We start from the raw sequence: 144,179 nt of genomic DNA, 5'->3' as shown, positions 1-144,179 counted from the left end.
ACCCATGATATTAAGCTTCAGAAATAAAACAGATGACGTCATGGTCTGGATATATCTGTTGACAGAAACTTAAACCTCTCTCATTCCCAAACTGTCTTGGCTGGCGAGGAATGCGGGAGATGCAATTCCCATTGTATATCTATGTATCTATGACATCACAAACATAAACAAATGGTAAACATAGCTTCTCTTCAGAACATTCCACTGAGGTCCACAGGGAACTAAACTAAACATTATATGTATTGGATAGTTTTCCACAACGACTAGTTAGCCTACTTAAAATAAAATAAAATTGTAGGTATAATAAAACAACCAAATGTAACTTCATGTTATTAAAGTAAGCTATACAAAAGCGAATGCTTTTTTAATCAATATACTAGGCCTACAATATCAATAATAAATGAGAATAGCCATATTTATATACTTATTGTATTACTGCCCGCTGGAATATTCGCCTCTGATGGGTTAATCGTCGTTTTCAGCTGTTAATGTTCTGAATAATCATCCGGGCAAACACTGACCGCCGATCTCACCGGTAACTTATTCTAATTTCACTTCGCGCTGTCTACTTGGCGCCATCTATCGGCTCAAATGGTAACTGATTGGATTTAAAATGGCTTCGTGATCCTTTTGATTGATTGCTAAACTCAGGTCTCCAAGATAACAAAACATCGGAAGAACAAGGTACAGGTAAGACACGCACAGTGCCGGATGAGAGAGTAACGTTAGATTGCTGATTATTTATAATACATTAAAGGGGTATTATTATGCCATTTTACGAAGTCTTGATTTAGTTTTTTGGGGTGTCGTCGTCGTTGTAGTTCTTGATTCTGTTAAATAAAAAATATCTCCCTTTGGAGTGGACTGAGCTAACCTTGCAGATCTTTTTTATGCTCAAACAGCACTCAAAAGTTGAAAAGGTGAATAAGCATTATAGGACCCCTTGAATATTGGGATATTGTTGCAGCGTTGGCCTTATCGCCAGGCAGATTGTTTTTTAAGGGGCTTTTTTTTCTTAGCTGCCGTTCCAATCAGATGTAATAGACAATATTTCATTATTTAAATATTAGAATAATATATAAATATTTATTTATTATCAGACTATCTGTCTGTGCGTACCTAATGCTAATAATGTATGCATGTGTGTGTTATTGATTAGTCCAAGGTGTAGAATGAATCAAATCAAAACATCGAACTTCCCGCTACGCAGAAGCCCCGCCCACAGAGTGACGCTGAGCCGGCATTGAGAAATCTAATTGAAATGCGTCATAGAACGTGACGTCACAATCGCTTACATGTCAATAGAAGCACATTTTCGCACATTCTGTTCATTACTTTGCTGACAGTTTTCTATTGGCATTTCTTGCAGCGTTGTTATTTAGCATTTGAAAATGGGTTCAAAAATTTCTTGTGTTAAATGTGTAGATGTTTCTGACTGTGTGGAAAATGTACACAAAAAAGAGAAAGTCAAGAGGAAGGCAAAAACCAATAAGACCAGCTCAAGTCAAGGTATGAAAGAGGACCAGATATGTCAATGTTATTGGTATATGTAGAGTATGTAGAATATGTAAAGTTTTGTTTTTAAAGTCTAATAAATAATAATAATGTTCAACCATGAATTGAAAAACTACTAGAGAATTCAGTAACATAATATACTTTAAACAGACATTAAAATGTATTACCTCAGATTTTTATTGAAGTTGTTATGCTGTCTTTACAAGTCCTAACAAGGTGAAATTGCTCAAGAATAATAATTATGCCGCGTGACGTTTGCCCAGTGCGGGCCTAACTCAAGTCTGAAAATGAAAATGTTGTGCTAATCAGATGGCAAATTAATGAATTTACATTTGAGCATGTATGGTTACTAAAGGGTTACCAAGCAACATCTAGATTGCCCCATTGATATTCACACACTCAAATGAATGAAACTTAATGTAAAACTAACTTAATGAATGTAAACTTAACTTAATAACACTTATTTGGGGTATGTTTTGAAAAGTTGAACTATTTTTAATTTGACACTTAAACAGAGAACAGAACATTCCTGCATGTGCTCACTGACCGACAACTGAGAAACCGGAATGCACGAATTAGACCTGTCTGAAAGCCCCAAAAACTTGCTTCATAATTTACAGCAAGCTTAGCTGCAGCAATATTAGTGTCTAGTAATGTATACGGTTATCAATCTTTTATTAATAGTATTTCATTAAAAACATCTTTTGGTTATATAATTTCCCTCTTTAGATCAGACTTCTCAGCATGTCACCAGTACCAGTGACGCCGAAGTTCTCAGCGTTGCAGAGGAACCTGGTCATGCTGAAGTCGATGACGAGTGGAGTGATGACGCCTTCCAGGACTTAGTCGGAGATTGGTCAGAATGGGATGCCGACGTCCTCAACTCTTTGAGCTGTATCTTCTCGGACTTTAATGTCAGTACCCTCCAAACTCCAGTCTGTGCTACATCCGACTATAGAGTTCCAGTCCGAGATGTGGCCTACTATAGAGCAAATATCCCTCGAGTTCCAGTCTGTGATGTGGCAGACTGCAGTGTGGACGTCCCCCAAGTCCAAGTCAGTACCACATCAGCTCCAGACTTGGATGTCGCTGACTGTTGTGTTGATGTCCCTCAAGTTCCAGTCTGTGCACTATCAGACTGTAGAGATGATATCCCTAAAGTTACAGTCTGGGAAATATCAGACTGTAGAGATGATGTCCCTCAAGTTCCAGTCTGTGCACTATCAGACTGTAGAGATGATGTCCCTAAAGTTACAGTCTGTGCACTATCAGACTGTAGAGATGATGTCCCTAAAGTTACAGTCTGGGAAATATCCGACTGTAGAGATGATGTCCCTCAATTTACAGTCTGTGCCACATCAGCTCCAGGCTTGGATGTGGCTGACTTCTGTGTTGATGTCCCTCAAGTTATAGTCTGTGCCACGTCAGACTGTGGAGTCAACGTCCCCCATGTCGGATCGAAAGGGGACACTGTATCACCTCATTTGATGCAACTGGAGGATTATGAGATTATTGGTAAGTTGACTGTCATGACTCCAACATAACACAATACAGACAAACTTTTGATATTATATCTGTCTTTACTAATGTCAACTCCTATTTTTCTTTTAACAGACGTCGGTTTCTCCAGCTATGAAATTGGCGGGAAGCTCGGTGAAGGAGGCTTTGGAAGCGTTTATTTGGGGTTTCGCTTGGAAGATGGCCTTGAGGTATCACTTATTTTACTTACATAATTTATCTATCAAAGGCCTCGTTTACACTGTCAGTGAAATGTGACCCAATTTAGATTTTTTGCTCACGTGTGACGCTGATCGGATGTGTTCTATGACCGTGTAAACAGGAAAAAAACGCAAACATTTGTATATTTCGAGATCGGTTTCAGGCCTCGTTTATATGTGGAAATAAATCAGATATAAATCAGATATGTGCCAATGCGACTGTCATGTAAACAGGCAGATCGGATTTTCTGAGGCATTATCTACATCTCCGCGGTTTAATGACGAGAGCAACCCCGACTCGCATCTTTGCAGGGTCGAAACGTTGTGTTGTCTTAGGAGAGGAATGTGGACAAATGTTGACACAAAATATTGAAGGTTGGTTAAAGCCAGTTAAAGCCAGTATTTTAAACACAATATGCTCCCACGAGTCCTGAGATCTCTCTCGCACTAAATAACTGAAGCATGAACACAGGCTGCAATGATGGCTCTTTTTGTCCTCCTCCACCTCAAAATCATGGTGATGTTTGGTGAACTTCGCATCGCAGAGCTAGTATCAAGCATATTTCGTGTTCGTCCATCTGTGCAAGAGAATTTAACCCTTTAAGTATGCGCAGTGTTTTAGATTGTATGGCAAGTGTAAACACATGAATCGGATATGGGTCACAATTGAAAGAACGTGTAAACGAGCGGTGAAATTTTTTTAATATAGGCAACAAATCAGAATTGGACATCAAGATCTGCAGTGTAAACGAGGCCAAAGTGTTCTTGCCCTATCTTATACTCGAATCATTCTCTTCTTTTCAAGCATTCTCAGTGTATCTTATGTTCGCTACTTAGAGCACTTGACCTCTCAGAACTGTTTAAATTGTTAGAAATGCTCTACATGATTAGAATTTAAATTCATGAAACTGAACATGTCTGTTCAAGGTTAATGACTGAAATGATATGAACTCTGCACGTACACATTGTAAATAATTCTAACACAAATCCATTTTTTGTTTTGTTGATCAGGTGGCGCTGAAATTCGCTGACAAAGTGGGTATAGAATGGATGGACATTGTAAGTACTCTGTTTCTCTCAGTCTATTTTTCAATAGACAAACTGGTATTGTCAGTAGTTTAGTAGTGGTCTGCTTCCTTTCTCCATGTAAGATCATAAGAATTGTCTTTCTTTTAGGAGGGTCATCCTGAACCCGTTCCACAGGAGATCGGTTTGCTAATTCTTGCCAACAAAGGCCCCAGAGTTCCCCAGATCATCCAGCTTCTGGACTGGGTCGAAGAGCCTGAACGATACATTATGGTTCTAGAGCTGCCTACACGCTGTGAGAACTTGATCGAATTTCTAGACCGCCACGAAGGGACCATCGAGGAGAACATAGCAAAGGCTATCATGCTGCAGGCAACACTCGCAGCTCAAGCATGCTGTCAACGTGGAGTGCTGCACCGGGACATAAAGCTAGAAAACCTTCTGATTAATCCGGACACCCTGGAAGTCAAACTAATTGACTTTGGGTGCGGCGAAATCCTGACCAATGCGGGATACACGTCCTTTGCTGGTATGTATTATTCCTCAGAGCTGTAAGGTGGGTCTCAAACTTTGATGACGAGTTTGTGACCGTTCGACTTGAATGAGTCAAGGTCTTACAAAGCATCATGTAATGGAATCCACCATTGTGAATCAATAGCATCAAATAATTTCCTCCATGCTAATGAATACCTAGTCAAAATGTTGCTTTAAAACAAGCTTATAAATCAGACAAAATCTCTTTCTTCCAGGCACAGATTGGTACTGCCCCCCTGAGTATGGTTTAAACGGCGAGTATCACGGGAAACCAGCTACAGTTTGGTCACTCGGGATTCTCTTGTTTGCGCTGCTGTGTGGGCAATTTCCAAAGTCAGGAGACTTGGACGAGCTCAATGAGAACGTCTGGACCAAAGATGGCTTGTCACAAGGTGAGATCTTAATTTCAGCAAAGGACACTTGTAATAATAAATCATACAAAATAGAACAAAGTAATACAAATGGTTGTGTGGGTAATGCAGTAATATTTAGATCTTTCAGCTCTTAATCAAAGAGAGCAAGTGTGAAGTTTAAGGTAACTAGTGCAAAGTGCCTGTGCAAAATCAGTTTTTGTGTGTGTTTTTAGTAATTGTTGGTTCGGTGTGTTTGAGTGCTCATTGTTACAATTACACAGCAAAAGTTCAGTGACATTTTTTTATTTGTGCATGGTAGAAAGCAAATACTGATACTGACATAAGGACATACAATAAATATGGAAAATTGAACTACACGATTGAGGGAGCAGGCTACACAGTAAACTCAGAGAAAATGTTACGCTTGAGCAAACAGTTTGTGTATAGGCTACTACATATGATGGCCGTGAAAGAGACTTTGAATGCATTGAATATTATATGTTTAGTTAGTGAATAGCATAGGCTACTATTACACATTAGCGATAACGTTAAGCGCACCAGAATAAAATATAATATTCAGAAATAAACAGTGTAGCTGACTTACAGTTTCAGTTAACATCCACAAATGAATAAGCACGACGATTGAGGGAGCAGGCTACACAGTGAACTCAGAGAAAACGCTACTTAAGCTCCGCTGCTTTCTTCGACCCTCTCTGTCTCTTGTCCTGCACTGTGCTCACTCAGTGTCAGTGTGAGAGGGGGAGTGGCCAGCGGCTAGAGCGGCAAAAGCCAATTTGTGCTTCTTATACCGATATATTTGATGATATCTTTTGCATTTCTAATCCAAACAACGTCAAACTTGGCACTGCACTTACTCGTGCCCGTAGAGACACCTGTCAAGTTTGAAATCCATCGGACTAACGGTTCGAGAGAAATGCGAATAACAGACACACAGACAGACAGACAGACATTTCTGTAATTTATAAATAGATAATAGGACTTCTCTTCTCTTTCTTCACAGAATGCTGCAAATTACTTTGCTCTCTCCTGCAAAGAAACCCAGAGAAGCGGCTTGAATTGGACAATGTCTGTCTCCACAACTGGTTTAAGTATTTTATTTGTCAGCCTGAAGATAATAAGATTATTGGTAAGTTTACTGTCATAACTCCAACATTACACAAGACAAACACACGTTTGATACAATATATGCCTTTACTCAGGCACAAAGCAATTTTCATATCAACTCTTATTATTTTTCTTTTAACAGACGTCGGTTTCTCCAGCTATGAAATCGTCAGGAAGCTCGGTGAAGGAGGCTTTGGAAGTGTTTATGCAGGAATTCGCTTGAAAGATGGCCTTGAGGTATCACTTATTTTACTTGCATTATTTATCTATCAAAGTGTTCTTGCCCTATCTTATACCATATCATTCTCTTCTTTTCAACCATTCTCAGTGTATCTTATGTTCACTAGAGCACTTGACCTTTCAGAACTGTTTAAATTGTTAGACATGCTCTAGATGATTAGAATTTAAATTCATGAAACTGAACATGTCTGTTCAAGGTTAATGACTGAAATGATATGAACTCTGCACACACATTGTAAATAATTCTAACACAAATCCATTTTTTGTTTTGTTGATCAGGTGGCGCTGAAATTCGCTGACAACGTGGGTATAGAATGGATGGACATTGTAAGTACTCTGTTTCTCTCAGTCTATTTTTCAATAGACAAACTGGTATTGTCAGTAGTTTAGTAGTGGTCTGCTTCCTTTCTCCATGTAAGATCATAAGAATTGTCTTTCTTCTAGGAGGGTCATCCTGAACCCGTTCCACAGGAGATCGGTCTGCTAATTCTTGCCAACAAAGGCCCCAGGGTTCCCCAGATCATCCAGCTTCTGGACTGGGTCGAAGAGCCTGAACGATACATTATGGTTCTAGAGCTGCCTACACCCTGTGAGGACTTGTTAAAATTTCTATACCGCCACAAAGGCACCATCAAAGAGAACATAGCAAAGGCTATCTTGCTGCAGGCAACACTCGCAGCTCAAGCATGCTGTCAACGTGGAGTGCTGCACCGCGACATAAAGCTGGAAAACCTGCTCATTAATCCGGACACCCTGGAAGTCAAACTAATTGACTTTGGGTGCGGCGAAATCCTGACCAATGCGGGATACACGTCCTTTGCTGGTATGTATTATTCCTCAGAGCTGTAAGGTGGGTCTCAAACTTTGATGACGAGTTTGTGATTGTTCGACTTGAATGAGTCAAGGTCTTACAAAGCATCATGTAATGGAATCCACCATTGTGAATCAATAGCATCAAATAATTTCCTCCATGCTAATGAATACCTAGTCAAAATGTTGCTTTAAAACAAGCTTACAAATCAGACCAAATGTATTTTTTCCAGGCACAAAACGGTACCGGCCCCCTGAGTATGGTTTAAACGGCGAGTATCACGGGAAACCAGCGACAGTTTGGTCACTCGGGATACTCTTGTTTGCGCTGCTGTGTGGGCAATTTCCAGAGTCAGAAGACTTGGATGAGCTCAATGATAACATCTGGACAAAAGATGGCTTGTCACAAGGTAAGATCTTCATTTCAGCAAAGTACACTTGTAATTATAAATCATACAAAATAGAACAAAGTAATTCAAATGGTTGTGTGGGTAATGCAGTAATATTTAGATATTTCAGCTTCATCAAAGAGAGCAAGTGTGAAGTTTAAGATAATAATAGCACTTCTCTTTTCTTTCTTCACAGAATGCTGCAAATTACTTTGTTCTCTCCTGCAAAGAAACCCAGAGAAACGGCTTGAATTGGACATTGTCTGTCTCCACAACTGGTTTAAATACTATTAGGACCAGATGGGCCGCCCCAGCTCCAGAACTCCCTGTCCCCACACACCAATGCACACTCTGCATTGATGTGCGGGTACTATCCAGGTAGACACAACCTTATTCTAAACAGAAGTCAAAGGGTGACCGAGCTTTTTCAGTTATGGCTCCCAAGTTCTGGAACAGACTTCTGTTACGTAAAGTATACGAGGATGCAAGTTGCAAGTAAAAGATCTCTTTATTGGGAATGACAACAATAAGTCCAACACGCTGCAGACAGCAGGAGAGTGGTGACGCAGGGACTTCGATGGGCAACCCGGAGTGATGAGTGATGATCAGAGTGAAGAATTCCCCGGAGTGATGAGTGATGATCAAAGTGTAGAGTCCACAATGAGACTGGAAACCGGAATCAGCACAACACGATGAACTCAAAATGGGAAAAGAGAACACACGAGGAGAACAGGAACAGGAAACGACACGTGGAAGCTCCAACAACGATCTGACAAACACAAGACGAAAGACAAGGCATTAAATAGGCTGGCTGATGGAATGCAGCTGGCGCTGATGTGAGAATCAGGTAATCAGCAGTAACGCCCACACGAAACAATCAGTACGAACACCACACACACACACACACACACACACAAGACGAGAGAAAGACTGTGGATCTAACAACCGTGACAACTTCCCCCTCATATCCGGCTAGCTCAAACAATAGAAATAACTTTAGACGTAACTTTTTAACTTAGCTTTTAATTAAGGGCATTGTACATTGTAGATATAACTTATTTTCATTTAGTTTTATTTCTCTACACTGATCTCATTATACTGTTGTGTGTCTAAGAGTGTGTAGTCATGCCTTCATCTGCTAGGCTTGATAAATATTTTTATACATGTATGTTTTACTGTTTTTAGTTAACTGTGAAGCACTTTGGGCAACAACGTTGCTATTAAATGTGCTATATAAATAAATAAAAGTTGAAGTTGAAGCTGTACATGCCCAAGAAGACCCTCTGGAAAAAAAGATGGCTTGTCACAAGGTTAGATCTTCATTTCCACAAAGATTACTTGTATTTATGTATCATACAAAACAGAACAAAGTAACAAAAGACAGTCATGCCGCATGCGGATATTGCAGTAACTTGATTCTCGATCAAAGAGAGCAGGTATGAAGTTTAAGGTAATAATCGGATGTCTCCCATCTGTCTCCACAGAATGCTGCCATTTCATTGGCTTCTGTCCCCATACACCATTGCAGACGCTGCATTGATGTGCAGGTACTATCCAGGCAGACACGACCTGTACATGTCCAAGAAGACGCTGTGGAACAAAGATGGCTTGTCACAAGGTTAGATCTTCATTTACACAAAGATTACTTGTAATTATGTACCATAATTATGCAATTATTTAGAGTTGGAGGGCTTTAAGGTCTTGGGAGGAGGATTTTTTTCTGGGGTCAACCTCCATTCCTTTTACTGAGACATTGTGACCAAGGAACTTTAACTGTCGTTGTTAAGAGTAAGAGATGCCTGGTTGAGTCTCTGCAGTATAGTGTTCAGATGTTGTATGTGTTCATCTAATGATCGTTAATAGATGATAATACCATCTAAAAAATAGAATTTGCCTCTCAATTCTGCCAGGACCTTCTCCATAAGCCTCTGGAAGGGCTGCGGCATTCCTGAGCCTCTAGCCTCTGGTTGGTGATGAATGCTGTTTTCTCTTTACTCCCTTCCTCCATATCCACCTGCCAGTATCCTGACTGCAAATCCAATGTGCTGAACCAGTTGGGGCCATCCATGGATTCCAGGATAAGCGATGAATAAGCGGCATTGGATAAGCGTCAGGTATGGTCTTGCTGTTAAGCCTCCTATAGTCCACGCAGAACCTGCAGGAACCGCCATATTTGGGGACGAGGACTATGGGTAATGACCATGGAGAGAAAGATGGCTCAATGATGCTTAATCAGAGAAGGTAGGAATTGGAAAGGGTAGTATGTATAACCAGGCCATATCTGCCTTGGCCTACGTCCACGATGGTTTCAACGGCTCTCAGGAAGTCCAAGCCAGCTATAATGGTAAAAGCCAGGCGGGCATCCTTCATTATATAGGTGTCCACTCTGCATACTTTATCATGCCACTTCTAACTGACTATTTCCTGATGCATAACCTGGTGAACTTTTCCATCAGCCATGATGAATCTTTGAGAGGAAACTGGAGTGCCCGATGAAGCCTCTCCTCCCAACTGTCTCCACAGGTTCTCCTGCATCAGGGTGTAAGTACTCCCTGTATCCAATACCGCCTTCACTTCTTTACCTTTTACTGTTACAGGTACCAAGAGAAGGGAGGTCATTGAGTGGGGTTGTGCTATGGAAAGTCCTGCCAGGTTTTTGCCTGAGCCTTGGTGCACAAGCCCACCTGGAGGAGGGTCTGTTTGGCCTTCCTCCAGGTGTGTTGACACGTCTGGACAAAGGCGTGGGGATCTAACAACCGTGACAGTACCCCCCCTCCTAGGAACGCCTCCTGGCGTTCCCCGACGAACCTACCTGCCGATTGAAATCATCGATAAGGGAGTGATCCAGGATGTCCCTAGCAGGTACCCAACTTCTCTCCTCCGGACCGTAACCTTCCCAGTCCACCAAGTACTGGAATCCGCGTCCCCTCCGTCTCGAGTCCAGAATACGGTTTACTGAATATGTTGGTTCCCCATCTACGAGTCGCGGCGGTGGGGGAACCGGGGCCGTCGAATTAATGTGTGAATGAAACAGGTTTAATTTTAGATACATGAAAGGCGGGATGAATTCTCCTGTACGCCGGAGGAAGTTTGAGTCGGACTGCCACCAGACTAATGATCTTGGTGACAGGGAACGGGCCAATAAATTTGGGAGCTAACTTGTTAGATACGGAATGGAGCGGAATGTTCTTGGTAGAAAGCCGAACTTTTTGACCCACGACATATACGGGAGGCTTCGACCGGTGGCGATCGGTCTTAGCCTTGGTGCGAGCCCCCACCTGAAGAAGAGTCTCACGGGCTCTACTCCATGTGTGACGGCACCTCTGGACGAAGGCGTGAGCGGAGGGGACCGCGACTTCGGATTCCAGACTGGGAAAAATAGGTGGCTGGTAACCTAAGCTACACTCAAACGGAGAGAGGCCCGTGGATGACACTGGTAACGAGTTATGAGCGTACTCCACCATAGAGAGTTGCTGACTCCAGGAGGAAGGATTCTTGGATACCAAACATCGCAACACTCTCAATCCAAATCTTGGTTGGCTCTCTCGGTTTGGCTATTCCTTTGGGGATGGAACCCCGAAGATAGACTGACAGTCGCACCCAGTAACTTACAAAACTCCTGCCAAAATTTGGACACAAATTGGGGTCCCCTGTCGGAAACCACGTCCATCGGGAGGCCATGTAGCCGAAAGACGTGATCTACGACAGTTACCGCTGTCTCCTTGGCAGATGGTAATTTGGGCAAGGGGATAAAATGAGCCGCCACTATGGGAACCGGTCCACTACGGTCAAAACGACCGTTTTCCCCTGAGAGGGTGGGCGGTAATGAAATCTAGCGCTATGTGGGACCAGGGTCTCGAAAGGACAGACAGCGGTTGGAGTAGCCCATCTGGGGGTCGATTGGAAGTCTTACCAGTGGCACAAACCGAACAAGCCAAAACAAAATTGCGAATGTCGTGAGCCATCAATGGCCACCAGAATCGTTGCTTGACCAAAAATCTGGTGCAATTAACTCCTGGATGACACGCAACGTTGGAACAATGCCCCCACTGAATGACGTCGGACCGTAACCCCTCCGGCACAAGCAATCGATTCAAACAACGAGGCGTTACCCCTTCTAAGGCCGTTCTGACCCTAGATTCGACCTCCCATGTAAGAGTGGAGACCACTAATGTCTCGGGTAAAATACACTCGGGAGTAGACGGGCGTTCGGAAGGATCAAAAATACGCGACAAAAATCAGGTTTGACGTTTTTGGAACCCGGGCGGTACGAGAGAGAAAAATAAAATCGTCCGAAAAAAAGTGCCCCGAACTGACGTGAGGGATCAGGGGCTATAAGAATGGGGGCCGAAACTAAGCAGCTCTTAAGTTTGGCGAATACAGCCTCAGCTGTATCGGACCACCTGAACGTCGTTCTGGGGAGGTCAAGGCGGTCAGAGGCGCGGCTAGTTGGCTGAAATTGCGAATGAAACGCCAGTAAAAATTGGCGAACCCCAGAAACCTCTGTAGGGCCTTACGGGAATCTGGACTTGGCCAATCTACCACAGCCTTAACCTTGTCAGGGTCCATACGTACTCCCTCAGACGAGACGATGTATTCTAGAAAAGAAACAGACTGTGCATGAAAATCGCATTTCTCCTCCATTCCTCCACAAAAAGCCCATTCTTTAGCAGCCTCTGAAGCACTCGTCTGATGTGCTGAACGTGTTCCTGGAGAGAAGATGAAAAAATCAATATGTCATCTAGGTAGACATATATGAACTGATCTACCATATCTCTCAGCACGTCATTAACGAGTGCCTGGAAAACCGCCGGTGAGTTGGACAGCCCGAAAGGAATGACCAAGTATTCGAAGTGTCCCCTGGGGGTGTTAAAGGCGGTTTTCCATTCATCCCCCTTCCGAATGCGAACCAAATGATAGGCGTTACGTAAATCCAATTTTGTGAAAACAGATGCTCCCTGCAACCTCTCGAAAGCTGAAGACATCAGCGGCAAAGAATAGGTATTCTTTACCGTGATGTTGTTCAGCCCTCGGTAATCAATACAAGGTCACAGGGAACCATCCTTCTTCCCCACAAAAAAGAACCCCGCCCCCGCTAGAGAAGAGGAAGGCCGGATGAACCCCGCTGCCAGAGAATCAGAAATATATTTCTCCATGGCCTCCCTCTCAGGAACAGAAAGAGAGTTAAGTTTGCCTTTAGGTGGAGACTTACCTGGCAGTAAATCTATAGCACAGTCATAGGGACGATGCGGAGGAAGAGAAGCAGCACGGGACTTACTGAACACTTCCTTCAGATCAAGGTACTCCACGGGCACGTTTGATAAATCCGCTGCCTTCTCCTGAAACACAGAACCAGACACAGACGGACAAGCAGACATAAGACAGAACGCATAACAACGTTCACTCCATGTAGAAATGGAGTTCAGGCCCCAATCCACTCTAGGGTTGTGTTGTACCAGCCAAGGGCCCAAAACTACAGGTGCTAACGGGGAGTCCATGAGAAGGAATGTGATGATTTCTGTGTGGTTGCCAGACGTAATGAGAGTTATGGGACCCTGTAGTAAGGGAAATGTTGGGGAGTTCTTGTCCATTTAGCGCATTCACAGAGATCTGACGGGTGAGTGGTGTGATGGGAAGGTGAAGCTTGTTAGCCAAGTGAAGGTCCATGAAGTTCCCTTCGGCCCCGGAGTACCCGTTAAGACTCTGGGGAAGGTCCAAGATATATATTTCTTTTTGGACACGGTCGGCCAGCCCATGCAGGAACATGTCCCACTGCACCTCCTCGTTCCATTTGCACTCTGCCGCCAACGCACGGAATTCGATGGAATAGTCGGCGACCGGACGATCACCTTGTCTGAGATCCGCGAGGAGTCTGGCAGCGTCCTTGCCTGCCACCGCACGGTCGAAGACCCTCCTCATCTCAGTGGCGAGTGCCTGGAACGAGGCGCAGCATTGGTCTTGGTTCTCCCACACCGCCGTTCCCCATAGTGCCGCTCGACCTGTGAGAAGGGTGAGCACAAACGCCACCTTGGACTCCTCTCTTTCAAAGGTCCTGGGCTGTAGGGAGAAGTGCATGGAACATCTGGTAAGAAAGGCTCTGCAAAAATTGGGCTCACCAGCATAGATCTCAGGAACGGGTAGGCGTGGCTCAGGTCGATTGCTCGGCTCCGGTGGTGTGGGGGGAACTGGCGGTGTGGGCGGCGCAGTGGGATTTCTCAGGAGTTGGAACTGTTGGGAGAGCTCGGACACCTGCGTCACAAGCACTTGCACAGCGCGCCCCGTGCTGGTGATACTCTCCTGCTGCTGATCCATCCGAGAGATACTGTGGTTCATGAACTCAGTCAGTGAAGCGGAGCTTGCTGCATCCATAACGTAGGTCAGATCATTCTGTTACGTAAAGTATACGAGGATGCAAGTTGCAAGTAAAAGATCTCACTTTATCATGCCACTTCTAACTGACTATTTAGCCTGGTGAACTTTTCCATCAGCCATGATGAATCTTTGAGAGGAAACTGGAGTGCCCGATGAAGCCTCTCCTCCCAACTGTCTCCACAGGTTCTCCTGCATCAGGGTGTAAGTACTCCCTGTATCCAATACCGCCTTCACTTCTTTACCTTTTACTGTTACAGGTACCAAGAGAAGGGAGGTCATTGAGTGAGGTTGTGCTATGGAAAGTCCTGCCAGGTTTTTGCCTGAGCCTTGGTGCACAAGCCCACCTGGAGGAGGGTCTGTCTGGCCTTCCTCCAGGTGTGTTGACACGTCTGGACAAAGGCGTGGGCAGTGGGAACCGCAACTTCGGATTCCAGACTCGGAAAAATATGTGGCTGGTAACCTTAACTATATTCAAACGAAGACAGGCCCGTGGACGATACTGGTAGCGAGTTATGTGCGTACTCAACCCCTGTGAGATGCTGATTCCAAGAGGATGGATTCAAAAACAACAAACATCGCAACACTCGTTCCAAATCTTGGTTGGCCCTCTCCGTTTGACCGTTGCTCTGAGGATGGAACCGAGAGGAAAGACTAACCTTTACCCCCAATAAATGTCAAAAAAAAAAAAAGTCTTGTCTAGTAGTTTTCAATTACATCTATATATATATGAATTACCACAGTACTGCAATATATCATGATACTACTTGGTATCTTGATACTTCAGCTGGTATAGTATCATAAGATATGTTTTTGCTATTGCGATAACCCTAGATGTTAGCAGCGAAAAATTTGACTGGAAGGGTTCATTAAAATGACTTACTTTCGTCAGCTACAACTCGTTAAATCTAGCGCTCCGTACGCTCTAAATCAGACACAGAGATAAAATTGTGCGGTAAGATTACATTTATTTGAGTGAATTATAACATTCAGTTGAATGAATTACAGAGAGATGTATGCTTGTGCGTGTGAAGTACATCCGTGCAGCGTCTCAACTAACTAACAATGAAGCGGTAAGTGTAATAATTCAAACACAGGGATGTTACCACCTCGCTACTGAGAAATATAATGTATATAAAAGGTAATGTGTCGATTCAATTAAAAATCAACATATCACATATTTCAATCAAAATATTACATAATTCATTGAAGCCTGTTTGTCATGTATAATACACCGACCAATCATCATCTGGCACAACAAGTTCAAATTTCATTGGACAATGTGAAGTGGAGTGGTAATTTTCCGGTCATTTATAAATCGTTTGAAAATTACATGGACAGTCGAATTTACATTTATGAAGGATCTGAATCTGCGTTGTTGAAACAATGGATGTTAATTGACTACAAAGCACTGCACAAAACCAGCACCAAAAGAAGCATTAATGGCAAGTAGTTTTCAAGTCACTTGTATTTTGTCTATGTATATTGATACACCGTTTACTATGCAGTAAACATAATTATTCTAGCATAGATAATTATGCAGCAATAGTATAATAGTACAGTACTACTGGTCAAAAATTTGGACACCACTATTTTAATGTTTTTTTTTTTAGTTTTTTTTTTTTTAGAAGTCTCTTATGCGCATCAAGCCTGCATTTATTTGATCAAAAAATACAGAAAAAAAATGATTATAATTTAAAATAAAAGTTTTCTATTTTAATATACTTTTTAAAAAATCATTTATTTCTGTGATGCAAAGCTGGATTTTCAACAGCCATAACTACAGTCAGTGTTGTTAATGTTATTATCAATGTTGGAAACAGTTTTTTTATTGAACCTGTAATACTTTTTTCAGGATTCATTGATGAATAAAAAGTTAAATAGAACAACAAATTAAAATAGAAATTATTTTATAAGTCTTTACTGTCACTTTAAAAAAAACATTTAAAGAAAGAAAGAAAATTACTGACCCAAACTTTTGAACGGTAGTGTATTATTGATACAAAATATTTCTATTTTAAATAGATGCTGTTTTATTTCACAATATTACTGTTTTTTCTGTATTTTAGATTTAAAAAAAATGCAGCCTTGATGAGTAGCCTATAAAAGGCTTCTTTCAAAAACATTAAAAATAGCGTCCAAACTTTTGGCTGGTAGGCTATATACTATTATACTTATATACTTATAATAATATACTGTATAAATATATATATATATATATATATATATATATATATATATATATATATATATATATATGTGTGTGTGTGTATATATAGGCTATATATGTACATATATGGGCGGGGACGATACACCTATCTCCCGAATCGATACTATCACGATAGTTGGGTGCCGATACGATATGTATTGCGATTTAACACAGCTTTGAATGTTGTCAAAGTTTAATAGACCGACGAATTGAAAGATCGCGTGGGTGTTTGAATCGAGATCACAGCCTTTTAAAGATGAATCGTGCAGATCTATCTTATCTCTCTCTCAGAGTCAGCATATGAGTAGCGCGAGGGCTTTTCAGTGCTTTCAGTCTCACGTCTCTTCCACGCGTCCACTTGGGATATTACGTCACTCAACACTCATAGATAACGACACATTTCATCCTGTTTTGGAACGAAAGTGGCTAACTTCTGTCAACCTCATCCACAAGCAAGGACAAAATTAAAGCAATTGAATTTGAATTAATATCGATTCTGGAATAAAAATATCGATTTTCGAATCATTAAAAAAAATCACGATAGTTAGGTGAATCGATTTTTTCTCCCAGCCCTAATATATATATATATATATATATATATATATATATATATATATGCCCCATTTTTACATTTGAGCCCCTGCCCCTGAGGAACTCTCTGCACGTCCCTGGTAGTTATAATTACACCATCACAGTATTTGAAAAGGGTAGAGATTTTATTATAACATTAGTCGCTCATTTTGTGAAGAAAGTGAGTCGCTCGCTGCATCAGGAGAGTGAGTATATAGATCCACCGCCGGCATATCAGTGGGGAATCTCAGTAGCTAGTGGTTATAATAAAGTGACTTCCCACGACAAGTCATTAGTCTTATTTTTGGACCTTCTGGCCCGCCATAATATGGCTATATTATGCGCTACGGTAGGAAAATCTGACAAGGCTGTAGCCCAAGACTGGTTGCCCACTGACATCCTGGGAAAACTAGATTGCTGCTGGAGGAGGTGTTAGAGAGGCCAGCAGGAGGGTGATCATCCTGTGGTCTGTGTGGTTCCTAAAGCCCCAGACTAGTGATGGGGACACTATACTGTCAAAAAGCACCGTCCTTAAGATGAGACGTTAAACCGAAGTCCTGACTCTCTGTGATCATAAAAGTCCTAGGATGTCATTCAAAAAAGAGTAGGGGTGTAACCCTGGCCCTGGCATCCTAGCCAAATTTGCCCACTGGCCTCTGTCCATCATGGCCTCCTAATCATCCCCATATATATATATATACTAATTGTCTTCATCACTCCTCTCCGCCAATAAGCTGGTGTGTGGTGGGAGTTCTGGCACAATATGGCTGCCGTCGCAACATCCAGGTGGATGCTGCACATTCGTGATTCTTGAGGAGATTCCCTGCTTCCATGTAAAGTTCTTTGAGTGCCGAGAACAAATTATTATTATTTGCCACATGTTCTGTGTATCAATCATGATTCAATGCGACAGGTGAATGCACATTCGATCTATAGATAAAATGCTGTATTTCAATATATCATTTAAAGGCCTTATCAACAAGACAGCATTCACTTCTTCCATGCAGAGAACAGTCGATACTCTCTCTGTATTATGATTTGCCAAATTTCTCTTGTTTTCTAATCCTTTTCTCTCCTGAGTTCTGCCTATTCCTCTGAGCTGCTGCTCTGAAGTTTCACTTTTTAGCACTGTGCTTTCTGATGTCAGTGCTTTGTGGGAAGAGTACCGCCGAGGGTCAAGAGCTTCATACATATTTGAATGTTATGACTGTATGGTCCTTTTATTAGTACAGTTGTGTGTGTGTGAGGCTGGTGGGCGCTTCAATAGTATCCAGCATGGCCTCACTCCAAGCTCCCTGCTCCCCAGGCTAATATTTCTGAGGCTCACTGCCAGCGGTGTGACTCAGTCCAAGTATGACTAAATAAGCTAGTCCAGTTTATTCAAGAGAAGAAAATGCTAAATAAGCTGCTTAACCTCCACTATTTATGCCATCAGATAAAAATAGTTTTATTTGTGCACCATAGACTAATAGCCTACATATGATCAGGTCAGGGTAGATTGATGCCAAAAATATGTAACCACTGCACAGCAACCACTGATTTGCATAGATGCAGTGAGTGTCGTCAGTGTCAGTATGCATCATTTTGAATAGGCTTTAGACCAAGTGCATTAAACAAGCTAGACACTAGGTGGCAACTGTTAACTTTGAGAGAAAATAACTTGTTTTAGTTATTTCCAGCATATCAGCTTGTTTAAAAGGGATCCTGTTATTATTATTATTTTACATTTTAAACTTTCTTTACTTTGCAATGTTGCAGTTTGAGCATGAAAAAGGTCTGCAAAGTTAAAGTCCAGTCTACTCCAAAGGGTGTTATTCTCTGTATGTGTGTGTTTATGTATATGTATTCCTCTTCCAGGAATGTACACGTCCCAGCATTCCTTATTTAAAAGGTTCCTACCCAAGGCATAGGCCTATGCAAAAAAAAGGGGCAAAGCCTGTTTGAGTTGCGTTAGTAGTGTATTGAAACACACGGTTAAAGGCAGGGTAGGCGATTTGTTCCAGAAACCTTTTTTGTTATGCTGATTGAAAGTCTCTTCACATCCTGATAGCAATCAAAGGTGTTTTTTGAACATTCAAACATGAAAACCTTTTCCAAAAACAGAATCAAGACTTTGAAAAAGGGCAAAATAGGTCCCCTTTTGTAGTATGAAAAAACTATGGAAGTCAATGGGGTCCATCAACTGTTTGGTTACTAACAATCTTCAAAATATCTTCTTTTGTGTTCAGCAGAAGAAAGAAACTCATACAGGTTTGGAACAACATGAGGGTGAGTAAAACATTTTGGGGTGAACTATCCCTTTAAGATTGTCAAAAGATTACGTTTAACTATGTTATTCAATTATTTATCTAACTGTTTTTAAAATCTCTATCATCAGATAAAGAAAAGCCAAACCATGTTTTATTTTATTTTTTAAAAAATGATCATTTTCTCCAGTAAAATTGTACAACCGAGCATAATTAGGCTATTTAATTGCTGCACTGACATGGCAAACACACAGCAAGGTAGAGATGCAAGATCTTAAGTTTCCTAAAACATACGCTGATTTCACGCAGCCGTTATTTTGAAATCGAAAGCGAGGCTCCGGTGGGAAGAAAACCGGAAGTGTCGCCTTTAATCATAGGAGAGTCTTGAATGCGATGGCGTATTGTTGTGTTTAAGGATGTTGTGTCAATTCTAAAACTGTACATACATTTCTTTAATACTTTAGACTATATACAGTGAAATTCATTTATAAATAAAATAATTTTTTTTATATAATTCAGAAAGTAAAAAAAGAAGCAGGAATGAACTATATACATATCCTATATTGGATATTAACATCCAAAAGTGTAAATCGCGGCAGCAGCTTCAGGTTGGTAGTCCAAAGGCATTGTTGTTTATCTTTACTTCCGGGGTTTTTCCCACCGTAGCCTCACTTTCGATTTCAAAATGGCGGCTGCGTGAAATCAGCGTATAGATAAAGGTTCTGGACCACAGCACAGATATTTAGGTCACAGGTGCATTTTGACGTTGTGTAAATGTTCCTTGTGTTAAACAGGCTGCAGCAAGCCCTTGACCAACATAAATGCAACAGGGTCAGATGTCACTGGTTTCAGAGATTTATTTTCTTGAAGAGACAGAGCACACTCTGAAGACATTTGCACATTTTTTTTACACAGCAATGAGCTTAGCTTATATTACAGTGAACCACTACGTCACCAAGATATGGGAAGCCAAACAAAAAAGAAAAAAACAATGCAGCTACATTTAGTGTTCTTGTGCAAAATGTAACAAAACATACAATATAAATATGAGTATGCGTATGACACCACTAGAAATTCCCACAATTTTTGACCTCACAAATATGGCATAAAATGTAAAACGTGAAGGGCAAGAAGAAAGACTTGGTCAGTTTTGTTTATTCTCTGTAATACAGCACCATCAACAGCAGGGGAAGCCCTACTTCCATGTTTTAGCTTGTGTAGGGAGAAAGCACATCTGGCTTTAAGATTTAGTACAGAAAAAAAAAACAATGCAATTTGGGGTGAATAGACCTGATTAAAGCTGCTGTGAGTGTTTTTTTATGCCATCAAATCAAATGCAAAAATAATTTTACTTTCCAAACAAGTCACCTTTTTCTTTCATTTTTCAGGTTATTTTCAGTTTAGTGCCATACCTGCACCATTATGATGGTGTTTGAAGAATGAAAAACTGCGTTTTAAAATAAAGCATTGCTTTATTATATTATTATTTATGTTTTAGGGTATTTAAGTATGTGTGTGTGTGTGTGTGTGTGTATATATATATATATTTTTTTTTTCGAACACCTATTTCAGTGATATCTGACTGTCAGGTATTGTAGGCCTATTAAAAAAATCACTTACAGCAGCTATGATTTGACCTATTTCATTTTTCCTATCTATTTTAAGCGTGTTTAGGGAACTGTGGCTTTAGGACAGGGATTTGAGACCTTTTGTCCACTCTGTTCCTTTTTGCATTTGTAAAAAGGTCATTTATTTAACAACAGCAAAATCTCTATCAAATATATGATGGGTAAAAAAAAAAAACAGTGTGGTGACATTTGGTTCGAGGCCTCTCAATAACCCATCTGCCTTTACTGTGTGACTGGAGTGCGTGGCGTTGACGTCCCGACCTGTAGGTCTGCCCTAGGTGTTCCTCGCCCCGGGCTAAATCAACAACGAATAATCACTGATTGCGTTTATGCTGGTGTCAGCACGTGGTTTCCATACTGACCAACAAATTAGTTTTTATCTCCAACGATATTTTGCTTTGAGCATTATCTCATTGTTTGGCGGTATGCAGGGATGGTTCATTTGCATGGCAAATAGTCATGCAAAACAACAATCACCTCTCTCAAACATGATGCGCTCAGGCAAGTGGTGAATCAGCATTCAGAGGCACTGCATCGAGCGGCGCCCTCAGGCACTTTTCAAAGGAAGAACAACATTTCTTAAGGCTCTCGTGACAATCTGCAATGTTTGAACTTGCATGGAATGCTTGCCATTTTTGGTCAACAGATGTGTAGATTGAGATCACAGTCTGTATTAATAAGAAAATACATTGTAGCTCTTACAAAAGCTCTTATAGTGACTCCCTTGCTGTTTGCAGCCCTTACTGATTTTTAAATACAAAAAGCAGTGCAGACTGTGTGTTAACAGGGAACTTGAAAACATACCACAAACCGGTGTTGACAGATTAATAATCACTTCCTGAGAAAAACTTTGACACTCAGTTAATTATTTTGGGGACTTGTGGATAGGGCTGGGTAAAAATATAGATTTTCCAATTAATCATGATCTTCATTTGAACAATTCTGATGTGGATTCTTAATATCCCGTTTGTTCAGTGGCGGCGTGATAAAGTATTTGTACCGCACTTCCCATCCTACAGATGGCACTGTGTTCAGCTAAAATGACTCACTCCAAATCAACTCAATCTTCAGTGACACAGCAACAAAACAAAAATCATATTTTTAATATCATAGTTAGCAATATTTTAAAAGTCGCAATCTGTTTTGAATGTGATGCAATACAAATGACGGCAAAAAAAGGAAAAAAAGTCTGGGATTGCATGCAAAAATGTGTCCAGTGGGTGAATCACAAAGAAAATATTCTTATGAGTCGGGTCTTTCAACATAGTGCGACCAGTATGGAGCGATTTAGATGTCTGAATTCCCATGGGACCTGACTCGAATTTAGTTTATGTTTGAAGGTGCAGAATGTTATTTGTCTATACATGCTGACAAATGCAACAAGGTGAGGTCTGTGGGAATTGGGGGGGAAAAATAGCCTATGACACCGGAGAGGGACATCATTTTACTGGAATGGGACTAATCTGTACCTGGGGGACAAAACTTAAGATTTGTGAGCAGGAGCAGGAAAAAAATATGTATTTTTTTAGCGGGAGCGTAGCCTCCTTCCCAAAACGAATGACTCAAGTCAAAAACTTTAACTGAAATGCATACCCAAATACATCGGAATCGTATTAAATTGGATTGAAGTCCGGACTGAATTAAGAGCTTGTTAATTGTAATCAAGAATCGTAACCGAATTGGAAAATCTGTATCGATACCCAGCCCTACTTGGGCACAAAAACATAGACTGAATTTAAGGAATGTCAATATGAAGAATTTAAGTATAAAAGCACAGCGTAAGACCATCCACCAAACTGGATAAATTAATTTGTTCTACTATTGGCACTCAGTATAAATGACATATTTAACAGTACATTAACATTATCTTAACAGGGTAAAAAACTATAAAACAAATGAATATTGTTAGAATCCTAAAAATATAAATATATCTCAATAAACATCTTGTTGTTCATCTGATTGTTAGGCTTTACCATTATATATATAACATTTAGTTTGTTTTGTTTCAAATAAGAAATGGTGCCTATAGGTGAGAATAAAATAAAACCTTTTTCTGCAGCATCTAAAAACAAAATATTAAGACGATCATGAGTAAAACAGCTGCAAGTGCTTTACACTTTTCCGTAACACAAGCATGTTGAAAAGAACGCACATAAAGGGAGTGTGGCTTTAAGATTCACCCGTTTGTTAAAGCGCTAGCTGCAAAGATCCTATTCACACATGTTCTGAACTAAAACACTGGCATTTACACTATATGTACAGCATCTACAAGTTTACAAACATACACACTCGTTTAAAGGCCATTGCGGCTGGTATTCTGTTTTAAGTTTTACAGTTTTCTTTTTTGGTGAGACGGGGGGCGATCGGTTAGGATAGCTTTAGGGGGAACCCAGCGAGGTCTTGAACTGTAGTGCGGGCGAGAAGATCGAATCCTCTTACTCTAGTGGGGTTTAGGAGCTAGCATATGGGAAATAATGTCTATGAGGTGGTCTAGGCCGTAGAGGTAGCCGTCTTCCCTGTTACCCTCCACCCAGGTGGCCCTGTGGCACAGCTCCTGCCCCTCCGGCAATGGTGTGGTCTTCCCAAAGTCTATCATCCACACTTTTGCCTGCTCCCGTTTGTCATGGACGAATAAGAGAGAACTGCCAATCACCTGAGCACGAGAGAGGGGAAGAGTTACACGTGCACAACACGGCCTTGGGTGTCGCATCTTTAAATGTTTCATCACAAATTCACTCGTAAAACTTGGCACAACAGACACAAAGATCCTGTTTCCATCATATTTGTGCAGCAAACATGCGCTCACTTATTAAACAGATAGTTGTGCATAACTGTGCCCTGTTTTCCACCAGACAGTTTGTTTTTGTTATCTATTAATGTGAATAAGCACGGCTCTGTGTTTGCATAGCCTGTTCTACCTCCTTGTATTAAAATAAAGTTCTGACACTGGCAATGCATGAAGTTTATCTAGTGTATTTGTCTTTAAAGTCGATTAAAAGAGGTTGTGTAATGCTTTGCATACAACCAAGCAGCTCTTCTGGCTTCAAGCATCCAGTGTAAACAGATAATTACTTCAGAGCTGGTCTTTGCATAGATGCTATTGTGTATTATACATTTTCCCCATTTTCACATGCTCTTATCACATGGGTGCGTAAAAGGTTGCATTTATTAATTCCACCATGGTCGTTAGTGTAACTAAAAACAAAAGAGTGACTGTTTACCTCGTGCGTTTTGAAAAACGATGAAATTTCCAAAGTGTCCCTGATCTCTTTCAGACGGTTCAGATAGGAATGCTTTGGGAAAAGAGATAAGATAAGAGTGTAAGTAACAATAAAACTATAAAAATACCCACAAATGTAGTGTCACAAATACTTTTTCAGAATAATATTGGATGCATGTGATAAAAAAGCTATAATGTAATGAGAAAATAAGCTTTTTTCTTTAAATCAGGTATAGTTTATTTTGTAAAATAACTTGAATATGAATTGAAGACAATATCTAGATTAGTTTGAACCTTTTTTGAAGAGTTATTTAAATGTGGCACCTCTACAATAATGTTCTATTATGTTAGCTTTAGTTAACTGCTATAGTGAAGTATTAATAAAAAATACTTTTCTTGCATTTATTAATATTGTTCATTTCTACACATCCTAATACACTTTTAATATTAAAAATTTTTCAAATTAACATTATTGATTATATGTAACAGACATTCATTATCAAAGTGCAATATTTAATTTATAAATTGACATGAACATAGATTAAATTGCAATAAAATGTTCATTTAGTTTATGATACCTTATGCATTAACTAATGTTAATTCATAAATTAACTTTATTCTGAAGTTCTGATTCTATATATGTATATATATGCGCAATAAATAGAAAAACAAAACATTTTTAAGGTTGAATTTAGTTACATCCCCGATTTCAAGTATATATTTGGATGCTAAACAGAGATTTAAACCATATGAGTCAAGACTTATTATCAGGAATTATTAGTGTCCTATAATCAGATCATACAGTACTACCACCACACTCGGTTCTAATTCATGCCAAAATAATTGCATTAATTCAGCATTTAAATCAGAGGTTATTAATTGTGGAAATAAAAGCAAGTTTATCTGACAAATCTAAAGCACATTTATCAGATGAATCACAGAGCATGTAAGTGAATAGGGATGCACATCAAGCTTCAGGACACACTGTGGACAAACATTGGGTTTCTTTGGAAGAACTGTTTGTCTATAAGGCTTAACTTTCAGGAAACACCCCTGTTACAACATGGAAATCCTCCCATGTAATGTCATTTCTTTGTGCAAGTTGCAAACATCCTATTAATATTTAAAACAGTAAAATTGCATTTACAGTAATTTAATGTCACAAGAATACACAGTCGTGTGTCAACAACTGCATTATGCAAAGCGCTGTCTATTTGCATGTGTGTATTTCTCTGTATTATAATCAAGTTTGTGTGCATCTTAAAGAGTGGTTTTCCCTGACAGCCGGTGAGCTTTCGCTGGTTTCAATCTATAACTCTGAAGGGACTGCACCACACAAAGGAAACCCTTAGGTTCACAAACCACCCTTGGGGGTAAATGAGAGAGTTTGGCTCCACCTGTCACTCACTTCCCCTCTCCTTGTGCCTCAGGAGACTTTGAAATCGTCAGAAGGCCCTAGAGCACATAAACACATGAGCGCAGACTTACCAGGATGTTCTCGTTTCCTTTGACGAAGTCTTGGAAGGCCTCAGTCACTTGGTCTCGCGTTTTGGTCTTTTTAAAGTCCCTGTTTACTGTTCCGTCCTCATTCTGTAGAAGGGAAAGGGAAGATGAATTCATTGTGCCGATCAAAAAATAATAATTTGTTTATATAAAAAGTTTATATATATATATACTGTATTTATATATAATATATATATCTATATATACACTCCCGTTCTAAAGTTTGGGATCGGTAAGATCTTTTATGTTTTTAAAAGAAGTCTCTTACGCTCACCAAGGCTGCATTTATTTGATTAAAAATACATACAACAAAACAGTAATATAATTCAATATTATGACAATTTAAAATATATGTTTTCTATTTGAATATATTTAAAAATATAATGTATTATATATTAACTCAAAGCTAATGCTGTTTCTACATCAGAGTGTGGACAAATGAATGTGCTTCTAAGTTAAGACAGTAATCACAACAACAGGAAGCTCAACAGTCTGCCTTAAGGCTGGGACATATACCCGTAGACACGGTTAACTGTAAGAAATTTGTCAACTGGTAGAGATTTTGGACTATTGTCTCTATCACGGTTATGCTCATGTGACGTAGCTGTTCTGCATGGTAACAAAAGATTAGCGTTTAAATGCGTTTAAGCATTGCACTTTAAAAAAGTGATTTTAAACCATTGAAGCGCAATAAGCGGCCTGATTTCGCTATATGCGCACCCTCTCTGAGAGACTGTTTGGTCAGTCTGAGTGACGCGCACACACGAAGCCGCTGCTCATTCAGCGTGTGAGGACTGAACTGAATGCTTTTGCCACATAATTAGGCTTGAGCGGTTAAATACACATACTTACATCTTTGCAAGTTACTCGTAAACAGTCGTTTATGTTAAGTGAATGTAAACAGTTGAGAAAGAAAATGCATGTGTAACTGTATTGGATCTGTGCTTTCGGTCTTAAAGTGACAGCAGCCCAATATACCTGCTCATCTGTGTCATTGATGTTAATCAAACAACAAAAGAGAAAATCTATTACTGCTCTTGACTGATAAGAATTTATGCATTTAATAAGAATAAATGTATATTTAATTTACACAGTGAAGACTATGCAGTGTTTTTTTATTTTATACAATTTATGTAGTATTTATTACAGTATTTCTAGAGCTTGAAGTTTTTCAGTTAGGTCTATTTAATTTGTGTCTTTGTTCTATTGTAGTTTGTTGTCCTATTGCTTGTAATTAGTTTCTTTGTTCTTATTTTATCACTGACTGTTGTCTTCTGTAAGCTTGACAGTTTTTTTTTTTTTTTACTTAGGCTATTATTTAAAAAAAAATTGGATAGTGATATGAAATTTCAATAGTATAAAAAAAAAAAAATCCTAATTTAAAGCAATAAAAATAACTATATCGAGATATATATATATCATTGAAATAACATTACTTAAATCGTGATTCGTGATATAAGATTTTGGTCATATCGCCAACCCCAAGTCTACCTGTTATTCAGAGAGCAGCCCAGGGCATCCCCCATCCACAAAAATAGAGCGGGAGAACCTGCCCTTTGTGCTAATGGAAAGTGCCAAAATGAGAACCTATACTTCCCTATTCATGCAGGACATCTGCAGAGCTCTCATTAACGAAGATTTATTTTGGAAAATCATGACAGAGACCGAACATAAGCTTTCTAATCTCCTCTTGCTTGTCTTAATGGAATCACGGCCGCCTGGTTTGGCTTAATTAGCTGAATGTTTTTAAACTTGTATTAAGTCTTTTTTGACATTTTCCATGAGGGTGTATTTACATTATTAGGGCGGTGTATCTAGGCCGGAATTACAGAACTGAAATCATGTTGTGAGAGCTGCAGCCTGTCACTGACTGATGTTGAGCTCAAAGAACGTGCCACAAACAGGCTGTGTGTGTGACAGAAACATTCAGTCACAATCAACCTCTTGAAAAAGGCCAATCCTGCCCCCTCACCTGAGTGTGAGGTTCGGGATCTAATTAAAACGGTACCGTGATTTCTCAGATAAAACAGCACTGCGCTTCCGAGATCCCTTTTGTTAACTCGTGATGAAAGTTAAGCTCAATGAACAGCATTGTTGTGGCATAATGTTCATTCTCACAAAATAATTTCTCGTCTCGTCCCTATTTTTCTTTTAAAAAGGCAAAAATCAAGGTTACAGTGAGGCACTTACTATGCAAATAAATGAGGCCAATTTATGACGGATTTAAAAACAGAAATGGAAAGCTTATCATTTTATAAAAGAACTTGTATTACAGTCATTCTTGTGTGAAAGCTTGTGTATTTTACAGTAATTTTAGGGATTATAATGTTTTGTTGTCATGGCAATGAAGTAAAACTGAATATAACATTACATAGAAAAGGTTAGTAAACAATATAAATTCATGTGTGGAAGCTTGTGTATTATTTGAGCTGTTTAAATCATAAGTTTTGCAGTCATTTTGGGATTATGATTTTTGATTATGGCAACTAAGTCAAATTAATATCATGTTAACATATTCATTTAACATATTAGCATATTATGTCTCGTGGCTATACTTTTAAAAACAGTGAGTATTTTAACGTTTATTAATTGGATTTATTTACTTCCATTGCAATTGCCTCACTATAACCCAGATCTTTGCTTTTTTAAGATTTTTTTTTTTAATCAGTATTTTGCCACATGTGCTATCAATTGTACTCAACTTGTTTTGAACCTGGAATATTCCTTTTAACTCAAGTACTTAAAATGAATGAGGCAATATTTGGCACACGTGGTAAACACTATGTGCGCATTTATATGTCACAAGCTTCAAATTAGAATATATTTTTTGACATGTGCACATTGCACAAATATACAGTTTCCCACACTTTGCGCATACTTTTGTCTAGTACACACTGAGAAAGCAACTTTATTTCCACCTTTCAGTTGAGACGAGTGTAATGATGAAAACATGTCAAAGTTCCTTTAAAGCTTTTGTGAGAGAACGTCTCACCTTGATGCCCTCGATACGGAAGCCTAGCGTGGCGGTGGAGCTGATGGTTTCCCTCCACTGCATGTAGCGAGGCTTAGTGACCGCTTTCTGTTCTTGCTCCTTTGCCGTGGGGGCATCGGGATCCACCTCGATCATCTTCTGGTACATGTCAGATCTCAAGCTAGGCTTCTTCCTGGCTTTCGTCAACTCCTCTTCCAGATACGTCCTGCAAGAGGGGAGAAAAATGACCCACTGGCTCAGTTTCTGTCATTTAACTTGTTGCTTGTGTTGCATCATCAATCATATTCTGTTGAAATTTGTAGTGCCTACTAAAGTGTAGTTAGTCTTATTAGCTAATGGCATGATAACTAAATAAATATTTATTCTCCAACTTGACTTTTCTTGGAAAACACTCCCTTAGAAACTGAGAACCGCACTGAATGTGTGTGAAGCTGAAAGCATCACATTGTTTTGTTTGGCCAGGCCAGCAAGGATTCTGTTAATATCCTGACCATCTGGTTATCTCTATATTTGTCCATGGCTGCTGCCGTGTTTCGGTCAGGCTTGCAACAGCAAACAGAACAGTCCCGGGAACAACAGAGATGAGAAAGTTGAAATGTGAGAGTAGGGAAAAAAGTGATGAGCGTTGGACGATGTGTTTCATGGTCTCCCTGCACCAGCCGCAAACAAGCACCGCTATCTTTCACCAGATTAGATGACAGCGCTGCTCTGCTGCGAAATCTCTAGGGAGTGAGGTCCTTGTTCAAGTTCTCTGGTGCTTGGAATGTATAACATCTGTACAAATAATGGGTCAATGGAACTATTAATTTTAAAATAACATACAAGATTTTCAGCAGTGGACATGCTGTTGCATAAGTGGAAGATAAGAAAAGATGAAGATTCCGTTTTTGCAGGGAGGGGAATTTTTGCTGTATTTATTTTGATTTGTGATTTATAGATGAATTTCTTTCTCTCTTGCTCTCTCTCTCTCTCTCTCTCTCTCTCTATTTCTTATATTATACACAAGAGACAAGAAACTATTTTCGATTTGAATTTTGAACTCTTACAAACAGGATAGAAGAACTTGTAAAACATTCTAGATTAGCAACTAAGCACAGTTAAGTATTATTCATAAACTATTACAGTATTTATTAATATACTATTATAGTATTCATATTTTGAAATTGAATTTTCTTTTTTAATGTGCAGTTTACTTTTTTTAGTAACTATTAGTTTTATACGTTTAGTTTTATATATTTCTATTTAGCTTTAATTAATTTTTATTACTTAATTTATTTCAGTTAGTTGCCAACGCAACATTTCTCATTTTCATTTAAGGTTTTAAAGTTAAGTTTAGGTAAGGTCTTTTTTTATATATCTACTGTAACTCATAATATTTTATTTTATTTCAGCTTTATTTCAATTAATGAAAACGATTTATAATAGTTTTAGTTCTAATACAATATACTGTATCTAAACTAGAAAAAGTAAGTTAAATTTCAAGGTTATATACAGTCATAGAGCATTACTGAATGGTTGCTAAGGCGTTGCTGGGCAGTTGTCAAGGTGTTCTTGATTGCTGATATGAGGTTAATGAGGTATTCTGTGTGGTGCTAAAAGGTGTTGTGATTTTTTTCTTGGCAAATGTTTGCAGTGGTGTACTGGGTTTGTGGAGTATTATAGAATGTAGAGTGCTATATTGTTGCTAGGTTATTCTGGGTCAGATTTAGGTGGTCTCTAGGTGGTTAATATTGTGTTATTGGTCTTTTCTAGGGTTGTAGATAGATTTTTGTGAAGTAAAAGGTTAGGTGAGGCAGTGTAGCAGCATAGTGGTCAAATCTCAGAAACTGACCTGACGCCCATCTTGCAGTCCATGACACAGGGTAGGTCAAAGTCTGCCAGCAAGTCCTCCATCTGATTGTACCTCTCTCCATCCTTCTCTACATCTCCATGGTAGGCGGGAACGTAGGGCTTTAGCACGTCTCTCATTAGCCTATCGAGACATTGCTGCTCGCACTCACAGTGTTTCTTCAGGATGCGGCCGTTAGCTCCAGCTTTGAAATTGCCTAAGGAGAGCAGAGAGAGACAAATGGCAATGCATTGCATTCTCAGCATTACCACAAGGGATATGTAGAGAGGATTCTTTCAAATATAAAGCAATTTACTATGCACTGTTTTGAATGTATTAACTGGCTTAGATTCATGAAAACTTATGCAACATCTATGGCTCCTTTTTTAGGCCTACCTGCATGGCCAGCCAGCTGAATCCAAGGGTACTTCTTCTTGAAGGACATAACAAATGGTGACCAGTGCACCATGTTCTTGATCTTCTTCCATGATTTATGCTGTTCAATGACAAAAAGAGAGCAAGATGAGTCCCCATTTAAAGTCATGAAATCAAAATTGCCTCGGATATACCTCACAATAGGGAAGTAATTACTTATATAATGACATTTGGCAGGTGGGGTTCATTTTCCTACAACACAACATGCGGGAAAATAAACAAACAGGCATTTTGCATGTATTTACATACGTTTGCTGGCACTCCTACAGTGGTCAGTGCTGATATCATTGTTTACACAGCATAGTAAATTTATATACAAACATACAATCAGATATCGCACATAAACAAATGCCGAATATGCGTAGTTGCATTTATTTTTCCAGGCTTGTTTTCCTGCCAAGGTGAGACCATTTCACCTGGAACCATCTCAAAATGTTCTTGCTCTACTTGGACATACTCGCTCCCTGCGGAAAACTCTGTTTTCTAGTTCGAGAAAAGCTGCTCTGTTGAGCCATTACACTGTTATTCCACTTCACTAAATGTCCTTGAGTGAGAACTCTTTAACTCTCCATGTTGGCATGGTAAACACATTCTTCATTCTGCTCTCAGTGATAGATTAGGGGTTTCCTCGGGTGACCAGGGAAACCTCTCTCCCCCCAAGCACATTTTGAGCCAGCTCTCCCAGGAAGAGCACTTCAATGCTAGACATGCTATGACCACAAATCAGCCCCCTTCCCAATCTAGAGAACCTGTCTGGCCAACAAACACAAGCCACCGAGTGAATTCAAAATATGTTGAGAGGCGCTTTGTCATGCATTAAAAAAGGGCAAGCTGTCAACAGATTCGACCATGAAAAAACGCTTACTATCAATCAAGTGCAATAAAATGCATTAAAATCAGAATTAAATTACAGTGATTTATCAGTTGACAGCTGTGACAGCTTTTTCTTCCTGAGTTGCTATTACATCATTAAAGGAATAAAATTCTGTTATTATTTATTAATTCAGCTAGGATATGTGGTTTCAATCCTTTGTGACAGAATGTGAAATTCTCATATTATGAAAGTGAATGTAGAGCTCTAAAATGACACACACAAAAAACACTTATCTTTGAAAACAAAGTTATCTTTAAAAGACTCCATATGACTTCTGCATTATATTTTAGGTCTTCTGAAGCCATGTGATAGCTGTGTGACAAAAATGTAAGCCTTTTTTTTTTTTTACTGAAAGTCCTCCTCTAGTAAACCTACAGTATAACTGCTGTGACCTTGAGAACTGAATCAGTCTTTTTAATAAAATCATTCAGATCAGTTTTATGAAGCGAATCACATGATTCATTGAAAAGATTTAGCTGAGTGTTAAATGATTTGTTCACAGACTGGATGTCAAGATTTTTAGTGAATACATTTTAATCCGTTCCACATGCAAAACTATCACATGGCTTCATGAGAACATTTTTATAGTTTTAGGGTGTTTTTGTCATTTTGGAGCTTGACACATGTACATACAGTTGATAACATATGAGAAAAACATGAGGGTGAGTAAATGAAGAATTTCTCCTTGTAGCGTCTATGCCGAAAAGGTCTGATTTAGAAAGAGGCCCATAAAAGGTATGAACCATCATCTGAGAGCAGCAAGAGTTTTATCTGTCACATGAAGGTTGTCCTGTTCTGCTCCAGTGGAGGAAGACCGTTCCTCCCGCCCTTAAGATGCTGTTAGAGAGGGGTCGGGAGCTGTAAGGGCTGGTTTGCTTTGTGTGTGTCCCCTCCATATCCCCTATCCTCACCCCTAGAGACAATTGTGGAAACTCAGTGATCCAGGGGTCGCCATCGTTGCTTGAGAAAGTAGAGGGCTGATGTTAATAAGATTGTAGCTATAAGTGTGTGAAGGTTGCCAATGAGCCATTTCATAAATGTCCAAAAAGCGAAAACAAGAATTCACATGCCGTATTTGAATACAGTGCTTAGTTATAAACATTTTAAACTTTCTATTATTACTATAATTATTGTTAATATTATTATAAAAAATAAAAAAAAATAGTGAGCAGTCTTAATTTTAAAAGACTTTTCTTTTTTATAAATTGCTTAAATGTGTCTGCTCTAGTCTCTAGAAGCAACATTGTGCAACAATGCAATAGATATGGATCTAGAGAGGATATGCATGTCATAGATGTAGCAGCTATAAAGAATATTGCAGATGTCATGTTAATTTTTTCCCCTTTTTTATCCATATGGATATGGATGTAGAGAATATGCATGTGATTAATGCAGCCGAAATAAAGAATATTGCAGGTGAGGTTTTGTGTTACTTTTTATTTGTATTTTTATAATAAAACAATTTTTTATACAATATTAAATGGTTTAGTATTTGCTTCTTTTAGGTTTAAGTAAACATTTAATTTTAAAAAAGCAAGGAGACAATTCGGTCATTTAGCAGTTTGTTTTCAATATTCTGACATCAGCAAAATCATTGGTTCATTTAATTCCGTCGCAGGTTTGCATTCAGATAACATACTTAAAAAGGACACCTTAAATATTTTTCTAAATTTTCTTTTGTGTATGGGATTCATTTAATAATCATAATTATGGTTATTATTATTTATTATTTTATTATTTAAAAAACTAATACAAATCAAACAAGTGATTTACGAAAATTACTTAGTTTATTTTCAGCAGATTATGGCTAAGATTACTGAATGTGACTGAGGAGAGAGGTCTGATCTGTTAAATAAAACAAAATAGCTACAGTATGCAGAGGTTCTGGTTAATATTGAAGCATTTGACATGAAACAGATGCTGTTGGTGTGCTGTGGTTTGGGCCACTGCTGAAAGCACTTAAAAACCCAAGGATTGAAGGACAGGTAGTGTTTGCCAGACATTAAGATCTGAAGACCACAGAGTCCTAGTGTTACCTCCCGATGACTACACAAATTAAAGTTCAGTGGAAAGACAAAGTGGATCTGAGAGAAATTTCTATAGTGAGGTAAATATTCAGGATGTGGGAAAACAAAACAAATGGAAAACTCGCAGGAAGAGATGGGAGTTCAGTTAATTAGAGAGTAACAGTCATGTCAAAATGCCCACTGTGTAAAACAAGCTCTAGATCATAAAGACTTCTAAATGTGTCTGACACAGTTGTTTACTTTCACAGCTTATTTGCTTCCATGAAAAATTGTGAGGTTTACAGTTGCAAAAACACCTAAATCTCATGTGGCTTTAAGCCAATAGCAGAGTTTTAAAAGCATTTTCTGCTGTGATTTTTGGTGAAAATATGCAAAAAATTGTTAAACTGAGCTATACTGCACTCTTATTCATAGATGAAAGCATAGTCAAATTAGTCCAAAATATTTAATAACTGAACACTCAAAGGGCCAGAATGTGATTTTACAGTCCAACTACAGAGAAATTGAAGCAAACCAGAATCTATTACCTGTAACGCTTTGAGCACCAAGATGATTGACGTAGCACAAAAAACCAGCACGGGGACGATAAAATCCCAGATGTGCGTGATGAAAGATGACATGGTAGAAATCGGTAAAATCATACACAAGTGTGCTGCGTGCAATCACAACGTAAGCTGGAATTTGAGTGAAGGAAAGTGCAGGGTAATGTGGATTTCTCATTTGTTTCCATACAAAGCATTCAAAAGCACAAATGGCCCATGCAAATATGCTGGCAGGCCAAGCTCAATGTGAAGAGACCACATTAAAACTCTATGGCATGCCTGCGAAGGCCACGAGCAATGCAAATGTTCAGTGTTCTTTAAACTCACCTGTAATTCTAAGAGTTTGGGATATCATGAGAAACAGCTTATACTGTATAACACCTGCCCGTGATTTTGGTTCAAAGATTATATCCGAAACCCTCGAAAAAACAAAATGCATTGCTCTGTCGCATCTGCACTGTAACAATTATTTTAAGTTTAAGCTCTTAAAAAAAGGTGTCAGTTAAATTATTTTTAGTCTATGTTTTGAGTAAAATGAACTTGATACTACTTTTGCTCTTTTAATGTGACTAAATGGGTTTCATGCGTAGGTGTCGATAATGGGTCTGTGTTAGTCAAGAGGGTCAGCCATCTGAATGTTTATAATATCTTTAAATAACTAAAGGACAGTGTCACCAGTGTTTTCAGACTGAGATGAGGTCAGCACCTTGTTTTGACATCACCAATGTGATTTGTGAGAAACTGACTTCCTTTTCCCGAAACGGGATGATGAATGAAGTATTTTTGTGAGTATTGCAGACCGATGATGAGATCAAAGATTTTCATTGCAGATTTTTACAGGAAATTACAGAAATCGAATCATAATTTTAAAGGAATAGTTCCCCCAAACATCGTTATCACTCACCTCTGCACTGTAAAAAATTATCGTAATTTTAACGGTAAAAGACTGTAAAAATGCTACAGTGAAAAACTGTTAATTGGTTAACAGAAAGTTTCCGTACTATATACGGTAAATAACTGTGATAGATCTAACGGTACATTTAATGTAATTTTACTGTAACATACCGTTAAATTTACAGTTTTTGAAAGTGAAAAAACAACTCATTGTATCATTTACAGTGAAAAACCGTAAATTGACATTCCCACAATTCCCTGTGACACTTCACATTTGATGTATTTTTGTTGAAATAACTATGTTTGTTTCTTCATAGTTTTCTTCGTGTTTTCTAATCAGTTATGTACATTAGGGGTTTATGTTACATTTAATGTTGTTAAATTAATGTTTATTGCATTTTTAAAATTTCATGTGTTACCATGATGGTGTTTAATGTTTGTGTGAATCACACTGTGCAGCTTCTATATATATTAGTATTAACTCTCTTGTGGAAGAACTGCTTATGTTGAGCTTTGATTGATCATGTGACTCTCATCACTGCTGTGATTGGTGGTTATCAGTGTAAAAAACAGATATTAATACTTCAATAGGACGGTAAATTAACATTATATCATATTACCGTAATCCTACAGTTTTTTTCCGTAAAAACAACGGGAAGAAAGACCTTTTTTTTTTACAGTATTTTTCCGTTTTTTAACAGGAATTTTCTGGCGCCCCAGCTGCCAGAAAATTACCGTTTTTTTACGCGTTTTTTTTTTACAGTGTGTGTCATTTTAAAATTTTATAACTTTCAATCTACGGTGGAATAACCCGGGTGAGTGAATGATGACAATTTTCATTTTTAGGTAAACTGTTCCTTTAAGACTTCAAATAATATGCTTTAAACAGTTTTGAAAGCAATTCATAACTTGGAGGCTTAAGATTTCATCATACATACGAGATTACATCAATCACAATGTATTTTAGGAGCTAAATTTTACCGCTAGGAGGTAAATTTGTTTTGAAATCCTGAATCGTGCTAAGGTTTGATGCAAAATAGGAATTTACGAATCTGGTAAACAAGCCTCTCTAGACAGGGTAGCTTGCATTCAGATTAGACAGGGTCTGATATTTGCATGCAGAAACACATTTGCATGGCTTAGATTGTGGTTGGAGAAATACTTAAAGGGTTAGTTCACCCCCCAAAAAAATCTGTAATTTACTGATCCCTTTGGCAACCCTTTTCCATGCAATTACAACACTGTAAAAAAATTCTAACCTCTCCAAGTCAAAATGTTCTAGTGACTGGTCACATCTAAATTTTTTAATTGGCCCAAGTGCAATTCTTGTTGCAATAGTCTGTTAACATTGGCTCAATGAGAAATAATACGTCAGACTAATTGAAAATTTTAGATGTGACCAGTCACTAGAAAATTTTGACTTGGGGATGTATTTTTTTTTTTACAGTGAATGAATGATAACTGAAATCTTTGAACATCAAAAAGGATGCAAAAGCATGGCAAGCATCATGAAAGTATCATAAATGTGGTCCATATGTGTTATATTCAAATACTTTGATAGTAGTGAATAACATTTACATTTAGTCATTTAGTAGACACTTTTGTCCAAAGCGACTTACAATTTAGGACTAAGTTAAGCGAGTCATCGTGAAGAGGCAAAAACAACGCAATAAGTGCTCAAAATACAAAGTTCAGGCATTGGTCAGAGTAGCATAAGCCCAATAAGGGAGGATTATAGAAAAGGAAATTGTCTTTTTTTTTCTTTTTTTAATGAGGTTAAGTGCGCACGGAAGAAATTAGTTTTCAGTTGTCTTTTGTTCTGCATCCCGGATGAGGGTGGGGAGATCATTCCACCAACATGGAACCGTGAATGAGAATGTTCTGGAAAGTGATTTTGTGGCTCTCTGTGGTGGAACCACGAGCCGTCGCTCATTGACCAATCGTAGACTTCTGGTAGGGATGTAGACTCGTAGGAGCGAGTGAAAGTAGGAGGGAGCTGACCCTGTGATAGAATAAGTTATTAATCTTTCCCTTGGATCATTTAGTTAAACTCAAGAACTGAATCAGTCTGATATCTGAAAGAACCTTTCAGACCAGTTTTGTGAACCATATGACCTGATTCACTGAAATAATCAAATTCAAAAGAATAATTCATTCTCAAATTAGACATTGCTGCTTCTTACATGGATTCTGAGGACTGCTGGTTTCACACAAAGCTATCATACAGTACTATCATACAGCTTCAGAAGAATTAGAATATACACTCACCTAAAGGATTATTAGGAACACCTGTTCAATTTCTCATTAATGCAATTAACTAATCAACCAATCACATGGCAGTTGCTTCAATGCATTTAGGGGTGTGGTCCTGGTCAAGACAATCTCCTGAACTCCAAACTGAATGTCAGAATGGGAAAGAAAGGTGATTTAAGCAATTTTGAGCGTGGCATGGTTGTTGGTGCCAGACGGGCCGGTCTGAGTATTTCACAATCTGCTCAGTTACTGGGATTTTCACGCACAACCATTTCTAGGGTTTACAAAGAATGGTGTGAAAAGGGAAAAACATCCAGTATGCGGCAGTCCTGTGGGCGAAAATGCCTTGTTGATGCTAGAGGTCAGAGGAGAATGGGCCGACTGATTCAAGCTGATAGAAGAGCAACTTTGACCGAAATAACCACTCGTTACAACCGAGGTATGCAGCAAAGCATTTGTGAAGCCACAACACGCACAACCTTGAGGCGGATGGGCTACAACAGCAGAAGACCCCACCGGGGTCATTCATAAACAGAATGAGAACATGGATCCATCATGCCTTGTTACCACTGTGCAGGCTGGTGGTGGTGGTGTAATGGTGTGGGGGATGTTTTCTTGGCACACTTTAGGCCCCTTAGTGCCAATTGGGCATCGTTTAAATGCCACGGCCTACCTGAGCATTGTTTCTGACCATGTCCATCCCTTTATGACCACCATGTACCCATCCTCTGATGGCTACTTCCAGCAGGATAATGCACCATGTCAGAAAGCTCGAATCATTTCAAATTGGTTTCTTGAACATGACAATGAGTTCACTGTACTAAAATGCCCCCCACAGTAACCAGATCTCAACCCAATAGAGCATCTTTGGGATGTGGTGGAACGGGAGCTTCGTGCCCTGGATGTGCATCCCACAAATCTCCATCAACTGCAAGATGCTATCCTATCAATATGGGCCAACATTTCTAAAGAATGCTTTCAGCACCTTGTTGAATCAATGCCACGTAGAATTAAGGCAGTTCTGAAGGCGAAAGGGGGTCAAACACAGTATTGGCATGGTGTTCCTAATAATCCTTTAGGTGAGTGTACTTCTATAATATTTTAATGGTGCTTTTTATGGTTCTTCAAATCTTCTTTTTTTTATTCCAGGGAAGAAAAACGTCATGAGGATGAGTATGATGGCAGAATAATCCTTTTTGGGTGAACTGTTCAAATCAACTCCAGATGTAATGAACAGATGAGAAAAAAAATGAGGTTAAAAATTCAGGTGTGCTTATACTCACACATTCTTATGAGCATTACTCATTACAAGATTTCTTTCCAATGGAATGAATTCTGCATGAATCGGGCAGTGAATTTAACTGTTTTTGAAGCGGCGCGCATTCAAATTCAACTCAATTTTACATTCTGAATGTATTGCAGTTCATTCCCTGGATTTGCTTTGCTCATTTTATCATAAGCATGTAAAAAAAACCTGAATATTGAAAATGAGTTAAAGAGAAAACTCTTACGTTTGTGTGGTGAAAACTGACATCTTTAATAGTATTTGATTGCACGCACAACAGGGTCAAAAGGAGAACTAAAGGTAAGCGACCTCCCCTCTGATGATAAGTGCAACATCATCTCAAAACCACAAAAGTTTCCGACGGCAATGCACCCTGGGAAACACCAAACACCAGTGAGTTCAAGTAGATGTTTGCATGCACTGCAGCACTAGAAGACTATCAAGTCATGCTTATTTTACCGAAGACCACAGATTTTTGCTCTGTAAACATCAACCCACAATAACAATCAAAGCAAAGCCTCTGAAAAAAGGAGACATAATACTGCGTAATCTCACAGTGAGCCTATTAACAAGATTTAAGAGTTTTGCAGTCTTGCCTTTCTGGAATACCAGAAAAATAAACTGTCCCGTAGAGGACGTAAAAGCAACCGCTCATTTAGCCCTCCCTCCCATCTCAAACTCTTCTCCCTTCGCTATTGTGTAGAGCCACTATCAATGGCTCAGGGTTTTGTTAATTTGGGCAGCGGAAGCAGGAGCGCCGTATCGCGAGGGGAGCACTCCGTGGCGCTGGGTCGTGCCATTGTTCTGATAAGGCCAGGGTTAGCTATATCGAGCACAAGGAAAGGGATGCCGCTCTTAACAGCGTCTCCTTGACCTCACGGGTGTTGTTAAAGTTTCCACTGAGCACTGAGGGAGGAAGTGGCTTTTAACCCCTCGAGAGGAACCTCTCTGCGAGACAGGAAAGTGCAGAGGGCTCTGAGACAGTATTTTCCACATCTGCAAGCAATACTCAGCAACATAGCCAAAGACTGGGTGTTATTTTCTGGAGGCCTGACAGCCACCATTCCCCTTAAGCACCTAAATGCATCCGTGGTCAATGTGGCCAGCCTTACCACATTCTATGACATGCTTTCTGTGTGTGTATATATATATATATATATATGCAAAAACCTCTAAGTGCCATCTGAAATTTTCTTCTAGAATGATCTTTTTTTATCAAGCTTGTATATTAAAATTCGGTAAATGGCAATGAAAATTACCTATTAATTGTCATTTAAGTGAAATTACTGAACTTAAATATACAAGCTTGATAAAAATGATCATTCTAGAAGAAGATTTCAGATGGCACTTAGAGGCTTTTGCATCTGAACTCTTCATATATATATATAACGTATATATATATATATGAATATATACACAGAAAACATGTCATAGTTTGTGGTAAGGCTGGCTACATTGACCACGGATACGTACAAGCATACATGTATATTCTAATGTTTCTCAGAAAGACATAATGCTTTTATATATATATATTTTTTTATTTCTTAGTATATATCTATTATTCTTTTTGTGCTTTAGTGAACTTAAATCTCGACTCGCTCCGGTTATCCAAATATCAGCATATGTGGTTGGTCACCAAAAATTATACAATGTAAAATGGAAGTATAGTCTACTTTATAGAAGAAGTCTACATTAGCTCATGTACGTTTAAATAGAATGAACTTAAGTTGTGACAAGATGTTAAAGAGTTGTATCATTTTTATCAAGTATCATTAGCTCATTTGAACTAAATTGAACTGCAAAAAAATCTTTTTGAGTGTACAATAATTTTTCCATTTTCATTTTCAACACTTTCATTTACAAGCCTGGCAAAGACATGAGGATGGTTGTTTTGCTTTAGGCTAGACAAATTATCTTCAGGTATGTATTTGTACTTATTGTTCATTAATTTTTGAGTGTCAAATGTCACCTAGATTAAATGGTACTTGAAATGATGTGACATGCTTAAGCGTAGTGCTTTCTTAAGGGAAAAGGTAAGACATTTAGGATATGCATCCATATCTTGAAAATCCTGAGCTACAAGTTTCCAAGTCAGGTACATGTCTAAATTCCAGCAGACCATGTCTGTTCAGAAAAACATGCATGAAAAAATGGGTCAAGAAATTGGGTACAGCTAGACTCGTTAATTCTCTTAGAGGATATTAGGATATACAGCTCAACGCTTGTCAGATAGTGTTATTTATCATGAATTCCTCTTTGACAGTTGAGAACGAAACCGTCATGTTCCTTGACACTCCCGCCCTTTCAAAGTATGTCATAGCTGTTCCTGCTTGTCCTGAAACCGGTCTTTTCTCATCAATGACAGGAGAGTTCTTTCACAGAAGCGAGACCTCCCATTAAACTGCCGTTTTACTGCACCCTATGTACACAAAGGTGTAAAGCTGCTATAAGACGCTAAGTAGAAATTTGTATTATTTGCTCCTTGTGGGATTCATTGAAATAAAATACACCCTCTTCTTTACATATTTCCTTGTTTGAAGATGACGTATAATGGAGTAGGGGTGGGTCTGCTATGCAAGAGAAAATGTACACGACATAATAGCTCTGCCCAGAAACATAGTGAGCTGTCTACTGCTTACATAGGGAGCTTATTAAATAGGAAGCGTCTTAATTGTTATAGTAAAGAGATCAACAGAATCATTTTGGGCGGGGTTTAATGTAAAGTGTCTAAAGTGAATGTAAACAGACAAAAAATCGGGAATGGTCAAAAAGATAAGATCTGTGCATTAAGACTTGCAGTGTAAACACAGTTTAAGTAAGCGGTCAGTTATTCAGTTTAGTGACGCAAAATGCCGTGACTGACCAATTGGAAGCAAGCATTCCACCGAGCCGTGCAATAAGGAAAGGCACGCAGGTTTTAACAAGGGGAAGGGAGTTGCAGGCCTGGGTTACGCCTGTGCATCAAAGTCACCACTTCAAGGGAGTCTAGAGAAGTGCAGGGGGCATCAAAGAAGTAGCTCACTGCTCATTTCCAGGAGTAAACCATTACACACATCTGTTTCTCAGAAAGGCAGTCACAATAACATTCCTTATCTCAGCCAGCTGTGCTAAGAATGCCTCATCTCATTCTGTGTCTCTTTTTCTTTTTGCAAAATTAGTAGAAGTAAATGTTAAGCTAGCATTTTTTTAAAAAAGAAATAAAATAAAAACATTTAACTCCATTAAAAAAAAAAACTAGAGCTTTTTCCTTCCATATTAAGTGTAAACAACCACACATTAGTAGTAGAAGGGTGGTTTCCCCATATAGTGTTCTACAGTGCATACAAGTGAAGCCTACTATTTAAAAAAAGTGGCCAGCAAAAAAAAAGAAAAAAAAGGCCGGTGCACTTCCTGTCTGTTGCATTTGAAACGGCTCCCTCCAGCAGCACTGCTGCAGCAAAGAACCCCAGCTGTTTGAACCAGGCATGCCTTGACGTCAGCTGGTCGCCAGGCAACCGTCAACCACAGGGGTGTTACATTTTCCATTGCTCGTAGCCTTCAGATCCTCCAGTGTATCATGCTACAGCACTTGTATGCTCACAGTTGGGGCGATAGAATCAACCTCACACAAAAACTGTTTGTGTTGGGTTGGCTCGCACTGCGCTGCAGGAGTGTACGAGTTCAGAGCAAAGCCACGCTAAGACTGAACAAACACTCAGAGCTTGTTTTGCCAGTCTATATCTGGTTGGTGCTGAACATTTAAACTTTATTCAGACAACAAATTTAGTATTTTTGGCTTTAAAAAAAAGGTCCTGTCTTTGTTTTATTGTTCTAACATCTCAGCTTCTGGCTCAACCAGTGGCGTGAGTTTGGGGGCGGGACTACCTGTTAGTTCGACAAATGGAGGATTGGGGCAGGGTAAAAAAAGAATTTGGGAAACCTTAGAAACTATTATTTTTGAAGTTCCGTTTGGTCCCACTAGTTGGTACCACCATGTAGAAGAAATTACACAAAACAGCATTAAAAAAAAGTCAATCTATTTACTTTTTTAGTGCACATTCTCACTCCTATTGATATATGATATATTGGTGTATGTGCCAGTATTCATTAATGTGGTATATATTGGGTTAATGATCAGTATTGCTAGTGTGGGCACTTCAAAATATTGTGAATAATTGTAGGTGGCGCCGTGGCGGTGCCTTATTATCCAAATAGTTTACATTTTTGAATGCACATTAGCTTCTTTTCCATTAACTAGGCTTTAAAATGTATAACACGTATGCTGCGTAAACATTTGGTCCGATTTTCACATTGGTCTCAACAAAAATCGCAGATGGGCTGAAAGAAAATACAAATTCAATCTCTGACATATGGAAAAGTAGAAATACAGCGGTTATGTAAATGAAAAACAATTAGGGCTGCAACAAGTAATTGATAAAATTAATAATAATAATTAAAATAATAGTGAATGTGTTATACTAAGCACTTTTTTTAAAGCATATCGTTTGTCATGTGCATTGACATGTTGTTTAGTCAAATAGACTAGGTTAGGGTTAGTTACAGTACTTATAGCATAATTTACTGTTATTAGTACAGTACGTACATGTAGTAACGTGTAAATAAACCTTGAAATAAAGTTTTACCATATATATTCTTGTTATACTTTAAATGTGTAAAATTCTTGTAAAACAAGAAACTGTATTTTTATGAGGGCAGTAAAAGGACTATTGTAATGGAGTATAAATGTTATGTTCAGTTGAGTGCATGTGTGTTTTTCCCACCTCGTACAAGTTAACATTTACTCTATGCTTTTATTTTTCTTTATTATCATTTAGTAAATTAACTTCTAATTGGTTTAAATTTGAATCCCATTTTTGCGCAAAGTGTTTAATTGTACATAGCCTACATAGATACAATCAGCACATTGTTTGAAGGACAACATTGAGCAGGATGTAGAATTTTGTAAATAATGGATCCATATTAAATGAATTAAATGAATGTACTATACTTTAGTTTAATAATGTTTTTTTTTTTATATATATATTTTGTATTTTTAGTGGATTTTATTCTGTAATAGTTATGATCCATTTATTACCTGTTAACCATTTTTTGAGCATTGACCGGAAAATGAAATTTCCAACTTAAACTGTCGAGGATCTTGAATGCTTTGGAGCACAGACTTTAGTTTAGTATCTTTTTAAAGAACACACTTTAGATTATTGCTAAAGTGAGAAAAAAAAAGTGAAGCTAAAAAATGTTATAGAAGTTTAAGTTTATTATTATGAAAAAAATACTATTTTCCAAAACATTTTTTTTTTCTAAAACTGTGAGAAAAGCAAAGCCATAAATCTAAGTAAGTTGAACTCCAAATTTGAGGTTGATATCCCAATTTGCTTTCAGTATAATTTTGTTTGGGCGCAGTACCAGACATTTCTACTAGATGAAATTCACTTCCCATTCATTTCCAATGCGGTCATTATCATGTGTGTGTGTGTGTGTGTGTGTGTTCACATAGAAAGTGCTAAACAAAGAAATAATTGCCAGATTAATTGGTTGAATTAAAATAATCATTTGTTGCAGCTCTAAAACCAATAACTAAATATCTATTGAGTAATAGTTTTAGCAAACTCACATTCATTCAGACTCCCTTTCAGTTCATAATGCTCAATTATCGCTATCCAATCAATTCATGATCTCTCAAATGGTGACTTATTAGGAATAATTCAATGCCAACTAATATGAGAACAACAACAACATTTCCCAACAAAGCAGCACTAATGTAAGTGTGTTCATTCAGTTAGCACAGCATGTATGACACGAACATATGTGCCACACACACTATTTCTAGAAAGCTGTCCACCCACTTTCTGTTGCCAATTAACCTACAGCAATCCACAGGCCTAGACATGTTTCATCATCTTGTTAAAATTTTCACATAAACTTTAAAAGCCTTTTGGGTTTACATGAGGGTTAAAACAGGTATTAATATGCCAGAGCTTATTAAACTGCCAATCATTTTAGTGTAACGTAACATCATTCCAATATTGACCTAATACAGGCTTACATAAGCAGAACAATTACAGCACTGTATTTAAGCTTTACATTCCAGAAATGTGTAGTGCAAAATAGATAAAGTAATACTCTAAAAAGCAATGGTTTTCAAAAGGTTTTAGTTTAAGACCCAGATTTTACACTGGAGTGGACGTACCATAGTTGTTCAGACATTGAAATTATTATTTTATTTGTATAATTTTATATATTATATTGTGTGTGGGGATAGATTGTTGTATTTTCTTTTTCCTTTTAGAAGTTGATTAATCCTACTTATTTTGCTATCCTTACTATACATGATTATATGGTTAGTTTTTTCATCTGACGCTATAAGTCACACCAAATGAGAACCACTGCACTGAAGTAAACTAACCTGAATCATGCAATATAATGCAGCTCCAAGCTTTGGTAAGTAAACAAAAAGTGGCAAAGTCTTGCAGTGTAAATGCTCACAGCTTTGCTCACAGCAGGCTACACTTGCTGTTGGGTTTGCTAGAGCAAGTAACCACAAGCCTCTGTGCAGAGACAGACAGACAAACACACACATGCACAAGGGTTCTTCCCTCATCTGATTGACACAGGAAAAGGAGACACCATATCAGGGGAGATACTGAGCATGCAGAAAAGTGAACCACATCTCTGACTTGCACTGGAACAGTGTTATCTTGTGCATTTCATCTTTCTTAATTAATAGAACTTGCCGCATAAACAACAACAGTGCATTGCAACCGCTTAGTTAAAACAGCATTTTTCAAACATTTTCAAACAATAATTATTCTTAATAGTGGGGCAAAGCATAGCAAATGGTGCATTTTTACACACTTAAACAACCAGTCCAGGTGCATTGCTCAAAGCACATCATGGTGATACACCTTTAACCAGGTTGCAAGTAGGAAGTGCACAGAAAAAGTAATCTTAAGAAACTCATCTGTGGTGTAGTTTCACTTTCTGTGCTATTCGAAAACATTCACTGATCCAAAAAATGTATGAGTTTGCAGTCTCGCTAGAGTGAAATGTGCAACAGCTGTCAAAGGAACCAAAGGAACCGTGCTTGAGGGATCCCCTCTGCTGAGCACATGGGACGTAATTAGCAGCAATAAACCACAACACACTGCTATTAGCGCTTAAAAGGCAAGCCCACTGGAAACTTTTCTGGGTCGCTTGTTTGACTAAAAGCACTGATAACAAGTTTGTGGTTTTTATCACTCTTCATTTTTTCCGAAGGCCCAGTGCAGGCCACAAAACAGAAACCACGCTGAAAGTGTTTGTAGAGTAAAATGAATACAGATATGTTTATTGCTCATTCATTTCACCCCATACCGTGTTACTGTGAGTGGTGAGAGGCTAAGCAGAACCATGAAATGTGAGATAAACCTGTTTTGGAAAAAAGAATGAGATCATTGAAAGCATCTGTCTTGCCATTTTTAGAGTGATAACCCTTTGGAAAATTTCCTTGTGATAACACTTGTGATCCCTCAGAGCTTGGAAACAACCGAAAAAATTAAAACTTAAACAACCACAGAATATTTCAACAGTCTAAGAACACTGTGTGAGCCAAAGGGCTTTCCTACAAGGCTGTCTAAAGAAAAGAAATGAGACCCTAAGAACACACTGGTCTGAGCCAAGCCAATTTCTGCAATATATACACAAAAACATGAATTGAAGACATCTAAAAGCGTCAATACATGCTAACTGTAGTTTCTTAACATGTGCTAAGAAACTACATATTTATTTTGTTTAATGACTTTACTTCACAGGAAAATGAAGAAGGGAAAGGAGAGTACAGGTAGAGAGCAGAGAACAGGACAGGGACATGACCGTGGTCTGAGGTGATCCCGGATCCCTCTGTGTCAAGGCACCATTGACAAATCTGTTGTAAAGAAACCCTGTGTATTATTATCCTGGTTTCAAGTTCACCCGTCCCAAATCAGACACGGGGTTGTTCACATACGACACGACCTTGTGCTCTAAAGTGGCTAGACAGTGCAAAACATAATGGAATAGAGTGCAAGGATTTTTTACTTTTTTTTTAACCTGACAGACCATCTTGAAAATGCAATGTTGTCGGTGCCATAAGCTTGTGGGCAGCAATCTGACGTGCAGCTGTACCTCAGGCAACCCGAGTTCTGAGTCCTGACTTATGGTCCTTCCCTGGTCCTGATCCTTTCTCTCCTCTCCAATTGTTTCCTGTCTATCTCTATAGTGTCCCATACAAATAATACAAAAAATATTTGATTAGACTAGAACACTTTTTAGCAGCAAAGCTTTAATTAGCGTTCTGACAGAATGCTAATCGACTAGTCAATTACTCAACAACTATGTCCCATCCCTAATGTAAGCTAAATATAAAGCACAAATCCTTGTCATGAACTTGTGCTAGTCTAGAGTGCACCAGTAAATCTGTAAAGTGAGCAATAAAAAGCTCATTTTTATTGACTGTTCCCTGAATCCCAACCACATGCGGCTCTTCTAGTCCGTTTGCCCTCCGAAACCAAAGCCATTCCATTGTAAATGCACGTGTCCGGGAACAGCAAAGATTCCATCGCAGAAGTTCAAGGCTATCAAGTAATCTCGCCCTTGTGATCACTGTGAATAGTTAAACAATTCTTTATGAGTGCTATCATTCCTCAGGATGCTACAATAGGATGTTTGCTCTCCTCCACTGTGTGTTTACAAGAAATAGACGTCACATAAAAGGGACCTACGGCATAGTCAGTAGCAGAGTCACATTATTCTACAACTTAGTGTGAGGCTGGAGGACTGTGTGACATCCATGTCTAAACAATGAGCTCCTCTGTAACAGCATGCTAGCTGCAGGGTCTCTTGATGCGACTGCAAACGCAACATGCCTAAATAGGCGGGCCCACACATTCTCATGAGGGCAAACATGTCGCAGAGACAAGCGCAACCCCATAGAGAATGCGTCACACATGTCACTTCTACAGGACCTGATTGAATAGCCTAAGCTATTGAGGTTTTTTTATAGCTGCTAATGCAGCTGATTATCAGGTCTCCATGTTTCCATTACTTATAATGAATGTTTTGCTTGAAAAGCTAATAAGAATTTTTAACATACTGGTAAAGTATTTATTCCCATGTAACCACTTCATTTAATGACAAATCATGAATAAAACAGAGATTAAGATACCATGGAATAGTTGCTGTCACTAACTTTACATGTACACCACTATTTGTTCCTCACTCTGTTTTGTATTTCGTTTAAAGGGCGGCCAACTAAAGTCAGAGAAAAAAGTCCATCTGACAGCAGGACACAGAAGTACCATTGTATGTGAGAATGTCAACAGTTACTCTGGGTGAATACAGACGAGCACTAAGCAGGAAAGCGCAAGGACAGTGTAAATGCACTGGAGGAAGTTGAGAATACACAAGATGAATTGTGGGACTGACTAGTATGTGTATCTCCTCAAGGTAAAATCTATGCCCCTGAAATCATTTCTGCCAGACATTTTAAAAGCAATTGTGTTTGAATCTGACCATAGCAATAATTCCATACACATGAGCTTATGAAGCATAAGCACATTTCATAAGCATTCTTGTATACAAGTTGAAAGTCTAAAGCTATAGCTCAAACAGAAATGCATGGCACTGGCAACACCAAAGTCATGGGTCCGATTCCCAGGGAATGCTTGAACTGATAAAATGTATATCTTGACTACAGTGTAAGTCACATTGGATTACAGTGTCTGTTAAATGCATAAATGTAAGCTATATTTGCTGCCCCAAATTAAAAACCCATCAAACCACTGTCTTACAGGATCAGAGTGCTTCTATTAAAAGTGTGTTGCTTGTATTATTACTGTGTTATTAGTGTGTTGCTCAATACATATAAAAGGCTGTTGTGATCATGCGGAACCAGGTTCAGGTCCCGGTCCTCTCTGACTTCTTTTCTGACTTCCTGTACACTCCCAGAAAAAAAATTGCAAAAACTGTACCTTTAGGGGTACGACAGCCTGTCACCAGGGAAGTACCCTTAAAGGGAAAACTTTGTACCTTATTTACCCCTTAAAGGATCATAGTAATACTTTAAGGGTACATACTTACTACTCTAAGGTACTAATATGGACCTTTTAGGGGTAGAAAGATACAAAGTTTTCTTTTTAAGGGTACTGGGTTTGTTGAACCCTTAAAGGTTTAATTTATAAACACATTTTTTGACAGTGTACTTTCCTGTCAATTATCCACTGTCCTGTCTACTAAAGCCAACAAATTAAATAAAAAAGGACATCATAGGTTGACTTACCGCTTTCTGTTGTGTCTGCAGGAAAGCTGGGGACCGCTCTGTGTCACTGGAGATGTCGTCCTCTGATTCCTCCCAGGACGAGGAGAATCCCGTTGAGGAGGCAGAAGAAGAGGAAAGCTTTCTCACGGCTCTGTTAGTTTGAGGACTAACCTGAGGCTCCGTGCCCTCCCCACTGACCTCCATGCCGTGGTCCGTAATAATGACAGCAGGGATGGATCCCAGCTCTGGACTGACCCAGTCAGACTCTGCCTGAGTTACTGCTGGCTCAGCTCCCGGCTTTGTCAAACATGTCTTGGTCCAAGATGCTGAGCACTCGTTGGCCTCTGGTGAAGTCCTGGAGTGATTGTCGGTAAGGCTGTCAGCTTCTCTCTTAATTCCTGCTGATGTGCTCTCAAGTGGGCCGCCCTCTTCTGTATTTGAGTCAGCCCTGTCCTTCTCCTCACTGCTGACCTGCAGCCCCTCCTCCATGCAGGAGAAGCGCTTTCCATTTTGCAGTTCTTTGGGGATCCCTGTTGAGTGATCCTTGTTCTGTGTTGCAAGTGTTTCCTCTGCGAGTTCGACAGGGACAAAGTTCGGGGGAGTTTTCCTAGAAATTCGTGGGCTTCGTTGAGCCTCTCTGCTGTGAGTCTGAGCAGATATTTGGGCCTCAAACAGATCCACCTTCTTGTTCACCTCCACATTCTGCAGTTCCTTGCCGCGCTCAAGTTGCTGAGCGGCACGTCGCTCTTCGTTCTCCAGTTCTTCCTCTAGGCCGGACCCACTGAGTCTGCGCACGCGACTTCCCACATGCACGCCCAGTGATTCTGGCCGTCGGCATGGTGAAAGTGCCCTTTGACAACTGGAACCGGTACCTGTTGGGAAGACAAAGGATTTGCCTGCAGGCCCAGGGCTCAGGCTTCCTGGGCTATAGCTGCCCCCCAGTACCGGGCTAAATGTAGAACGACTGGGCACTGGGAGCACAGGCCTTCCTGTTCGAGGGCTGCTCTTATTGGTCAGGTTGTTGGGGTTCATCATTATTAGGCTGTTCAGAGCATAAGCTGCCATAGTGGCAGGCTGACTCTGTCCGTTTTTGCTCCCATTTAGGTCTATTCATCCAAGGTCCACTGGCCTTTGGAGCCAACCATTGTTAGGAGGGACCGAAAGAAAGCTGACACGTAGAATAAAATACAATCCCTGACTCCTTTCCTCATTCATATATTATGTCCACTTCTGGTTCATCCTTAGCAGAGGGCTGAAATGAAGCACAAAAGATTTTTTAAATAGAAAATATCAAGTGTTAATGGTTTGTGTACCATTGTGCAAAAATACTGAATGTAATGGCTGATTTAACAAGCAAGACTGCCTGAATTAATTCAATGTATATGCGAGCATTTCAGAAATGCAAAAGTGCCTTGGGCTGATTATTGTGGTCACTCTCTTCATATTCATTTGCATGAAACACTTCTGCTGAACTACAGATAAAAAATGTCTCATGTGAATGCTTTGTTAGATTTGTAGAATTGTGTTGGTTTTGATTGCTATCAAGATGTTTCCGTTGGCCTCTGTGGTGAGACCTTGGCATACTGAAAACGTTTTTAGCAAGTTTTGCTTGTCTTTCGGTCTAATACTCTTTTTATTTATTTGTCTGAGTAATCTTTACTAAATCACACTGCTTATTCAGTAGGGAGTCATATTATGAATATGAACCCACAGTTCTAAGTGTGTTGGCCAAAATACTTCTTTCCATTTGTAGAAATATAAACAGAGCAGATCAAATACTGGAAACACTTACTACTAAAAGAGACGGTCAACATAACCTTTTATGTCTTCACTGGAAAAAAGAATGACTGAGGCTGTAATACAATACAACTTCATGTAAAAAATAATATTCCACATACCATAACCCTCATATCATATTTAGTGTGTCTTGCCAGTCTATAAACGAAAAGATAATAGTGCACTGCACATTAATTCTGAAATACCAAAAAAGTACCCGTGTCTAGTAGCCTACCTTGTGAGGCCTCAACCCCGCTGATGTTAAACATCTGAGGATCTTAAGAAAAAACAGTCTGTGAGGAATCAATTAGCTGCTTCCATTTATAGCAAAAGCTATGACATGGGAAAAAAGATTTGTTTAACTTGTGCACTGAAATTGAATTACCTCATTGGCTGAAGCAAATTATTTCATAATGAACCAGAACAATTTCCTGCAAGTTTTCCAAGTGGGACTAATTATTTTTGCAGTTGAGGCAAATGAGTTGAGGATCAACACACCGAAGAATGAAGCAAAATATATTTGTATAGAAACGGTTTGCAAAATATAATTTTCCTAAACACTATGTCAAGATCCTCACCTTCCAACAACTATATGCGAATCAAAACATCCACCTATGAATTCGATTGTTCGATTGAATAGCGATGTCTTTCTCATAGTCAAGATAGGTAGGATGGACAGATTGTGCTCTGCATTTTAACTCAAGGGGAAAGGTCAAGTTTGGAATGCACCTCCTCTCTCTGAACCCAACCACCACCCTTTTAAGTGATTTTAACGGTCCATTATGCTCTGACATTTCAAATGCATCTTGAGGCATCCCACGTCACTGGTGAAACATAGTGTGTTTCAAAGCAAGTGTGTTGTCTAAAATGATTACAGGGGATCATAAAGCTGCAGAGTGCTAATATGAACTAAAATGACTCAAAGAAAATGACTCTCGTGAGGCTCAACAAAAGCCCTTCACTGAACTGCCTACTCTTTGGCATTCACTGAATTTGAATGAGCTGGAAAACACGTGGTGAGTCTTATGAACTCAGTAGAAGAAGCATTTGCCACATTCTTATTCCAAGAACATCTTTATTCCATTGGGATTATTAACTAATTTATAAAACGCGCATGAAAAATAGGAACATTAATGGGTAGTGAACTCTCTCTGGGATACAAATAAAACTTAATCACATGTAGTGCAAAGGTGGAAAACATTACTATGCATTCACGCCCTACATTGATTGAGTGTATTTTGGACACTTCGGACCTATATTTATGTAATACAGAGTATTTCAAATGTTTTCAGAACAGCGGTGCCAATAACATAAACGTTCTATTGTCAAGTCATCACTACTGGAGCTTTCTCAGCAACCCCTTAACGAACTCCGTATTGAAAATGCTTAAACCTGCATTATTACAGTGCCATAAACTGAACTAAACATAACTCTGCTATAGCGTACACTTCGTGAAGTCAGATAGTTGAGTCTGGCTGTTTAAGTCTCCTTCTTCATGTAGACGTTTCTAAAACAAAAAGTGAACTTTTACAGAATGCCACACCAAAGTCGGATGCTTACCTACAAGTCTCCTTGTTGCAGACGCTGTTGTTTAAATTGTCCAAAAAGCGTATTCGCGAACTCGAGACACGTAGCAGAATAATAACTCGAGCTTGTCCACTGCTGCTACATTCCAGGAGTTCTCTCGCCAATTTAAATCAATGTAGGCTATATGTGTTACTGTGTATCGCACGAGCTGTTCGACACCTCGCGTCAGAGCCGTATGTTTGTTTAATGTACAAAAGGCAGGAAGGAAGTTAAAATGACACTGAATTCAACGGAACAGGCAGAGCCTCCGCGAGCTCTTTCACACATTCAGCGCAAGGGGAAGAAGAACAAGACTTGATGTCTAAGACTTCATCACAGAGGAGAAGAGCTCTAGTTGATTTATTGCTTTATTTATTTGGCTGCTGACGAACATATTTTGTGTGTTTGGATGGTTTCTTGCTTTGTTTACACGTATTTTACAAATATGCCAGTCAATAGTTTGGAACCACTTGACTGAATGTCACTTGACTTGAGGCTTAAGCTTCAGTAGTTAAATAAACATAATATAGTAGGCTAGCATATATATGTATATAGCATATATACATGCACACACACACACACACACACACATATATATATCGGCTATATATATATGCAACTATATTATTAGACTACTACATTCAGTCATACGTGATTGTGTATACACTTGCTCAATTACATTTTTAAATGAATAAATGACATTTATAACTTTCTGCTAAAACTAAAAATCCCACAACAACCAAATATTCAGAATTGCAGGTGACAGCTCATTTGTTTATTTATTTTTATTTTTTTACATTTTATTACATATTATATTTAGAAATATTTGCATCCTTCCTGTTAAGCATTATATTGTAGTTATAAGTGCTGATACTATTAAAGAATATTGTTATTAAGTGTTACTCATTAATTCTTTTGACAACCAGTTGTAGTTTGAATGACTTACCAGCAAGTAGAAAAAGGGTCTTAGTAGCTCAGTGGAAATTTCTTCTCGGATGTATGGTTATGAAAAGCATAAAAACATGCAGGCCTAGACTCTGTCAAAGGTCAGAAAGGAAGATGTGAAGTTCATCAACCGGGCTGAGCTGCTATTATATAGTTCACCCACCACAACAATTCATGTTACAGCTCCCAATGTACAGTATGACAACATGGTTCTGATTTTCTTTCTTTCTCTCTTATGCACTGATGACCAGCCCCATCAAACAAAGGAAAGTGTGTCATATGCACAAGTAAAATGGATGGAAAATATAATGCTTCAGTGGCCACTCTGATTTGAATGAGACGGGTTTGCTGATAGGTGGTATGAAAATTAATTTTCCATCCTCTGTGTTGGAGATGGGGTGCATGACCATGTTCAGCAATAACATTCCTTTCTTCAAAGTATAGAGCTGCCTCTGAGATCTTTCGAAGTTTCAGGATATGTGGGCCCTCCAGCCAACCTTCATTTCCACCAACATTTCCCTATCAACTGCAGCGACTATAAAGTCATGTCCGTGCAATCGTAGAGCTCATGTGCATTTCAAATGAGTTAGGAAGAAATCAGCCACATTAAACTAAATAACCTTTAAGACAAAGTTGAGAAGTTGTTGAGAATGATGTTCTTGCATTAAAACATGTTTGTTAAAATTGCTTGAGAATCTTTGAGTATTGCATTGGTTGATGATTCAACCTTGCAGAAGCAGATGTTAAGAAATAAAGCTTCACATACTTATTATGAATGTGATGCACCAATGCAAACGCTTATTCTGTTTCTGTTTGTGTTTTTTTATTTTTTATAATTTATTGTATTCTTACTAAATGTGTCAAGTTACAGCTTACTGTATGTCAACATCATGTACAGCATGCTTGATTCCGTTTATGTTTGATTAAGTATAGCCACAGAGTCCAGCTTTATCCAATAAAGCAAGACCTCTTCAACAGGCAGGCCAAACAGCCACAATATAAGCAACATGGAACAGTAGACTAAACAAGGGATACAACTCTGATGAGTTTTAACATGTTATTGTTTATAGATCAGATTGTCTTCGTTCAATTAAATAAGGAAACAAACAAAGAAAAGTTCATGATTAACATCTACAGTAATAATGAGGTCACTAACTCTCAAATCACAGAATCACAATATATAAGACACGTATTCCACCTAGTGGTACAACACAGGAAATGCACCAATATTTTCAATGATATAATATAATATAATGGTAACACTTTACTTGAAGGGGTGTGCATAAGACTGACATGACACCGTCATAATCGTGACATGACACATGTCATGAATATGAAGGAGGTTTTATGCATGTTTATGACAAATGTCATTAAGTGTCATTCGCTCAATTATGACATTTTTAATGCAAATATGACATTGTGTGAGATGTCTTTGTTATGGCAACTTGACATTACTAAGACAACACAACCTGTCATAAATATATCATAAACATGACATAGCAGATTAATTATCAAACTTAAGAAACCACTTAGCTTTATGGGTTAACATTTCATTAAACTGTTAGGTGGTTGGTTTTGACATTGGCTGTCATGAAGCCATTATAACATTTTAATGACAAATTAAATTTGTACCACTGTAGTTGAGGTCAAGAAAAACATTCATGACACAGTTATAATGGCCTCATGACAGCCAATGTCAAAACCAACCACCTAACAGTTTAATGAAATGTTAACCCATAAAGCTAAGTGGTTTCTTAAGTTTGATAATTAATCTGCTGTGTCATGTTTATGACATAGCCTATTTATGACAATTTATGTTGTCTTGGTAATGTCAAGTTGTCATGACAAAGACACTGACAGGTTATGATGTATTGGTTTATGTCAAGTTGTCATAACAAAGACATCTCAAACAATGTCATATTTGTATTAAAAATGTCATAATTGAGCGAATGACACTTAATGACAGTTGTCATAAACATGCATAAGACCTCCTTCATATTTATGACATCTGCCATGTCTTATGCACACCCCTTCAAGTAAAGTGTTACCAATTATATTTTTGTTCTATGCAAAAGCGTGCTATTTAGTTAGGCTACTGTGAATAGTTTTAGGGGCAATCGCATTTTTTGGGCCAATAGACCTTTTTCACATCAGCTCCATATTTAATTTTTCATTTTTATTTAATTTTTATTAACAAAAAATTATATGTAACAAATACAACAACCATATTTGATTTTTAACGGGAATGAAATTGGCAGTGACGGATAGAGACATCTCTTCAGTGGGTTGTAGGCTCTTATTTAATTATGGATTGTTCTGTTGACGAAACACTGCAAAAATACATTTTGTATGAAGTTTCAGTAGATAAAAAAAAGTCCAGACAGAGCTGTGGAAAATTATAAGTAACCAAGGAACTTTACACAGGTTTTATTTTATTTTATTTATTTTTTACTTCGTATGCAAGTCTATCCCTCACAGCCACGTCATCACGCTGTTGTGGCTGGAGCTTTTGAACCACTAGAGGGCAGTAAATGATCAAGCATGTGCATGATGTTGTTTTGAAATTGAATTATGTGTAATTTCAGTATTACGATTTGTTAAAAACTGCAGTAGGAAATAGGAATCGGTTTAATGTGATGCAACAGCTCATGGATAAATAATAAGACAGACTAATTAATTATATTCCTAAAATATTGCTATTGAAGCACATCACGCACTAATTTAATATCGCATAATATTGCGGTTATATTTTCAGGACGTTCTTCGTAATGAAAGTTTAATATAAAATGTTTGTCCTTTGTCAGCATATAAAGGGTCAACCTTCGATGACTGAAGAAGAAAGGAACCAATAAAATCGCAGATAAAGTTTCCAAGCACTGCTCTCTCACTGCGTCGCGTCTACTGAGTAACCAATAGCAGACGACTGGGGGAGGGGCCAAACAGCTCTGACAAACACACTCGAGAAGGGTAAACAGATATCACCTCATGGACGCAGATCCAGCGTACACAGAGAGCTGGACACTGAAAACAAACACGTATTTGTCATAAGTAAGTACCAATGCATCCATTTCTTTGGCTGAACAAACTATTAATGCATATATAAGTCGTTGAATGAAAGTCAGCACTGTAAAGAGCGCAAATTGTTTTTTAAGTAGCAGCTAACGTGTACTTTAGATTGCTGGTTAACAGACGTGCAAGGCACACGTGTCATGGGACCATACTTTGATCTGGATTCGAATTGTGTTTAATACTTGTATACTGTTATATTTCTGTGCATATGGATTGGTAAGGTCGCACGTACATTGCGCATGTGTTTTGATCATGTCCACATGGTCCTGGGAACATTATATAATGTTATTTTAATCACCCTTTAACCAAAGAAGTCTACGTAATATTCTATAGTCTATTCATTACGATGTTGATTGGTGTGCAAAACTCTGTCGAAGCACAAGGCCTTTTCGTTTACACTACACTTGAACTCCTCTAGGATTGCTGGTGTTATTATGTGCCAGAAATCTTGCAAAACAGTAACTTAAGGGTTGGCAGGCACACACAGGTAGATGTGGTGTGCATGATCTGGTTTGTTTGGAAAATACACTACCAAAATGAGTTCATGCCTTCTTTTGCAGTGAGGTCATCTCTAAAATAAGAAACATTTAATCTGCAATAGGATATAATCTTTATTATAATAAAATTTATTTTATTACTTATTTGTAAACTGTTGTAGCATATTTGGACAGTAAAAACACTTTTGCCAGTGGCGTACAATATAAACTATATGCAATGAACTAATACATACTTTAACTTGAATGACCGGAATGAAGGGCACAATATGGCTCGTTTTGATTTTGCATTATCGCTTCACTGCAAATGCAACTGATGTATCAGCCAGGTCATGTATCAGCCAAAATGCATCTTATGATTTTTATCTTGCACAAATCTTCTTACATAAATTTGCTTCTCTTACACAAAATCATCACAATTCGTGCATTTATGCACTATTTTATGCCGTTTTGTAATATACATCGTGTGAATAGTGTGTTCAAACTAAAAATTCCAAAAAGAAAAAGTGCACTTTAAATACAGGGATGATGCACTTAATTAACTGAAAAAAAGAAAGTGTGGAATGTTGGTCACTTCATGAACTCAGCTTTCGCAGCTTTAAATACGTAGCAGAGGTGGAGGGTCTATAAGACTTTATTTAATGACAAAATAACCTTATAAAGTTCATAAATTCATTTGGAACGCAACTTGTAACTTAGATAACCTGACTTAAGGGCGCAATTAATATGGCTCGTTTTGATTTTGCATTATTGGTTCACTGCAACTGATGCATCAGTCAGTTGGCAGTTAAATCACAAAATAAATTCAGCTGGATTATTTATGTTCATTTATATATTTTAATGTATATTAATGCAGTATTTTACATATATTTATTGTTGCATTTTAGTAGATATCAATGCATTATTATGATATATTCATACCTTTATGTATAGTTATCAGCCATAATTGTCAACAATCCTTTTAGCATATTAGTAACCAATAACAACGTGCCACAGTTTTTGATTCAGTAACTCACAACCTGGCGTCCTGCAAACAGAAAGAAAAGGGTGTTTCCCCTAACTAACTCTCTGATTGGCTCTGATTTGTTATTTATTTTTTTATTGTGTTTGGGTTTACTCTTGGTTATTTCCCCTCAAAGCTTATTTCACAGACTGTCATCAAGTTCCCTTTCTATGTGACACATCAGCTGTCGATCGTCTAGCATTGCACAGTGCTTAAGAAAGGGTGTCCAAAAATGGCTGACATTTGTGATTTGTTTCATGGTTATGACACCACAGTGTGATTTAAGAGTGTATTAAGAGGTCTGTCCTGTTTCAGGGAGGAGTAGCCATTGTTTTAGCTGTAAATGAAATAAAAGGGTGTTGAAAGATAGCCTATATGAAATGGGCTATCATTTTCTGACACTTTCTTTGAAGAACTTTATGCATAGTCATCTATGTTTGTACAAGTCTTATTTTTTTTATTCCTACATTTTATGTCTACTAAACTATATCAGTGTGATACATTTAAACCATTGTTATTGTCTTAAAACATAGTAATATCATTTTTGGGGACTCGTTTGTGTGTACATATAGTAGTCAACATTTGAAGTGGATCAAAACCTTTCATCAAAGTTATACATGAATTTTGAACAATACCCGTTCTTGTCTTAGGACAACCTTGATTCACTTTTTTGATCCACTTCAAATGTTGACTACTGTTTGTGTGTGTGTGTATATATATATATATATATATATATATATATATATATATATATATATATATATATATACATATACATACACTCACCTAAAGGATTATTAGGAACACCATACTAATACTGTGTTTGACCCCCTTTTGCCTTCAGAACTGCCTTAATTCTACGTGGCATTGATTCAACAAGGTGCTGAAAGCATTCTTTAGAAATGTTGGCCCATATTGATCGGATAGCATCTTGGAGTTGATGGAGATTTGTGGGATGCACATCCAGGGCACGAAGCTCCCGTTCCACCACATCCCAAAGATGCTCTATTGGGTTGAGATCTGGTGACTGTGGGGGCCATTTTAGTACAGTGAACTCATTGTCATGTTCAAGAAACCAATTTGAAATGATTCGAGCTTTGTGACATGGTGCATTATCCTGCTGGAAGTAGCCATCAGAGGATGGGTACATGGTGGTCATAAAGGGATGGACATGGTCAGAAACAATGCTCAGGTAGGCCGTGGCATTTAAACGATGCCCAATTGGCACTAAGGGGCCTAAAGTGTGCCAAAAAATCATCCCCCACACCATTACACCACCACCACCAGCCTGCACAGTGGTAACAAGGCATGATGGATCCATGTTCTCATTCTGTTTACGCCAAATTCTGACTCTACCATCTGAATGTCTCAACAGAAATCGAGACTCATCAGACCAGGCAACATTTTTCCAGTCTTCAACTGTCCAATTTTGGTGACCTCGTGCAAATTGTAGCCTCTTTTTCCTATTTGTAGTGGAGATGAGTGGTACCCGGTGGGGTCTTCTGCTGTTGTAGCCCATCCGCCTCAAGGTTGTGCGTGTTGTGGCTTCACAAATACTTTGCTGCATACCTCGGTTGTAACGAGTGGTTATTTCAGTCAAAGTTGCTCTTCTATCAGCTTGAATCAGTCGGCCCATTCTCCTCTGACCTCTAGCATCAACAAGGCATTTTCGCCCACAGGACTGCCGCATACTGGATGTTTTTCCCTTTTCACACCATTCTTTGTAAACCCTAGAAATGGTTGTGCGTGAAAATCCCAGTAACTGAGCAGATTGTGAAATACTCAGACCGGCCCGTCTGGCACCAACAACCATGCCACGCTCAAAATTGCTTAAATCACCTTTCTTTCCCATTCTGACATTCAGTTTGGAGTTCAGGAGATTGTCTTGACCAGGACCACACCCCTAAATGCATTGAAGCAACTGCCATGTGATTGGTTGATTAGATAATTGCATTAATGAGAAATTGAACAGGTGTTCCTAATAATCCTTTAGGCGAGTGTGTGTATATATATGTTTCTTGTTCTATATAGAACAAATATATAACAGAAATATATTTTCTGTTTCTTGAGCAGCAGATCAGCATATTAGAATGATTTCTGAAGGATCATGTGACACTGAAGACTGGAGTAATGAGGCAGAAAATCCAGTTTTGGAATAAATTCCACTTTAAAATATATCAAAATAGAATATTATTTTCAATTTTAATAATATTTTGCCATATTTATACTGCATTCAAATAAATGCATCGTTGGTGAGCATAAGCAACATGTTCCTCCATTAACCAACTGACCGTTTATAGTTTGCAGCAAGCAAAATGCAAAATGTCTCAGTTGCAAATATGCAGATATGTCCAGGCATGTGCAACCTTACTCATGTGTAACAGTACAGACTCCTTAGAATGCTGTTGTATTGCCAGACCACACCTAGTTCACTAGATTAGGGTACAAAAAGTGGATTACCACATATGTTTGAAGTGTTAGTTTACACCCAGGGCCAAAATCAGTAAGCTTGATTGTAACTAAATGAAAAGTCACTTGTGTATTGTTTATCATGACTTGCTGTATATTGCTATTGTTAATCATAAACGGCGTAGAAAGACTAAAGCAAACATCATGATGCTGCGAGCCGCCTCTCTATTGAGTTATCCATGTGTTAGTAGGGTTAAATCTGAAAGCATGTGCATTGAGCATTTCCAGACTGTCTTTGAAATAAAAGCAGAATAATTCCTTCCTTGTTTCCTAGTGCTGTATCTTCCTGTTGGCTATTGAGGAATGATCACATTGTAGAATTAAGTCTAAATTTTGACCTATTTTCACACGAGGTGTGTTTATATCCAGACGGGTTGCTCAAGGTCTGTTTGAGAGGATTTTTCCTTGTTGGAGAACCTTTACCTCAGGAAAGAGGCCAAGTTTAAAGCCCTTTTATTTACAGGATAGTCAGGCTCTCATCCAACCCCTCCCCTCAGTTAAGCTTATTTGTGTCTGCGCTCTGAAGAGTTTACTGGTGCAAAACCGCTCGTTTTCCAAGTTGCTGTGTAAGTAAAGAGCATTTTATAGTGGCGAGCTGGCAGAATAAAAAAAAAACGTTCATCATGATGTTTTACAGTAGTGCTTGGGCTGAATCACAGGTTCATAGCTCCTCATATGCTTCTTGTGATTGACTTGGTGTCTGCAGCCACTTTGTAAGACAGTTAGTCATTGGCTAAAGGCTTTGAGACTTGTGTCATCGTGAAAACGTTTAACCTTTGATAGAGCTGCCAAGAATGGTGATAACAGCTGTTTTCTTGATGCCCCATGACACTCCGGTGTTGATTTAAAGACATTCTGTTTACATATTACAATCCCCATACAATATATATCTCCTGTCAACCGCCTATGTTAGTTTGGTGTACATTTACAATAAATATATACACGAAAGTTCAAAAGTTTGAGGTTGGTACGATTTTTTGAAAATTCTCTTACCATGGCTGTATTTATTTGATGATAAAATATTGTGAAATAAGTTAGAATAGCTGTTTTCTATACTAATATTTTTTAAGATGTAATTTATTCCTGTGGTGTAATTACTTCAGTCTTCAGTGTCACATGATTCTTCAGAAATCATTCTAATATGCTGATTTGGTTCTCAAGAAATATTTCTTATTAACAATGTTTATATTTATCAATGTAATTTATGTATTAGCCTATGTTCATTTATTCAGTAACATGGCCAATGTTATTATATTTGTTTTATTTTTCATTCTTTTATTTTTATTTTCAACTACTTAAACCAAATTAGTGTGACAGATTTCCACAATAATTGTTTGCTTAAAAACGGTTGAGGTTGAGGCGATTGAATCACTTCCTTCTCTCTGGTACAGAAGGTGTAAAGAGGAACCATCATGGCAGGCGACATGTTGTTGCTGATGAGGGGTTTAGCCAAGCTCAGCCAGGCCGTGATCGAGACCCAGGCCAGCTCTTTGCGCAATGGAGGGGTCCAAGCTGTGAGCCACAGCATGCAAATGACGGCTGAAGAGGGCATGAGTGTGGCCATGCAGAAGATCCAGGTGGGTTTCCACTATAAAAGATATTAGTTTTCATTATAAGATGGAAAGTTCTGGGTATGAATTTGATTGGATGAGCCATGTTTGATGTCGTTGTAAAATAGGCAGTGTACTTGCTTGCACCTGTGACCATGCATCAGTTACATTCTATATGAATTATTATGCAATTGAGGCAAGTTGCTACAGACCATTGCAGATGTAAACAGTCTATTGCTTCTGAAGTTTTTGGATAATAATAATTTATATTACTTTGATTATTATTTACACTACCGTTCAATGTTAGGGGGTCAAGATTTTATTAAAAGCATTTAATAATGCATTTAATTGATCAAAAGTGACAGGCATTTAAAGTGTTACAAAAAATCTGGGTGGGTCTCAGTCAACTCTCTAGTTCAGTAGTCAGGGCACTGATTAGGGAGTCGGACATTTTAAGGGCTGTCAAAATTGTGAAAACATTCCAGTGCACTGAAACATTCACTCCCTAACGTGAAAACCAGGGGCATCGATGCTCACTAACGGAAGTTCTGAAGCGCGAAACATAAATCACGTGAGCCAACTCACTGCACATAATGACATGCGAAAGATACAAAATTCAAAATAATATTTAATTATATTTCAGCATAAACAAACATACATTGCTAGTAGGGATGTGCACGAATATTAGAATTTTCGAATATTCGATCTGTATTATTCGAAAAATAAAATACTAATTTGAATTTACTACGTTGCTTTTCTGGCCGTTAATGCAGTCCATGATAAATCCCAAGCACTAACTCGCAGTTATAATTAAATGCACTGGGTGGCGCTGTGGAGCGTGTTGATTGTATTTGATCACATAATGTCGTCGTCTGCCTCGCGAAGTTTGGAATTACTTAACGTTAGATGAAAATGATATTACAAAATGGAAGTACTTTTAATCAAATTAATTAATGAAACTGAGTTATCATAACATAACCACCACAATGAGAAATCGCATGAAATCCAAACACCAGTCGACTGAGGTAACGTTAAGACAGCTGTCCATCACTGTATTGTAAGAAAACACTCATTTTACCTGGTCAAAACAGCTCTGTTTTCAGCACGCCGTTTAAAGGTTGTATCAGTGATTTCAGACCCCCCAAAATATGATCACATTCATCTAATCTTTCCTAACGATCCGCTAGCTGCCCGCCCCATAAGCATGCCGTCAAAAAAACGCGTCTCTGTAGGCAGCCTAGGCTTTGAGATCTGCACACAAAAACAATTGGTTTCACCAACCACTCAAAACCAAAACAAATAGTGTTCCAACCAATCACCGACAGGGGGAGGGTGTTGTGAGGTTTTGTGCTCGTGCACGGCTGCACGCGAAGTCGGAGCTGAAGAAGCTGGCTCAAAACCTCACAACACCCTCCCCCTGTCGGTGATTGTCTTTAAATGATAATGAGCTTTGCTCACCCCGCCCCTCTGTTCTGTGGGCGTTTTGCCACAACAACACACGTGGAGTGTTGCATTGACAACAGTTGAGGGTAACGTTATATTTTGAAGAATGGCAGCGGGAGTCTCTGAGGACACTGTGCAACCGTATCAATTTGAACTGGAGTTGGAAAACAGGACGTTTCTGAATGGTTGGTTAACGTAATGTCACTTTGATCTATCTTTGTATGTACTGGCAGGGTAACTGTTAGAGTAGTGAGATACGAACGCTATGTGTTTACTGATGTATACGTTAGTTCAGGGATGTCCAATCCTGCTCCTGGAGGGCCACTGTCCTACAGAGTTTAGCTCCAACCCCAATTAAACACACCTGAACCAGGTAATCAAGGTCTTTCTAGGCATTCTAGAAACTTCCAGGTAGGTGTGTTGAGGCAGGCTAGAGCTAAACTCTGCAGGACAGTGGCCCTCCAGGACTGAGTTTGGACACCCCTGCGTTAGTTCATTGACAGATTGATGTTACAGCTAATGGTCATGAAAAACTTTTTTTCGGTAAATGTAGGCTTGTCCGTGATGCGTAAAGTTATCTATGCAGTGTTAGGTACAACTGTCAGGGCTGAAGCACTAACATTTTACTGATCTGTTTAAAAAAATAACCAGTCTGTGAGACTGTGACAGTCATTAGGCACATAAACAACACATACTCAGACAGGAGCTAATACCTTTTTCAATGTTCTCGTTTATAAAGCAGTCTGGTGAAATGATTTGCGCAAACATGAAAGCATTGCTGTTGATCGTGGGGAATATTCCCTTCAAAAACAAAACTCAGCCACTGCGTCTTCAGCGGTTCGGATTTAGGAACATCAAAATGACTGCTGTGTTCCTTATTGCACCCAAGTACAGAACACCACAATCGCTTAGACGCCATTCTGCTCATAGAGAGTGCTCCAGCGTATCAACAATGACCGCGCAGACTATGATTGACAGCTCGCTCACGAGCAAGGGCGGGTCTGTGTTGAAACGCTGCTGTCAATCAACAATCGTGGGAGGGGCGTCGATTTTGTGACGTCACAAAATCAAACGGCTTGATTTGAGAGAGGGGAAAACATATAAGGAGATAAATGTTTTTAAATAATTTTATGATGTTTGTGTACAGGCACTGCCAACACACATTTCAGTACAATCAACTTGTAAAAGTGCATGTACCATTATATGACCCCGTTCTTGGGTGTAATAACGAACACAGCAGTCATTTTGATGTTCCTAAATCCGAACCGCTGAAGACGCAGTGGCTGAGTTTTGTTTTCGAAGGGAATATTCCCCACGATCAACGTCAATGCTTTCATGTTTGCTAGAATCATTTCTCACACCAGACTGCTTTACAAACGAGGGTCAGTATAAAGCTGGTTTTGCTAAGAAGCTGCTCCTGAAAAAAGGATCGGTACCAACTATTCGTGTTCCTGCTGCACCTCCAGCAGAAGAAGTGAGTGTAACGTTTTATTAACCTTTATATTAATATTTATATTAATCTTTGCAAATCGCTTGCACGCTTCACTATGAATGCGGCTAAGGTTTACACTCAGGGTACATTGCGGCATGTTTTCTGTGTACGACGTTCTCAATATAATTCATAATCCCACGTTTATAATGAACAACGCGTTATGGTTATTGTGTTAACAAACAGTGTACGCACAGAACAGAGGGGCGGGGTTAGCAAAGCTCATTATCATTTAAAGACACATGCACTTAAACGGCGTGCTGAAAACAGAGCTGTTTTTGACCAGGTAAAATGAGTGTTTTCTTACAATACTAATGAGAATTTTTAATTAAAGTATATTACAAACTTTTAATTTAGACCCTAAGGAATCATATTAGCTTGTACAAAAATGCCATTATATGACCCCTTTAAATGCTTTTGTTCTTTATATTTTTTGTTTACACATTAATGTTTTCAACTAAAAGCAAACCTTAAGATATATAGTAAGCTCGATGTGTATATTGCCTAATTGTAAGCTTGTTTAGAAATGGTGACAAAAACGTAAAAAAAGCTTAAACTTAAAAAATAACGTCTTTCTCGTTAAACGTCATTTAAATTAACGAATATTCGATTTTTATCAGCCCAAATATTCGAATACAAAATCTTTGAAAAAATGCCCATCCCTAATTGCTAGACAGGCTATGAACATAATCTAGCTAACATTTATACATTGATTTACGGCTGAAATGTTGCACGTATATGTAACAAGCAAAAGTATGTAACATAATGGTCTTTAAATAACATGAACAAATAATGTCAAAGATATCAGTTCTGCTGTTGTTCCTAAATACTAGTGGTGATGTTGTACATTGAGGACGTTGTGATGTCGCCAGAAATAGAGCCATCAATGTCCCAATGTGTAGTGAGCCATGGTCCTGACTGTCCTTACCAGAGCTTGACCTCACAATATACTGTTTCACAACAAAGGGAGCTGATTGAGACGCACCCTCTACTTCAAATAAATGCTCCTCTTTTGAGCTTTTCTATTTATCTGAGAAGCATGTATCATAGTTTCCACAAACTGTTTTCATCATTAATAATAATAAGAAATGTTTCTTGTGCAAGAAATCAGCATATTAGAATGATTTCTGAAGGATCATGTGACACTAAAGACATTATCTTATTTTACTGTATTTTGCTGTAAATGCAGACCCCAATTTTGAATGGTAGCATATAAAATTTATTATAACAACAATTAAAAATGTTGCTATAATAACAAGTTACAACAATATATATTATTGTCATCATCATCATCATCATTGTTATTATAATTTTTTGAACATTGGTAGCCTTTACTATATTGTTTTTAGAAAAAAAACAAGGCTTTACCATGACTCATGGTAATATAGTTATGTGTTATTTCTTCATTGATAGCTGTATGGCTCTGTGCAATTCGAAGCGCTCTATAATGGTGTTTGGTTGCACCTCTGTTGTTCTCCAGTTTCTATTCTCCACAACACATCTAGGGTATAATAACTTCAACAATACGATTATGCAAATGAAATTTAGGCCTACCTGGAGATTGGATTACTGCCTGGGTTTCCAGAGCATAGGAGAGAAGGGTGTGCTGCCAAGATATTTGTGCTATCAAAGCCTCTGGAACTGATTGTGCATTTCATAGTGCTTTGAAAGTTCCTTATCAGAAAAGCATACCTCATCTCTTATTATAAAATGTATTACATTGTGTCCCTTTAGTCATGACTGTATTCACAATATAGGATTCATTTAATTTAATTTATTTTATTTCAGCTGTGGGAAAGCACATGAAATAACCAAATGATGTTCATCTACTTTATTTTTTAGGAGTTCACAGGCGGCCAGCAGAGTGTTTCTGATTTCAGCACGGACGTGGACTCCAAGTATGACTTCACAGCTTCAGAGGAGAACTCTGAGAGTGCAGCACACGGAGGTTTGGACAGTGATTCAGTTTTCAGGGACGCTAACGCAGGTGCTGCTAGCACATACAGCCAGGCCACAGGGAAGTCAAACCTGTTCAAAGGCTACAAGGACCCTACCAGCCAGTTTACCGGACAGACGCGGTCGTATCACCAGGATCACTCTTCAGTGGGAGGCATTACGGCTGAGGACATCGAGAAAGCCAGGCAGGCAAAAAGAGACGGCTCCAAACCACATAAACAAATGGTACAGGCGACCTTTTCCAATCCCTCATCACCCATGAGTAACTAGCCATTTGTCCCACCTATATATGTCATTCCTTACAGAGGATAATAATAGTTGCAATGCAATTTGTTTGTTCCCCTAAAGTTAGAAGTTGGTTGCAGATATAGACACTTAGGCCAAAAAAATAAATAACTTCATTGGATTTTGTCCCATTAAATGTTTTGATTAGTGCAGTTTGCTGCAAAAAGAACAAAACAATTTGGCTGGACATTTCAGTGGGCTCATCCCTTTTTTCATTCCTACATTAAATCTTACTATCAATTGCTTGATTGGCAAAGAAAGCTAACAAAAGCATCGACAAAACACCATTTTTGAAATATTATGAGTTAAGAACATTAAAAATCAGGGCTCGACAATATGGCCCGGGGCCAGCATGAACGACGCTCGGGACAGTTGGCAGAACAGTCACTTACCCGATCTGGCCAGTGCTGCATTGTCACAAAGGCTTGTCATTTGCACGTGCTTTCAAGCCCTGCCAATCTAAATACTCAATCACAAGAAGACGCGTCGTCTTGTGCTTGAATGGACATATTCTCAAAGAATTGCGTCAGAATGCCCGTATTGGCGAGTATCCTCGTAAACAGTCAGTTACGTAAAACGTTAAATAAAACGCATGTGTAACACTGTATTGGATCTGGGCATTTGCTCTTAAAGTGACAGCAGTCTTATAGAACTAGTGAACATTTTGGCAGGGCCAATAGAAAAAACCCTTAGCATTGAGCCCTGAAAATCCTACATTTTGTGTGTCCATTAGTTTTAAAAAGGATATTTGTAATTGGAAGCACATAACATAATGACGCACTCTAAATGCCTGCTCTTTCCCACTGTAGCTTAGTGAAAGAGCGAGAGAGCGGAAGGTACCGGTCACACGGCTGGGGAGACTAGCGAATTTTGGAGGTAAGGTTATTGAAAATATTTTTTATGTATGTACACTTACCTTTCAAAACTTTTCAAAGAAAAATCTGTTTAAAATGATGTACATTCTCTTGGGATTAAGTGGTCTGTTATCAGTAGCCTATAAAATGGCGTTTTATTATACGTGATTGCCTCATGTGGGCAGACAAATTATTGCCAGTTGAATATTTTACACTTGGTAATTCTCCTGTTACTGGACTCTTTCTATTGAGAAATAAATGAAGCATGAATGAAAGTAATTAGGCCATTTCTACAATGCCCATGGTAACTGAAAACCTTTTCTTTTGCATGGTGCATCCAATCCAGCGAGTGGGTACCTCTTCAAATGTGCTATTTTGCACTGTGCTGCCACCAAATCTATTGAATTTAGTACTGTACATGTTGTCTAATGCATCATTACTTTAGTTATGGATTCTTAAGGCCATTTTTTGGATTGGTATATTTGGCTTTCCTGGTTGCTGTCCTTTCTGGCATTGTTATTCGTACTCTGATCTAATGCCTGTTTAAATTAGCTGCTTCTCTATCCTCATACAGCATGTCAGAGCCAGATTGAGGGCTCAAGGTTAATCTGCATGTTGAACGGTAATATCGTAGACTGCGGCTGCCGCTGATTTGGATTATGGGACAGAGCTTAACGGGTCTGGGAATGTGCATCACCTGTTTCCCCTAAGATAGAGCTTCCCATTCTGCTCTGGCGGTGTGTAACTTTACACGCTTTTGTTGTTTAAATGACAGTGTACTGGTTATTTCTCAGAGGACTAGTGCTGAATACAGTTACAGGGAGTGAATGGCTAGATATAGACGAGGGTTTGAGCGAAAAGTGCTGTCACATGGGAAAATTAAAGGCTAGCGGTCATAGTAGCTCTCTGTCTCTGGTTCGCTGCAAGCTAGTTTTCCACTGACGTACACTAATTGAGACGTTAAAACATGCATCTACTATCATCTGCTGTTGGTGTGTGTGCATGCTGGGTGAGTGTCTGTTATCAGCTTGAACTCTTATCTACCACCGTTGCAAGAACACATCTTCAGGCATCTGTTTACTACAATCTCATTGGTATATACTTGCAGTGACCTAGGGTGCTTGGATTCAACATTCTCTGAACCACCAAAGCATGATGGGACTGTGTGAATTTATAAGGGGAATGTGTTGACAAGTCTTTATGTGCTCTATAGGGATCAAAGCTACCGAGTCTGTTCAAGAGGACTTAAGTTTTATGTGGCATCCAGTTTGCAAGACTGCATGTAACATGCTGTTAATATTATATTGTGTATAAGCAAATTCAACAGCCATAAACATTACTACATTCTGAATTATTGTTCAATATTAAAGCAAATGTTTTTCATTATTAAACATTTACATTTTAGTATAATTTTATTATTATTATTATTAGAATTAACAGTAATGTAGCAATAATAATAATAATGTATCTGTTGTTATTTTATTTATCTATAATGTATTATTTTATTAACAACAGCAATGATAATAATTATAATAGTAAGAAATGATATCAGATTTAAAGTATCTATGTTATTTGATAATTATTAAGCATTTGTTTTAATAATGAACAATAATTTAGGCCTTAATGTTTATGGCTGTTGAATATATATATATATATATATATATGTGCACCAATATAATATATATATATATATATATATATATATATATATATATATATATACATACATACATACATACATACATACATACATACATACATACATACATACATACATACATACATACATACATACATACATGCATACATGCATACATACAATTTGTTTGTGGTCTTATTGTGAATGAAATATTGGTGCACATTGTTCTAAATAAAAAATAAAATAAAAATTAACAAAACTAACCTGGTGTAAATGGACCATTTCACGTTCTAATCCATTTCTGACGGATAAAATCAAAATCAAGTTCGGCCCCTAATTTTTTTTTTTTTTTATAATATATATTTTGTTTAGTCTAAAAGTGTGTCATATTACAGAATTGAAGTTATTTTGTTTCTCTTACTGACAGTAGATCACTTAAAGGAAACATTGTTTGTGTTGTGATTTATGTTGTTGTCACAGTTGAAGTAGTTTTGTGATGTGCGTCTGACCTCTGTCCTCACCTTGACCTCACTCCTGGACATGAGCTATCCAGTTCAACTGTTTTCTGGCTCTCTTCCTCTAGCTCTCGTTGGATAGTTGAAGATAGTGATTCATTGCATCCAAGAATAGTATCCGTCACTTTGGCAGTCTTTCGTGTGGTTGCGTTCTTCATCTCAATTTTAGTGACTGTAGATGTCCCTTAAATCAGTGCCCTAACAACTGTTTTCACGCAGCATGTTCATTTTGGTGTTTATGTTCAGAAGCATACCTCTCTGTTTTCGTAACATGAGACTTGGGCCCGTATTGTCCTTGGTCATGCTATCAGGCAAACTTGTCCCCAACCGTTTTAATAGTTTACCTTGTACTTGTTTTTGATTGCTACGTTTTTTTCTGAATTGTGTGGTCACATGGATTAGTCTGTATGTGCACAATGGAATGCAAATGTTAAGTGTTTAAAAAGAGCAAATGCAGTACAATGCATGTGATGTTGCAGTGTTTGAGTACCCTGGCGTGGCCCCTTGTGTTTTCCTTGAGTCCTTAAACTCCTGCAGGCATAAAGAGACATAAAAACAGGAACCTGCTTAATCATCAACCTAGAACTTCCCCAGCAGGCTTGATGAAAAACTTAACCAGGATAAGAATCGGCATCAAACTGCGTTTCTGAAATGTGTATAGTGTATCTGAAATGTGTACAGTATATATATATATATATATATATATATATATATATATTGCCTCTGAGACTAATTTAGGAGCACTTTAGAACAGACAACTCTATAGATGTACTCTTGATTTTCTCAATCTAGATACACTCTAGATTTTCAGTACTGCATGTACTAAAAAAAAAAATAATAATAATAATTCGCAGTACTGAAAATCTAGTTTGCGCAATAGTAGTAAATAACTTGTATTGTCCCCTTGGGGCAATTGGGTTTGCGGCGCTGTCGCAAGGCACTTCATGACAAAACATCAGACATATGACACAAACAAATACAATACAATGCAATACACTATAATACATTATACACCCTTGGGTTTGACCAGGCCAGCTGGACATCTAGCTTATTTGGACTGATTTAAGGCTTTTATGGCTTGTGGTACAAAAGAAAATTTGGATCTGTTCTTGGTCATAAGGGGTGGACAGAAACGACGCCTAGATGGCAATAATTTAAAATGAGATGCCAACGGGTGTGTGTAATCCCATACAATGTTATTGGCCTTTTTTACCATTCTGTCTTTGTAAATGATTGTGTTCAATGCTTGGTAATGTTATCCCAAGTAACTTGCTGGCAGTAGTAACTGTTTTTCTGATTATCTTTTTCTGTGATTCAGTGGCATTTCCGAACCAACAGATAATACAGCAAGTTCAAACACTTTCAATAAAAGCAGTATAAAACATTTGAAGCATTTTGTTATTGACATTAAAAACAAGCAGTTTCTTTAAAAAATACATTCTTTGCTGTGTCTTAGTGTGCAAAAGATCAGTCCATGAGTAATAATAATGGAATAATATATATGCATGCATAACATTTTATAGAGTTGTCTGTTCTAAAGTGCTCCTAAATTAGTCTCAGTTTGTGTGTGTGTATATATGTGTATATATGTGTATATATATATATATATATATATATATATATATATATATATACACATACCTGAATGAAAGCATTTCTTGCCAGCTTAAACTGAGGCGTTTAGTTTCAGTGCTTGATTTACAACTGACTTGATACCCGTCCTAAATTTCTCAAAAGCAGGAGGGTTGCATAATCAGAAAATTACATAACTATTGAAGAAGATTGCACCAAAACTCGTTATTGATTCTAAGCTCTACCACAGAAAAAGTGCTGACCACAGTGGTTGGGAAATGCTGTTTCTGACGTTTCCTTTTTGTCAGGTTCACATTATACAGCATCAGTGTTGTTGTGGGTATTTTTCTCAAAGCAATTCAAAAGACAGATGTAAATACAGCTCTTTTTGTTCAGGGTGGAGGTGCTGTTTAGAGGTGTAAGATAATAACTGTTTCAGTATATTTAACTTCTGTAAATTTATGGACCATTTCCTTATTTCTTCTTTTTTATCTTGAATGTACTAATTGCTTAAAGTCAGCTTGAAACGGAAGTTGTGAGTCTCTTCCCTGTTGTGACTTATATCCAAGTGAAACGGCTTCTTGATCAACAAGAAATGTAGGGTAGGACTTGATTTTTTTTCAATCATCAAATGATTGGATGGTTTTGTTTTGCTATGGCTGTGATGTCATCTGAGTGACAGGTTGTCCCCCCTCGCGCCAGTAAACACATCATCAGAAATAAGAAGAGCTGTTGCTGCAAGAGGGAGGGGAATTTATTTTGATTTAAAGATTACAATGACTCATGAGTTTTAAAAAAAACAATGTGCACGGATAAATAATTTATAATACTGCAATATTCCATAAAAAACAAGAATTGTCAATTTTGATTTCATGGTGACTTTAATAATCTCTTGCAGGTCTTGCTGTGGGTTTGGGGATTGGAGCTTTGGCCGAAGTAGCAAAGAAAAGCCTAAGATCAGAGGATAAGAATGGTAAGACAATTATATTCAATTCTACTACAGTTTGGATCAGGACAATGTATTCATAATTATTAGTCATTAGTCTATTTGATTGAAAGTGTCTTACTAATCAGGCATAGCATGATTACAAGTGATAAATCGCATGCAGTCAGAGTTTTTTTGTTTGATTGTTTTTGCACTTTAAACCATTTCATTAACAGAGAGATCGTGAGTGAGGAGATTGTGGGTATTTAAACTCCAGTTACAGATGGAGCACTACTCACCACAACCCACAATAGCCTAGAGATCATAACCAATGTGCATCATTAGTAGAGATGAAAAAATCTTTCCTTCTTTCGTCCTTCCTTTCAGTACAAGCAGTACTAAAAATCTAGTGTGCGTATGGAATTATTTACTCTTAGACAGGTGAGCGCTATTGCTCTTTTGACTGTCTGTGTTTGCTTTAACTAGAGTGCATGTATAATAATATACGCATAATAACATTTATAAAGTTGTCTGTTCTAAAGTGCTCCTAAATTAGTCTGAGAGGCAGTTTTAATGTTGAGACAAGCCATTTTTGCAGCACAGACCATACAGTATTTATACGCGTCTGTGTAATTGATATGAAAAATTGGCAGTATATTATTGAAATGTATACTGTTCTTAAAAGTGTGTCCCTCATTATTGAAATGTTTAACTTCGTTCACTACTTGTGATTGTCAATATGTGCACTCCTCCCATCATCCAGGATCTCTCAGCTCAACTTCAAATCTTCTTACGCCTCAGAAAGAGCTTTAGTCGGACATACACGCTGCCATTGTTGTTTTGCGATGTTTAAAGGCAACGTGAAATGTGAATTCGCAGCACGTCATCATTTTTGAATTTGTAGAGCGTTTTTATGTTTAATGAAAGATTATGAACTTTTTTTATTTTATTATACATTTTTGCATCTGGCAAACACTTTTATCCAGAGCGACTTACATTTGAATTCAAGGTACATATTTTATTGTTTTAATGCGTCCCTTTGGTCGTACCCTAATCTTGAATATTGGGTTACAGACATTGCAATTTTTTTAACATCTTATTTAGTTTGGTGTTTGGATCTACTTTGTCATCTTTTGACTCCATAGGCATTAGCAGCTCAAAATGTCATTGAAATAGCATTATGTCAGTCTGGCTGCATATTAGAATTAGAATCAGAATCAGAATGCACTTTATTCGCCAAGTGTGCACAAGCACACAAGGAATTTGGTTTGGTTTCCTGGAGCTCTAAGTACTTGCAGTATGTAACACAGTAAAATGGAGATACATAATTCAATATGTGGTATTAAAGAAAAAACAACATAATATACATCTATAAAAATTAAATGAGTAGGAAAAAATTAAGGGAAAAAGGAATGTACATATAGATGGTAAGTAGAAGGACTATGTACAGATATACATATTAAATAAGTACTGTATATACCACTGTATAAATGTAAATGTGTATTTACACGAGTTATTATTGCCTAATGTCTTGGTGGCATCAACACCATATGGGAACTGAGAAAATGTGCAAATGTGTTCTAAGGACAGCGGCCTGTAACTTTATCTTATCTATGTAGATGCTGGATAATTATTACCTTTGACCTCATCATCACATCCAGGAATAGCTCTAATGTCCTCACAGAGATCATGAAGTCATCTAATAGTTTATGGGGTTTTGTTTACATGAACAAATGGTTCTCAGCAGCACAGATTATCTTTGTTTCAAATGGCACATACAGTGGTTGTCTGAGACTTTTGGACCTCTTTGTATAAAAAAGTGTTTATTTGTCCCATTAGGCATTGCTGTGCTCAGTTTTTTAAGTTGTATTTTCTGTTGAAAATGTTAACAGACTTGTAATTTCACATAGGTGATAAGAAGGCAGTTCTGGACCAAAGCCCCTTCCTTTCGGAGGCCAACGCGGAGCGTATCGTCAGGACACTGTGTAAAGTTCGTGGGGCGGCCCTCAAGCTCGGTCAGATGCTCAGTATCCAGGGTAAGAGAATGCTGTTTGTATAACAAGCTGCCACATTAAGGTCACTCCTCAAAGATTTGTTAGGACCAATAAGGCGCCCTCCATGACTGACAATAGCTCATAACCTGCGGCTGATTTCTGTTTTAAGTCATGGCCGCTCTCAAGTTAGGCTGGTATGTGATCTTGGCCTGTCTCTGTTTTAAAGCCTGGTGATGTGAGTGACTAGGAACCGCTTACAGAAAGGTGCAGAGAAATTGGAGATGCAGATTATTTCCTCTCTGATATGCAAACGTCTAAAGATAAAATGACCTCAAATGAGCTTCCTGCGTTATTTTCCACACAGCGGTGGAAAATGGATGCTAACTTTTCTGCATGCTGACAGTTTGGGATCCTCGTACACTACCAGTTTAGACATACTTGAGTTTCGTCTAAAGGTTTCGTCTAAAGGTTTACACTATCTTCTAACCAGTTGAGACATAACAAGATAACAGCGACAAGCAATTTGTCTATCCACACTCAAACGTGAAAATTACTTATTGTTTGTTTCTCAACTGCCAATGTTTGAGTTATGGTTAAATGTGTTAATTTGCCAAAGCATTAATTTCTTAATATGCAAATCAGCATATAAGAATGATTTCAGAAGGGTCATTTGACACTATAGACTGAAGTAATGATGCTGAAAATTCAGCTTTGCCATCACAGGAATAAATTACATTTTAAAATATAATGTAATATTTCACAATAATAATATTTATTACTGTCTTTACTGTATTCTTGATCAAATAAATGCAGCCTTGATGAGCATAATGGACTTCTTCCAAAAACATTCTTAAAAAAAATATTACTGATCCCAAACTTTTGAACCGTTGTGTTCGTAGGAACTGACAGTTTGCTTTCCTGTTCATGACTCATGAAAAGTTGCCTGTCATTTCCACACGCCCTTGAATCCACTTCTGTCTGTATTGACAAGCTGTTCAAACATTGTCTAACTTCTTCTGACACAAATGCGCCTCTTCTTTGTGCAAATATGTTGATTATTTCTGGTAGGCATGTGAGGTCATTCTCCCCCGCTCTGTGCGCATTAACGTGTATTGGACAGCCAGAACGAAAGCATCTGTGTCACCCACTCAAGAATGCAGCGCATAGATCAATGCAGCACAGCCTCCCTGCATGACATTTCCAAACCTCGGCCTCTTCTCATGCACTGGCCTCATGCACCGTGTCATTTTCATCAAGATAGACAGGATTTTGTAAGCTGCAGATCGCACGACCGGCAGTGAAGGACAGCGACAGCACTGGCATCGGCGAAGCTCAAAATAAGCCCGCTGCTATGCCAGAAACGTGACCTTTACGCTACACTTCAGGAAGTTCTGAAAGGACTGGCACACACAATCGACCGTCAAGACATGGCTAAACTGTTGTGTACAGGGTCTGTTTTTACAGCTGGAATGGAGAGAGTCCTCTAATGTTTTTAAAAATGTCCATATTATAAAATGTGGAAAAAAGAAATACGTTACCTTTAAAAAGTTTGGAGACAGAAAGCTGTTTTAAATTCATTAAAAGTGACCGTAAAGAAGTTTTATAATGTTACGGAAAGAATCCTTAACAAAAAATGATCACGGTTTCCACAGAAATATTTCTGTTTTCAACATTGATAATAAGAAATGTTTCTTGAGCAGCAAATCAGCATATTAGAATGATTTCCGAAGGATCATGTGACACTGAAGACTGGCGTAATGATGCTGAAAATTCTGAATTGCATCATGAAATATAATCTAAAATAGAAAACGGTTATTTTAAACTGTAATAATATGTCACAATATTGTGTACAGGATCTGTTTCTACAGCTGGAGTGGAGAGAAACATAGTAATAAAAACGTTTAATGGATGTTACTGCAAAATAAACCCAGACAGGGTGGCCTGTATTATTTGTGCAATAATGACCACTGGATTGTACATTTATGCTGCTTATTATATGGTTGCTTACCAAATAAATTAACAAATGTACATGACATTGATTTGAGGTGAAATTAGTTTATTATGATAGACACACACAACTATGTGAGAATTTGCTTGGTTGAGACAAAGGTAAATTATGTATGTATTTTGGGGAATACAAAAATATGAATGCTGCAGTATTGTTCTAATGTTTGTTATTGAACAGATAGGAATTACTGGCACTATGTAGCCCACATTCCTCAGTCACAGAGTATCAGCTCAGAAAATGTGAGGTCATCAGACTAATCTGGGTCAAACAAGTGAACCAGGATAAAAACCATGGCAACTGTAAAGCTTTCCTTTTTTTAAAGTTATGATGTACACAGAGGTAGCTTTGGAAAATCTTTCAACTAACTTTCCTGCATTCTGAAGGAGAGAAGGAGAGGAGCTCTCACTGGGTTCGGATCAAGCGGCTTATTTATCTCTCTCTCTGTCTCTCTCTCTCTAAGACTTGTTTACAGTACATCTGTACATCTGTGGTGTACATCTGTCACAAAGTGACACGAGAAGGAACATGCTCGGTTCCTTCTCGTGAAACCATCTCTAATATCCTGTTTACATGTATGGATTGACGTGCACTGCAACCGAGTAAACCTGTAACATGACAACAGAACAGATTTAGTAAAGATTAAGAAACACAGGAAAACACAGGTACCGTTTATACCTGGTATTTACATCTGTCTCAAGTGATCCAATCATTCAAACCATATTCAAATGTGACCACATTTGTAAAGATTAAAGATTAACAACAGCAAATTGACCCATCAGTCAAGTGTTGTGTGGAAATAAAATAAGATATTACATGTTACTATTACTCTGTGAGGTCAGTAAGGTTTTTTTTTTTTTTTGGTAACACTTTATTTTAAGTTGACGTAGTCACATGTTACTACATGTACTTACTATAGTAATTACAGTAAATTATGCATAATTACAAGTAACCCTAAACCAAACCCTAATCATAACTCTCTATTAAGTACATGTAGTTAATCAATATTACTCAGTACTTATTTAAGTACAATGTAACTGTCACCTTAAATAAAGTTAGACTATTTTAAGGAGTCCGTGTTACGGTGTAATTATACATTTAAGTACTGAGTAATATGAATTAATTACATGTACTTACTATAGGTTAAGGGTTAGGATATGGGTTTGGTCTAGGGTTATACATAATTTATAGTTATTACTATAGTAACTACATGTAGCACATGTAACAAGGACACTGTAAAATAAATTGTTACCAAATAAAGTGAAACCTTTTTTCAGGAAAGACACAAATAAATTAATCAAAAGTAGCAGTAAAGTGTTTTACATTGTTACAAAAATCATCTAGTTCTGTACCTGTATCATGGTGCTGAAAATTCAGCTTTGCCATCATAGGAATAAATTACTTTCTAAAATATATTAAATTAGAAAAAAAGAAAGGAAAAAAAAGTAATATTTCACAGTATTACTGTTTTTACATAATAAATAAATAAATAACGATAGTGAACGATAGTGTATCTATACACTGTTTACAATTGATAAGCAATGTAGCATTTTTCTGCATTAATAGTAATTAGCGTGAATTTCATGTTAGTAATACCTGTAAGTGGCACTCTGTCTCTGCTGAGCATTTGTGATCCGATCACCCAGGAAGGATGTTAATACCAGCTATAAACAGGGCCATTGTTTTCATTTGGCAATAGCATTAGTACTATACCAACATTGTATGTGTGTTTAATAATGTTTCAGATGATGCATTCATCAACCCACAGCTGGCCAAGATCTTCGAACGTGTGCGTCAGAGTGCTGACTTCATGCCCATCAAACAGATGACGGTACATCTACTTAAACTACAACTAAACTAAATATTTTAATGTTTCACGTCAGAAAATCTGAAAAATTCAGTATTTAAAAAAAAAAAGAAAACTGCATGTATGTTGCTGGTTGATCTGTGCAGAAAGCTCTGAGCAATGACCTGGGCCCGAACTGGAGGGATAAACTGGATTTGTTTGAGGACAGACCGTTTGCTGCTGCTTCCATTGGTCAGGTCCATCTGGCCAAGATGAAAGACGGTCGAGAGGTCGCTATGAAAATCCAGGTTAGTTGTGGGCAGAAAGTACTATTTTAAACTTGCTGCCAATCAATAATGGTTTATGGTCATTAAAGGTCGTTTATGAGTTTAGTTCATTTTCAATGGGACCACACAAGATAAAAAGATTTAAGCTGAAGCAGCAGTAGGATATTGTTGCATTCCACACAAAAATCAAAAACAAAGCTTCCTGCCTATCGCATACCGTATAAAATGCCCTTTAAAGGTGCAATAAAAGTCTCCTAACAGGTTAATTTGGAGCACCAACTGCTTGAAGTCCAAGGAGCAATTCCCACTATCAGCTTTTGCAAACAGTTGCAACCATGTTTATGATTAGATGACCTAAATCTATCTGAATGTGTCACCTCTCAACTTTTTTTAGTAAAACAAACAGTTTTGAACTTTTACAAAATGAAGTAGCCCCCCCCAAAGTATGTGCAACAAGGTCAGGGCTGTTTTGCTGGAGGCCACTTGTGTTGCATTTGTTTGCAGCAACCCAGGTGTTCTTTCCCCTGGATGCTCTTACGGTTCGAACATGTTTTGGTTTACGAAATGAACTGCCTCTGCATAATGTTTTCTAAACCCTGTGTAACACACTCTTGGTTCCTGCAGTACCCCGGAGTCGCACAGAGCATCAACAGCGACGTGAATAACCTGATGACGGTCCTGAGCATGAGCAACGCCCTTCCTGAAGGTGATGACCCTATCACTCATGTTTTAGATCTTGAATACATATGATTTATAGAATTTTAGGTAAATAAATTGCTGGAATTGTCCTGGACCTGGAGGGTAGTGCATATGCGTTGACGCAGGCAGCTTGGGTCGTTTCCCAATCCCAAATCTGAGAGTATACACTTCCTGTCTGCTATGTCCTATAACTAAAAACATAAAAGTTTGGGGTTGCTAAGAGTTATTTATTTATTTATTTATTTATTGTTTGTGAAAGATGTTGCTTGCACTCACCAAGGCTGCATTAATTTGATCAGAAATCCATATTGTGAAATAATATTAGATTTTAAAATTCTCTTTTCTTTTTCAATATATTTTATAAAATAAATGTAATCCATTTAGTCACTTGATCCTTCAGAAATCATTGTAATGCTAATTTGGTGCTGAAGAAACTTGGTTGAAAATGGTCGTGCTGCTTAATATTTTTGCGGAAACCGTGATGCTTTTTTCTTCATTTCTTAATAAGATATAGAAAATAAATAGAAATAGAAATCTTTTGTAAAATTATAAATTTCTTTTCTGCCACTTATGATCAATTGAATGCATCCTTGCTGATTAAAAAGAATGAATTTGTGTGTGAGTGTGAGTTTTGACTAGGAATATTTTAAGCTGAAATAATAAACTGATGAAATTGTACTTATTTTGAAACTCTTTAATTGACCCCTTTTTTTCTAAGACCTTGGTGTCAGTGCACTCAGATCTGTTTAGTATGTTTCAAACTGAGAACTGAGAGCTCAAGGCCTGTTGGGTCTGAGTGGGCTGATAGATCTCAGACTGCATGACTGACCAATCAGAGCCCGGTAGCGGCGCGCATGAGCTGCATCATCGTTACAACAGCGTCCACTGCTGCATGATCAATGCTGGTTAAATATTCAGCTGTCAGAGAAGCCTAATCCTCCAAATATAGTCTGAACTTTAATTTGAGCTCATAAATACCACCCCACAGCATTGCCGATCCTTCTTTTTGCCAGAAGAGAGACATGACACACAGCAGAGACCCAAAATATCTTTCATGTCAAGGTAACCCTTGTGAAAAAGAAGTACTCTTTAGCATACTTTTAAGAAAAGTGCATATTATGGAAATAATATACTTAAAGGTGCTGTATGTACTTTTTATTTGACTGTACCGAAGCATTAAAATACCTTAATATGTTTGAAGATAAAGGAAAAACAATGGCCAGTTATTCTACTTTGAAATGTATGTTCCGTGTCGGAATGTCTACTTTTGGACAGTGTGATCCCGCCCACTGCCAATTTACCCAATAGTATTTCGACACCCCGGGTTGCCAGTTGGCGGAAAACACAGCACATTGCAGCCATGGAAGCCAACAAACTGGGTCAGAGATTGCAGATTGTACCCAACCTAAAAAGCCTTGACGTCTATATAAAAACCTCTGTGACCAGAGCCATATTAAAACGCAGATAAATCAACTCTTCAACTTACATTGTAAAGCTTGTCACCTTCCATTGTCAATTGCACTTGACCGTTCGCTTCTGTTGCGTGTCCTCAATCTGGCAACCCGTGTGAGCGTGGAGTCTGAGGAGGAGGGAACGGGGAAAACAACTCTCTCCAATATTTTGAATTTTGGACTGCAGTACCGCTAGCTGTAAATATTACGTACTGCACCTTTAAGTGCAAACTGAATGTAATTGTTTCGGACACTTGATTGCATGTTAATAGCAATTAAATGAAAATGTATTCGTTTAAATTTATATTAAATGCAATTAGTTGAATGTAAGAGTGCTTTTGGACCCACTTAAGTATATCTTTATTTATTATTTCATAATTACTAGTGTTGTCTTTGAAACATGGTTAAAGGGATACTCCACTTTTTTTGGAAATAAGCTCATTTTACAACTCCCCCAGAGTTAAACAGTTGAGTTTTACCGTTTTCGAATCCATTCAGCCGATCTCCGGGTCTGGGGGTCCCACTTTTAGCATAGCTTAGCATAATGAATTGAACTGGACAAGACCATTAGCATCTCTCTCAAAAAAATGAACAAAGAGTTTCGATATTTTTCCTATTTAAAACTTGACTCTTCTGTAGTTACATTGTGTACTAAGACCGACGGAAAATGAAAAGTTGCGATTTTCTAGGCTGATATGGCTAGGAACTATACTCTCATTCCTGCGTAATAATCAAGAAACTGCTGCCGTACCATGGGTGAAGCAGGCGTAATGATAATTCAACCTTTAGAAAGTTCAACCTTGGTGAATCACATAATCTTTTCTAAATACAAACTAACCTGCTGACTCATCTCTGACTGTGTCTCTGAACATGCAGGTCTGTTTCCGGAGCATTTGATAGAAGTGATGCGACGTGAGCTGGCGCTGGAGTGCGATTACGTAAGGGAAGCCCAGTGTGCTCGTAAATTCAAGTGAGTAGATAAAAACAAGCAGGATATGTTTTTCTCACTGCAAATTCAGAGCATCCCGTCATTGTATTCGTCAATCTACCCCTTTATAAAATCACGGGCGGTCCGAGGGCTGACAGACGGCCTGCTGGCTCTTACGGGACATTTCAGGCTTCTATGTAACTGATATTTGAGCTAAATCTATCCTGTGCCATAACACCCTTTGAAAGAAAGGATTACGCACAGAAATAACACTTCAACAACTGCTCAGAATGATTTTGCGCTTCTGTATCCTCATATAACAGCTTCGCTGGAGCGTTGTGCCCTCAACGCCCAGCTTAAAATAACCACTTGTCATTTTCAGCCTAGCTTATAGGCTAGGGTTTAATTTTGATTTAAATTTAAGGAACAGTTTGCACACTGACCTATTTTAAACATAGCACAAATGTAAATAATAACTATTGACAACAAGCCCGTACCCTGCGTCCTGTCCTCTACTGGGGACCCTGACTTCGCAGGAGATATATAGTTACGTACGCTTTCAGGATGGCATGTGTGTCTTTTCGCTTTGAGCAAATCAATGAGAGTATCAGTGTTCAGTGGATTAGCTCAGTTTAAAATAAGTTCACGTTTGCTTCCTTGAAGTATTGACGTAGCGTAAACAAACATTGCACACACAGCCTTACATCCAGAAGAGCTGAGGAAATAACACGTTCTTCTAGAATATCTTCTCTTTGTCAGGTAGTCTGATTGATTTTATTGAATTGGTTCATTTCGACAATTGACCTTTTCACCTCTGTTGTCACTGTTGCTAATTTTACAGAATATATATTTATCTTATATTTGAATAATTTCTTTTGAATTGCGTTTAAATCTACCCAACTAAACCATCCTCCTTAGTTTTGCATTAGAAAAGAGCTAAGCTTGTGGTCAGTATGTTTTTAGGTAAGTAAAGCTTTATCAAAACAGTGTTTACAATGTAGCTTTACAGAAAACATGAATGTATTAGAGTAATATATATACTGTAAAAATAACTGGAGTTAGTTGAACCAGTTCGATACACTGATTCAGTTGAGTCATCACTCAGTAGTGTTTACACAGCAAATTTCACTTTCTTATTTAATATTTTTGTATTGTTTCTAGTGCAAATTTCAAGATACATTTACTAGACATGCAGAATGGCATCAATTTGTTTTGTGGTTTATGCTTAATACAAAAAAAAAATATGCCAATAGAGTAAGAAAAATAAACTTTTCTCCCCTTTGAATTTAAATTTATTTTTTAGGATAAGAAAACTTTATATGTCATTTTTGCATCTCAAGTAAATATACTATCTATTTAAGAAATGTTCTGGAAAACAATTAGGAAGAAAATAATTTTTTGAAGTGAATAAGTGTCAATGTGGCAGCATTTTTTATGCATGTATTCATTTACTGCCTTTTGATTCAGATGCATGTTTTCAAAGAATCTGTTGTCAAATTTTACACAACAGTTTATTTGCAAGCTAAATCTGATACTTGTATATTGCCTTGTTAAATAGCCTCAGTATCTACCTTATTTTTCAACACTGAAGTAAGGTGTTTTCTGTGAATGTGTGAAACTTTTTTATTAACCACTATAGGGAAATAACGAGAAGAATATAGCAAAGTGCAGTAAAATTTTAAAATTTAAAAAAAAAATTAAAATTCGAAAATTTGCGCTACAAACCAGCATGTTATCATTAAGACAATGCATTAAATAATATGGTAAAAAAATACCATTTTGCATCAAGCAGCATAACAAGCTGTTTTGTTCAAAATAAAAATAACTGGAAGCGAATGACACCGGAAGCCAGACACATTAAAATTACAAATGTCTGCGCCAACTCTTACCTGAAAAATAAGGTGGATAGTTAGTAAAGCTACATCTAACATCACCTTTTAGTGTAGCTAGATACGTTTTCAAATTGCTAGCTTGACTATAACCTAGTGCTGCTATAAACTCGAATTCAAAGCTGACGTACCCCTCATTGCTTAGCAAGCTGTAATTTCAAGCTGTCATACCAAATTTTAGGCTCCATCCGGGAATTCGTCACACCCAGAGAATAGCATCACGGCTTTCCCCACATCCCTCAGACGTGTGCGTGTGTTCATCAGCACGTCCTGTCTGTGGTGCACGTGCGGGATGGCATGCTTTTACGGGATTGCTTGCTTGTGCTCAGTGACTCAGAAGCTTTGTGGTTTTTGGCAGGGAACTACTGAAAGATCACCCCTTCTTCTACGTGCCAGAGGTAATCGACGAATTCAGCGGCCAGCACGTTCTCACCACCGAACTGGTGCCTGGGTTCCCCTTGGATCAGGCTGACGCACTGTCACAAGAGCTGAAAAATGAGGTATTCACTGGTGCTGTTAAACCAGTAACCCTGTAAAGACTGAAGTATGAACTAATAGCCAGAAAATCAAGTTTTAAAAAAAAGGAAGTTTATTGAACCATGAGACATAATATTCATTTTTAAATATGTTTAAAAAAAAACGGTTTTCATATGTGTTTTTTTTGTGTGTTGAGTATCATAATTGATACATCAGGCTTTTATGGCTCATATAGTATGATATAGGAGAATATGGAGCTCAAACTCGAGGAGGAAAAACACCCAAGGTTTAATCATAGGCCTAAACTGAGCAAAATACACAATTAAGTGCATTTGCTGATATGTATATGGCTAGAATGTAAGATGAAACTCTGATAGCTTGTAATGTAAATCAATGAGATCTTTATAACAGTATACCAGACTACATGCATATATATATATCAGTTGTCACTATAGCTCCCGATAATGTGTCTTAGTAAGATGATATTTAAATGGTTAATTTTATGATCAAAGCTCTGTAGTTTTTATTGTGGGGGCAAAACAAATAAATGCCTGATGTATCATATTGGATACATTTGAAAATGATTTTTCCTAAAACGTTTGTATGGATAATCCAGTAAACCTAAGTTGCTTCAGTCCAGTAAGCGTTATTTTATAATATAAAAAATATTATAAATATTACTAACAATATTGGATTATGAATTGGCTGCTACCCTATTGGGCTGGAAAACATATTTCCAGTTTACTTTCTAGTACTTTAATTTCAGTAACTTGCATATATCATACTGTTTAGCAAGTTATATAAGTAAAGGCACATTCAAATTTGTTGTGGTATCAGGCCACATTATATGCTTTGAAGTGTGAGTCACGTGGTCTCAAACTGCCCAGTATGGAAGCCAGAGGGCTTCCTGGAGCATGATCACCACCTGCTGGTGGAAGGATTTATTTTGCATTAGTAGGGCAAAGTTGAAATAAGGCCGTGTCCATACCAAAAAGGTTAACGAATGAAGTTTAAAATAAATAAAATGTGTTGACCAAATGCTGTACACTGACTGAAATAAATGAAGACAATAAATCTGATTGAATTTTTTAAACAGACAATTTAAGTATGATTTAAGCCTGCATCAGTCATGTAGTTTGTAAACAGTGGGTTCAAAAGCCGTTTTTTGTTTTGAGTTAGAACTGATCTATTACTTTATATTAAGTGCTACATATGCTTTAAAGCATAAATACTGTGAATTTATAGCAGTCCAGTGAATGTGTCGTAACCACACTTTTTATTGATGCTCAGATCTGCGAGAATATCCTGACCCTGTGTCTGAGGGAGCTCTTTGAGTTCAGATACATGCAGACGGATCCCAACTGGTCCAATTTCTTTTATGATCCACAAACTCACAGGGTAAGTAAGAGTGTCATGATCATTCATTGATCATTGATTCTTGATATATATTCAGTGTCACATGATCCTTCAGAAATCATTCTAATATGCTGATTTGGTTCTTAAGAAACATTAATTATTATCAGTGGTGAAAAGAGTTTCTTATTATTTTTGTGGAAACAGTGATGCATTTTTTTCAGGACTCTGATGTATAGAAAGTTCAAAAGAACATCATTTATTTTAAATAAATAAATAAAATGATGAATTTGTAAGGCTTTACTGTCACTTTTAATGCATTCTTATTAATATATATTAATAATTAGATTATTAGCATACGATTTATTATTTCAATTGAACATTCTGTACAGTAAATCAAAAGTATCAGTTGTTTTGACTTTTCTTCAATCCACAGGTTGCTTTGCTGGACTTTGGTGCAACGAGGGGGTTTGATGAGAGTTTCACTGATCTTTATATCGAGGTAAACGTACAGTTTAAAAGGTAAAGTAAACGAATGTATGATGAATATTTCCTTTCTTAAACTTGCTGTATCTTGTTCTTTAAAACAGATCATCAAGGCTGCGTCAGAGGGTGATAGAGAAGGAGTGCTGAAGCAGTCCATAGAAATGAAGTTCTTGACTGGTTATGAGACTAAGGTAGGAAAATACCACCCTGATATTTTGTGTTCGGGGCTGCTACATACGACAGTCATGCGTTTACTCAACCTCTTCTCCTCATCCAGGCCATGGTGAACGCCCACGTGGATGCGGTGATGATCCTGGGCGAGGCTTTTGCCTCTGTGGAGCCCTTCGACTTCGGTGCGCAGAGCACCACGGAGCGCATCCACAACCTCATCCCTGTCATGCTGAAACAGCGGCTCATCCCTCCACCAGAAGAAACCTACTCCCTGCATCGCAAAATGGGCGGCTCCTTCCTCATCTGCTCCCGCCTGAATGCTAAGCTCAGCTGCAAGGACATGTTCAACAAGGCCTACAACAATTACTGGAGCAATAAGAAGAAAGGACCAAGCCAGTGACAGGGCTTTTCAAACAAAAGACACTTGAAAAAGCACATTGCTCTGGCCAATCACTCGAATGTAAACGAATGGCACTTTTGTCTCTACTGACCCAACCATACCATCATACATGTTTGTTTTTGGCTTTTGTTTTTCCCTCTGAGTGTGTTATGGGAAATGATATCCATGATTATCCATGGTCGTGTGGTGCAAAGACGGATGTATCTATGTGCCTACGGAAATTCCAATAACCTGGAAAGCTGGTTACTCATCAAGTATGGCGATTGGCTGTAGAACATTTCATAATCATGCCAACAGTTTTTTCCGGGTTGCTGGACTACTTTTGTGAGGACCGTCTCCCTAAATCAGTATGTTAACTCAGATGCATATATTGTTTGAGAAAGCATTACAGTGGTTATTTTTCTCTTTTTTTCGGTTTGTGATTTGTGAATGATGCGCACAATATAGGCCAAAGTATGATAAAGAGAAGTTCGTGGAGGAAAAGATCCGAAATCAGCGCAGGTTTTGATGCACCTGCTACAGTTACGTATGTGTTATCTATGTAGGTTGGATACAAGCTTGCTTGTTTTAGCCTGTAAAAACACGCAACTTCTCATAATGCATTTTAAAAAGCCAGGTTATTAATCATGATGGCATGAGGTATCACTTATCTGATGTGTGAGATGTACATGAATTTAAATGTGCCTATTAGAAGGTGAGAACTAGAAGAAAGCATTTTGGTATGATATCACAGCATTGGTGGAAAAGGCTTTTTTCTAATCTTCCTGCTATTGGCGTTCTTACTAAAATTGTGTTGAAATTGTCTGAATATATAAAAAAAAATTGAATCAACAAACCAGTCCTAAATGTTTATTAGCAGACTTGTTGTTTTTGTCCATTCATATGACCACATAACAGACAGGCATTGAATCATCATTTTAAGAGTTTTTTCGAGGCGGCACCTTTTACATGTACTGGTTTAAGACAGACTGAAGTTTGACCAATGCAAGTTCATTTGCTGAACATTTCAGAAGACCACGTTGTGAGTCATGGAAGAGCATGTTAACATGTTCCACAATGTTCACTTGAGTAGATGCTATATTACAGCTGGGACACACATGGTTAGGGTTGAAGGTATGGTACATTATCACCAGGACTGCTGGTTTATCAGCTGTGAAGGTAAACAAAATGAGAACGACTTAACAGAATGATATTAGCGTGGAACAGACTAGTTCCCTAACCATCAATTAAAACAGTGCTTTCTAGGACGACTGTATTGTACATTATACATGTTTCTGTATATACTGACATTAAACTTGTCGTAAATTGGCTACATTCCTCTCAAAAACGTAATGAATAATTACCTGGAATTTTCCTCAATGCATCTTCAATGTCAGTTCCAGCTCGTGATGCTACGGGACAGAAGACCAGTATCAACTGACAGTCCGATATTTCACTCACAGTAACTCCCTTGAGCAGTGCAACAATTTCCCTGTCAACTCCCAAGGTTTGGCCACAGAGAAGTGGATGCACTTTGACTTGAAGCTCTGCAAAATAGAAAGAAATATAATAGGGTGGGAATGAAAAGTGGGACCCAGAAGGTCATTTTAACCTAGATTTTATTTTAGTATTTTGATATACAGTGGGTACGAAAAGTATTCAGACCCCCTTACGTTTTTCACTCTTTGTTATATTGCAGCCATTTGCTAAAATCATTTAAGTTCTTTTTTTTTTCTCATTATTGTACACACAGCACCCCACATTGACAGAAACACACAGAACTGTTGACATTTTTGCACATTTATTAAAAAAGAAAAACTGAAATATCACATGGTCCTAAGTATTCAGACCCTTTGCTGTGACACTACATATATAACTCAGGTGCAGAATTGTGGCAAGGCACAGATCTGGCCAAGGTTACAAAAAAAAATTCTGCTGCACTTAAGGTTCCTAAGAGCACAGTGGGGATATATAATTTGATTTTATATCAATAAATTCCACTAGAAACAAACCTTGTTGTATTATTTTAATTTAATACTGTGAAGCTGCTTTGATACAATCTGTATTGTGAAAAGCGCTATATAAATATACTTGACTTGACTTGACAGTGGCTTCCATAATCCTTAAATGGAAGACGTTTGGGACGACCAGAACCCTTCCTAGAGCTGGCCGTCCGGCCAAACTGAGCTATCAGGGGAGAAGAGCCTTGGTGAGAGGTAAAGAAGAACCCAAAGATCACTGTGGCTGAGCTCCAGAGATGCAGTCGGGAGATGGGAGAAAGTTGTAGTAAGTCAACCATCACTGCAGCCATCCACCAGTCGGGGCTTTATGGCAGAGTGGCCCGACGGAAGCCTCTCCTCAGTGTAAGACTCATGAAAGCACACCTGAAGGACTCCAAGATGGTGATAAATAAGATTCTCTGGTCTGATGAGACCAAGATAGAACTTTTTGGCCTTAATTCTAAGCGGTATGTGTGGAGAAAACCAGACACTGCTCATCACCTGTCCAATACAGTCTCAACAGTGAAGCATGGTGGTGGCAGCATCATGCTGTGGGGGTGTTTTTCAACTGCAGGGATAGGACGACTGGTTGCAATCGAGGGAAAGATGAATGCGGCCAAGTACAGGGATATCCTGGACGAAAACCTTCTCCAGAGTGCTCTGGACCTCAGACTGGGCCGAAGGTTCACCTTCCAACAAGACAATGACCCTAAGCACACAGCTAAAATAACGAAGGAGTGGCTTTACAACAACTCCGTGACTGTTCTTGAATGGCCCAGCCAGAGCCCTGATATAAACCCAATTGAGCATCTCTGGAGAGACCTGAAAATGGCTGTCCACCAACGTTTACCATCCAACCTGACAGAACTGGAGAGGATCTGCAAGGAGGAATGGCAGAGGATACCCAAATCCAGGTGTGAAAAACTTTCTCAAAAAGACTCATGGCTGTATTAGATCAAAAGGGTGCTTCTACTAAATACTGAGCCAAAGGGTCTGAAAACTTAGGACCATGTGATATTTCAGTTTTTCTTTTTAAATAAATGTGCAAAAATGTCAACAATTCTGTGTTTTATCTGTCAATATGGGGTGCTGTGTGTACAATTAGGAAAAAAAATGAACTTAAATGATTTTAGCAAATGGCTGCAATATAACAAAGAGTGGAAAATTTAAGGGGGTCTGAATACTTTCCGTACCCACTGTATGTAAAACTAAATGTAAATGTCATGATGTACAATATATTGAATTATTAACTGAAATATAAAAGGTTCTGAATTGTAACTGTTACTCACGAAAAGGAGTCTTTATGGTTGGAGATTTTAAATCTGTTTGGGATGAGCTTGGAAATTTTCTACTGCTTGAAGTTCCTTGTGTATCCCAGTGCTCTTTTCTAGCTGATGCCTCAGTGAGACTGTTCAAGACCTCAATGTATGGTTTCAGAGATGCCTGTGTTGCTTTGAGCTGCTCCTCCATTTCTCTAAAAGCTCGAAGAGACTCCTTCAAAACATCCTGAACAGCAGCATCATCTGGGACAAAGTTGGAAGACCACTATTAAACATCCCTTTTACTAAAAAAAAGTCCCTTGATTCTCTGCTACAACTTAAAAAATTGTGGGGGTTATAAGTTACTCACTGCTGTTGGTTTTGTCCATTAAATGCTTCAGTGCTCCGGCAAATGTTTCTGGGCCAGATCGAAATGAATCCTTTTAGGAATCAAAAAAATAATAATAATCAATAATCACATATACTTGCTGGTAACCAGACAGTGGACAGTAGCCACTGACTTCCATATTAGAGAAAAAAGATACTATGGAAGTCAATGGCCACTGTCAACTGTCTGGTTATCAACATTCTTCAAAATATCTTCTTTGTGTTCAACAGAAGAAAGAAACTTGTACAGGTTTGGGATAACATGATAGTAAGTAAATGATGACAATTTTCATTTTGGGGTGGACTATCCCTTTAAGTATATTAATTTGGATGCCTTCTGGTTGTCAAACAATGGTGGAACATGTTCCTATTTAATGTAATGAACTGCACCTGTGTGAACTTCAGTTTAGAGCAAGTGGCCTCAAACATTCATCCAAAATAGGCTTTGGTACTGGTTGGTTAGAAGTCGTTTCAAAAAAGTTTGTTCTGAGGAAAGGTCTAGCATCATTTTGTTTGCATATGTCTTTAAGCTTGAATTAGTGTTATCTAATACCATAACATTCCTACACTTTTAGGAGTGTGTGAATATTTTTGGGGGCCACTTAAGTTAAATTCCACCAGCTTCTTGACCGCAGCCATTACCTTCACTGTGTCTGTGATGAGCACCATAATGGTCCTTCGGAGCTGAAAGTTCCTGATACCTGGAAAAAGCTCATTCAGATCCTCTCTTGTCAAAGTAAGAACTTGAACATCATCAATGTTTGCATCTAGAAACAGGTGGAAATAATGTAGCATGTCACACTGCAGGAGCTTTGGTTTAATACATACATTTTTACATTTGTCATGGGGGTGTGATCAAATAAATGTCATTAGAAACATTATTATCAGGTGAGACACATACCATCTAGGACAGTAGACCCAGATATTTTCTTGATTTGTTCTCGGAGAGCTCTGCCATTCTTAAACATACGACAATAAAGATTATAGTTATTAACCCTGAAACAAGCACACTTTTATTTACACTTCTTTGCTAGCACCTTTGGAGCAACAATAGCGTATTTTGGATTATTAGTTAGTCCATGACAGATTTTAAATGTTTGTTTATTGTAACCTACCTTTTCTTTGGTGGACCCCCGTGGGTTTGAGACCCACGAAAACCAAGAAGACCCTGAGCTGCTCATTTCTGCTGTACTGAAACCGAAAGTTGATGTTGATAAGACTAAATTGCATAAATTAAGTATGCAGACTGACTCCGGTTCAGTGAAGGCGTAGTAACCGTAGCAAAGTTTAACAACACAGGCGTGTCAAAATCTGATCTGGGACCTGTAGTCTCAGAGATAGCCTAGGTTGTTCTGAAGGAAGATCCGCCCCTTTTGGTGTGTGGGTGGGATGGCGCGTTCTCATTGGCTGGTGAGAAAAGGAGGCGTGTCGTGCATGAAGTGATCTCGCCGAGAGGACGTTGTCGGTATGCTATAGCTACTCTTGGTTGTTTTGTGAACATTGAGTGTTGGATATGCCCCTTCAAATTGAAAGTTTATTGTATTTCGATGTCATATGAATTGTTTGACGGTCGGGTGCATCCGTGTAGGGCTTATTTGACGTAGTGCCGTCATGCGTCCTTTTTTGGCTGGAAATATTGGTGGGCAGTGAATGTGATGGTGGCAGTGATCTTGAAGACTACAGTTATGCTCTGCAATAAAGGTGCATAGGGAGCTTTCAGCTTCTTTGTGCAAATACAGGGTTAGTCCATGCATGAAAATGTGTTTTATTCTCAGATACTTAGTACAACCAGTCTCTGCTTGCCTGTTTGGGGGACATTGAATTAATGAAATTATGAAATTCCACATAGGAGCTTACCTATATGTGACTGTTACTTATTTGTTTTTGAGGATGATAGTAAAAATGTAATATAGAGAGTTAGTAGTAGATCCCTATCCATGCCTCTTTGTATCTACCCATGGTTTGTGTGTAATAGGATGGATCAGACCCAGGGTAACATGTCTGCCATATGTGTACCCAGCAAGAGGAAAATGCCAAGATCAAAACTAAACCCCCAAAAATCAGGTAATTCTTCATTGGTCTGAGATTTATTAAACACTAAACTTTGTAAACCCTTATTCTGAAGTGATGGCATTCCCAGATCATAATTCCGTGATTGTGAAGTCTATTCTGATTAGATAAATATACATATATATATATATATATATATATATATATATATGCATTTGGCAGGCACTTTTATTCAAAGTGACTTACATTGCATTTAAAGTACAAATTTTAATCAGTTCTTGCGTTCCCTGGGAATCGAACCCATGACCTTGGCGTTGCTAGCAGCACCACCATGCTCTGAGGTCTGAGCTACAGGAAATAAATACATTTACATTATAGGGCTGGTGATCTATAATTTTTTTATCTGTAAAGACAATCAATTACAGTTACATCATTTCGAAAGTTTATTTGTTCTTAATTTATTATAAATCGATTCAGTCAGTGTTGGGTGTAATTCATCTATAAGTAATTGAAAAAGTAAAATAAGGGATTGCTATAAATTTCTCTGTAATTTAATGACAGTTACTTCTGATGTAATTGCATTAAATACTATATAGACTATAGAACAATTCTCTATCAAATAATAGTGGATCTAACATCAAAATGCAACGTCTAATGTTAAAATGTATGTTTGTAATGTAACCTTCAGTTCAAAAATAATTGTAACAATTTTATATTATTTATTTGAAAGAATTAAAAGTATTGTTCAACTGGTCGAGGTAGATATGGGATTTAGAAAGTAAAGAGTAATGCAATACTTTTTAGAGAGAGTAAAAAGTACAGTAATCTAATTTCACTGTTAAAGATGTAATTTGTTGCTACTAATTAATTACGTTTTTAGAGTAGCTTACGCGACACTGAATCGATTCAACACAGTTGATTGTGCCTTCAACAGATGTCATAAAGGATCTGGGAAAAGAGGCTGAAGGTAGTGGAATGAAACCATCCAAAGTAAGACCAAGCATCCTCACCTTGAAAAAAGAAAATCATAATCACAAACATTCATAGCATGTTTATAACAGTCATGACATTAGGTAATTATTCAAATGAAACATGAGACCATCAGAACTAATTGTATTATTGCATTTCAGAATGAAGGGACAAGCTCTCAGAAAATAAAGAGAACTTACTCCAGAAAAAAGTGAGTTTCGTGTGTTCACTTGTGTTCATGCATGACATTAGAAGTAAATTTCCTGCTTTGCAGTAGTAAATTTCAAGCATAATCTACATAATGGTTTAATAATGGTGTCAAAACTTCATGTCCTAAGGTATCATGATCTCCAGCCTGTGATTATGAGACCTACAGAGGATTCAAGCCATGGGTCATCGTCCAGTTCAGTTATCGCATCCAGTCTGATCAATGGTTTGGAAAGCCAACATATGCACACTGACCACACCAGCAGAATGATGGGGGAAATTGATGGATCCAGTTCAGATACTTTAATAGAAACAGGTTAGTACAGACTTTCAGATATTTAAAGGGTTATTCACAAAAAAATTATCATCATTAACTCACTTTCATGTCATTCCAAACCTGTAAGACTTTCATTCATCTTCGGAACACAAATGAAGATATTTTTAATGAAATCTGAGCCAGTTCTGTACTGTGAATAAAAGCCTAAATTAAATATGTTCATCATATAAAGTGATCGAGTCTCTTCAGAAAATGTGGGCTTAACCGCACAATTCATATGGATTAGTTGTATGATCTCTAACTTTTTGAAGTGTCAAAGTGGGTGTTGTGTAGCTGTGAATAGAGGGACAGAAGGCTCTCAGATTTCATCAAAAAGATCTTCATTTGTGTTCGAAGATGAACTAAAGTCTTACGGGTTTGGAACGACATGAGGGTGAGAAGTTAATTGGGGGAACTAAACCTTTAAGTAGAATAAATGGATATATGACGGTCTAAATAATGTCCAAGAGTACAAGTAGTATTTATTCCACAGATTTTAAATCGAAGAAGCAGAAGATGGAAGAAGCTCACCAGCCCTCCTTAAAAAAGCACATTGAGGAAGTAAAGCAAACAGGTATGAAGTTCATGTTTTTCCTCAATAATCCACATGATGAAATGTAAAAAGTGAAGACTGTATCTTTTTTCTTTAACAGTACCTGTTATAGTTCCTGTTGCTCAGTTCACTCACAAGAATCAGATAACTGACAGCACGCAGGAGCAGAAATCATCTCAGTGCACCAAGAAAGAGTCACCTGTTTATCCACCAGGTAAAGGAGGTGGTTGTTCAGGCTAAATGAAAACGACACAAACACGAATATTGAATATTGGTGCCTTTCTTCACAGGAAGTCAGGAGGAGAAATGGCAGCTGCAGATTTTGGCAAAGGGTCGAGTGACCTGCCCAAAATGCAAAAGCGTTGGAAGAAAAACAGTGGATGGGTTAAAGAAGCACCTGGAAACATGCAAACTGGTACGTGCATATATTGTTACAATGTTTATAAAAATATCATTGTTTTAGCACCTGTTTGAGCTCTGAACCTGATTTTGTAGAATCCTTTTACATGTCCACACTGTGAGAAACAACTGAAAACTTCAACTGGAATGAAGTACCACCTCATGGCGGACCACAACAACTTGGTTAGTTTTTATATATTTAGTAACATTGACAATGAAAAGGGTGATAGTGTTGATTTAAAGATTATTTTCTTGTTGGTTTTTCAGCCCATTCCAGATACTGGGAATGACCTAGTTGACCAAGCAGTGAAGGAGAAACTACGGAAAGTACTAAAGAGGATGGGCAAATTAAAATGTTCAAAAGAGGTGTGGTCATATTTTACAATTAAAATGTCTTTTCAAAAACATAATTAATTATTTAGTTCCAGTATTAAATAATTTGATAATGATACAGTGCTGCATGTAACATTTGTGGAGATTTAATTATCCGATAGATTTTTATAGTATACAAAATACTATACCTGTACAGCGACCTTGAGCTTGGGAAAGACGTTTTATAAATTAAACATTATTATTATTATTATTATTATTACCATTTAAAGTCCATCACAGGTCAGCATATTAAAAATAGAAAGGTATTAGTAATAAACAAGAAAATGAAAATAAAGTACACTGCAGTTTAAAAGTGGAGTCAGTAAGATTTTTTTTTAAATAAATGATTAAATAATTATATTTAACAAGGACACATTCAATTAATCAAAAGTGACTGTAAAGCCATTTATGATGTTACAAAAGATTTCTATTTTAAAAATAAATCTGTTCTTTTAAACTTTCTCTTCATCAAATAATTAATAATGGTAAATAAATCATGAAATTGTTTAAAAATCTTTTTTTTTTAAACATAATCATAAAAACAAATCATGGTTACCACAAAACTTTTGAGCAGCAAAACTGTTTTCAACATTGATAATAATAAGAAATGTTTCTTGAGCACCAAATTAGCATATTAGAATGATTTCTGAAGCATCATGTGACACTGAAGACTGGAGTAATGATGCTGAAAATTCAGCTTTGCAATCACAGGAAATAATACATTTCAAAATATATTAAATAGAAAAGAGTTCTTTCAATTTGTTATAATAGTGTGTTTTTGATTATAACAAGAAAATTATTACAAAAACAAAAAGTGGAAAATATAAAAAGGAAGATAATATGAGAAATAAATGATAATAATAATAATAATAATAATACAACTTTAAATAATGACTATATAGCATGTTTAGAATTACTGCTGTTGTACTGTTCTTAACTGAATGTTTTTTTTAGGGTTGCACAGGAAGTTTTACTAGTATAATGGGCTATGTGTATCATATGAAGAAATGTGGCAAAGAGGCGTCAGAACTGGAGAAACTCTTAATGAACTGTAAGCACTGTGGAAAAGCGTATCGTTCTAGAGCGGGTCTGGAGTACCACCTCAAGAACGAGCACGGTCCGGTGAGTCTTCCTACCCAATATTCACTTGAATAAATAAACATTTACCTGTGCTGACATGATTGATTCCCATTCAGGCTGTTGAAGTTTCTGCAAATAAGACACCATTATCTGTTGCAGACGGTCCAAGAAATTGAAGTAGAGGAGGTAAAGACACAGAAAGAGCCCGTCCCAGAGCGTACACCGAGCGGACGGGCCAAACGCTTGTCGGCGCAGGTGGCCGTGTTCCACCTGAGGGAGATCGCCAGTGAGGAGCTGCTGAAGGAATGGCCCAAAAGGAAAGTCCAGCGTGACCTGGTACCAGACGACAGGAAGGTGCTGCTAAACACATATGTCCTCTGACATGACTGTGAATGACGAATTGGCATTTTTATAGGCATTTATGGTATTTTTGTGTTCATGTAGCTGAAGTATTCTCGTCCAGGGTTGCCGGCCTTCAGCCAGGAGACTCTTCGGAAGTGGAAGAATGAAGTCAAACTGCATAAAAAAGTGCAGTGTCCCAACAAGGTGTGAACATCATGCATAAACTGTTATTGTTCCAGACGTTTTCACCATTATGTTAAACTTAAAGGTGCATTCATTAAAGTTTTGCATTGGTGGCATGAATGTAGCATTATGCAAAAGGAAAGATTGTTAGTGAATGATTGATTTTGCCGTACCAAATGTGATCTGTGTTGTCATTTTAGGGATGTGGCTGCTTCTATACCAGCGTATCTGGTCTAAAGGCTCATCTTGGGTTATGTACCTTGGTAAGGAATGACTTCCCTTTTGTTTTAAGACATGTACATAATGCTTACATTACAGGATATTTGGTATATTAAATGGAATAGATTCTTATACACTGCCGTTTAAAAATATGGTGTTGATAAGTGTTTTTTTAAAGGCTCACCAAGCCTGTATTTATTTGGTAAAAAAACACGGTAAAAAATTATATTCTGAAATATTATTACAACTTAAAATAACTATTTGTGTTTATTATTTTAATATATTTTAAAATGCAATTTATTCCTGTGATATAAAAGCTGAATTTTCAGCATCATTATTCAAGTCTACAGTGTCACATGATCCTTCAGAAATCATACAAATATGCTGTTTTGCTGTTCAATAAACATTTCTTATTATTATCAAAGTATCAAACAAGAATAATTGTAAGTATAATTACATAATTATCATTACATGGATACTTATATAAGTATCCATGATACTTTTTTTCTGGATTGAATATATACATTTCAAAAGAAAGAGCATTTATTTGAAACAGAAATCTTTCATAACATTATTAATGTCTTTACTGTCACTTTTGATCAATTTAATTAATCCTTTCTGAATGAAATGAAGTCTTACCAAACCCAAACTTTTGAATGTATTTTTTTAACCAGAAAATAAATCTATCTGCAGTTTAATTGAAACTAAATAACTATTGCCTTTTTATTTATTACATGAATCAATGTTTTTCTTATAATTAGTTTTCTTGTTTGATTATTTTTCTTGTTCATAATTGGATTCATTTATGAAGATATTAATTTATTAAATTTTTTTCTCTGCAGGGTGAATTTGAGACTGGGAAGTATAAATGCTTGATATGTAAGAAAGAATTCAACTCTGAAAGCGGAGTCAAGTACCACATCAATTCCATTCATTCTCAGGTAAATTGTTAATAAATTTGAAAATAAAAGGCAATAAAAACTGTAATAGTATAAGAAAAATACTAAAATAACACTGGGTAACACATAACCTTTAATTTTATGCTCCTTAATACATTTTATAACCAATATTTCACTGTTATTATTTTACACAGGACTGGTTTGTTGTTCGGTCCAAGTCTAAGAGTTCAAAGTTAGATAAACTGCATAAGACTCAGCCAAAGGAAGACTCCATGAAGCCTCCAGACCTTCCCTCACCAGATCCAGCCCTCAGTTTTCCCCAGGTATCCAGCACCTGGCAGGACAGGCAGACGTCAGCGATGCCCATGTCGAGTGGAACCGCAACCCCTGGAAGAGTGGAAATAAAGAGGAAGGAGAGGCGAAACAGACGGAAGGAGAAAGAAAGCGGACAGGAGAAAGACTGCTATGAGTTCAGCGGCAGTGACAGTCCGAGCAGCAGCAGCAGCAGCGAGAGCTCCAGCAGCGAGTCAGAGGCAGGGGACCAGTGGGCCCTCAGAAGGCCCCTCACAAAGCCTGCGTCCAGCCAGAGACCTGGAAGTCATTCATAAATCATTCCTGCTCCTCTTACAAAATGGAATTTCTCCTGGTTTTACCTCCAAAGAATAAAGAGATGCACTACCGTTCAAAGGTTTGGGGTCGGTAAGATTTTTTTTATGTTTTTGAAATGAATCGTCTCTTATGAATTTGCTCACCAAGCCTGTATTTATTTGATCAAAAATGCAGTAAAAATAATAATATCATGAAATATTATTACAATTTAAAATAACTGTTTTCTATTTAATATATTTTAAAATGTAATTTATTCCTGTGATGGCAAAGCTGAATTTTCAGCATCATTACTCCAGTCTTCAGTCACATGATCCTTCAGAAATCATTCTAATATGCTGATTTGCTGATCAAGAAACATTTCTTATTATTATCAACTTTTTTAAATTAATTTTGTGGAAAGTTTTTTTTACTATCACTTTTGATCAATTCAATGCCTCCTTGCTGAATTAAAGTATTCTTTTCTTTAAAAAAAAAAAAAATCTTATTAACTCCAACAAATGCAAACGGTAGTGTTTGTGCTTGTAGGATGTAAACTTGTGTTTCCCTTTTTATAGACCGGAAGAGCTGCATATATTGAAAGGCCACAGCAAACATTTAAAAACTTCTCTTAAAGAAAGTAATATCACAATTTGACTTGATTATTTATTTCATTTTTGGAATAAAATATTTGAAATAAGTATATCTATGTATGAATATAGTAGCTCTGTCTCACGTGCCACACCTCTAATTTTTACACTAGACCAGTGACCAACTTATTGAAACAGATGCATGTTACAGTGTTCATGAATGCTGCTGTTTTTCTGTGATATTATTAAGTGTGATTCTGACGGTGATTAGCCTTTCAGTATGAAGTTACATTGTGGTTTAGAAGTGTTCCTGGATGCCGGAGGGAAAAAATGTGTTTGTTGGAACATTCAAAAGCTGTTGTGTTGATTAAAATGAGTTTGTCTACTGAGATACATCATCTTTTTGGGGGGTTTTAGAGAACCACATATGTCTTTATGAAAAGAGATTCTTTTAAATATACATGCACACATATGCACAAAGTAAAAATGGCATACAAATGTAAAATAGGTAGGATCAATCCTCCTTAACAGTGTAAATGTGCTTAACATTTCACTAATCAAGTCAATAAATGTTTATATGTTTTAGCTTGTGACTTTTTTTGTGTTCAGCATTGTTATTTTAATACTAAATATTTAATGGACTATTAATAATACTAAATTACGTTGTGTGTGTGTACACTGTAGTGTAGGCCTATGTGTTTTTTTATTTTTTTATTTGCTTGAATGGATTTCAAAATATGTAATCAAAAACAAACAAAAAACACTTCCAACATATCCATTAAAACCATAACTACTATAAAATGTAAAATGAATACAACTCAAAACAGACTTTTTGCACATGATGAATCATCGAAATACCTTCAAAAGATTACACAGCTTTCTAGTTATGCATACATTTTAAGATTTGAAAAAGATCACCAATTACTTCTGCAAATGCAGAGGATAAGAGGAAGGGCTGTATTGTTTTTTGTAAAAGCATGCACGAGTACATACATATCTCTCTCATATACAAGCACTCTACTGTGCTTGACCACATTGACACCACCTCGTGGTCAGGCGGGATCACGCACATATTTAAAACCTCTCTGGTGTCAGTGTTGGATAGGGGGCGGTAATGAGCAAACGAGGTCATAGGCGACCCTTAAAACATGGCGGCGGCTAGCTGATAGATAAAAAATGCTTTAGCTGAGGAGTTTTATAGAAAAGCAGCATATTTCTGTACAGCACATTTGAATACTAGTGTTTTAATTTAAATCGGGATCGGGCAGATTGTACCCAGCGGGCGTCTGACGGCAGTGAGTCTTTCATTGTGTCAGGTGAGTTGGATTCGAACCCGCGTGAATCGTAGACTGTGTGGTTGAAGGAAAGAGTGGACGATCAGCCTGAGCCACTGTTAAAAGCTGTCAGTGTAGGGAAAAAGCCCATGTCTTTCCTGTCCTTTATGGAAGCAAGCGTTTCTTATTATAAAGTTATTCTTTCGAATATAATGGACTTCTGAAGGAGAAGGAACATCCATCAACTCAAGGCAGTATATAACGTTGCTTATTTTAAAAGCAGTTTTGAACTTTTTAAAATGCAATGTCACATTTATTTAATTATTTATTTTGCTTGTATGAGATTTAAATTACTTGAGTAATTATTGTTTGGCATAACCTGAGTAAGCTCAATGTTTGTGTAGGCAAGTCGCCTGTCATCGGGACTTTGCGCATGCGTGGATTACTATTTCTGAACAATTTTAGTATCAAACTAACAAAAAACAAAAAAAAGTACCAGAAAAGTGTATGTCATGATGACAATACCATGGTTTTGGAATTGAATTTTTTCTGTTTTTGTTTATATTGCCTATATATATATATTTTATTTTATTTTATTTGATATTCTGTTTTTGTACACGTTTGATTACATTTTCGTATCACACTAACAGAATAGTACCAGAAAAGTGTATGATGCCTTGACAAAGCCATGTTTCTTGGATATGTATTTTCTGTAATATCATGGTATTTAATGAAATGTTGCTTGAACATGCTTTTATTGCCTATATTTTTTATTTGATATTCTATTTTTGTACACATTTGATTCAATTTTAATATCACACTAACAAAATAGTATCAGTAAAGTGCATGATGCCATGACAATGCCATGTTTTGAACATGCATATATTGCCTATATATTTTTTGTTTGACATTCTATTTTTGTACACATTTGATTTTAAACCATTGCATATAAAATCAACACATTTCTTTACTTCTAGACTGTGCTGGGAGCAGTTCTGTGAAAGAACAGGTATTAATGGCAGCAGCTGCCCTGAAGTTGGGCGAGCAGAAAGGCGAAAAAATGGGTTTGCCATGTGAAAAGAACACCGATAACCAACCGGGACAGATTAACCAGGAGAGTAAAGGAGCTACTCAGGATTCAGAGCCGCAAAAGATGGAGTCAGAGATGCAAATGTCTGGTAAGCGTGTAATTTTTTTTATGGTTTTAGTTTTAGTTAACTATAAAACCCTGCTCTTATATGACTAGTTTTGTCATTAGAGGAGAACCAAGTTCTGCCAAAAGGCACGTTTGACCGTCATGATGTGATTTAAATTGCTTTTGTTCTTTATGCCTTATAAGTGAATAAATACTCAGAAATTGATCTAATTCCCACTGCGTTCATGAATCTTTTATTGTGACTTTCTTTTCTAGGACTGACCTCCCAGGTTCCCCCAGGTGTGGACCAGGAAAGCCCAGTTAATGCTGAGGGAACCCAAAAGAATCAAGGTTCTAAGGCAAAGACTACTGTTAAAAGGAGGAGAAAGGAGATCATTCCACAGACTCCACCACAACATGACAATTCAGCAATCTCTGATACTTCTGAACTCACTTCTAGTGGTCGGCCTAAGAGGAGAGCTGCTAAAGTGTATGCTCTCCAGTTTTATGCAGTTTCACACATATTTATATAGCATGTATGAATGTATAGTATACTGTATATTGCTGGATTAATTATATCTTGCTCTAGAAAAATCAATGGTCAGATGAAGTGTTCTGATCAGGACTTGAACTTGGTTATTCTACGTTGCGTAACCAACATGCTTACCATTGAGCTATTCACAAAGTGTCTTAAAATTTGCAGTAGCAAAAACATAGATGGAAATACATTTCTTACTTCTGCTGAACACAAAGGAAGATATTTTGAAGAATATCAGTAACCAGACAGTTGATATGGATCCCATTGACTTCCATAGTAGGAAAAAAAAAAGTCAATGGGATCCATCAAATGTTTGAAACATATAGGTTAGAAACAGCTTGAGGATGAGTAAATGATGACAGAATTTTCATTTTTGATTAAACCATTCCTTTAATCTAATCCCTGTCTGTGAAACCAGGTCTTGGTGTGTAAAAATATTGTTGTATTTTCACAAACCTTGATGTATTTTCTTTAGGATCTGATTTGTCCTGATCAGCTGCTAATTTTGTAAAAATCTCATTCTTTTCATCTTGATCAGTGCTTTAGATTATCTTCACAAGCTGGCCAAGGATCTCGGTACTCAATCAACAAAAGATAGGTCCGAATCTGGTGAAGCGAAAGGCACCTCCAAGAAAAAGAATGCAGCAAGGGGAAGGGGGACGAAAAGGAAAACTCCAGAGTTTGACAGCGACTTGGATGATGATGAGGATTTTTCCCCAGGAAAGGTTGAAGAGGCAGAGAGTGAAGAGGAAGAAGATTCAGAGCCAGACTTCAGCTTGAACGTGGAGCGCAGAAGCAGACCATCCCGAGGAAATTATGTGAGTTTATAGCCCAATACTCTTTGCTCTGTTATTGACATTGATTTCTATATCTGTGTGGTCTAATTTTTTAATTATGTTCTGCTTATCAGCAGTGTCTGCTTCCAAACGGCTTGGCTAACAATGTCATGGAGCCTGTCTGGAACTGTTTTAGTAGGACCAAATCATTGTAAGCTATACACTTTCTACAAGTTTTAGCATTTTAGCAATGTATAATATTTGTATCGCTTGTATCTTTAAATTACTTTTCCTACTTTTCCTAAATGCTAGCCGGGATGAAAACTTTTCCCCCTGGGTGTTTCCTGAGTGGATTCCTTCTGCCAAAGATTGGCATTTCCTGTCCAACAGGTATTAGTATAGCTAAATACCACATAATATTCATGGAAACAAAGAAATTGTCATTTTAACAGGTGTTTGTTTTGATTAACAGTGAGGCTGAAAAATATTTACCCCAAGAGAAAGAATCTGCCTCTTTTACCTTTACTCGGGAAAAAATCAAGGGACAGATCAAACTGCAAACGGTGAAAAGGTAAGATATCATTTGTAAGTTTCAGGCTCTAGTTCTTTAAAATTGCATTCACAGTAGCTATCCACCTATCATGTGCATTCTGGGATATCGCATAAAACAAACTGGATGGAAATGCCAAAATGTTCATAAATTCTAAAAATGCGCATTAAAAAGTTATACTCTCAATTGAGGCGGCTACATTTTTATGAATTTTTTCTGATAAGAAGACATGCAAATAAACTACGATGGAAACACATTAACTGAATAAATCCCTCAATGCGCAGCAAAAAACTCATGTGACTTCACTTCTACAGAGGATGTGATTGGATAACTGGACAAACCAGTGGATCAGTTTCCAATGTTGGTTTTATCATTCTGAAAAGCCTGAGCCAAACGTCTGTCATCAAAATTGATTTGATAAAGCAATTTCACAGAAAGTGACGATTTTGTTCTCTTTTCTCGTTTCTCTCTTTTGCACATAAGTTAAAGGACAAGTTCGGTATTTTACACTTAAAGCCCTGTTTTCAGATCGTTTCTGATGAAATAGAACGGTTAAGATTAAAATTTGGACACGTGCTGCTGGCCTGAGAATTTTAGGTTTCTTTCGCTTCCCCCCCCCACCTCCAGAATGGCTGCATAGGTGTACTGGAACAATCCTTCCTAAAACGCATTAAACTTTCGTTTACAAAGACGTGAAACTCACCGAGTGGTCAGGGGTGTTCACTGATATACTCACACAAAAATCGCTGCAAAAGATGCTTTCCAACAGGTGTTTTACCATTCGTTGTAAAACTGTGGACCTATTTTTCCAAACGCCTCACACCCGTACATTCTTCCGTTGAGAGCTTGAATAATAGACACTCCAGCCCGTACCTCACAGCACATCCAATACAAGTCAATGGAGTTGGACAAAAACTACGATAAAACCTGTTGGAAAGCATCTTTTGCAGCGATTTTTGTGTGAGCATATCAGTGAACACCCCTGACCACTCGGTGAGTTTCACGTCTTTGTAAACGAAAGTTTAATGCGTTTTAGGAAGGATTGTTCCAGTGCACCTATGCAGCCATCCTGGAGGTGGGGGGGGAAAGCGAAAGAAACCTAAAATTCTCGGGACAGCAGCATGTGTCCAAATTTTAATCTTAACTGTTCTATTTCATCAGAAACGATCTGTAAACAGGGCTTTAAGTGTAAAATACCTAACTTGTCCTTTAAATTCACAACTTTGGATGGAAATAGCTACTGACAGTGATTAAATCAACCTGTTTTTTTTGCTAGTACGCAAATGAATGACACTGACAGTTGCTTGTCATTGTCTCTTTCATACAAATATTTTTTACATGGTGTGATTGTTGTCATTAATAATAAATTAGATATGTTACAATTAATTTCAGCTAGTACAGGCGGGATTCCCAAACTTTTTTTCTCAGTCAGTCCCCTTTGACCTAAAATATAAGTAATCCTGAGAGTCAACTTTTAGAAAATTTAACTACACATTCACATTTTCTCTGTTGTTAGTTATTGTTTGGTTAGTTGATCTAATATTTCATCTTTTTTTAGTAAGTGTTTTATTTTTATTCTTTTTTATTTTTAAATTATTTATTTTAATAAAATTTTTAATTATTAGTACACTACCGTTTAAGAGTTTGGGGTCGGCAAGGTTTTTAATGTTTTTAAAAGATTTCTCTTATGCTCACCAAGGCTGGATTTATTTAAAAATATATATATTTTAATATATTTTAAACTGTAATTTATTCCTGTGATGGCAAAGCTGATTTTTCAGCATCATTACTCAATTCTTCAGTGTCACATGATCCACCAGAAATCATTCTAATATGCTGATTTAATGCTCAAGAAACACTTATTATTATCATAAATGTTGAAAACAATTTTGCTGGGTAATATTTTTGAGACAATGTGAAAACTGTGTTTTTTTTGCAGTGTTCCTTGATGAATAGAACATTTAGTATTATAGTATTAATTTATTTAAAAAATAGTCTGACTGACCTCAAACGTTTGTATGTCTGCTCTCATGAAAAATGTCTGCAGGTTTGAATCATTGCCACATCATTCTGAGCGCTGGGACGCTCTGTTCTTTGTGGGGGGTCCTGTGCGGTCCATGGAGTGGTGCCCATGTCCTGACGGGGCAGCAAAAAGACAATATGCTGCCATCTACTGCCACAAAGGCATGGATGAAAAACACAAAATCAACAACCTGTACTCAGGTCCTGTCTTACTACAGCTGTGGGACATCGGAGACCTTCAGTGTAAAAGCAGGTGACCAAGATAAGGCATCATTACTTACAGATTGGCTTTATGTTGAAATATGTATGGCGTTTTGGGCTTTAAAGGTGCATTGCGCGAGAGTCTGAGTTTTCGCAGAACTACGCCCCCTCTGGCGGCAAGCGAAACTGCAACCAGAGGTGTGCACGCTCATGGACCACACGCACACGCACGCTTGCACGAGCTCGAGCTGGTCATAACCCAAGGAGCATCAGCCGCACAAATCTTTTGTTTACAATCATAATGTCTTCAGAGGTAATAAAGTTTTAATTCTGCAAGTAATTTAAAATATGTGAAAGGAAAGGCAATTGAGTAAATAACACACTTATGTGTGAGGGAAAAAATGGGGGTAGTAGAAAACTTTTTTTATTCCCATCTATCTCCATGTTGAACTGTGTTATGTGTTTACTGTATCCACTTATGACTATTATTATGGAAACACGTTCATGAACAATATAAGTTATAACTTTGTAAAAGCTCAAAATTGTAATCATGATACCATACCATACACAGTCGGTCAACAAAGTACACCCAAATGTCTCAAGGTAATAAACAATCAAGTGGCACTATGACGTTACCATAAAAGCCAAACAGGCTAATCCGCCGAAGATTTGCGGGGGTTTAGCCTGTTTTATTGATCAGCTAAGTAGCATATTCCAATAGCAATACATCGTAATTAAGCAGTAATTTGCTCAAAATTTGTGTCTAAGTATCTAACTTATATATCAGCATTTTATATCACAATCATTCTGAACCTGATCACTGACAATGGTAAGTTAGTAAAACCTATTCCGATTGTACATTTATCTAGCTTACGCTAAAGCATTACACATTTTATGGATCGTCATTTATTGTCATTATTGGCCGTATCAGACATTAGAGAATGGGATATATCTTACCTTTTTATCAAGAAAAAAGCCAACTGAGGATCCCGTTTAAGCCCTAGAGCAGACCGGAGATCTCTCCATTTGTTGAAAGCCTTCCCTATGTTTACTCTCGTCTTACCCCGACGCCTGTCTGACTCCAATTTGGACCTTTTGGTTGCACTAGACAAAAGTTCTCTTTTTTTTTTTATCTTACGTGGAGTTTGCGTTGGTGTTTGAAATGAACTACAAGCCGGTCTCTTAGAATCCATTTTCTACGGAGAATGGCGGCGTCGGCGCATACACAAACCTGCCAGACATATGAGCGTGCCGTGAACGCGCATGACGTCACGCCCAGTCTCAGATTCCGACCCGAATCCCTCTTATTTATTTTACTGTACAGGATTATAGAGGCAATCGCAGTGATCAGAGAAGGGCTCAGTCAGCCCATCAGGCAATTGTTTAAGCATGTATGGGTTAGAAAACGGGTATTTTTAACATGAAAAGTTGCGCAATGCACCTTTAAATAAAATAGTAATTTCTGACACTTTTATCTGCCCACTTCAGGCCCTCAACTGCTCCTCATCTAGCATATGCTCTAGCGATCGATGACGGATGCATCTGGAATATAAAGTGGTGTCCTGCAGGAGTGTGGGAGCTGCCCTCCACCAGCAGAAAGGTAAGAAATGACATTAGACCAAATAGTCTAAAGGGGTGGTATAATGCCCTTTTCACAAGATGTAAAATAAGTATTTGATGTCCCCAGAGTGTGTATGTGAAGGTTTAGCTCAAATACCCGACAAATATTTTTATATAGCATGTTAAAGTTGTCACTTTTTGAGGGTGAGCAAAAACGCACTGTTTTTGTGTCTGTTCCTTTAAATGCAAATGAGCTGCTGCTCCCAGTACAGAGGGCGGAGCTTCAAGAGCTTGTGTCATTTTACCTCACACAGACATGCACTGGAAATTTCAAAAACTTTTAGCCTTTTGTGTTAAAACCGAAGTCAGAAAGATGGAGAGACAAGTGACAACATGTAGACAACATTTCTGAATGGTTAGTTGGTGAATTTATGTAGCTTATGTGTAGTTATCTTCTAGTCATTGATTAGCATTCTGTCTGGATAATCTATAAATCGTGTTCAGGGGGCGGGGTTTCTGTAAATTCTAGGGTTGGTGATGTCACTAACCCGGGAGGAATGTTGTGTAGTCCCTACCAGCCGTTTGTTGTAGTCCTTAAAAAGTGATTTCTTTAAAAGAAAATATCTCCCTTTGATTTGAACTTTGAGCATTGTAACTTTGCAGATGTTGTTTATGCTCAAACAGCAACATTACACACTAACTAAAGTAAATCATATTCAACCACCCCTTAAGAAAATTTAAAGGTATAGAATGTATCTTTTTTTGGTTCAGAATTAACTAAATTTAAATCGATATATCAACCCTTCTTACAAAATGTGTTTTTGTGTTATTCTGATTCACTATGGTAAGCATATTAGTATAACAGTTTATATTTTAGACCTGTCAAGATGGTTTTCGCAGGAAATTGCATACATGCGTCACTCGCCCATGTGTGTCTCGTCATATCCATAAATAGAGAAAAGTTTATCTGGCTACTTTGACGCGTGTATGGTGTGTGAGTGGCAGAGGTTAGTTGTCACAATGAGCGAGAAAGGTTGACATGGAGCCGCTAAATCTCAAATCAGAGGAGAGGAGAGGAGAGGAGAGGAGAGGAGAGGAGAGGAGAGGAGAGGAGAGGAGAGGAGAGGAGAGGAGAGGAGAGGAGAGGAGAGGAGAGGAGAGTCTGCTGGCAAACGAGAATGCGACAGAGCTCGTAATAAAATGAGAATCAACATTGACTTGGCTTTTTGAAAAGGTCATAATTATCCAAACAGTCACACAACCAAAACATGAACTTCCGCAAAATGCATTCATTTTTTTTTTTTTTTTTACCACTAGAGGGCCGAATGTTACATAGTGTACCTTTTAAAAGAAAAATATATATATTTTGTATTGAACAAAAATGTATTAAAATAATGCTTTCAAATGAATTGTGTTTGTGAGAACATTCTTCTTAATACTTTTCTGTGATTTTTTTTTTTTTTTTTTTTTTTTTTGATTGTGATTGTGATTGTAGGGTACATTGATGTAAATGTGTTTTCATTTTTGTCAGGCTCCACAAATGCCTAGATTAGGTCTTCTAGCAGCAGCTTTCTCTAATGGAACCATCGGTGTCTACAGTCTTCCACACCCAGAAGCCCTTGCAGCACACCATCAGAGTAAAGGTGAGAGAATGGTCAAATGCATTTCTTTAAAGGGGTCATATCAGGTGCCAAGGACAGTCAATGTTTAGTTTGTCATGACTATTTTAACACTCTCTGTGGGACACTTGGCTGTTGTTGTTTTTTTTAGAACAGGAGTGTCCAATCCTGCTCCGGGAGGGCCAACTTCCCCTAGCGTTTAGCTTCAACACACCTGCCTAGAAGTTTCTAGTGATCCTAAAGACCTCGATTAGCTTGTTCAGATGTTTAATTCGGGTTGAGGCTAGACTCTGATGGAAGGTGGCCATTCCTTATTGGACACTCATGATTTAGAAACACCCAGTGACTTCATGTGCAATGTGTTGATCCTTCCAGAAGAGGACAGCACAAGACAGAAGAGTCCCAAGCCAAGTGCTGTAATGAATTTTTCTTATTAGCACTAAACTAACTATCTAAACTAACCATCAAATCTTTATCGCATGATGTCTTTAATAAAATTTTACAAACATTGGAAAAAAGTTTAAGAACAGAACAAACTAAATTTACTGAAATTGTTTGGAAGATGAATTTAATTTATTTATGGGTTGATTGATTGTTGTTGTTGTTGTTATAATCATTTGATTTCATTCGTCTATTAATTCATTAATTAATAATTATTATTTTACCCTCTAAGTATTTTACTACAGGCTTTCAAACAAATATTTTCTGAAGCTATTCAGGTTCTTAAATGTGGATCGTGGGATGTTATTTCATTTCATTGCCCATCTTAAGGCCACATGCACTGATAAAATGGCCAGCGTAGGCTGATTGTCCCGTGGGAGCTCGTAATGTCCTCTCCTCAGGGAGTGCTGGGAACAGACTGATGACCTGTCATTCACTGCATCATTCTCTGTTTTCCTCTTTTCTTTATTCTCTTAAACACATTATCTGTACTGTTTGTGTGTGTTTGCAAAAGATTACCCTCCCAGGGCTTCTCATTCATCACGGTCACAGTGAGAGAGGAAAAAGGAGGGAGGGTCTAGTGCCTATATGAGTTTCACTGCCTTCAGCCGTATGATTAGAGGGCCCCCCTTTTCACAGCAGCGAAATGTCGCTTGTCTACAGTTTAACCGATCGCTCCTCATAGCCAAGTCTGTTTTATGAGCTATTCTGAAAGCAAAAATCATATTTTTCCAATCACTAGTCTTTCTGACTAAATGAAATTCTTTGCATGAAACATGTATAGCAAGCATTTTATTATATTATGCTGTTTTTGATGTCACAGAATACAAATTGCGTACACTGAATGGGATTGCTAACGGATAGCTTTCTACAGGTATTATATACAGCCTTGGTTTAATTATAAAGATCCTTTTAATTCACGAATGATGCCAGCAAATAACTAGAAAGAGAGAGAGAGAACAAGAAAGAGTGTGCGTGCGTGCGTGCGTGTGTGTACAGGTACAAGTTTAGCTATGTTGTGAGGGCCAAATGTCCTCACTTATATAGTTATATATTATGACCACCGACTTGTGAGGATATTTTACTGGTCCTCACTTGTTAAAACATGTTTATATTAAAATCGAGTGTTTTGCACATGTTTCTGTGATGGGTAGGTTTAGGGATAGGAGTTGGTTTAGGCCGGGGATAGGAAATATTATTAACCTGATATAAAATCAATGGAAGTCTATGCCCTCACTGTGTGTGTGTGTGTGTGGTCCTGGTATTCCATACGTTATGGAGACCGAATGACCCCACAAGGATAGTAATACCAGTAATTTTTTATCTTGTGGAGACTTTTTTTTTTGGTCCCCAAGAGGAAAAAAGATTATAAATCATACGAAATTATGTTTTTTGAGAATGTGAAAATGCATGCATATATATATATATATATATATATATATATAAAGAGATCTCTCTCTAGCACTGATCTGCTGGGACTGTGTTCTGTATCCAGATGTCAGTCATTGGTTAACATGATGAATGCATATCATATTTTAATTGATTGAGCATACAGCCAACAATCCATCACATCTCAAGAGCTGAGATGTGCTCATCACAATCCAACAAGCCCAACAAGCCACAAGCCAACAATCCATCACATCTCAAGAGCTGATAATATGTTCATAATGAGTTGTGTAGTGTACTTGTTTCCGCATTAACTGTTTCCATACCACTGCGATTTAATTAGTAACTTAACATGGCAGAGTTCTGTAACAGGCTTTAAACATCATGGAAACATTTCTGATATGGTGTGCCAGTGCCTGAAATACTACCCTTTACCGGCAGTAAAATCATTCTCTCGCAACTTATTGTTCTGACTTGCACAATTTTATGATACAGTAATGAAAAATTGTGTTTGCTATGATCTTTATTGGTTTGTTAATAATGTTATATTCTAATTCATTTTAATATGAATTAATAGTAATTTAAATATGTACAATTTGAAATTTTGAATAAAATAAAAAGTACATTTGAATAGCATTGAATAATAATTGAACGAAATGTAATTTAATAAAAGATAATCTTATTTAATGTACACTAGCATTCAAAAGGTTAAGTCAGTACAATTCTTTTTAAAGTAATTCATTCTTTTCAACTTTTTTCAACCCTGATAATAACAAGATTTGTTGTTTTTTGAGCAGCAACTCAGCATATTAGAATGATTTCTGAAGCATCATGTGACACTGAAGACTGGAGTAATGATGCTGAAAATCCAGCTTTGACATCACAGGAATAAATTACATTTTAAAGTATATTCAAATACAAAAAACTTTTTTTTTAACAGTAATGTATATAATTATTGTTACATTATAAAATGTGATATTTTTAATAAAATTGAATTTTATCAAGAAACAATATTCATATAGCGCTTCTCATGGCTATTGAAATCCTGGAAATATAATGGAATTAATGGACTTTTCCACTTACTTTAATACACTAGTAAACAGGGGCAATTTCATGGCCAATGACTATTTATCATTCAGACATTCTGCTTTTGTACTAGGTTTCTCTAGTTATTGAGCAGTGATATTGTCGGTCCCTCAGGGGCCCTCGGTGTGGTAGACTCGGGCCCTGCTCCAGTGGAGATAAGAAGCCAGCCCACGTTCATTAATGAACCGCCTCTGTTTCTTCAGTGCTGCCAGTGTCTTATTCTCCCTGTTTGCAAGCTTCTAATTCATCGATCCTACTCTAAGCTTTAATGCTTTCTTAATTACGCTTTCCTGAGGCCAGAAGAACTGTTCGGATGTAACAAATGCTTTCTTTAAAGACCTCTTTCTCTCAAAGGACTGAAGCTGTTAGTGAGCGTCAATTCTTCTTCAAGTTGAGTCTTGAATTTAAAAGGGAATTTGAGAAAAAGAAATCCTGGTTGAATATGTATGTTTTTGATCTTCACTCTGATCTGGACTGAAATGGGCATGTACTGCACCGTTTGCATTTTATTTCTCTGTGTTGTAAATTCTGAAGGAATGCCTGGATATTGTTCAACTAAAAAACGTGCTCTATGACCTTTACAAAGCTATTCCTTCTCTCGCTCTTGTATTTTCCGGATATTACTTACAGAAATTGCTTCTCACACACCACCAGTTTAACATCTGCACACTGGTTTTGGAAACTGTTTTCTGTTGACACTGTTCATGGCTTTGTTTGTGGTTCTTACTGGACTCGCTCTCCTGGAGTCTTTGGTCAGTGACCCGGCAATGAGCTCTGGCCAAGAACTTTTTAATCCCTCAGGGAATTAACCTTCATTACTGAACGCACAATCCTACTGTCAGACCTCAGACCTGCTCTTTGGCTTGTGTGTGCGTGCGTGTGTGTTGGAGTGAGTATGTTGGGGAAACATTGTGCATATAAATGAAAATCAAAATGTTTTTTTATTATTTTTGTTTTGTTTTTATATTTTATAGGTTTTTATTTATGTTTTGTTTATATTTATATATATATATATATATCATATTATTTGTCTTTATATTTATTCAGGTAATTTATTCATATTTAGTTAATATTTGTTATATTTACTGTATATTTATTTATTAAGGAAAATTACATTTTTTTTTATTGGTTTGGTTATTGTGTTTTTTTTTTTTAGTTGTTTTTATGTTAAATTTGTTTTTGTTTTTTATTGTCATTTAATTTAGTTTTATTTTGTTTTTATTGGTTTTTGTTTATATTGTCATTTGATTTATTTTTATTCTGTTTTTATTGTCATTTTATTAGTTTAATTTATATTGTTTTTATTGTCATTTTATTTCGTTTTTTAGGTGTTTATTAATATTTTGTTTATTTATTGTGTAATAAATACAAATTTATTATAAATGATTTTTTTTAAATACAAAAAAAAACTATTTTTTATAGTTATTTGTTTAAATTTAGGTTTTTTTTATTGCTTCATTTGTTTTTGTACATCTCCTTGTTTTTCTCTTCGTTTTTATTTTACTTTAGGTTTTTGTTTATTAAACATTTTGTTCTAATTTCTAATTTGTAATTTGAACCTTTTCGTACTGTAGATTGATTATTGGATTGCCCATTGATTTGAAAAGGACTCACAGTAGCAATTATAGGACACGTTTCAAAAAGCTAGTGATAAAACAGTTACCGGTAACCACATTCCCACTTTCTATTTATGGTCTCGGGTTTGGAAGGTTTATGCTAGATAATTATAAATAGGTTTTCTCTGGAGTGAAAGGGTTGTCCCGCAAAAGGTGACGAGAGAGACGCTGACTCCTCCCTTCTCAATGGAAATAATTTACTGGCTTGTTTTCATCAGACAAGGATCTATAATTGAAATGACAAAAAAGATGCATCGCTACACAGTTGTTAGTGTTTGAGGCCATGAATTTCAGCCGAATACCTGACACCCGTTTCCTCCTGGCCTGTCAATCAAAAAGACCTTAGTCAGCCTGGAGAAAGGGCCCGTGATCAGGGCTGTCTGCCACGCTGCCAGAATGAGTGGATCAGAGGTGCGATGCTTTATCGACCTGATCGACCCGTCACCCCTCTCTGTACGGCTCCAACCTGAAGCCATGCGGCAATATATCACTTCTGCACTCCCATCCACACACTCGGTCCATGCGCACAGTGTCTGACCATAGACACACACAGTTTCATACATGTGACTCCATTCACCACCTCTAGCACTTCTCTTTTGTTTTCTATTCTCTGCTTAATGAGAATATGAATCACTGTTTAAAGAACTTCATTCTTCCATTCGAACTTGGAAAAGAAAGATTAGTAGATTTATTTTTTTAAGTATTATTTATTTCTAAATAAAAGCACAACCTCTACAGCTATACAGGTTTTACGCAGGAGTCTTAAAGGGATGGTAGCAAAAACAGCCCATTCGATTCTAATAGTACAGGAGAGCAAGTGGAAAATGGTGATGAAATTATGACTTTTTAACGGGAAAAAAAACAAATGCACTGTGTTTGACCCCTTTAAATGATGACATTGTTAAATTGCTGCTTGTTTATACTTTAAATTATTTCAGTTAAGCACAAGTCATTTGATCCTTGTTCCTTTGATTGTTTTTCTTGATAAATGCAGTCATGTGTTGAATAGTGATGCTCCTATCTATAAGTGCACACTGAACACATTTATGTGTTTTCCAATAGGAGAAACCAGCCAAGCACCGCTGATATGCCGGGTAGGTCAATATCCACTCTCTGCCTGCATGCTTCTTATTTTCACAGATAAGACCTCAGTCTTTGTTTCACACACATTAAAAAACACACTGTATTACACAGTCATTGCATCAAACCTGAAGCAACTGATGTAAAGGTAGAATGGCAAGAGATCATTGGAATGCTTGCTTGAATCTTCCGTGTCATTTTCACTGTAGCTTAATTTCACAGTTGAAGTGGTTTTTCACTAAAACTGTTCTGGTTATGGCTCCTCTGGGCCATTTTATGGGCAGTCTACGTAACATTTTCAAGCATCCAAGAGATGATCTTCTGGAAATTAGCTGTCATGATAGAAGGACCTCCTCAAACTAAAAAAGTGTTAAGTGTAGAGTGAAAGATTAATCTAAACTTTTTGTTGGGTAAGGGCAGAAGGAAATAGCTTTATAGAACTATTCAGCAACTATTAAACTGTTATGAAATACCTTGAAATATAAGGGAATTTAAAAATATGAATTAATAAAATATATATTGTGCAAATATTAAATGGTAATAATAATATTTTCATAAACATAGTTCTATCATTTTTATAGTGGGTTGTTTCTATAAAATCTTTGTATATTTTATATAAATGGGAATTTCTATAGTGCATATACATTTTTAAGCTGTGCTTTGATCTAAAATATTGAAAAAAACAGCTAGAAATTTATTTTTAGAAGTACATTTTCTTTAAAAAAATACGTAATTTCTAGCCGTTTTGTATCATTTAGACTAGAGCATCTTAAATATTTTAGCACTGCTAAACACAGTGTGTGTGTGTGTGTGTGTGTGTGTATATATATATATATATATATATATATATATATATATATATATATAATACACTATGTATATATATATATATATATATATATATATATATATATAATACACTATGTATATATATATATATATATATATGTATATATATATATATATATATAATACACTATGTATAGAGTATATATTTTTAGCTTTATAAAAAATGTAGGAAATTTATATGTGGTAATCATGGAAAAATATTGTAAAGTCATGGATATTCATTGGTCAAAAGCTGTGGGAACCCTGAATTATGTATACCATTAATTTTGTAATTATTACAGAGAGATGAAGTGTTCTAGATCAGTGTTATATGACCTGTTTTATGATGGTGTGTTTTTGCAGGTGAAGAAGGTGCTTTCTTTGAAGATGGGCTCCAACCAGGCAGATCATAAAGGTCAAAGTGGCCTGTGCTTTGCTATGGATTGGCTCCATGTCAAGCCACATAACCTCTTGGCAGCTGGCTTCTATGATGGTGATTTAATATGTTTTGTCTATGGGTCTATTTGTTCTTCTAAAGAGAATTGTAAAAATGTAAATGTCTGTTTTATTTACGTCGCAATATGTTTCACTTCACTTTCTCTTTTCCAGGTCTGGTTGGTTTGTGGGATCTTGCTAGCAAGTCTACACTACTGAAAGTCAAGTCTCCAGATGGAGTTGTGTCTCTCTTCCCTTACCACTGCTTTCATGCCCACGACGAGAACATCCGAACCCTGAGCTGGTGCAAAGCCTCGAGGTGAGAATCATCTGTAGTGTAGTCAGACGTTTGGTGTGGACTTGAGGTTGTTTTTTATTTGATTGGTATAGATTTCTTCTGAACATGGGTATTATTTATATGAGATTGTCCTATCCAGTATTTTTCATTGGTATTTGTGTTGTATTTTGTGATGAGCCCGCCCATGGAGTTTTCTCATTTAGCAACAGAGAAGCAGTCCAGATCAAATATATTTCATCATATAGCATCACACATTGTTTCAGCATCAGTAGTTTCAACAGCCTGTTCGTAACATTTCGATTTAAAGAGCTGTGACCTTATAAAAGACTGCTGTAAGTGGCATTAGAAAAGTTCATTTGGAAAATGACACCATATCCCACTGCCCCACAGGGGGCTAGTGAAATCAAGTGGAGATTTCTTGTCTTTTTTTCTTTCTTTTTTTTCTTTAGGCTCTTTAAATGTGACTGCTCATGTAGAATTCAGATACACCTAAAGAAATGCTTTTAAAGGTTGTATTTAAAATTTTGTATGCATGCACTAGGGCTGTGCGATTAATCGGAAATGATTTCGATTTTGGCTTCCAACGATTACGAAAACAAGATAATCGAGGTAAAACGATTATTGTTCCGCTGCCGCATTCTGTCCAGCGCTCCTTCCTTTCCTTCACTCCCTAAAAGCCCAAACTTAACATCCAAATCAGCCAAATAAGTGAGTGTTGTAAAATGCTGTCTTTTTCTTACACTAGTTAGCCTAGTATTAGTTTTTGCTAAAGTAAAAAAGTATAATTGTGAAATTTCACTGATATTTCTAATGACGCATTTCGTGAAATAAGACTTTGATCATATCGCCCACAAATAATCGTGATTTCAATATTAATCAAAAATAGTCGTGTTTATGATTTTTGCCACAAACGAGCAGCCGTACCATGCACGCAATTTCAAGCATTCAAGCCGGAGGGTTTGAGGGGGGATCAGCTGTCTCTTCTGCCCTTTTACTGTCCAGATGCTCAGAGGAGAGCATGTGGGGTCAGAAGGATTTTATTTTTAAAGAAGTTCAAACTTTTATTCAGCAAGGATGCGTTAAATTGATCAAAGTGACAGTTAAGACTTTTATAATGTTACAAAAGATTTCTATTTCAAATAAATGCTGTTCTATTGAACTTTCTATTCATCAAAGAATCCTGAAACAAATGTATCACAGTTTCCACAAAAATATGAAGCAGCACAACTGTTTTCAACATTGATAATAATAAGAAATCTTTCTTTAGCACCAAATCTGCATATTAAAATGATTTCTAAAGGATCATGTGATGTGTAAATTCAGCTTTGACATTCCAGGAATACATTATATTTCAACATACTGTATAATAAAATAGAAAGTGGCTATTTTAATTTGTAAAAATATTTCACAATATTTACTTTAACTTTTGAATGGTAGTGTACCTGGAGAGCAAGATTACTGGGAATATTGTTAAAATGATTGGTCTGTTTGTAATTGTGATGAGGTATGAAAAACATGAATTACATAATGTTTTTATCTTCTGTGGTTGGGAAGTAACTTGTTGGTGACAGTCGGAGATGATCGCATGGCTAAAATGTGGGATGTGAGGAAAACCTACGTGCCTCTTTTGGCAGTAAAGCGCTGCCTGTCCCCTGAAGTTTACTGGCCCCTCTTTTGGAGCGGCATCCTGATGGCTCAAGAGTGTTGCTTTGCCACGTGAGTCCACACATTTTTGCTATTTTGAATATATGATATAAAGTTTTAAGTCAGGCATTGTATTTATATTCTTATCAAATCATTTTTTTCTTTTGCTTTGTGTAGGTTTGGGCAACATGGAGTCCATTATTTTGATTCAGGTTACCTTGGAATTAAGCCTTACTTTGTGTGTCCTAGAAAAGCCACTATTTGGGTACGTGGACATTTCACAAGATTATCTCTACATGGTTTAATATAATCACAATTGTCTAATAATGACAAAACGACTCTCTCTTTCAGAGCCTGTCTATGTCTGATTGGATGAATACTTTTGCTGTTTCGGACAATGGAGGAGATTGTTTGTTTAGTTTGCTTCCTGAAATGGATATGGACCCCAACACTATCAGACGACGGAGATATGTACGTTTTTTTTTTTTATCATTAATTGAATCCCCACATATTAAAGCCTTAAATTAACATTGACCATTTTGCTTAATCCCCACAGTCAGTGTACAGGACTGACATGGTCCAGTTTGAACCCGGTGAGAGGCCTGGAGATGAGGAACAGGAGGAGGACATGGAAAACGCTACAAATAACCCTGGGAAGGAGCCATTGACCTATAAAGGAGCAGTCAGAAAGTACTATCTCCACTTTCATGACTTGGACCTGGTGAGAAACTCAAAAACACGATTCATTGTTTAACTTCATCATCGCCGAGCTGTTGAGCAGTTTTCTTCATGACAAATCTCTGTGCTTGGGAAATGATGTAGGAAATCAGATTTTGAGAGTATTGATTTTTTGTTGCCATTTAAGCTATTTTCTTTCACTTTCACCAAAGCTCTGCACCAAACGAAATAATTTTTGGGAAAAGTAAAGGGGCGCACCGTAAAACCTTATTGTCCTGGCTCATGAATATTAATTAGGTGATGTATTGTTAAGATTCATAACTGATTTGCTGAAAAGCAGGTGGGTGTTAGCCATATTAGTGTTGGTTGAAGCTGTTATTTTATTTGACCGACTACATTTTTGTCTTTGCACTTCGACCAAACAAAAAAAAAAGCTCTTAAAATGTGCTCTTATGTGTTTGCAAGACCATGTAAAAATCCATTAGTGGCCTCACTAATATGTGTGTATATGATAGTGGCTGTGTGTGTATGATCTGTGTGTGATGGCTACTGTGTACCGCAGCCTATTCCACAGATCATTACACACGGACAGTGCAGGAGCCGTGGCCGGGCTGGATTTATTGGCTTAGTTATATTCCCAGCACACCTGAGCGAGTGCAGGAGACACAGTTGAGAGCCCAGGAGTGCTGTCTGTGTGTTAGCCTCTTGGCACCCCTCTCTCTCGGATCCCTCTGAGACTCATCCCGCATCTCATGGGTTATATGTTGATTAAGTTCTGCACCCTTCATTAATTTAAAGTCATACCCGCCTGGAGGCCTACCCCCATCACAGAGATGCTCCATCTGTTCTGCCCTCTCACGCTCCAGCGCTCCACCCCCCTCCATCCGTCCATCCATGGCGCGCTGCACATGTCCACTTCATGGCCACGGTCTGGAGCAGGCAAAGGCTGTTTGAATTGGGTTAATTGAACTCTCCTCAGTCATCCTTGCACATATACACACACATTCAGGCAGCAAAGGAACAATGGTCTGAATGGTAGCACTGCTCTGTGACCACTGTAGTTGGGAAGGAAATGTCCTTTTTATAAAGCATTAATGGTAGAGCAGAATGCTAGCAACACCAAGGTCATGGGTTTCATTCCCAGGGAATGCATGAATTGATCAAATGTATACCTTAAATGTAAATGCATAAATGTATTCAGCAGACAATAGAGATTTGAATGTATTGAGTGTGGATCTAAATGTGATATATCTATATATATTATTTATTTATTTATTTATTTATTTACATTTTTTGTATTATTATTATTATTATTATAATTTTTTTTACATTTACCTTTACTGTCTGTGCATCTAACACTCTCTTTAAGTTCTAATCTAATAAAGTTTTAATCTACTAATACTAGTAATTTAATAACACTATTAAATAGCAAATCTTAAAATGAACATCCATTATTTATACTGTACATTTAATATATTTATTTAGTTTGTGTTTTGTTTAAAATTTTAGACATATTAATAATTACAGACATAATAGAATATTATAATACCATCCATTTATTGTTTATCGGCCATATCATGAAAATAATTATTAGCGGCATCAGCCAGAATTTTAATATCAGCACGTTTAATTCCTAGTCTTCTGAAGCATTGCAATAACTTTGTGCGAGGATTGGATATAGATTGAAATGCAAGTCATTATATTTACTGTTATAGTCACTTTATTTTATTTATAAGTGTATAAACAGTCATATTTAGCATTCCAAACCAGAGTAACAACCTTTTTTTCTGCTGCTGTGTGAAAATTGCCAGTGATGCACTGTACCGTTCAAAAGTAATTCAAACTGTGAGAGATTGAAACTAGACGCACTGGGTTTCAGGCGCAATCTTTTTATGAGATTGTAAAGTTTTGAACGTGACATGGATTGTAATGTGAAGTAGTTGATGATATCCGCTATAATAAGTGTAAGTAACCGTACTTTCTATCAAGTGCTCTCTTAACTCTGGAGTTAACAGCTTGGTTTTTTCTCTCTCAGGGGAACTTTGCTAAGTGTGAAAATCGGCCCATGATGAAGCACCTGCATCAAAACGAGGTCAAAGGTGTCGCTAAAGTGGACCAGATGCCACTGAGCGCACTCTACAAGGTGAGATCGCATTTATCTATATAACAGTAAACAAGACCAGCTGAGGCCCTCACTGACACCTATTAGTGTAGAGCTGTGAAATACCCTGAGAAACTGATGCCAGCTGCACCTGATGCTTGTTTTATGCCAGGATAATCATGTGAAATCCCAACAGAATTTTTTGTAGTAGTTGACCACCTATTGGACCACAGGATGGGCTGCTATAGACCAATCAAAATTAAGTATTTGAGCTGTGTAAGTACAGATTCTAATATCAGAATACTCACCATGTGATATAAGATTTTGACCTTAATTATGTTCCCCTTAAGGTGATCCATCAGCAGTCACCTTGTGGAGACTAAACCTGTATTAGCTATATTGTTACTCACTCTGGAAAAGCTATAGTTGTATGTAGCAGTGGCAGTGCACTGCTGTCTGGAGTGTTTGCACTGGCTAGTGAAAGAGAGCGAGAAAGAGCTGGTGGTTTGCTGAGAGTTAAGCAAGAAGATGGACAGAAACTAATGGCCTGTAAAATTAGGAAAATGTCACTCTGGATCTAGAGTGGATGATGGGAGGAGAGCAAGAAAGCAGCCTGTGTAGATTGAGATGGTGGGTCTTTCTGAATAAAACACTGCACAATGAAACATTTGATCATTTATGGTTATAAGGATATTGTAAGAAATGCCCAGTTACATTTTATTGATGTAATGATTTATTTTTATTGCTGTATATAAAGTACATTTCTGATAATATAATTTGTAAAATATAATATATATATATATTTTTGTATTATATATATATATATATATATATATATATATATATATCATTTTATATTTATAATAAACTTTATATTATATATTCATTGTATATATTTTAGTGCTGTCTAATTGCGATTAATGGCATCTAACATAAAAGTTTGTTTACATAATATGTTATTAATCTTTAGATATATTAGATATATTTCTCCCTTTCTGTGTGTGTGTGTGTGTGTGTGTTTGTGTATAGTGTGTATATATATATATATATATATATATATATATATATATACAAAACACTTTACAATAAGGTCCAATAAGTTACAGGGTCCCATAAAAGTGAAGATCTCCTCTGTGTGTGTGTGTGTGTGTGTGTGTGTGTGTGTGTGTGTGTGTGTGTGTGTGTGTGTGTGTGTGTGTGTGTGTGTGTGTGTGTGTGTGTGTGTGTGTGTGTGTGTGTGTGTGTGTGTGTGTGTGTGTGTGTGTGTGTGTGTGTGTGTGTGTGTGTGTGTGTGTGTGTGTGCATGCGTGAATGTGTGTTTGTTTGTTTTGAACTGTAGTGTAAAATAAATGCGGAAAAGTTTGATTCTACTCCCTTTAATCCCATTTTGGATTAAATCCCATTTAATCCCAATCCCATCCCGTCCAAGGAGGAAGTTACAGGCAGAACTGGATGTCTTCCAGCAAGAGAAGCGTTTATTGTTCATCAGAGTCACATACACCGTGATTATAGCTGTGCTAAAATGCTTTATTGCTGGCATCATAGTGCAGTAACCCACAGAGGACATACAGGAACAGGTTAAACAGACCTCAGAATTACTAATTAATCTGATTTAGACCATAAATATATCTACACAGGGGCCAAAATTAACGCTAACCAAGAGCAACCCACTGTGAATGATACAAATCAGTGACATGCAAACTATCTACTTAAGAAAATCAGTCTTTTTACTCTCTTTCTCTCTCAGGTCCGTTTTAACCCAAACATGGATTCATACAACTGGGTGTTGTCGGGCGGTCAGTCGGGTTTGGTGCGTGTGAACTGCGCACGCGGACTGAGCTGCTCTGTCATGCTCAAGCAGTTACGTGAGGCTCAAGCCCAGTTCAGCGCCATGTTCCAGTCTCAGGAGCCCGATGACTCTGTGACAGCTGTTCGTCACAGCACAGCGGATACAGTACAAGTGCGCTAGCCTCCGCTCTACCTTAAAACGGATTGTCATGTCATAACAGGCCTATACTTTTGGACTATTATTTTTAAATGACTGATACACCCACTTTTTATCCTTAACTTATACTGAAAGAAGCAAAAACTATTTTGATACAAAGCCTCTGTATATTCCCGATTTTATATTTTTGTGCATTTCGGTTTTTTTAGCGCTGTACAGAGAGGAAAACCTTTTGAACTTCTTTGCACTGGTGTGAAGCTCAGACAGGAAGGTTGTGATGTTTTTAGGTTAGTATCGTTATCTCAGTGTTTTGTCCTTTCCAAGGTATGTGTGGACAATGAAATCATCAGCACTTAAAAGTACTCGTTTCATTTATGAGCTATATTCTCCTGTTCCGGGTTCAGTGTTATATTGTGATCAAACGTAACAGTCTTGACATGTAGTGCGAAAACATTGGACTGGATCTTTGCTATGTGCTAGCCTGTTCTTTTATCGATCATATCATGATCTGTTGTTTTTACTTTTAGCATTTCTTACCCTGAATCTCATTTTTAAAGGAATAGTTAACCCAAAAATGTAACGTCATCATCATGTCCTTCCAAACCTCCTCTGTGGAACAAGAAAATAGAAATGTTGAAGAATGCATTTGCACATTTTTCCATTTAATGGAAATGTAAGGGCATCCAAGCTCCAAAATGACACCCAAAAGCACCGAAATGCTCTATATTCGAAGTCTATATTCATAATTCTTCAGAAGCCACACATTAATTGTATGTGATCTTACCATTTACTGTCCACATCTACATGTATTCAAATATGGAGTCTTTAGATACAGTATGTTAGTTCTGACATCAATGCAAGTTGACGATTACTTGTCCAATCACATTGCAGCATTGTAAAGGAGACGAGAGCTACAGTGTAGGGGAGAAGATTATATGTGAATAACTGAAATTTGGGTCTGTTTTTGGTCATATAGAACAACTAATGAAGTATTTGAGTTGCATGGACATTTTCTTTTTCTTTTGTTTTATTTTCTGTAACTTTTTTTTGTTTGACAGCCCAGATCCCCATTCACTTACATTATATGGAAAAGAGTGGCCATTACATTCGTGAACATTTCTCCTTTTGTGTTCCACAGAAGGAATAAAGTCATCCGGTTTTGAAACGGCACGTGGGTCAGTAGATTGTCAAAATGTTCATTTTTGGCAGAACTATTGCTTTAATTCTGCATCTTGAGCTTTGTTGTCCTTTGTTATTGTCCTTATTATTATTTCCCCTCCCCCATTTAAAGTCTTAATTACCTCTTTTCCAGCTTGTGCGTTCTTCTTACTCAGGGTTGTAAGGGGCATCATTCTGTTTATATTCTGCACGTGAGTTAAAGTTGTCCCTGAACCAATAGCACTCATTCGTTAGTCATTAAGGTCAGATGCACCTTGATATCCGCCTCATAATTCATGACCTCAATTACGTGTGTGTGAATCTAAATGACTCCAGAGATGAGAATCTGGAGAGGTGGCGGTCAGATTAATGCTGCTGTGGTCACTCAGATGAGATTAAATAAGGAAGCTTATTATAACGCTTCTGTTTATGTCTGTAGTGGATTTCAATTTAGTGTGTTGATTTAAATATCTCAATCTCACTGGGAGGCTCTGGATATGATAAGTAAATTTGGGAGATTTTATCACTGAATACTTTGTAAATTATATTTATTTTGTACTACTGTGTAATTATTTATTTTTTTCATCATTTTAGATCAAATTGCTTTGCATATTGCACTAATTATCAACTCACGGTGTAATTATTAATGTTAGGAGATTGTTTGTTTGATTTACATGATTTTATTACAGCTTACAAAAATCATACACGTTATGTGACACATATAAAATTAAAAGCATGTAAAAATTAAATATCCATATTTATTTCGGTTTATATAGGGGTTTTATGGGGTCACACACAGGATAACTGTAAAACATTTACACAGTACTTCAATAGACATAAGTTTATACAAGAAGCAAGTTTGTATACACATCCACAAATCTGAGGCACGGCGAAAATAATCATGTTGATTATTTACAGTTTCCACAGAACAACATTAATGTCTTTCAGTTCATGACACAAAATGCCGAACATGTCAAAAACATGACCAATGATGTACCACGTCACGCTCTGCTATCAATTTCGAAGCTTTCTTTAGTTTAGGTTGAGTGCACCTGCATCTGAAATTGATTTTGGATTTATCATGTCCATCTCATCTTTTGAGTTGTGATGCTACGTGTGCAATATTCAAACTGGGCTCATGGACATTTTTCCCCAATTCTAGCAAATACCAGGAGGGTGTTTTCCACTCCTTTAACTATGAAATCCTACAAGATGTATTTTATTTTAAGAATATCTGATCAGTAAATGCTTGGAGATGCATTTTTGGCATCTAAGGTTGATGCAAATTCACATCTAGGAAGACATGTTCCTAGATCAACATCTTTTGTTGGTTTTGGAACTTGAAACAGCCTTCCTGTTAAATTTTAAAGGGATAGTTCACCCAAAAATGAAAAATTCTGTCATTAATTTTTCACCCTTATGTCGTTCCAAACCCATAAGACTTTCATTCATCTTCAGAACACGAATGACGTAAACAGAAGCTCAAACATGTTCGCTTGATGTGCGAGAACCAATGAGGTTCATTCTCGTGTTACGCAGCACGTTTGAGCTTCAGCAAGAACCAATGAGGTTCATTCTCGTGTTACGCAGCACGTTTGAGCTTCAATAAGAACCAATGAGGTTCATTCTCGTGTTACGCAGCACGTTTGAGCTTCAATAAGAACCAATGAGGTTCATTCTCGTGTTACGCAGCACGTTTGAGCTTCAGCAAGAACCAATGAGGTTCATTCTCGTGTTACGCAGCACGTTTGAGCTTCAACAAGAACCAATGAGGTTCACTCTCGTGTTACGCAGCACGTTTGAGCTTCAAAAAGAACCAATGAGGTTCATTCTCGTGTTACGCAGCACGTTTGAGCTTCAAAAAGAACCAATGAGATTCATTCTCGTGTTACGCAGCACGTTTGAGCTTCAATAAGAACCAATGAGGTTCATTCTCGTGTTACGCAGCACGTTTGAGCTTCAATAAGAACCAATGAGGTTCATTCTCGTGTTACGCAGCACGTTTGAGCTTCAGCAAGAACCAATGAGGTTCATTCTCGTGTTACGCAGCACGTTTGAGCTTCAAAAAGAACCAATGAGATTCATTCTCGTGTTACGCAGCACGTTTGAGCTTCAGCAAGAACCAATGAGATTCATTCTCGTGTTACGCAGCACGTTTGAGCTTCAGCAAGAACCAATGAGGTTCATTCTCGTGTTACGCAGCACGTTTGAGCTTCAAAAAGAACCAATGAGGTTCATTCTCGTGTTATGCAGCACGTTTGAGCTTCAGCAAGAACCAATGAGGTTCATTCTCGTGTTACGCAGCACGTTTGAGCTTCAGCAAGAACCAATGAGGTTCATTCTCGTTACGCAGCACGTTTGAGCTTCAGCAAGAACCAATGAGGTTCATTCTCGTGTTACGCAGCACGTTTGAGCTTCAGCAAGAACCAATGAGGTTCATTCTCGTGTTACGCAGCACGTTTGAGCTTCAGCAAGAACCAATGAGGTTCATTCTCGTGTTACGCAGCACGTTTGAGCTTCAGCAAGAACCAGTGAGGTTCATTCTCGTGTTACACAGCAAGTTTGAGCTTCAACAAGAACCAGTGAGGTTCATTCTTGTGTTATGCAGCACGTTTGAGCTTCAACAAGAACCAATGAGGTTCATTCTCGTGTTACGCAGCACGTTTGAGCTTCAGCAAGAACCAATGAGGTTCATTCTCGTGTTATGCAGCACGTTTGAGCTTCAGCAAGAACCAGTGAGGTTCATTCTTGTGTTACACAGCACGTTTGAGCTTCAAAAAGAACCAATAAGGTTCATTCTCGTGTTACGCAGCACGTTTGAGCTTCAGCAAGAACCAATGAGGTTCATTCTCGTGTTACGCAGCACGTTTGAGCTTCCGCAAGAACCAGTGAGGTTCATTCTCGTGTTACACAGCACGTTTGAGCTTCAAAAAGAACCAATAAGGTTCATTCTCGTGTTACGCAGCACGTTTGAGCTTCAGCAAGAACCAGTGAGGTTCATTCTCGTGTTACGCAGCACGTTTGAGCTTCAACAAGAACCAATGAGGTTCATTCTAGTGTTACGCAGCACGTTTGAGCTTCAGCAAGAACCAATGAGGTTCATTCTCGTGTTATGCAGCACGTTTGAGCTTCAGCAAGAACCAGTGAGGTTCATTCTCGTGTTACACAGCAGGTTTGAGCTTTCTCAAGAACCAGTGAGGTTCATTCTCGTGTTACGCAGCACGTTTGAGCTTCAAAAAGAACCAATAAGGTTCATTCTCGTGTTACACAGCACGTTTGAGCTTCAAAAAGAACCAATAAGGTTCATTCTCGTGTTACGCAGCACGTTTGAGCTTCAGCAAGAACCAGTGAGGTTCATTCTCGTGTTACGCAGCACGTTTGAGCTTCAGCAAGAACCAATGAGGTTCATTCTCGTGTTACGCAGCACGTTTGAGCTTCAACAAGAACCAATGAGGTTCATTCTCGTGTTACGCAGGACGTTTGAGCTTCAACAAGAACCAATGAGGTTCATTCTCGTTTTACGCAGCACGTTTGAGCTTCAACAAGAACCAATGAGGTTCATTCTAGTGTTACGCAGCACGTTTGAGCTTCAGCAAGAACCAATGAGGTTCATTCTCGTGTTATGCAGCACGTTTGAGCTTCAGCAAGAACCAGTGAGGTTCATTCTCGTGTTACACAGCACGTTTGAGCTTTCTCAAGAACCAGTGAGGTTCATTCTCGTGTTACGCAGCACGTTTGAGCTTCAAAAAGAACCAATAAGGTTCATTCTCGTGTTACACAGCACAATAGAGTTTCCGCAAGAGTTTTGTTCTCACTCATCAAGCAGGTTCGGTTGAGCTTCTGTTTATGTTCGCTGATCAATGTATATATGGAATAAAAGCCTAAATTAAATTTGTTCATCATATTAAGCGATCTTCAGAAAATTTGGACTAAACCTCTCAATTTATATGGATTAGTTTTACAATCTCTTTATGAACTTTTTGAAGTGTCAAAGTGGTAGTTGCGTAGCTATCAATGGAGGGACAGAAAGCTCTCAGATTTCATCAAAAGATCTTCATTTGTGTTCCGAAGATGAACAAAAGTTTGGAACATGAGGGTGAGCATGACAGAATTTTCATCTTTGGTTGAAAGTATCCTTAATGTTTTGAGTTGTGTAATGTTTTGTGGTTGTCTCACTCTAAAATGTTACATGCTGTTTGATCACATACATACATATACATATATACTGTATTGTTTGAAATGTTATCAGATTTGGATATGTTATCAAACAGCATGTAACATATACAGTTAGTGTTCGCTAAACCCTTTAATAGAAATAGTTCAGCATAACAGGAATGACCCACGTTCTAATCACAGTGAATTGTCTTTTACTTTACTCTAGGCCACTGTAATTGCTCTAAATGTTACATTTTTAATGTAGAACTTTGCACACCAACCCACCAACATTATCAAAAAATATACTGCTTATGCGTTGGTCCTTTCATATTATAATTTGTTCACACTCTCTTATAAATGACTGTGATATTCAAATTTAAAATATATATTCATTTTATCAAAACAAATAGACAAAATATAGAATTTAATGAAGGTCTTTCAGTGAGATCGCGAGGTCACTGGGTTGATTAGTTATGATTACTGGCCATTTAAATCGCAGACACATGAAAAACAAAAAGCAACCATGCAAGCAAACCCTTAAAACTCTTTCACAACGCCACAACAGATCACAATGGCTACATTTTATCAGTACACGCAAGCTTTAAAACACAATAATTATCTGCCAAGTGTGTCTTTTATTAGTCTCAAATGATATGCTGTGTTTTATTTTATTATATAAAATCTTCACATATAATGTAAATGAACATTAGTGCACATTTAGGGGCTCTGAAAATTGGTACCGAAATAATAATTTTCAAAATCCATTTAGACGAAAACTGCAGTGAAAATGAAAACCACGTGTTTTGTTATTGGATGTTATTGAAACGTGTTGCACCACTTGCTGGAATGTCTTAGAGTCATTGCGGCAGTGTGGCGGCACCGAGAGATCAGAGATGGAAATCCTGTGCAAAAAGTGTGTGTGTCTAGAGGCTATTCCCTATACCTCAGCACAGAGCCAGAAGACATGAGCATATGGAGGATGTACTATAGACTGTAGCATGAATGACTTTGACAAACCAGAGTGACCCACAACAGCATCCTAACAAGGTGAAGTGTGTAATTTCAGTGCCACTATACTAGCGCCATCCAATGCAACTGCAAAATTAATTTCCCCTTCATTATCAATCATTGTTCAAACAAATTAGTCACTTGCTATGTATGGAATAGCAGCTTATTGACTACTGTGTGTGCAGTGTGTATTGAATATACTACTGGTTTTCCTTTTTTAATCAATTTGTGTGTAATTGTCTTCACTTTTGGCCGTTTGATGTTATTAACAAAAAATTACATATTTTAATACAGAAATGTATTAGTATGTAAGTACACAAAAAAAAAAAAAAAAAAACATTTGAAGCCTTTTAAGATTTACGCATTCAAATAAATAGTACAATTCCATCCAATTTAATTGAATAATCCTTACATATGTTAATTGATTAAGGATTGTTCAATTATTATTTGGATTTGAACTATTAATTGAAATGCGAAAATCTTAAAAAAGGCTTACATTTTTTGAAGTGTACTAAATGTATAAATCAGATCAGCAAGTGGCATCCAGTTATCATACAATATTAAATTGCGTTTTAAATCACTTTTTACAGACTGACCAAATAAGTCATGGAAATGATAAAAACCAAAAAGATATACAGTACCGGTTTCCTCTGTGATTTAATGCACATTTTGTCAACTATACACACAGATATTTGCAGTCCCGTCCCAATGTCACACAATTGGTTGATTCAGAAGACCACTCAAAAAAAGCATTTGTTGGGATATTAACCCACAAATGTTTTACTTGTACTGGGGCTTCATTTATAAAATGTTGCATAGAAACGGTCCTACATTTGATCTTACAATCATTTCTGAAATATGCGTATGTGTGATTTAGAGAACGAGCAAAAAAAACACGGGCGAACGCCTCTCTTCAATTATCTTGGAATTGTGCGCAGCTGAATGGTTTCAGATCTCCACCAGAAATGGTCTTATTATTGGGAGATATGAGAGTATCCGTGGATCTACCATTGGAAAAAGCGTAACGGCTAACTTGAATCACGTGTGCCTTGATAACCAATCACATTACAGCCTTCTGAATTTCGTTCAGAGTTGTGCGACAGTCAATCACTGTTTGCAGATACCACATAAATGAATGAGAAATGCCGTAAACTGAATACCTGTCGCACAATTGTTCATGACTTCTCTTATAAAACTGCAATTTTTTAGGTGTAAACTCTAAAATTAGATCAATCCAAAACGAATGTTTAAGAGCAAACATGTTGGAAGATTAGCCAATGGGCTGTCAGTTCATTAAATGATAAGATATTTCCTCACAAAAGTGGTTTATTCAGTCATATTTTTTGAAATATGAACCGCGTTGTGGATTTTCGCGCTCACTTTTAAGTTCAAATCTGTGCATACGCACATTTAAAATTACACACTTCACCTTTAATATCATTCTTAGTTGATTCATTCATCTGTCAAAATTCATTAATTCTTTCAAAACCGCATGACGCCACGCTTAAAAACAAATACAGGTCCTTAACTATCGCAACCAGTGAGGGAGAACAGAGTTAATCACCCACTTGCTTTTGCAGATAAGTATTGTACCGTGAGACAAGACATTAGTGAGAGATCTCCAACAAAATCCATAATTACACTTGAGCAGAATCTCTTTTTAAGCCCTACAACACCATGCCGTAGTTTGCCGAACATTCACATTGATTACAGAACCGTGCTGACAGCAGACGCCAGGCTGGATGGGGCATAATAAACTCCATTCTAATTGTTTTTAGGGTAGTCACGTCAATACCCATCTTTTACCCTCCCAAGACCACGGACAGGCAATTACAGTACACTCCTGCAATAATGTACAATGCCAGCCATCCAAGCAAAACCTTGCAAAGTCACAATAAAAAGGCTCACAGTGATGCCTCCAGGCCTCATATTTATGTTCTGCCGCTCGGTTCATTTCATCTTTGCATACAGTATGTGAAGCTAAACCTCGCCACTTCACGTTAAAGCTATTCCTCCCATAAACCGATGCACTTTTAAGATGGCACAGTGTAAAATCTCTTCTTTTTTTATTTGATTTCCTTGGTAATCGATAGAAATGCATTTGGCATGTACATATTCATTATGATATGTAGATGATACATTTGCACAGTGTTTCCATTTCTGGCTTGGACCCTCAATGAAGCTTAATATGTGTGCATACATTTTATACAGGCAGCCTCCCCTCACCGGTGCACTCGGAGAACTTAGTCCGTAGGGTCCTGGCACTGGACGCAGTGGATCATGTCCTCACAGTAAGGCTCCACTTGAATGGTTGTGCTGTAAAAGCCAAATTTGGTCTGAAGGAGTTCAGTGGCTTCCTTTAAGACACTCTGAGGGTCAGCATTCTCCTCTAAAATGAGAGAGAAAGCAAAATAGTTTCGTAGATGACACTGTGCTTTTAAGTAAAGCATGAAATGCAGAAGGATTTGTCATCCTTAGATGCCATTTGTAGCTAGAAATTTTGGAATTCAGATACATACACTCACCTAAAGGATTATTAGGAACACCATACTAATACTGTGTTTGACCCCCTTTCGCCTTCAGAACTGCCTTAATTCTATGTGGCATTGATTCAACAAGGTGCTGAAAGCATTCTTTAGAAATGTTGGCCCATATTGATAGGATAGCATCTTGCAGTTGATGGAGATTTGTGGGATGCACATCCAGGGCACGAAGCTCCCGTTCCACCACATCCCAAAGATGCTCTATTGGGTTGAGATCTGGTGACTGTGGGGGCCATTTTAGTACAGTGAACTCATTGTCATGTTCAAGAAACCAATTTGAAATGATTCGAGCTTTGTGACATGGTGCATTATCCTGCTGGAAGTAGCCATAAGAGGATGGGTACATGGTGGTCATAAAGGGATGGACATGGTCAGAAACAATGCTCAGGTAGGCCGTGGCATTTAAACGATGCCCAATTGGCACTAAGGGGCCTAAAGTGTGCCAAGAAAACATCCCCCACACCATTACACCACCACCACCAGCCTGCACAGTGGTAACAAGGCATGATGGATCCATGTTCTCATTCTGTTTACGCCAAATTCTGACTCTACCATCTGAATGTCTCAACAGAAATCGAGACTCATCAGACCAGGCAACATTTTTCCAGTCTTCAACTGTCCAATTTTGGTGAGCTCGTGCAAATTGTAGCCTCTTTTTCCTATTTGTAGTGGAGATGAGTGGTACCCGGTGGGGTCTTCTGCTGTTGTAGCCCATCCGCCTCAAGGTTGTGCGTGTTGTGGCTTCACAAATGCTTTGCTGCTTACCTCGGTTGTAACGAGTGGTTATTTCAGTCAAAGTTGCTCTTCTATCAGCTTGAATCAGTCGGCCCATTCTCCTCTGACCTCTAGCATCAACAAGGCATTTTCGCCCACAGGACTGCCGCATACTGGATGCATACCGCATTTTCCCTTTTCACACCATTCTTTGTAAACCCTAGAAATGGTTGTGCGTGAAAATCCCAGTAACTGAGCAGATTGTGAAATACTCAGACCGGCCCGTCTGGCACCAACAACCATGCCACGCTCAAAATTGCTTAAATCACCTTTCTTTCCCATTCTGACATTCAGTTTGGAGTTCAGGAGATTGTCTTGACCAGGACCACACCCCTAAATGCATTGAAGCAACTGCCATGTGATTGGTTGATTAGATAATTGCATTAATGAGAAATTGAACAGGTGTTCCTAATAATCCTTTAGGTGAGTGTATATCTTATGTGTCAACTATTTTCTGTATTTTTGACCCCCTTCCCACCAAAAAATTAATAAAAATCTTGATTGTGATTTAAAACTGTTGAAATACTGACCTTGAGGATAGTAATATGTGACCCTGGACCACAATTATTTTTTTAATTGAGATGTATACATCATATAAAAGCTGAATAAATAAGCTTTCCATTGATGTATGGTTTGTTAGGATAGGAGATACAACTATTTGAAAATCTGGAATCTGAGGGTGCAAAAAAAATTGAGAAACATTGAGAAAATCTCCTTTAAAGTTGTCCATTTATGTTCACAATTGTGCTGCATTCACTCACAAAAATAAATGTTTTACATATTTACGGTAGGAAATTTACAAAATATCTTCATGGAACATGATCTTTACTTAATATCCTAATAATTTTTGGCATAAAAGAAAAATCGATAATTTTGACCCATACAATGTATTGTTGGCTATTGCCACAAATATACCCGTGCGACTTATGACTGGTTTTGTGATCCAGGGTCACATATAAGTCTAACAATAAACAAAGATTCTTTTCCAATATAATTGTAAAAGCATGTTATTTAATAACAGCGGAATTTAGCTAAATTGATAAATGGCTACATGCAAATTGCTATTTGACTAATATTCTTATAAAAACAATCATTTGAAAAGAAAAAAAAATATTTTATTTAAAAATATTGTTGCATTTTGCCCTAAAATAAAATAATTGATATACCAAATGACATGTTCAACAGATTTAGATAAATAATATGAATAATTTGCATAAACCACAAGACAAATGAACATTAAAACAATACTGAGTTGTAAAACAAGTGTTATTTAATGCACTTACCAATAGCTATGTGAACAGACAGCAGACTCTGGCCTATGGTGAGAGCCCACAGGTGTAAGCTATGCATGCCCTTCACTGCCTTCAGAGACAGCAGCACCTCCTTCACTGAATTAAACTCTATTCCTTTGGGTACCCCTGAACACAGACACATGACACTGGATTTACAAGCATAACAGGAGACCTTCTGCGGAATTCATAGGTTGCATTTAAAGGTGATGCGTGTCATTTTTCTTTTGTGGGACTGGATTGTGTTTGGGAAATTTGTTTGGAAACAGTCATTATTTCTGCAATTCCCTTTGGTGTCACTAGGGGTGCAGACATTACACACTTCACCTTTAAATAGAGATTTTTAAAATATGTGTACTATGCAGCTAAAACAAATATACTGACATTGCATGCATATTTTAAGTTATTGAGAATAATGCAACTGTCATTTAATAGAGTCAATTATTGAATGTGAAAATTACCCTCCATGAGAATGCGGAAGACATCTCTTAGAATGGTAATGGTGGTTCCCAGGACGAACACAGAGAAGAGGAAAGTGCAAATGGGATCAGCTATTTTGTATTCTGGCTGTGTTAGAAGTTGGATAGAGAACAGGAGGAACTGATGCATTAAAGAACAGAATCAGATGGTTCTTTGCAAAGTGTCAAATTGAATTAAACTACAGATGTCAGAAGAAACAAATCTCCACTGAGGTGCTTTCAAGAGTCAAGGAAAGAAATCACAGTCCAATTCCTTATCATGGTGATTTGATAACTTAAAAAAAAAAAAGAGGTCAACAGGATTTTTCCCATGTTTTTTAAAAAACAGGAATCTTATGAAAAAAAGTTTCTTACAGGATAAAAAAAATTTACTCCAGTCTTCAGTGTCACATGATCCTTCAGAAATCATTATAATATGCTGATTTGCTGCTCAAAAAACATCTCTTATTATTATCAATGTTGAAAACAGTTCTGCTTTTTATTATACTTGTGGAAACCGTGATACATTTTTTATTAGGATTCTTTGATGGATAAAAAGTTCAAATGAACAGCATATAAATCTTTTAAATAGAAATATTTTGTAATATTATATCTATATTATTTGATTATTCTAAATATTATTATTCTGAATAAAAAGTCTCCCATTAATATATCTTTCTTAAAAAAAACAAATACATATATCATTCATTAACCTTTTGTTATACCATTAAATAAAACAAAATATTTAAAGACAATATACTTGACCCCTTTTGCTTATACAAATATCCCTGGATCTTACTATTGCCTCTATAAAGGGAACAACTTTTAAGTCCTTTATTTACACAAAATATTTCTGATTCATAAGCAAATGGAAGTTAATTACACTGTAAATGCCATTTTAAAGGGCTTGACAGAGGTGAGACATTTTAAGGTGATTCTTGATGTTAGTGTTCATTTACCCTGAAGAAGATGATAATGGCGGCCACCATGACTCCAAAGCTCTGTAAGAGATCCCCCAAAACATGAATAAATGCTGCTCTGACACTGGTGTTCCCATGATTACCCAGGAGGCTGTGGGAGTGGCCATGGCCCACGGGGCTCATCCCATTCTCGTCAATCTTGTGGTAGCCTGAACCGTGACTGTGGAAGGTCGTGGAATGGTGTAGAATATAGGCCATTCTGGAATATAAACAATAATGCAAACAAAAAATGAGTCCTTATTGTTAAATAAATAAATAAAAAATAATTAAATATAGCTATAGCCTCTTGAACAGAATAGAAAATACAATCTTATTGTACAGTATCTGTACGTGCCTTAATTGATACTTAAAGACTTTATTTCTAATAACTGAGATTTTATATCAAAATTATTCAAAAAGTATTGCTACTTTAGCTTCTTGTAATTCCAATGTTAAAGTCAATTAATCAACAATGTTAATTAATTGTCAATTGTTGTCAATTAATCAACATTGACAATTCTTATTTTTTTATGGAATATTGCAGTATTTATTCTAAATGATTTATCCGTGCACATCATTATATATTTTTTCATGTGCACTCGTAATCTTTAATAAAAAAATAACTTGGGACAACCTGTCACTCACATGACATCATAACAATAGCAAACCACAACCATCCAATCAATTCCCGACGGACATTTTTTCTTGTTTGAGAAGCATGCAAACTTTAACTATTTCGTAGGAATGTCTGTCTACTCACACGATGTTGACCACGACTGCACAACCGGAGGTGACGAGCATCACACTGCCTTCGATTTCATAATCATTTTTTACTATCCTCTCAATGGCAAGGTAGACCAACACCCCAGTCACGATCCAGATGGACATTACAGATACCAGGGCTCCCAGAATCTCTGTGAGACGTTTATTTGAAACAAATAGGGTTTGGCATCATAGTTGGATATTGCAAAGTATTCAAATCTGCTTTAAAGGAATAGTTGATAATGACTTCAATTTCAGCCTGCTTCTCATTCGAAGCTATCTTATAACCTCAGATGATGAAGAATATAGCACATCAGTTGTATGGATTTATTTTGTAATATGTTTGTTGTTTTCAGAGCTTGACAGACAGATGTGGTCACTATGAATTAAAGTTGTATGGAAAAAGAATACATTTTCAACATTTCTCCTTTGCTACATGCATGGGGGAAAAAACAGCATATGGGTTTGGATATAGGTGAGTAAAATCGTCTTAGTTTTTATTTTTGGGTGAAATATTTCTTTCATTTATAGGCATGATTTAGATTTAACATTTTCAACATCAACCATGTTTGTAAAATTCATTTGTCAGGATTGAGATGGGATGGACTCACCTGATCGGTGCCAGCCAAAGTTCATTCTCTTGGTGGGTGGTCTTGAGGAGATCCACAAGGAAAAAATACTGACCATCATGCTGCCAAAATCCGTCAGAAGGTGAGCTGCATCGGTCATAATGGCCAGACTGTGTGCTAGATAACCACCTGCAAGAGCAGCAGAGAAGAAGAAAGTAAGAGAGGTACACTCCTAAAAAAAAAAGGGGTTTGCCATAGAAGAACCATTTTTGCCTCCCCAAAGAACCTTTCAGTGAATCACTCTCAGAAAAAAAAGGTACAAAAGCTGTCACTGTGGCGGTACCTTTTCAAAAGGTACACATTTGTACCTAAAGAGTGCATTTTAGTCCCTCAAAGGTACATATTGGTACCAAAAGTGTACATATTAGTACCTAAATGGTACATATTAGAAACCTTTTGAAGGGTACTGTCCCAGTGACAGCTTTTGTACCTTTTTTTCTGATGGTGTGAATAATATATTTAAAAAAAATCTAAAGAAACTTTTTAATGTAAAAAATGTAATGTAATGTGAAATGTAAAGTTTCCATGGATGTTAAGGGTTCTGCATGGAACCATAGATCCAGCATAATAGAGCATTCACCACAAATGTTATTCATTCTGACATGTCTTTCTTTATTTTATTATACTCTGAAAACATTACACAACACTTTGTAAAGTGATTAAGGTGCAAATAGATTGGGAGAAAGCTTAAACATCAGCATAAATCTTTTGCTGTTTAAAAGAAAGAATGATATTTTAAAGTATTGCACTTGTGAATGCAAAAAAAAAAAAGTGCTGTACAGGCTGAACATAGAAAAGCCTTCTTATCACATTTAACGGATGAGGTTTTGTGATCCAGCATTTTGCAAGAAAGTTTGTGCTACAATGACAAATTGCTTAATTCATCATTTTCTTCGTTTGGAAATGCTATCTTTGCACTCAAAGACAAAGCTAAATGCATAGCTGATTTTTATATGCAGTAGTTTAACTCAGTGGTATAAGTCTTTGCCACAACTTAAAATGTGATTTAGCCTATTTTATATATATGAGAAGTAATGTTACATTTATACCAGTTCTTAAAAGACACTGTGTTCTTACCTATAACTTCTCCAATCATGAAAACCAGACAGACTATGGAGGCGATGTACAGTTTCTTCTTTGCTATGAGTTTCTCACGGCTCTCGTCGCATGCTGCTTTTTTTCCATGGCAATGAGTTCCAACGGGCCTCTTCAGCTCGATGGCACCAGCCATATCCCCATTTCCCAAAGGCAGGTCTGGACATCCTTCTTTGGAACCTGAGAATTCACTATAAGAAGAAACCATGACGTGCAATGAGACCATTTCAATGACTTTTAAAACTCTCACATGTAAATCAGCCTTCACACACATACTGCAATAACCCTTGGCTACTATCAGGCAGTTATGTAAAGTATATAATGCAAATTTGACAACATCATCATATAAAAATCACCTGTGGCCAGCAGAAGCTCTAGCACCTCCGCACAACCCTAAACAGTTTGGAGGATGGATGGATGGATGGATGCAGGGCCGGCGATTGCTATAGAGCTGGTAAGTCCCGCCCCTTCCGCTAATCCCCCTGGACCTCAAAGTTGAAAAACCGTCAATGCAAGTGAATGGGAGAAAATAATTATTTTCTGGTCCCGTTTGAATTTTGCCATGAATGTGAACATATGTTGTCTTTGAATTTTTTATAGAACTTTTCGTGTAAAGAATGCTACAATTTAGCGGGTAGAAGTTTGATACGGTTAGACTTTGTGTGAAAGCACTTTGTGGACTACAACTCTTCGCTGCTTTCGACGCGTTTGAAACGTCACCACCACTAGCACACGGCTCTAGCTCACGGATCCCGCTAAACATGACTGTGTCTTTGGTGTACTTCACCGCCTTCTTTCAGGGAGAGGACAAAATCGTTGAGGTTGGTGAAAACCACGGGTAAGTCAACTTAATGGGGTGACGTCACATAGGCGACATGTAGTCTTTCTCATTATGTCTTTTCCACAACTGCTAGCCGAAGAATCATACCATATACTGTCAAACTCGTAACATGAAAGATTATATAAAAAATTCACAGACAACATATGTTCACATTCATGGCACAATTCAAACGGGACCAGAAAATAATTATTTTCTCCCATTCACTTGCATTGACGGTTTTTCAACTTTGAGGTCCAGCGGGGTTTTACGGAAGGGGCGGGACTTACCAGCTCTATTGGCGAACTAGGCGGTTGCCTAGGGCGACAAATGTGTTGGGGGCGCGGACGCACTCTAGTGTCGCCCTATCTACTTCCCATATTAATCATAAAATTAGAACGAAACGCGAAATAAAACATGTTTATTAAACATGATCAAAGGGCAAAGGGCGCCCCCTCAACCACACGTTTAATTACTTGTCAACCTGATTATTAGATTGAATTTATGATTTTTGTCGACCATTTCTGGATTGGCGGGGGGCGGGAGGGTTGCGTTACGTTACGTTAGGGAAGTGCCGCGCATTGATCGAAAATGAAGCGGTCTAAACCTCTGGTGCACAGGGACGAAAACGGAGAAAGGAAGAAGATAAAAAATAAAGCTCAGTATAGAGTAAGTCTTCTCATCTTAGCTATTAAGGTGTCCAATGACATCACCTAATATTGGACGTTTCATTGCTGTCACTAAGCTATAGTTTTGCTATAGTTACTTTGAAGGTGAATAGAAATGGCAGAAACAACTGTTAATATTTTATTATTTGAGATAGAACTAAAAGAACTTAAATATTTTAATTTTGTAGTGGTACATACATTATCCATAATAGCACATTTGTTTGTAGAAGGTATAGTTAAACCAGTTTAATGGTCATAATTTGCTTAAATTAATCCAATTTGGTAAATATCCTTGAACATTCTTTGTAGAATTTGTGTATAAACAATTTACAGTTGATTCTTCAAGTCATAATTTGCTTGTTGAAGTGTTGGAGTGACTATTAGAGCATTTTTGTTTGTTCATCAATGACCATTCTTTGTAGCATTTTTGTATGTGCAATTTATTAGAGTGTATCATTTAAGTAATATTTTGCTTGTTGAAGTGTTGGAGTGACTACAGGTGAAACTCGAAAAATTAGAATATCATGCAAAAGTTAATTTATTTCAATTATTCAACTTATAAGGTGAAACTAATATTATATAGACTCATTACATGCAAAGTGAGATATTTCAAGACTTTGTTATGGCTTACAGCTTATGACATATCAATTCATATCAATTCTAATTTTCTGTGATTTTGAATTTGGGGTTTTCATAAGCTGTAAGCCATAATCATCAAAATTATAACAAATAAAGGCTCGACACTTATCAATTTTCTTATTTCTTATTTTCTTATAAAAAGCGGGGGGGCGCAAAAACTCAATCTTGCCTAGGGCAACCAAAGGGCTAGAGCCGGCCCTGGATGGATGGATGGATTTCATAAAAGTTACATGATATCAATTCAGGCAATATATGTACACAGTGTAAGTATAGTATATGTTTTATATAAAAATGTGTATAGTACAAGTGCTTTGTAGGGGAAATACAGTGCATGACATGAACACCCAGATCAGCCTGAGTTTAAATCTGCTGACATTGTCGTTTTCGGCCCTTCTGTCTTATGTGTTGATGAGAGAGACGCAATGATGGAGCTAATGGGGCGGAAAGCGCAATGTCGGTGCGCATGAGATAACCAGAGTAGGCTACTGCATCACACGCGCGCACACACACACACGCGCGCGCACGAGCGCTGCTGAAAGGAGGCAGTCGAGTGGAACACGGCGTCTGTTTAATCACCCCACTGGGACACACAGACATGATACACTGGATTATTTTTTTATTTTTAGTCCAGCATAGTGCAACATCGTCCATACATCGTCCAACAATATTCAGAAAACACATATTTTCTGATCTCCTGATACTGTATGAACTTTGGCCATATTCTACTTATTGACTTTTAAATCAGTATTAATTTGCAGCGCTGACTATTAATTAAAATACAATAGTAATATAGCCTAAGTGTGTTAAAATTAGGATGTGTCTCGGTTTATTTTTTTTGCAAATTTTAAGATTTGGATCAATTTAGCCTATCTTAACGGGTTTTTTTTGTTTTTTTTTATAGCGTATAGGCTAAGTAAAAATATAGAATATATAAATATAAATAATTTTATAATTTACTTTTACTGTAAACTATTGTTAAAATCGTGTAAAAACGCAAGGCACCTTATAATTTACGGTGCAAAAGTTAAGCATCGCATGATTTGATTATACTTATGCACATTAGTTTGTTTTATGTTGTTTAATGCTTAATTAGTAGCCTGTATTAATACCACATCGGTGATATGTACAGCTACCAAAATGTGTGGTTTTTTTTTTTTTTTTTTTTTTGACAGTGAATTTTTGGCACTGCTGGCAGGTACAACAACATTTGTATGGGCTTAGATGATACAATTCACATTCCTCCTCTAACAATATCTCATCTGTTCGTATTGCATTAAATGCATGAATTAGCCCCTTTCGTGGTTAAGGTGCATATGGAGAGGTTTCCAGTTTGGCAGGAGTTTTCCGCTCTGGCTGAAACATGCTGTCGATCCTGTGGCAATGCAAAGCACGACATCAGGGTCCTGCATCTGAGCACTTTAATATCATTAGCTTACACCCCAGACTGTAGAATGTGTTGTGCAGTGATTTTCTGTAATTGATATAAATGACGAGCATTTTGATATTTGAATATCAAAATGTGTATTTTTATTTCTTAGAAATAAAATCTTTCTGAAATCAATGCAGTTTAATTAACATTACAGTTTTTAACATTATAGCTAAGTGTTGATAACAAATATTATATTAATAATAGTTTTAAAAATAACGTTATCACTGTACAGCACGTGCATTTCTCCCTTTTCTTCTCTCTTAAAGACAGAAAGAGCAAGCTGGGCAGATTTTCAATTTGAGAAAATATAGAATATCCGCACAGGTGGAGTAACAACATCCAATTCTACACAACACAATCTTCTCAGCTGCTTTGTTTCATGTCCTTCGACATTTGTTCAGGTGACCTGTTGATACACCATGATGTACCATTCTCTGAAATACCGTTTTTGTTAATGTAATGCAGGCTATAAGTGAGGTTTTCTTTGTTTCAGCATGCTTAAAAAAATGCTAAATATTAAATATTTCCCATTTCTTCAAGACCACAATCTAACTAATGCAAACAGGAGGATATTCGTCGAAATTCACTGCAAACAGCTGGAAAACGACTTCCAAGGAGATATTACTTGCACAATTGTTTGTGGTATATCTCCTGCTGGACTCATTAATTTTGTCGCATAGACAGTTTTCTAATATGTACGCGGTTGAAAATTCATTGTTCTGTTCATCGATATCATCCTCAAAAATGTATAGGCTAAGCTACTTTATACAGCTTTGGTTTGTGAAAATTGTCAATGTTTTAACAGGAGTAATTCTACCCATACCTTTATGTCATTTTCTGTCCATCATAGTGTAATTTTCTGTCCAGCCCAAATTGTGATGTTTTCGTATTATTCATGATAAATACCAACTGATTTTCGTTACGTACAGTGCACTTTATCTGTTATTTAGGCATAATAATGTTCCGAGTTACAGATTTCATCCCCTAATAAAAATCGAAATTGTATTTCTACCAGGAAGCTGCTTATTTAAATGAGACACTATTCATAAACATTATGGATAATGATGGGTTATCATTTCTGAGTATAGGCTACACGTTAAATTGTATTGCTCTTTTTCATATTGACAACTCAAGTGTGTCTGTCCATGGTGCTGAAACTCTTCTTTCACCTGCTCGCTTTAGTAGGGCGTTAAGGGAAAGGGGGCTACGAAGATTTTGATGCAATATGGTTTTATCTGATTTTATTGCTTCAAAAAAACATGATGAAAAGCTTACATCGTGTGTAATCTCCATATGGAAGTCTTAAAATGTCGAGTTCAAAGTTCCCTGAGGCTATATTGCTCAAAAAGGCTACTGTCCAAAATCAACTCAAGCATGAAACTAATCTCTTCATTAAAACTCTAGCATCCCACGCACTGCATGCTTAACACGTTTAAATTATGGACTGTGTTAAGAATAGCCTACACGTGAATGGCTTTCGTAAGGCAACGGAACTAAATTTGGCGCATATTGTTTTCGAATTAGCCTAGTCACAATATGGAAATATCAGACTCCATCTGTTCGCTACAACAGGTCATGTTGTAAGGGATTCTGAGAATTAAGTCGGAAAATATCAAAAGATTTACATGTTCTCAATAAGAACTACATTTAAAAAAAAAAAAAAATGTATTGTGCAAATTTCCAGACCATGTATTTTCGAATCACACTAATATCTCCAATGCAAATTGAGAATAATAATAATAATGGATTATAAATAGGTCTAAATTAAATAGATGAATACATAATTTTACCTGTTAAATTTTAAGGAGTATATTTTGGCATTTCTTTCGTTGATGAGATGCGATTTCTCTGAAGTCGGTGGAGGATCCATGGTCCCTGTGCAGCTTCAGTGACCAGTGAAAAAAATAAACGAATTGCGAGCGAAAATTAAAATATGCGTTTTAAATTAGACGGCAAAATAAAAATTCTTCCAAGTCATTTTCGGAGGATTCAAAAAAATGAGTGAAAGCACTCATTGCATCATGTCCACAGAAAGAAGAAAAAAACAGGATTGCGGTCAGTAATTCCGATGCTGTTTGCGGAGCTGGCAAACTTGGTTGTGGAGGAGATCGGATGGATGTGATGCAGAAGATTCAGCAGCAGTCCAGTGAACTCATTTACGAATCTTACTATGGCGAAGGCATGGCTATATTCACGAGCTAAAGGAGAGCAACGTCATTACAAACGTAATATTCACAAGTCAGTCGTTCGCCATTGGAAAGCTACCAAGCAACGTCACCAGGACGTAAATAGTAATTAAGGGCTAAACCTTAGCTAGGATCCCCAAAAGGTGCAAAGCTTGGTTTTACGTGAATAAAGTCTGTGTCTGTTGGGAATTAACGAGTAGGCTATATTAGCCTATAGCCCAGTGGTTTTCAATCCTGGTCCTGGGGACCCACAGCTCTGCAGTTTGTATGTCTCCCTCACTTAACACACCTGATTCAGATCATCAGTTCGTTAGGAAAGAGCTCTATGATTTTGGAAAGGGCTCTTTTATTTTACTATATATTCCTGTAGACCAGGGGTGTCAATACTCAGTCAGAGTTTAGATCCAACCTGCCTGGAAGTTTCTAGTAAAGTAAGACCTTGATTTGCTGGTTCAGGTGTGTTGGATCTAAACCTTGTTTTATACAGATCTATATTATTAAGAGCAGGCGCGCTCAACTCTTTCTTCAAAATAGTTTATGGGTGCGAGTAATAAAAATCGTTTATCAAAAGTAAAGATGAAAAACCGCACTCTCAGGTTCTATTTTCATACATTTATTATTACCATGTCCTCACAGACGCGTTTCGGCCTAAGCCATCATCAGTGTGTACTATGAAACACCGAAAAGATTGTTTTTTTTAAAAAAGAAACACCTCACAGGTGAACCTCATTCCGCAAATCATCAGCACCTTCAGGTGCATCAAATTACCAGCATTGTGGAAACACCAGGAATAACACAACATACCATATGTAATATCCATGTGACCCTTATGAACAATTTATACAAAAATAAAAATAAAAAAATAAATAAATAAAAAAATAAAAAATAAAAAAACTCGAATTTCAGAATACATGGTAAATACAAAAAAATATAAGAAAATAATAATAATTTCGAATTACATGATTTCATAAACAATTCAAAGGCAATTCTTCATTTAGACCATTAGGGTATACTATTAGAACTGTATAAAGAAAATAATTTCAAAATACATGGTAAATACATTTTTACATGATTTCAATGACAAATTACATGATTTCATAAAAAACAATTCAAAGGCAATTCTTCATTTAAACCATTAGGGTATACTGTTTGAAGTGTATAAATCCAAAATGCCTCTCGCTGAAGAAGGTAACGCTCCCTATTTCCACCCCGTTGAAAAGGTTTAACTAACTCAATGCCTTGAAATTTCAAAGTACAGATATCATGTCCAAACTCATTAAAATGTCTCGCCACGGGTGACTTAATATCGTGATTGCGTATGTTACTTTTGTGTTCGTGTAATCTTGTTCTTAACTCTCTTTTTGTTTTACCAACATAACAGAGCCCACATGGGCATTTGAGCAAGTAAACAACAAAGGACGTACGGCAAGTAATTCTCCCTCTCACAGAGAATGTCTTGCCGGTCCGTGGATGTGAAAAGGAATTACCCATAATCATCGCATTGCAATTAATGCAACTCCTACAAGGGAAATTGCCCGGATCAAGGGCTGTAAGCCAATTGGTAGGCGAAGTGTAAGAATCAGCTCTAACCAGCATATCTCTCAAATTACGTGATCTCTTATAAGCAAAAAGCGGAGGGTTTCGAAAAGTCTGGCCGATCTGTGTGTCACTCGATAAAATATGCCAATGTTTATTCACTATTGATTTGATCTTACCC

General features: G+C 37.5%; 6 protein-coding genes across 13 annotated transcripts; 3 read left to right on the top strand and 3 right to left on the bottom strand.

Moving 5' to 3' along the window:
- Positions 1-22,738: 22,738 nt before the first annotated feature.
- On the bottom strand, positions 22,739-52,492 carry itpkb (inositol-trisphosphate 3-kinase B). Its single transcript, XM_084433215.1, has 8 exons — positions 52,192-52,492; positions 48,877-50,107; positions 30,672-30,771; positions 30,279-30,492; positions 28,448-28,652; positions 25,441-25,542; positions 23,954-24,025; positions 22,739-23,385 (listed from the first exon to the last, which is right to left on the bottom strand). The coding sequence occupies exons 2-8, from the start codon at positions 49,918-49,920 to the stop codon at positions 23,173-23,175; spliced, it is 1,950 nt and encodes a 649-aa protein (XP_084289341.1). The 5' UTR covers positions 49,921-50,107; positions 52,192-52,492; the 3' UTR covers positions 22,739-23,172.
- A 3,571-nt stretch (positions 52,493-56,063) lies between these two features.
- On the top strand, positions 56,064-87,170 carry coq8aa (coenzyme Q8A-a). The gene is made up of 15 exons (XM_084433213.1): positions 56,064-56,190; positions 61,569-61,754; positions 66,502-66,840; positions 67,710-67,776; positions 72,379-72,453; positions 74,316-74,441; positions 78,150-78,235; positions 78,358-78,498; positions 79,102-79,183; positions 81,504-81,597; positions 83,803-83,944; positions 85,212-85,319; positions 85,711-85,776; positions 85,865-85,951; positions 86,038-87,170. Exons 2-15 carry the CDS (start codon positions 61,590-61,592, stop codon positions 86,329-86,331), a joined length of 1,872 nt encoding a protein of 623 aa, XP_084289339.1. The 5' UTR covers positions 56,064-56,190; positions 61,569-61,589; the 3' UTR covers positions 86,332-87,170.
- Positions 87,167-91,328, bottom strand: LOC311305468 (uncharacterized protein). Its single transcript, XM_084433214.1, has 7 exons — positions 91,072-91,328; positions 90,858-90,915; positions 90,599-90,723; positions 89,940-90,009; positions 89,600-89,833; positions 87,675-87,857; positions 87,167-87,481 (listed from the first exon to the last, which is right to left on the bottom strand). The coding sequence occupies exons 1-7, from the start codon at positions 91,135-91,137 to the stop codon at positions 87,276-87,278; spliced, it is 942 nt and encodes a 313-aa protein (XP_084289340.1). The 5' UTR covers positions 91,138-91,328; the 3' UTR covers positions 87,167-87,275.
- A 46-nt stretch (positions 91,329-91,374) lies between these two features.
- znf512 (zinc finger protein 512) lies at positions 91,375-98,257 on the top strand. 4 transcript variants are annotated; one of them, XM_084433210.1, is made up of 16 exons: positions 91,375-91,421; positions 91,932-92,020; positions 92,901-92,956; positions 93,097-93,146; positions 93,274-93,458; positions 93,952-94,032; positions 94,112-94,225; positions 94,302-94,426; positions 94,507-94,593; positions 94,678-94,776; positions 95,737-95,904; positions 96,022-96,216; positions 96,307-96,408; positions 96,588-96,650; positions 97,449-97,547; positions 97,700-98,257. In XM_084433210.1, exons 2-16 carry the CDS (start codon positions 91,933-91,935, stop codon positions 98,111-98,113), a joined length of 1,926 nt encoding a protein of 641 aa, XP_084289336.1. In that variant the 5' UTR covers positions 91,375-91,421; position 91,932; the 3' UTR covers positions 98,114-98,257. The 4 variants fall into 4 exon arrangements, with proteins under 4 accessions (XP_084289336.1, XP_084289338.1, XP_084289337.1 ...); XM_084433212.1 differs by lacking the exon at positions 91,375-91,421 and adding an exon at positions 91,519-91,657; XM_084433211.1 differs by lacking the exon at positions 91,375-91,421 and adding an exon at positions 91,564-91,696.
- Positions 98,258-99,780: 1,523 nt separating this feature from the next.
- On the top strand, positions 99,781-123,200 carry gtf3c2 (general transcription factor IIIC, polypeptide 2, beta). 4 transcript variants are annotated; one of them, XM_084433326.1, is made up of 19 exons: positions 99,781-99,996; positions 100,932-101,132; positions 101,366-101,579; positions 102,166-102,445; positions 102,538-102,614; positions 102,716-102,793; positions 102,876-102,974; positions 105,001-105,228; positions 106,665-106,776; positions 108,268-108,379; positions 113,947-113,978; positions 115,156-115,285; positions 115,402-115,546; positions 117,080-117,241; positions 117,347-117,434; positions 117,521-117,640; positions 117,726-117,890; positions 119,883-119,990; positions 121,696-123,200. In XM_084433326.1, the coding sequence occupies exons 2-19, from the start codon at positions 100,970-100,972 to the stop codon at positions 121,915-121,917; spliced, it is 2,535 nt and encodes an 844-aa protein (XP_084289452.1). In that variant the 5' UTR covers positions 99,781-99,996; positions 100,932-100,969; the 3' UTR covers positions 121,918-123,200. The 4 variants fall into 4 exon arrangements, with proteins under 4 accessions (XP_084289452.1, XP_084289454.1, XP_084289455.1 ...); XM_084433328.1 differs by having other exon boundaries at positions 99,781-100,208; positions 102,541-102,614; XM_084433329.1 differs by having other exon boundaries at positions 99,784-99,996; positions 102,541-102,614.
- Positions 123,201-130,249: 7,049 nt separating this feature from the next.
- On the bottom strand, positions 130,250-142,753 carry slc30a2 (solute carrier family 30 member 2). 2 transcript variants are annotated; one of them, XM_084432922.1, is made up of 8 exons: positions 142,067-142,753; positions 136,706-136,914; positions 135,611-135,757; positions 134,998-135,151; positions 134,238-134,457; positions 133,282-133,387; positions 132,815-132,949; positions 130,250-130,603 (listed from the first exon to the last, which is right to left on the bottom strand). In XM_084432922.1, exons 1-8 carry the CDS (start codon positions 142,144-142,146, stop codon positions 130,458-130,460), a joined length of 1,197 nt encoding a protein of 398 aa, XP_084289048.1. In that variant the 5' UTR covers positions 142,147-142,753; the 3' UTR covers positions 130,250-130,457. The 2 variants fall into 2 exon arrangements, with proteins under 2 accessions (XP_084289048.1, XP_084289049.1); XM_084432923.1 differs by lacking the exon at positions 142,067-142,753 and adding an exon at positions 137,080-137,116 and having other exon boundaries at positions 130,292-130,603.
- Positions 142,754-144,179: the final 1,426 nt, after the last annotated feature.

This window comes from Rutilus rutilus (assembly GCF_951802725.1).
Source record: "Rutilus rutilus genome assembly, chromosome: 15".
NCBI lineage: Eukaryota > Metazoa > Chordata > Actinopteri > Cypriniformes > Leuciscidae > Rutilus > Rutilus rutilus.
Note: the sequence above shows the minus strand (reverse complement) of the source record. Positions and strands in the feature narration are given on the sequence as shown.

Excerpts from the sequence above, each read along its gene's own strand:
- slc30a2 (XM_084432922.1), bottom strand. The coding sequence starts at position 142,146 with ATGGATCCTCCACCGACTTCAGAGAAATCGCATCTCATCAACGAAAGA. Across the intron at positions 132,950-133,281 it reads CTTCCGCATTCTCATGGAGG|GGGTACCCAAAGGAATAGAG; the intron begins GTAATTTTCACA and ends GTCTGTGTTCAG. Across the intron at positions 130,604-132,814 it reads GTCTGTTCACATAGCTATTG|AGGAGAATGCTGACCCTCAG; the intron begins GTAAGTGCATTA and ends CTCTCATTTTAG.
- coq8aa (XM_084433213.1), top strand. The coding sequence starts at position 61,590 with ATGGCAGGCGACATGTTGTTGCTGATGAGGGGTTTAGCCAAGCTCAGC. Across the intron at positions 67,777-72,378 it reads GAGACTAGCGAATTTTGGAG|GTCTTGCTGTGGGTTTGGGG; the intron begins GTAAGGTTATTG and ends AATCTCTTGCAG. Across the intron at positions 83,945-85,211 it reads CACAAGAGCTGAAAAATGAG|ATCTGCGAGAATATCCTGAC; the intron begins GTATTCACTGGT and ends ATTGATGCTCAG.
- znf512 (XM_084433209.1), top strand. The coding sequence starts at position 91,894 with ATGCCTCTTTGTATCTACCCATGGTTTGTGTGTAATAGGATGGATCAG. Across the intron at positions 94,226-94,301 it reads GTCACCTGTTTATCCACCAG|GAAGTCAGGAGGAGAAATGG; the intron begins GTAAAGGAGGTG and ends CTTTCTTCACAG. Across the intron at positions 97,548-97,699 it reads TCAATTCCATTCATTCTCAG|GACTGGTTTGTTGTTCGGTC; the intron begins GTAAATTGTTAA and ends TATTTTACACAG.
- gtf3c2 (XM_084433326.1), top strand. The coding sequence starts at position 100,970 with ATGGCAGCAGCTGCCCTGAAGTTGGGCGAGCAGAAAGGCGAAAAAATG. Across the intron at positions 101,133-101,365 it reads GTCAGAGATGCAAATGTCTG|GACTGACCTCCCAGGTTCCC; the intron begins GTAAGCGTGTAA and ends TTTCTTTTCTAG. Across the intron at positions 102,975-105,000 it reads AAACTGCAAACGGTGAAAAG|GTTTGAATCATTGCCACATC; the intron begins GTAAGATATCAT and ends AAATGTCTGCAG.
- LOC311305468 (XM_084433214.1), bottom strand. The coding sequence starts at position 91,137 with ATGAGCAGCTCAGGGTCTTCTTGGTTTTCGTGGGTCTCAAACCCACGG. Across the intron at positions 90,724-90,857 it reads TGGGTCTACTGTCCTAGATG|ATGCAAACATTGATGATGTT; the intron begins GTATGTGTCTCA and ends ACCTGTTTCTAG. Across the intron at positions 87,858-89,599 it reads AACCATAAAGACTCCTTTTC|AGCTTCAAGTCAAAGTGCAT; the intron begins GTGAGTAACAGT and ends TCTATTTTGCAG.
- itpkb (XM_084433215.1), bottom strand. The coding sequence starts at position 49,920 with ATGGCAGCTTATGCTCTGAACAGCCTAATAATGATGAACCCCAACAAC. Across the intron at positions 28,653-30,278 it reads GACTGCAAGATGGGCGTCAG|GACGTATCTGGAAGAGGAGT; the intron begins GTCAGTTTCTGA and ends CCCCTCTTGCAG. Across the intron at positions 24,026-25,440 it reads AAGGAAACGAGAACATCCTG|CATTCCTATCTGAACCGTCT; the intron begins GTAAGTCTGCGC and ends CTTTTCCCAAAG.